Here is a 117,996-nt window from a genome sequence, read left to right on the forward strand (position 1 = left end):
CTTCAGAGACACCCTCATGGCTGGGGATCGCTCACTTTCAACTCTCTCCCTGAGTTACTAAAGTAAAATTCACGTGTAATAGTCACCCTCTGTCCATTCTGAAGGGTACAACCCAGTGTGATTTAGTAAACTTGTAAAACCTTTGGAAAACCTTCATCGCCATCTAGTCAAGAATGTCCTCTCCAAGCCAAATGGAAACCTCCTTCCCATCCAACTGTCATCCCCACTCTCCACACCAAGTCACTGCTAATCACTAATCTGCTTGCTGTCTCTACAGCTTGGCCTATTCTGGAGAATTCGTATAAATGAACTCATGCAATAAATGGCCCCTATGCCTCTCTTTGCATGATGGTTCCAAGGTTCATCCATCTTGTAGCATCTGTCAGGTCCTCTTACTTTTAGGGTTGGATAATCTTCCATTATATGAATGAATTATATGAATTCTAAGATCCATCAGCTCATGGTTATCTGCCATGTCTATGTGAAGTGTGTTGCCATGAAAATTCTTGGACAAGTTTGTATGAATAGCCATTTAAATACTTTTTTAAATTAATTTTTTAAGTTGTAGTTGGACACAATACCTTTATTTTACTTACTTATTTTTATGTGGTACTGAGGACCAAACTCAGGATCTCACATGTGCTAGGTGAGCCGTCTACCACTGAGCCACAACCCCAGCCACATTATAATACTTTTTAAAAACATATCTTTATTTTGTTTATTTATTTATTTTTTACCTGGTGCTTAGGATCAAACCCAGTGCCTCACATTGTGAGGCAAGTGCTCTGCCACTATGCCACATTCCCAGCCCCACATTTTAATACTCTTTATATATGCACATAGAAGTTGAGTTGCCAGTTCTAAGGTAATTATAGATTTGAATTGTTGAGGATCACATAGTTGAAGCATTTTACAATTCTCCAGGCATGTATGAGGGTTCTGATTTCTCCACATTTATGCCACACTAGTTAATTTATGGGTTTCTTTTTCTTTTTCTTTTTTTTAAATTCCAGCCATCTTAGTGGTGGGATGTAGTATTCCATTGTGGTTGTCATCTACATTTCCCTAGTGACAGGAACATCTTTTCACATTTTGTTGGCCATTTTATATGTTCTTTAGACAAATGTCTAGTTCAGTCATTTGTCCATTTTTAGTTACATTGTCTATTCTTTGTTAAGAGTCCACCCCTCCCCTCTCCCTGTGAATATAAACTCAATATTTTATTGTCTTCATAATAAAATACAATGTAAAACTAAGAACTATACCTTTTGATGTTAGGATGGCCTTAGGCCTGAGCCTAAGCAACTCCATTTTAAGAACTCCAGTTTGAAACCTGCAGTCTCACCAGGCACACTCACAGAGCCCTCCAGTATGGCCTCAAACAAGTTACTTCCCCTCACCCTGATAAACAGAGTGAAGCCCCTGGCAGGCTTCCTCCTCTGATAAGAGGGAAAGGCAAGAAGATCAGGGTGGAGACCACCAGACCAGATGTTTCTGAGCCCAGGGTAAATGATGTCACTGAGAAATCTGGTGGTAGCTGATAAGGATTGAGAGGGTGTCAAAAAATCTCCCAAATTTAGTATAAATGATAGAGCAAATGAACAGGGATTCAGCCAGCCAAACCAAGGATGCACTCGAGCTGGAGAGCCTGATGAGGATCTGACATCCCATCACTTGTCATCATTTCCTGAGCCTCTGTGTGATGCTCACCACTCTCAAACTCTACCACCTTGTCTGGACCTGGGTGAGAGCTGCAACTTCTTTGTATGACCCTCTCCTCAACTGGTCATCCACTCCATGCCAGGAAAGGCCTGCCTTGGTTCCCGACCTGATCACCGCGGTCTGAGTGAGTGTGCATCTGCTGGACATAAAGCCTAAGGCTTAAGACTTCTGAACTTAGCATGAAGAAGTAATATCTGTCATTAGCCTATCATGATTAAGTGTGTTTTGCAGTGCTTAGAATTAAACCAGAGATTCTGCGCCTAATAGAAGAAAAAGTAGGCCCTAATCTTCATCATGTGGGATTAGGCCCCAACTTCCTTAATAAGACTCCTATAGCACAATTATTAAAACCAAGAATCCAAAAAATGGGATGGATTCAAACTACAAAGTTTTTTCTCAGCAAAAGAAACAATCTGTGAAGTGAACAGAGAGGCTACATCCTGGGAGCAAATTTTTACCCCTCACACATCAGATAGAGCACGAATCTCTAGGGTATATAAACAACTCAAGAAGCTAAGCACCCAAAAAAACAAATAACCCAATCAACAAATGGCCCAAGAACCTGAACAGACCCTTCTCAGAAGAGGATATACAGTCAATCACCAAATATATGAAAAAATGCTCATCATCTCTAGCAATCAGAGAAATGCAAATCAAAACTACTTTAAGATATCATCTCACTCCAGTCAAAATGGCAGTCATTATGAAGACAAACAACAACTAGTGTTTCCAAGCATGTGGGGGAAAAAGGTACACTCATACATTGCTTGTGGGACTGCAAATTGGTGTAGCCAATTTGGAAAGCAACATGCAGATTCCTTAGAAAGCTGGGAATGGAACCACCATTTGACCCAGCTACCCCTCTCCATGGACAATACCCAAAGGACATTAAAACAGCATACTACAGGGACCACAGCCACATCAATGTTTACAGCAGCTCAATTCATAATAGCTAAACTGTGGAGCTAAACTAGATGTCTTTCAGTAGAAGAATAAATAGATAAGTGTGGCAGTTATAAATAATGGAATATTACTCAGCATTATAAAAGAACAAAATCATGGCATTTGAAGGTAAATGGATGGCATTGGAGAAGATAATGCTAAGTGAAGACAGCCAATAGAAAAAAACAAATGCAGTTTGTTTTCTCTGATATAAGGGTTGACTCATAGTGGGTAGGGAGGGAGACCATGAAAGGATTAGATTAATTCTATATATGGAAAAGGGTGGGAGGTAAAGGGAGGGGGAAGGGGATTAGTGAGGATGGTGGAATGTGATGGTAAACATTATAAAAACTACATGTATTAAGACTTGAATTGAGTTTCAACATACTTTATATACAAACAGAGATATGGAAAATTGTGGTATATATGTGTATTAAGAATTGTAATGAAAAAAGAGTACATGAAAAATGGCATAAATAGATGTGAAAATACTTTGTATACAGAGATACAAAAAATTGTGCTCTATATGTGTAATAGGGATTGTAATTTCACTGTTGTCGTGTATTAAAAATAATAAAATCAATAAAAAACAGGAAAAAATAAAACCACACACACAAAAAAATCAGTATGTATAAACTCGATTTAATAAACTATACAACAAGGGAACACTTAAATGACAATGTTTCAGGGAATTGGACACATACATAAACACAATGGTACACATTGGGACTCACCTAAGCCACATTCCATGCTTCTACAAAAGAGTCTAGTAGCATTCTTTGACTATACAGCACTTTCTAATGCATCATTCATAACACCATACAGCCCACAATATGACCCCTAAACAGAAACCCAGACACATAACAAAATGGTGGTCATGTCTTTACAAGAACTAATAAAAGTAAAAAGACTTATGAATACATCCTATAGTACAGATGACAATAAATGCATATCCAGATTATCTGTATTCTTTATGTGTGACCAAATAGCTGCAATACACATGGACAACACATTAGATTTTGAAATTCCATTAGACATAAAAAAAGACAACCAACTATGCATAATATCATACCCCGACAAAGGATCAGACCATAAACTTAAAACATAAGTGGAGCTGTATGGAGAGAAGATTATGTATCACCAGCCTTACTGATGGAATCTCTACAATGGGGTGAATGTAAAAATAAATATACCTACTTCTACCACAGGTATAAGATAAAAGCAGCAGATAAAAGGCCTTTATCATGGTGGAAAACAGCAGGCATGAAATTTGATAAGGTAGCACAATATACAGTAGATCATACTAATATTTCATACTATTTCTATATGCTACTACCACAATGGAATAAGCCATGGGAATTAATTCAGTATTATTTTGTGACTCACACACCTCTATTTAACAGATCTGTAATTACCAAAAGATCATAGCAGGAACAGGAACATGTATTTGTATTACCAATGTCCTTTGAAAGATGTTCCATTAAGGAATACCTCCAACCATGTATTATTGATAGAGGAGGTATTAATGCCACACATAAACTGTTTATGGCACTTTACTCATCAGGAGTGAAATAATATAGAGAAAGTCCAAGATTAACCACAATCACCAGAGCACCTTATGTAATACCAAGTATACAAATTCCTCTACAAATAATTGTAAATACCATAATTCAGAGGATCACATTAACTATTGACACAGCATTCTATATGCCAAGGAGTAATATAGGAGATGCCCTCAGAAAACAACGTGGCACATTCCAACAATGCAGAGACAGCACAGTAGAAGAACAAGGGATATTTTAGAATGGATAGCTATAGCTGGACTAGCATTAGGAGAAATTGTTAATGCAAAACATATAGAGGACTTGGATGTTAGAATTACAGCCCTGGAACACATTAGAGACAAAGAAATTCATGGACTAAACATGATTTCCAAATTTTTATATACAATCACACAAATCATTCAACATGCTGAATTATCCCCAGACCTGGCTCCTTGCCTGGGACCCTGACCATGTTACTGGTCTCACGTGGCTTCGTGGGGTGTCCCTTGGTGTCAGGTCTGACCTGGGGGCCCCTTGCTTGGGCCCCCTAGCATTTTCCGTCTTGCCCTTTGCACCAGCCTCATTATCCTCATCATAGCACTGCCCCTTCCTCTCCTTCCACTAGCCCTTTCCCCTGGAGCACTAGTCTCCTGCTCCTTGGATCCTAATCCTCTTTTAGCCCCATCATTCCCTTGACAGGGCTCCTTGCTTGGGTCCTAGCTCTTGCCTCTCTCTGAACCCACTACGACCCTGCACCATGCCCTCCCGTTACCACCCTCCTGGCCCGTGGCCCTTGCCAGTCCCCCTTAGCCTGGTCCTTGGCCCTTGATTCTCATCTGGGCCAGGATACCTTATGGGAAACAGAGCCCTGCTCCTCACCTGGGCCCCTTACTCTCCATGAGCCTTTGGTCCTACATCCAGAACCCTGACACCTGGCAATGGTGATGGTACTTGAGCCTGCATCCCCCCTGGGGGATCCACTGCCTTCCCTCCTCAGTCTTGTCCACTGTCTTGAGCCCCCTACCCGAGTCCTGGCTCTTGGCTCTCCATTCCCTGGCCTGGCTCCTCGCTTGAGCATCTTGTGGCCCTTCTTGCTCTGTGCTTGGACTGTGGATCCCTCACTTGACCACTTCCCTGCTCCCCATGGCTTCCCTGCATTGCAGAACCCTAGTGCTGTCCTCCTGCCCAGGCCTGCCCTTCCCTTCTCTCTGCTGGCATGGGCCCTCATCTAGGTCCCTACCTGCGCTCCTTGTGGGTTTCTGGCCCCCACCTCATCAACACCGATCCCTGGGCCCTTCACACTGTGCCTTTCTTTGGCCCTCCTGTCATCCCTGTCCCTGCCGGGCCCCTTTACCTGATCCCTTTTCCGGAATTACCAGGGCCAGAGGACTGGAACAGGCCTTTTGGCCCTCTGGGCTCCCTTTGGGAAAAGGTAGCCCTGCCCCTACCTGAGCCTTTGGCCTTTTTCAGCTTGGGTCCTGCTCCAGAACACTGACACCCAGCAGTGGACCTGGACCTTGAGCCCTCCAATCCCTTTGCCACCTCTCTCCCCTCCCTCTCATTCTGAGCTCTGTCTCTTTTCATGCAACACTAGCCAGGGCCAAGGCACTTGGCTCTCCATTCCTGGGCCTGATTCCTTGCTGGAGCCCCCGGATGTCCTTCTCAAAGACCCTGTCCCTGTCCCTTGATTTCAGCCTCCAATTTCAAGCCCCCTCCTGTGCCTCCCCTTAGTTACCCTTGTACTGTGGTATCATGGCACTGCCCACACCCTCTATTCCCTCTGCTTCTCCCTAGCCTGAGCTCCTTGAATGGGTCCTGGCTCCCCCCGACCACCCCCCAATTCTGGAAGCAAGGGATTCCTTCACAGTGCCCTATTTCAGCCCTCCTGTGGTCTGGTCTCCCTCTGAGGATCTACTCGCCGGGGACAGAAGGGCTCTGAGCCCTGAAGACTCCCTATGGGAAACACAGTCCTGCCCCCCTCCTGGTTCCCCTTTCTGCTTTAACCTTGATACCTGGCACTGTTCATGGCCTAGGGCTGACCTTGACTTGCGCAATCACCTCCCTTCCATCCCCTGCCCTCTAGCCTTGCATGCTGCCCCTACCCCAACCCAGCCCTCCCTAACCTTGACCTTTCATGCTCCAGTCCCTGTGCTTGGCCACTCAACCTGAGCCCATGACCCACTTCCTGGTGTTGCATGGCTTCATGAGTTGTCTCTTGGTATCGGGTATGACCTGAGGGCCTTTTCCTTGGGCCCCCTAGAGCTCTCCCCTGCCTGCGCTTTGCGCCGCCCTCTGTCTCCTCACCATAGCACCACCCCTTCCTCTCCTTCCCCTCTTGATTCCCCCTGAAGCACAGGCCTCCTGCTCCTTGGGTCCCCAATCCTCTGTAGGCCAGGTGGGTTGGTCCCTTGCCTAGGCTCCTTGCTTGGGTTCTGGCTCTTGCCCCACTCCACACCCACCATGACTCATGCCATGCCCTCTTGTCACTAACCTCCTGGCCCTGTCCCATGCCAGGCCCCCTTGGGCTGGCTCCTGACCCTTGATTCTCTTCTGGACCAGGGCGTGTTATGGGAAACAGAGCCCTTGCTCTCCTTGAGTCCTTGGTTCTGCACCCAGAACTCTGACACCTGGCACTCGAGCCTATTTTCCCCCTGCGGGATTCCCTGCCTTCCCTCCACAGCCTTGTCTACTGCCATGAGCCCCCTGCCCCAGCCCTTGCCCTTGGCTCTCCATTCCCTGTCCTGGCTCCTTGCTAGAGTCTCTGGTGGACTATCTTGCTCTGTGCATTCCTGGTCTTGCACTGTGGGCCCCTCGCTTGGGATGCTTCCTTGCTCCCCTTGGCTTCCCTGCCCTGCAGAACCCTAGTTCCTCTCTCCTGCCTGGACACCATTCCCTGCTCTGCCCTGGCCTGGGCCCTCCTCTAGGTCACTAGCCTGGGCTCCTTGCAGGGGTCCTGGCCCCCAAGGACCAGGACCCCTAACCAATACTGATCTTTGGGCCCTTCATGCTGTACCTTTCTTTGGCCCTCATGTCATCCCTGTCCCTGCCTTTTCCTGATCCCTTTCCCAGGATTCTCACCAGGGCCAGGGACCTGGACCTGGCCTTTTGGCCCTGTGGGATCCCTTTGGGAAAATGTAGCCCTGCCCTTGCCTGGGCCCTTGGGTCTTTCTCAGCCTGGGCCCTGCTCCTCAGTTCTGACACCCTGCAGTGTACCTGGGCCTTCATCCTTCCTCCCTGTGCACCTCCTTCTCCTCTCTCTCACCTCCCTCCCCACTCTAGCCCTGCTGAGGTCCTGGCACTTGGCCCTCAGTTCCTGGAAGTATCCCCTTGCTTGAGCCCCTGGCCACCCTTATTGAGGACCCTGTTTTTGCCCCTGTGCATTGGCTTCTGGGCCCTTTCTCGTGCCCTTTCCTGTGCCTCCCCTCTGTTCCCTTATGTTTTGGTATCTTGGCACTGCCCAGGCCCTCCGCTCCCCCTGCTTCTACCTACCCTGGGCTCCTCCAGTGGGTCCTGGCTTCCCATCTACCCCTCCCCCCACCTCCACTCAACAGGTATCCCCTCACAGTGCTCTCTTTTGGCACCCCTTTGTTCCATGTCCCTCTCTGAAGATCTACTCACTTGGGGCAGAGGAATGGAATTGGCTGGCCTCTGCACCCTGAATGCTCCCTATGGGAAACTCAGCCTTGCCCCTTCCCTGTGTCCCCTTAATCACCCGAACCTCTACTCCTGGTAGTGGAGGTGAGAATTGCTCCAATCTATCCCTGAGTGATCCCATTTGTTCCCTCCCCTGCCCCCTCACAGTGCCCTCTTTTGGCCCTCCTTTGGTCCAGGTCCCTCTCTGAAGATCCATTCACCTGGGGGCAGAAGAGTGGAATTGGCTGGCCTCTGTGCCCTGAATGCTTCCTATGGGAAACACAGCTTTGCCCCTCGCCTGGGTCGTCTTTGCTACTGAACCTTGATGCCTGACAGTGGAGGTGGGACTTGCGCTGCCCTAGTCCTGAGCATTCCCCACCCTTCCCTCCCCTGCCCTCTTGCCTTGCATGTTGCCCCTACCCCAACCCAGCCCTCCCTAACCCTGAGCCTTTAAGCTCCAGTAGCCGGGCCTGGCACTTGCCTGAGCCTCTGAATATGTTCTTCTTGTCACATGTCATAGCATGGCATCACTTAGTGTCTGGTCCGACCAGGGCTCCCATTGCTTGGGCCCCCTAGTGAGCTCCCCTCGGTGCCCCTTGTGCCTCCCTCTGTCTCCTGGTACTCTCATAACCCTTTTCTCTCATTCCTCTTGCCCTTGCCCCTGGCACTGGCAGTTCTACTGCTCCTTGGGTACCTCATCCTTGGTCGGTCGGGTTGTTGTAGGGACAAACAGGGCAAGGCACCAAAGACAGCAGGAAACAGTTTTATTTGGCTGCAGCCAGATTCAGAAGGCACAGCTTTCACTGTAATCAATCAATCCCCTGAATCCTGAGTTTAGGTGCTTTCAGAGTTTTATACCCAGCATGTAAGGGGAGGGGCTCAGAAGCTCACAGTCTGCAAAAGTTCACATAAAAGTAGCTTTTTCATTTACCGTTTTGGCCAAGTTACCCTTCAAGGACAACACCTAGGAAGGGGAGAGCTTCTTCTCCCCTTCTTTCCTCCCCCTGCCAGCTGTTACTTTGGAGCCCAATTGTAAGTTATCTTAAAAATATAGACATTTATGTGAAGCCCAGCTCAAGGCCAGAGGCCTTGTTTGCACACTTCTTCAAAGTACTATACTGGATATGTTTGTGAAAAAGTAGTAAGGGGGAGGCCAGCACCTGGAGTGCTGGTATCATTTCAGTGCAACATGAATATAGAACGTTTATCTACATTGAACTCTTTTGTAGACTCTTTTGCTTACAGTCCTAAAATCAGCCCAGTAAAGTTTTCTGGAGAAGGCCAGTTAAGACCTTGGTGGAGAAAGGGGGTGCCACTTGAATTCCCCCCTTTAATAATGCTCCCCACAATTTAATCCTTTAAATTACAGAGCATCACTACCATCATCTTGGCTTAAATCCTTATATAATGTCAGAACTTTAGTTATTGTCCTCCTTTCAACAGTGGCTTCTATGGTGGATCATATAGTTTTAATGCACAGTGGAGCCATACATGGAAGCAATAAACAGGTTAATAGCAGAATACCCACTATACCAATTAAGCTTTTAAATCCACCAAGAGTTGAAAACCAACCCCCTAAAAGTGTGTTTGGGTCCCAAACTTTAATGCCTCTTCAAGTCTGACCTGGTACGTGTGCCAGTTTTCTTACGTTGTTGGCTATATTCTTGACTGCTTGTCCATTGTCATCTATTTGGATGCAACAATATGAGCTGTTGAACTTTCCACATAACCTTCCTTCTTCAGCTAGTAGGTAACCTAATGCCAAGCGGTTTTGATAGATATCCACTTACATCTGGGTCTGTTGTGTGGCTATGCAGCCAAGACCTTTGACAGTCTGATTAGTTATGATTTCTAGTACAGCTTGTAAGTGGACAATTCTGTTCAGCATGTAAATAGGAGTCCTATAACTCCAACTGCCATCTTGTGCCCAGGTAGCCGGACCATAAGTGGCAATAATTCTCTGGGGTGTCCATTCATCTTCACCCCATGATTGGTGGCCTCCTAGATCAATCTATTGCTCAATGGATCTCCTTTTTCTTGGCCCTAGATCCTCATATAAGGGGATTCCTAAGTCCTTTCCAGTAGCATTAGGCAGTAAGAAAAACTCTGGTTTAATAGTAACAATAGTACAAGTTCCTCTCCAATTTGTTGGGAGTTGGGTACAAGCCTTTTTTCCACAAATCCAAAATAGCCCATCAGGTGCTTTCCAGGTAGTGGGAGCTGAATTGCTCCAGAATTTATGGATTTCAGGAATTCCCCGAAAGGAACTGATTTGGTTAGTGTCTGGGCACGTACAGTGTTCTTTTCTTATGGGGCTTTTTGCATATTAGACCTCTAATCCCCAGCCAGCCTGGGTTATCTGCCCAAAACCAAGTATGTTTCTCTGGCCACCAGGTGGAGTTTCAAAACAATATTTTATTACATGGGTTTCACCAACACTTTGTGTGTGATGGAGTCCAAATCTGCCAATACATTCTTCACCAAATATTTCCAAAGTGAGAACCCAGCCTTGGGGCCTTTAATTTTTTAGTTTCACTTATGTTTTATTCCACAGTTGTAGGGAGTAAGCATCTAGACTTATTCCTGTTCATGGCCATTCCTCACTCATAAGGGTTCCCCCACAGACCCAGCAATTTTTAACCCCAAATTCTATCAGAATTTTTTCTGATAGATCCAGAAAGAAATCCTTTCCTAAGGGAGTTAGGTTGAGATTTGGGCTAAACTCCTCATAACAGTTTAGCTTTAGGGTTAAGACTTAGTGTAGGTCTCAAGGCAGCTGGTTTTTAATCATTTTTTATAAAAACTTTTCCATGTCAGTGGCTTGGAATCTAGTGGCCAAAAATACCAAATTCCACCAGTAAAGGAGAAATTTCCTGGGCAAGTTATTTTTCCCTTAAATTGTGATTCAATCCAGAGGCAAACCATCATCCACCTATAGCATTCCTCTGGTGGGACAGGTCCTAAGTATATCTTTTTTAACCACCTTTTGGTTATAGTAGATTGGCTTGACACATGGTTCACATGATCTCCACTTTTGGGGTAGGAGTAGGGCAGAACTCCTTAAGATTATCCAAAGAAACCATATTAAATGATAGACTAACATTTTGGTTAGCATAGGTTGGACAACGTAAATTAACAAAGCCAAACTAATAACACCAAACAAATCCTAGAAACTTATATAAGCAAGATAAAGAATATAAGTGAAATTTTGTTACTCAGAGTCCAGAGTAGGAGTTATTGTTTATTATCAAACCTGTAGCAAAAACCAAACAGAGAACTATGCATATATCTAGAAACTAGGGGTGGCAAAGCATTACACTATAGGAAATATCTTAGAGGTTGAAAGAGTCCATTAGTCCTGGTGAGAAGTTTATCTTTCACTATGCATTGATTGGCCAGTCCCTCCTGTGTGGCTGAAACGGGGCTGTAGACTCCTCAAGCTTTGGCCGTGCGTAGACCAGTCAGCTTCTGGAGTGACTGGAGCAGGGCTGTTGTCCTTCTGATCCTCAAGCTTCTCTGATGCTCCTTTTCTTTGGATGGTCAGCTTTAAGGGTGTTGTGGCATCTGGAGAGCATTCCCAGTCTGCAGCTGCAGGCTTGAGTCTTGTGTAATGAATCCAGGGGCCTATCTCTGCAACCTTTACTACAGTTGGGGTGGATAAAATAATAGTGAAAGGGCCCTTCCAAGAGGGTTTTAAGGGTTGAATATTCCATTCTTTGATCCAGACTGAATCTCCTGGCTTGAAGGAGTGTGCATCTGTGGTTAAACGTACTGGAAACCTTTCTCTAACCCATTGGTTGAGAACCTGTAAAGTTTTTCCTGAGTCCTTAAGCTGTCATCTCAAGGTGAATTTTCCTATCTCTCTTAAGTCTCCCTATAGCCCCCTAATAAAAGGGGGAGGCTTTCCAAACATTATCTACTAAGGAGATAATCCAGTCCTCCTAGTAGGAGTGGATATAGTCCTCAAAGGTATAATAGGAAGAAGTTCATCCCAATGTAAGTATGTCTTCTGACACAGCTTACCCAATTGAGTCTTTAAAGTCCTATTCATCCTTTCAGCTTTACCAGAACTCTAAGGCCTATAGGTGGTATGTAACTTCCATCTGATTTTTAAAATTTTGGCCAGTAATTGTATGACCTCAGCCACAAAAGCTGGCCCATTTTCTGAGCCAAATCTGGGAATAATTTCCTGGAGGAGCATCCTGGCTACCTCCCTAGCCTTTTCAGTGAGGGTTGGAAAAGCTTCCACCCAGCCAGAGTATGAGCACACAAACATCAGAAGATATTTATAGCCCCATGAGCATGGTAGTTCTGTGAAGTCTACTTCCAAATCCTCAAAAGGTGCTCCTCCTATAGTTTGAATTTCTGGTAAAAGTCTTGGCCCCTGGTGGGGATTGTTACATGCACACACCTCACATTGTTCACAAATCACCTGGGTAATGCTTTTGAGCTGGGGGATAGAGAAATGTTGGCTCAGAATTGCCTCAAGTGCTGTACGTCCAATATGTGTTCCCCTATTGAACTGTCTGATAAAAGCTGGGGCTAGAATCTCAGGAATGGCTATGTGGCCATCAGAAGATCTCCACCATCCACCTGGGTGATAGCTTCCTTCCTCAGTCTTAAACCAATTACTTTCATGCGGGGAATATTTTGGCTCCCCTTGTGTTAGTGGGTCTGGCAGGAGAGCAGCATTTAAATCCAGGACTAGATTACCTTTCCATTTGTAGGCAGCTAATCTGGCCTCTCTGTCAGCTCTCTGGTTGTCCTGAGCAACCACAGTATTTCCTTTTTGATGACCCCAGCAATGCATAACTGAAACCCTTTTGGGAGTCCACACTGCATCTAAAAATCTAAAAATTTCCTGCCCATATTTTATGATTTTTTTTCCTCCTGAGTTAATTAGCCCCTTTTCTTTATATAAGGCCACATGAACGTGAAGGATAGTGAATGCATATTTTGAGTCTGGGTAAATATTTTCATAGACTCCGGCTGCCAACAGAAGTGTTTGAGTCAGTGCAATAAGCTCTGCCTTTTGTGCGAAGTTCCCTGAGGCAGAGGTTCCACCTCAACAGTAAAGTCCAAAGTGACCACTGCATATCCAGCAAAATGAATCCCATCTTTTATAAAACTACTTCCATCTGTGAAATACTCTGCATCAGCATCCTTGAGAGGCTGGTCTGTTAGGTCTGGTCTGCTGGAGAACACTTCATCCATGACTTCAACACATTTGTGATCAGGTGTTCCAGGTCCAATGGGCAGCAAAGTTGCTAGGTTTAGAGTTCTGACAATCTCAATGCGGATATGTGGGTTTTCACATATCATGCCCTGATATTTGACCATTCTTTCATTAGTCAACCAATAGTGTCCTTTATATTCTAACAATATCAAAATTGAATGAGGAACTCTGACAACCAGTTCTTGTCCCATGACCAGTTTATCAGCTTCCAACACCAGAAGAGCTGTGGCTGCAAGTGCCCGTAAACAAGGTGGCCAGCCCTGGGCTACAGAGTCCAGCTGTTTGGACAAAGAGGCCACTGGATGATACCATGTCCCCAGCATCTGAGTCAAAACTTCCACAGCCACTCCAGACCGATCATGGACATACAGAAAGAAACTCTTTGTGAGGTCAGGGAGCCCTAATCCAGGTGCACTGGTGAGTGCTTGTTTAATGTCCTCAAAGGCCTTTTGTTGTTTTGGCCCCCACATCAGAGGATCTCATTCTCCCCACTTTGTGGCTTCATAGAGGGGTTTTGCCATGACTGAAAAGTTAGGAATCCTTACATGGCAGAATCCAGCAGCTCCCCCAAATACGCTAATTTGATGGTGGGTTGAAGGGACTGGAATTGAGCAGATCACCTGTTTTCTTTCAGAGCCCAGTTGCCATTGCCCTTGAGTCAGATAGAAACCAAGGTATTTGACCTTTTCCTGACAGATCTGGGCTTTTTTCTTTGAAAATTTGTAACCAGCCTTGTAAAGGAGAGTGAGAAGCAATTGTGTCCCTTTCATACAGTCCTCTTTGGTTGCTCCAGCCAGCAACAGATCATCTACATATTGGAGCAGTGTGCACCCACACTGTCTTGCAGGAAAGGCTTTTAAGTCAGAGGTCAGTGCTGTCTCAAAGATAGTGGGTGAGTTTTTAAAACCTTGTGGTAATCTAGTCCAGGTCAATTGGCCTTTGTTTCCATTGGAATCTCCTCACTGAAAGGCAAAGAGTGGCTGACTTTGTGGTGCCACTTGAATGCAATAGAAGGCATCTTTAAGATCCCAGCATGTGAAATAGGCTGCTTCAGCTGGGAGCAGACTTAAGAGAGTATATGGATTAAGGACCACAGGATGTAAGGTGACTGTGGCTTGATTTACTACATATAAATCTTGTACTGGTCTGTAATCATTAGTTCCTGGTTTTTGAATAGGCAGAAGAGGTGTATTTCATGGCATGGCCTGAGAATGCCATGTTGCAAAAGTCTGTCCAAATGTTTTTGAATCCTGAGTTGTGCCTTATGAGGAATATGATATTGCCTCAGGCATATTGGCATGGCTCCCGGTTTTAATTCCACTATTACTGGGGCAAATTTTGGGCTAGTCCAGGTGGTTTGTCCTCTGCCCATACTCCTGGCACTTGGAAAGGAAGCTCTGGCTCCTGTTTTGGTGCCTCTACTAGGCTGAAGAGATTCCATTCCTATTCTTGGGGAATGGTGAGGGTTAAAATTTTTGCCTCAGGGTTTCCCAATGATAAAGCTGGTGACCTCTTACATCAAAAGTTATTTGGGCCCAGAGTTTTCCTGGCAGGTCTTGACCTGGGCAATCTGGCATATACAGAAACCCATGAGTCCCTTCAAGACCTGCTAAATTGCATCGCCGGGGCAGCAGGAAAGGATGAAGAGCTTTGTTGCCTGTGGCCTCAATAACTGTAGTCTTTTTCTTTGAAAGTGAGCCCACCGGTCTGGTCACCACTGAGTGGTGAGCCTCAGTGTCCACCATAAAGTCCATGAGTTGGCCCCCTTCAAACATTCAGACCATAGGCTCCTGGGGCCCCAAAGGGATGGAACTCAGTCGGTCCTAGTCCTCACCATAACTTTCCATGGCTGACAGTCCCAAGAAATCCTTTTCAGGGGTATCAGGTGGGTATTAGTAGTGTTGAGCTTCATGGAGGACCCTTTTGTAGGACTGGTATCGCCCTCTAATGACTTCACCTCTCTTGTCCTGGTAAGAGTAGCAGCAGCCCAGTTGTCTTTCTTCAGCTGGGGACATTTAATCTTCCAATGACCCTCTAGATGGCAGTAGCTACACTGGTTTGGTCTCAGCTTAATCCCAGGATGAGATTTCTTTGGCTTTGCATTTGACCCCGATTTTGAATACTGTTTTGGCTTTGTTCTGGCAGGACCCCCCCTTTGAGTGAATTCAAAATAAAGGCAGCTGCAAGTAAATCCATTTTATTTTTCATCTTTCTGTTTGCTTCTCATTGGGCCTCTTGGTATCAATTGATAAACACTGTAATGTCAACTCAATCAGCTCATTGGCACACTTTCTCCAGTTTTTGTAATTTTTGCAAATGTCACCCTGAGCTTGTCCCACAAAGGCTGTGTTGATCATCTACTGATTGGTGCCTCAGGATCAAAGGGAGTAAAGAATCAGAAGGCCACACACAGTCATTCATAGAATTGACTGGGGCTTTCATCAGCTTTCTGGATCACTTCTGGTATTCATATTTAGGGCTTTCTTTCTCCCTTCCTTTAGGCTTCCTATAAAAGCTTCTTGATATCTCTTTATCTTTTGGAGCTTCTCCTCATTTTGGGGGTCCCACCCAGGGTCAGTGTCCAGGAACTGGGCCTGGGCTAGGCTTGGATATTGCCTTGTTCATCTGGAGCATGTTCCTCTAACCATTTTAAAGCTGCTTGGGTTACCCATCTATGCTCCTCTGTATTAAACAGAGTCAGAAAAAGATGGTGACAGTCCACCCAGGTAGGCTGGTGAGTTTGTATAATGGATTGTATCAAATCAATCAGGGCCTGAGGCTTTTCTGTATAGGAGGGAGTATGATTTTTCCAATTTAAAAAGTCAGTGGAGGAGAAAGGCTGATACACACAAATGCATTGCCCCCCCTCGAATATTTCCTTCCTGGTCAACATAGGCTGGTCCTCTAGCCTCTCGTAAAGGCATCTGGAGTGCTCTCCTGAGTAATGGCTCTAGTCTTAGGATGGGTTCCCATTCTGGTCTCAGGAGGTGGAAAAGGAGACTTAGATTCAGGGGAAGTTTCCGTCTCTGAGGACGAATTGGAGGAAGGAGTAGCAGGTGCTGGAGAATTATCATCTGTTACCTCTGAAGATGAGAGGGCTTTGGGAGCAGGCTGTTGTTCCAGTGGTCTTGGTAAGGTTGGGTAGAGTGGTACATACAGTGGTGGAGTCTCTTCTGGCTCACTGGGCAAAACTTGAGTTTTCTTCTGGCTCATGGGGCAAAACTAGCTTCTCTTCTGGCTTTTCTTTTGGTCAGTTTCTCTCCATCTAGTTCCCTTTTGCTGAGTCTTAGAGGCTGCTATGGTTCCTGCTAACATCAGCTTGGACTGTCCATCTAGACAGACTCTCAATAAAGGAGCTGTTTCTATACTATTTCTTGCCAGCAATAAATATAAGGGAACTGGTCTGAGTGCCCAGGAGTACCAACAAATATTAAAAGGACCTCAGCAATGATACACTCATTTAAAGATGCCACAGTCTGGATGGGCCAAATAACCAGGAGGTGACAAGCAACTTGAAAGTTGAAGCGGGAAGTGATTTATTGCAGGGAAACTCAGCGGGAACTGAGTGGGAACTCAAGGTAGCAGGCACCCAAAGTAGCAGGAGCCGCCTTATTGAAGAACAGCAGAGGAAGTGGGAGGGGTTCCAACATGGCGGCCGGCGAGCAGGCAGCACCTTCAATACCTCCCCAGTAACGGGATCAGAGAGACCCATAAATACACTTGCATGCGACCTGCTGAGGAACTTCTAGCAAAATTCCGCTGAAAGGAGACCTGCCGAGAACTAGTAAGTCTGTTTGAGGGGTCAGTTTGTCTCAGGCGAGTGAATCTCGGCAACTCGGATCAGGGACACAATCCCTCCGGCTGCCACCGAACTGCAGCGAACATACGAACGGCCGCGGCCTGACTGGGCCCCGCCGGCCTGAGTCTGTGAACTGCCTCTGACGGTTTGGCGCTGCAAACAACACCCCCCGCCACCGCACCCCCCGCCAGTTCAGAGCTGCAAACGACGACACCTCCACCCCCACCCCCGCTCCTGTGAACAACTCCCACCCACCGGGCTCTGCGAAAGGCCCTGACCACACGGCAAATGGACAAACGCGCACCGCCCGCCCAACACTTCAAACAGCCCTGCCCGCATGGGGGAATCAGGAGTGGCGTAGGACCCACCGTGCGGAACTCCCGGCTACGGCTCCCACCAGTGATAACAACTGAGGTCTCTTGCACCAGTTTCCAGGGGCGTGACTACCAGAGGGCAAGCAAATTCGCTGGGGGTCCTCAGCCCCAAACCCTACAAACTTAGGATCCAAGGGAATGGCAAACAGGGAGAGTGTGCCCAGGTGTCCATGAAAATAGGGCTCACAGGAGCAGCAGACCTGGTGTGTAGCCAGTATTGTGGTGAGCGTTACTGGTGAGCAGACCCGCCCAGTCTGGGAGGAAAAGCTGCTGCACAGTGACAGGCTCCTGCCTACTGAGAGGAGAAGCTTAGCCTGGTGGGCACAGCTCCACCTAATGGAAGAATAGTGAATTGGACTCTAAGACTGCATTTATTAAATTTTTCTTTTTGTTGTTGTTGTTGTTGTTATTGATGTTGTTCTTGTTGTTGTCTTTAAAAAAGTTTTTTTAAAATTCATTTTATTTTATTTTATTTTTTAATTTTAATCCTCATCTCTATTATTACTACTGTTATTTTTTTAAATTCTTTTTAATTTTCTATTTTTTCTTTCTCTTTCTTCTCTTCCTCTGTCTTTCCAATTCTTTTCAATTCTCTTATTCCCCCTTCCTTGAATTCTACCTGCTTACTTTCATTCTCTTTGGTGATTTCTTCCCTTCCCTGCTAATACCTTTCCTCCCAAGCATCAACTAAATTTATAGGAGTAGACAGTAACTCAACAGTCAAACAGAACAAGAAGCAAAATGAGCAGTATGAAAAAGCAAGGAAGAAAAGGAGTACAAACAATGCAGGACAGCCTAAATATTCAGGACAACACAGAGTCATCAGAAAAATGGTCATATAAAGAACTCAGGGAACACCTTAGACAGATGGAATGGAACCTTAAAGAGGGCACGAGACAGCAAATTCAAGCAGTGAAAGAACACATTGAGAATGAATTACAGAAACAGATAAAAGAAGAAGTTAAGCATCTTTATCAGAAGATAGAGATTATAAAAAAGAATCAAACAATAATCTTAGAAATGAAGGAAATTATAAACCAAATTAAAATCTCAAATGAGAGTATCACTAATAGAGTGGAGCAAGTAGATGCCAGAACTTCCGATAATGAAGACAAAATATATCAACTTGAAAATAATCTAGCCAACTCAGATAGGCTGGTTAAAAATCATGAGAGAAACATACAAGAGATATGCGATAATATAAAAAAAAACAAATTTAAGAGTCATTGGGATAGAGGAAGGGATAGAGATTGAAACCAGGGGAATGAGTAATTTACTAAATGAAATAATTACAGAAAACTTTCCAGAAATAAAAAAGGAAACAGATATACAAATTGTAGATGCATGCAGGACACCGAGCATACAAAATCACAGTAGACCAATGCCAAGACACATTGTTATGAAGATATCCAATATACAGAACAAAAAGAAAATATTAAAAGCTATAAGAGAAAGGAGAAATATTACATTCAGGGGTAAACCAATAAGGTTAACAATGGATTTTTCAACACAGACACTGAAATCGAGAAGATCCTGGAACAACGTATTTCAAACACTGAACGACAATGGATGCCAACCAAGAATTCTGTATCCAGCAAAATTAAGCTTCAGGGATGACAAAAAAATAAAAATCTTTCATGATAAACAAAAACTAAAAGAATTTGCAGCCAGAAAACCAGCATTGCAAAGCATCTTGAGCAAAACACTTCACGAGGAGGAAATGAAAAACAATAACCAAAGCCAACAGTGGGAAGTACCTCAGTAAAGACTGATGGAGGGGGAAAGCTAATTATGGAGAAACAAACTAACTCAAAAAAAAGAGATAAATAATCAAACACGGCTGGAAGTACAAACCATACATCAATAGTAACTCTAAACATTAATGGTTTAAACACCCCAATAAAGTGACATAAGCTGGTAACATGGATTAAAAAAAACAAATCCAACAATATGCTGCCTCCAGGAGACACATCTGACTGGAAAAGACATACACAGGCTGAAGGTGAAAGGTTGGGAAAAAATATACCACACACATGGTCCTTGCAAGCAAGCAGGGGTGGCCATCCTCATATCGAATAAAATCGACTTCAAGACTAAATTAATCCAAAGGGATAAGGAAGGACATTTTACACTGTTAAAAGGAACCATTAAACAACAAGATATAACAATGATCAATATTTATGCACCAAATAATGGTGCTGCGAAGTTCATAAAACAAATTCTCCTCAAGTTCAAGAATCAAATAGACCACAACACAATAATTATGGGTGACTTCAACACACCTCTCTCACCATTGGACAGATCCTCCAAACAAAAGTTGAATAAAGAAACTATAGAACTCAATACCACAATCAATAACCTAGACTTAACTGACATATATAGAGTATATCAACCATCATCAAGTAGATATACTTTTTTCTCAGCAGCACATGGATCCTTCTCAAAAATAGACCATATAATATGCCATAGGGCAACCCTCAGTAAATATAAAGGGGTGGAGATAATACCATGCATTTTATCTGATCATAATGGAATGAAACTGGAAATCAATGATAAAAGAAGGAAGGGAAAATCCAATATCACACGGAAAATGAACAATGTTACTGAATGATCAAGGGGTTACAGAAGACATAAAGGAGGAAATCAAAAAATTCTTAGAGATAAATGAAAATACAGACACAACCTATTGGAATCTATGGGACACAATGAAAGCAGTTTTAAGAGGGAAATTCATCGCCTGGAGGTCATTCCTCAAAAAAAGGAAAAACCAACAAATAAATGAGCTCACACTTCATCTCAAAGCCCTAGAAAAGGAAGAGCAAAACAACAGCAAATGCAGCAGAAAGCAAGAAATAATTAAAATCAGAGCGGAAATCAACGAAATTGAAACAAAAGAAACTATTGAAAAAATTAACAAAACTAAAAGTTGGTTCTTTGAAAAAATAAACAAGATTGACAGACCTTTAGCCATGCTAATGAAGAGAAGAAGAGAGAGAACTCAAATTACTAACATAAGGGATGAAAAAGGCAATATCACAACAGATGCCACAGAAATACAGAAGACAATTAGAAATTATTTTGAAAACCTATATTCCAATAAAATAGAAGATAGTGAAGACATCGATAAATTTCTTAAGACATATGATTTGTCCAGACTTAGTCAGGAGGACACACACACTTTGAACAGACCAATATCAATGGATGAAATTGAAGAAGCAATCAAAAGACTACCAACCAAGAAAAGCCCAGGACTGGATGGGTATACAGCAGAGTTTTACAAAACCTTTAAAGAAGAATTAATACCAATACTTTTCAAGTTATTCCAGGAAATAGAAAAAGAGGGAGCTCTTCCAAATTCATTCTATGAGGCCAACATCACATTGATTCCGAAACTAGACAAAGACACCTCAAAGACAGAAAACTACAGACAAATATCTCTGATGAACCTAGATGCAAAAATCCTCAATAAAATTCTGGCGAATCGGATACAAAGGCACATCAAAAAAATTGTGCACCATGATCAAGTAGGATTCATCCCTGGGATGCAAGGATGGTTCAATATACGGAAATCAATAAATGTTATTCACCATATCAATAGACTTAAAGATAAGAACCATATGATCATCTCGATAGACACAGAAAAAGCATTCAACAAAGTACAGCATCCCATTATGTTCAAAACATTAGAAAAACTAGGGATAACAGGAACTTACCTTGACATTGTAAATGCTATCTATGCTAAGCCCCAGGCTAGCATCATTCTGAATGGAGAAAAATTGAAGGCATTCCCTCTAGAATCTGGAACAAGACAGGGATGCCCTCTATCACCACTTCTATTCAATATAGTCTCGAAACACTGGCCAGAGCAATTAGACAAACGAAAGAAATTAAAGGCATAAAAATAGGAAAAGAAGAGCTTAAATTATCACTATTTTCAGATGACATGATTCTATACCTAGAAGACCCAAAAGGGTCTACAAAAAAATTACTAGAACTAGTAAATGAATTCAGCAAAGTGGCAGGATATAAAATCAACACACACAAATCAAAGGCATTTCTGTATATCAATGACAAAACTTCTGAAATGGAAATAAGGAAAAACACTCCATTCACAATATTCTCAAAAAAAAAAATAAAATACTTGGGAATCAACCTAACAAAAGAGGTGAAAGATTTATACAATGAAAACTACAGAACTCTAAAAAGAGAAGTAGAAGAAGATCTTAGAAGTTGGAAAAATATACCCTGTTCATGGATAGGCAGAACTAACATCATCAAAATGGCGATATTACCAAAAGTTCTCTATAGGTTTAATGCAATGCCAATCAAAATCCCAATGGCATTGCTTGTAGAAATAGATAAAGCAATCATGAAATTCATATGGAAAAATAAAAGACCTAGAATAGCAAAAGCAATTCTAAGCAGGAAGTGTGAATCAGATGGTGTAGCAATACCAGATTTCAAACTATATTACAGAGCAATAGTAACAAAAACAGCATGGTACTGGTACCAAAACAGGTGGGTGGACCAATGGTACAGAATAGAGGATACAGAGACTAATACACAAAGTTACAACTTTCTTATATTTGATAAAGGGGCTAAAAGCATGCAATGGAGGAAGGATAGCATCTTCAACAAATGGTGTTGGGAAAACTGGAAATCCATATGCAACAAAATGAAACTGAATCCCCTCCTCTCACTATGCACAAAATATAACTCAAAATGGATCTTGATATCAAATCAGAGACTCTGCGTATGATAGAAGAAAAAGTTGGCTCCGATCTACATATTGTGGGGTTGGGCTCCAAATTCCTTAACAGGACACCCATAGCACAAGAGTTAATAGCAAGAATCAACAAATATCTATAATATCTATAATTAAAACATACCAGGTTTTTGGCAAAGCAGACAATTGAGGAATCCCCGATTGAGCAGGTTCCATGATAACCATCTCGTTATTAATAGTTCTATATCCTGTAATAGTATCCATTTGCCAGATTTCTTTTTGATGACAAAAATAGGAGTATTATGGGGAGATACAGAAGGTTGTATATGTCCTTCTGCTAATTGTTGTTTGGCCAGGTCATGGGCTGCTTGTATCTTTTCTTTAGTCAGGGGCCACTGAGGAACCCATACTGGTCTTTCTGATTTCCAAGTAAATTTTATTGTTTCAGTGGCCCTTTCTGAAAATCCAACCCATGTCTGTCCGTTCCTTGATCTATTTGTATTAGTGCTGCTATACTTTGTTCTTATTTTTCTAATCTTTTTTCTTTCCTAAAACCTTGTCTAGCCCTAATAGTGGGTGCATTTTGATTGATGTTATTTGTCAATATTACTCCTAATTGATCTAGGACATCTCGTCCCCATAAATTTGCAGGGAGATGATCCAATACATATGGTTGTATAGTTCTTTCACATCTTTCAGGATCCTTCCAATCTAATACCATTGCACTTCTATGGGGATTAGTTGCCACTCCTAGGCCTCGAAGCATTTGAGTGGCTTGTTGTAATGGCCAATGTTTTGGCCATTCTTGACGAGAGATGATTTTAAGGTCTTCACCTGTATGCATTAGCCCATTACATTCATGTCCTTGAATATTTAGTTGTAGCATGGGGCGAGAATCTCAATTTAAAGAAAGCATAGCCCAATCTACACCTGTGGAGCCTAATCCTTTGGAACCTCTTTCTACAGTATGACTGGAAAATTTATCATGTAGGCTGGCTATTATTAGTAACTGTGCTATTCTAATTCCTGGTGAAATTACTGATATACCCTTTGGAGAACTGGCTATAATTTTTATTTCACCTTCATAATTGGGATCAATTACCCCAAGACTTATCATAAGTCCTTTTAGAGTAGAAGAACTTTACAGAATAGAGGACACAGAAACCAACCCACAAAACTACAACTTTCTTATATTTGATAAAGGGGCTAAAAGCATGCAATGGAGGAAGGATAGCATCTTCAACAAATGGTGCTGGGAAAACTGGAAATCCATATGCAACAAAATGAAACTGAATCCCTTTCTCTTGCCATGCACAAAAGTTAACTCAAAATGGATCAAGGAGCTTGATATCAAATCAGAGACACTGCGTCTGATAGAAGAAAAAGTTGGCTACGATCTACATACTGTGAAGTTGGGCTCCAAATTCCTCAATAGGACACCCATAGCACAAGAGTTAATATCTAGAATAAACAAATGGGACTTACTTAAACTAAAAAGTTTTTTCTCAGCAAAAGAAACAATAAGAGAGGTAAATAGGGAGCCTACATTATGGGAACAAATCTTTACTCCTCACACTTCAGATAGAGCCCTAATATCCAGGGTATATAAAGAACTCAAAAAAATAGACAATAAGATAACAAATAACCCAATCAACAAATGGGCCAAGGACCTGAACAGACACTTCTCAGAGGAGGACATACAATCAATCAACAAGTACATGAAAAAATGCTCACCATCTCTAGCAGTCAGAGAAATGCAAATCAAAACCACCCTAAGATACCATCTCACTCCAATAAGATTGGCAGCCATTATGAAGTCAAACAACAAGTGCTGGCGAGGATGTGGGGAAAAGGGTACACTTTTACATTGTTGGTGGGACTGCAAATTGGTGCAGCCAATTTGGAAAGCAGTATGGAGATTTCTTAGAAAGCTGGGAATGGAACCACCATTTGACCCAGCTATTCCCCTTCTCAGTCTATTCCCTAAAGACCTAAAAAGAGCATGCTACAGGGACACTGCTACATCAATGTTCATAACAGCACTATTCACAATAGCAAGACTGTGGAAGCAACCTAGACGTCCTTCAATAGACGAATGGATAAAAAAAATGTGACATTTATACACAATAGAGTATTACTCTGTATTAAAAAATGACAAAATCATAGAATTTGGAGGGAAATGGATGGCATTAGAGCAGATTATGCTAAGTGAAGCTAGCCAATCCCTAAAAAACAAATGCCAAATGTCTTCTTTGATATAAGGAGAGTAACTAAGAACAGAGTAGGGAAGAAGAGCATGAGAAGAAGACTAACATTAAACAGGGATGAGAGGTTGGAGGGAAAGGGAGAGAGAAGGGAAATTGCATGGAAATGGAAGGAGACCCTCAGGGTTATACAAAATTACATACAAGAGGAAGTGAGGGGAAAGAGAAAAATAATACAAGAGGGAGAAATTAATTACAGTAGAGGGGGTAGAGAGAGAAGAGGGGAGGGGGGAGGGGAAGGGGGAGAGTAGAGGATGGGAAATGCAGCAGAATACAACAGACTTGAGTATGTCAATATGTAAATCAATAAAAGTGTAACTGATGTGATTCTGCAATCTGTGTTTGGGGTAAAAATGGGAGTTCATAACCCACTTGAATCAAAGTGTGAAATATGATATATCAAGAACTATGTAATGTTTTGAACAACCAATAAAAAAAAGAAAGAAGAAATAAAATTTAAAAATTTTTAAAAAATAAAATAAAAATAGAGTAGAAGAACTGCATCCCAATAATAAGCCTATTGTTCCTTTGGGAAGAGGTCCTTTTACCCCTGTGGGAATGATTTGAACTCCCATCTCTGGAGTTAGTACTGTTCTGGCAGAGGCGCAGATGTCCAACCCTGTGCTCCCTCTGGTTTGTCTGATGAGGGATCTAATGAACAATGTGTCCTGGGCACTACTCTGATGGGATTGCTGGGTTCCTCCAGTGCTCCATATATTTGTGGTTTTGGGCCCCAGAGCATTGGGCCCCCCTGTCCACTTTTTGGCAATGAAGCCCAATGCCTTTCTCCATGATATCGTGGATAAACACCAGGTCCTTGTTCATTTTTTGATAATGGAGTACCCTCTATGGTGGTTTGAGAATGGCATTCATTAGTCCAATGTCTCCCTCTATGGCATTGTGGGCAAATACCCAGTATTCTACTCCTTTGATACCTAGTTTTGACTCTTGAACTTGAGAAGAGTTTGTTTGATGAACATATCTGCACCATTGTTTGAGGTATATATATTTATGATTGTTATGTCTTGTTGGTGTATGATTCCCTTGAGCAGTATGTAAGGTCCATCTTTATTCTTTCTGATTAACTTTGGCTTAAAGTCTATTTTATTTGATATGAGTATGGAATCCCCTGTTTGCTTCTGCAGTCCATGTGAGTGGTATGATTTTTTTTCAACCTTTCACCTTCGTTCTGTGTATGTCTTTTTCTATAGATGAGTGTCCTGTAGGCAGCATATTTTTGGATCTTTTTTTAAAAAATCCAATCTGCTAGCCTATGTTTTTTGATTGTTTAGTTCAAGCCATTAACATTTAGGGTTACTATTGAGACATGGTTTGTATTTCCAGCCAAATTTTTTTATTTTTGTTATTTAACTTGACTTGGTTTTCCTCTTTGATTAGTTTTTCCTTTAGTGTGCTACCTCCCTCTGCTGGTTTTCATTGTTGTTTTTCTTTTCCTCTTCATGAAATATTTTGCCAAGGATGTTTTGTAATGCCAGTTTTCTAGCTGTAAATTCTTTTATCTTTTGTTTATCATGGAAGGTTTTTATTTCATCTTCTAATCTGAAGCATAGTTTTACTGGATACAAGATTCTTGGTTGGAACCCATTATCTTTCAGAGTTTGAAATATGTTGTTCCAGGATCTTCTGGCTTTCAGGGTCTGTGTTGAAAAATCTGCTGTTATCCTAATTGGTTACTCCTATATGTAATCTGATTCCTTTGTGTTGTGGCTTTTAAAATTCTCTCCTTATTCTGTATGGGGGGCTTTTTTATTATAATGTGTCTTGATGTGGATCTGTCATGATTTTGCACATTTGGCATCCTGTAGGCTTCTTGGATTTGGATTTCCATTTCATTTTTCATGTCTGGAAAGTTTTCTGATATTCTTTCATTGAATAGATTGCTCATTTCTTTGGATTGGACCTCTATGCCTTTCTCTATCCCAATAACTCTTAAATTTGGTCTTTCTATGATATCCCATATTTTTTGGATTTTCTGCTCTGGTTTATTCTCATTTTCTGCTCTGGTTTATTCTCTCTATGCTGTATATGTTCTTTTCAAGATGATATACTTTGTCTTCATTGTCTGATGTCCTATCTTCTAAGCTATCTACTCTGCTGTTGATGCTCTCATTTGTGGTTTTAATTTGGTTTATTATTTTTTTTCATTTCAAGGATTTCTGTTTTCTATTTCAGGAAAAGGAGAGTTAAAACTCACCAAAGTAAAAGACATATACCAATAAGCACCCATACTATGGTAAATTTGACTTGCTACGAGGACATCAGATTTTAAGATAGACAATGACTCATTTCCAACAGCTGAGACATGTAGAGCTAATCTTTTGCTTCTTGGATTTGTTTATGTAGCTCATTGTCAAAGTGATCTTTCACAGTCTGTATTTGTTGTATAATGTCTTTGATATTCCAAAACATCTGAATCATGTAAATCCTGAAATCTTTCTCTGTCACTTTTTCTGCTAATTCTTCTAATGATGTATTGTCTTGAATTGTTTGTGGTACTTTCTTCCCTTGTCTTTTCATGTTGCTTACATTTCTTTCCTGCTCTGTGGGACTGGTGTGTTTTTGCTTTTACCCTACAGATTTGTAGTGCTCTTGTATAGTTCCAAGATACCTCCTTTGTGGGGAAGGACAATGTTGACATTTCCCAATATTAACAATACATCACTTGTTCAGTCGCAGATCCTTGCTGGTAGCCATGCTCACCAAAAGATGGCAAGAAAGGATTTCCAAGATGGAGTTGGTCTGTTTCCCGCAACAGGGTTTCTGGTGAAGTGTGTGGGGGAGCTGGGATGTCCTCATGTTGTGGCTAGAATAGCTTTCTTGGATTCATGCACAGAACAGCCAGAACTGGTGTCTCCTCTACTCTGCCATCTTGGACCCACCCTATACATGCTGATTCTAATGTATAGTTTTCCTTCTTATCCTTGCAAAGATATGATTTATGAGCATAATGTGTGAAATTATTGAAATGTGTGAAGGTGGTATCTTGTGCTATTTTTCTTAAGAAATTATATTTGGTATCTATAGCTTGAAGTATACCTCCAACATTGTTTGTTTTTATGCTCCTATACATAGTTAAATTCTTATGATTGTAGTTAAAGCAAGAGTATTCTAAGAATGCTTGTGAGGTTTCTCTTATGTAAGGCTGTCCATCAGGGGTGTGTGAGGGTAGAAACTGTGAAGTGTACCTCTCAATGAACATTGTTTTGAAGCAAAGGTAATCCCAATGTAGACATCCCTGTTTTGGAGATGGCCAAATTTGTTTCACCATTTTTTAAGTCTGAGGTATGGGATCTGTAATAATTATAAGATATTTATATGTTTGTGTACCTAATGCCATGTCTCAGCTGTTGGAAATGACCATGTCTCAGCTGTTGGAAATGAGTCATTATCTATCTTAAAATTTGATGTCCTTGTAGCAAGTCAAATTTACCATAGTATGGGTGCTTATTGGTATATGTATTTTATTTTGGTGAGTTTTAACTCTCCTTTTCCTGATGTTGTCCACACAGTATTTTCTGTGCCTTGTGCTATGATTTCTCCTGGTGTAGTGCTAGCATCTTTCCTATCTCTCCTGTTTCTTTTGTATGGTAATAATATGGGGTTATCCTGTGTATTGAAAGTGAGGGGAATATCTTGTCTAGCTATAGCTTCCTCATCTGGGGAAAGTCTGTTTCTCCTAGGTCTATTGTTTAAATTCATTGTAGCTTCTTGTAGGGCTTTCTGTAAGGGTTCATCTTTGTGTGAAAGCAGTTCATTTTTAAGTAACCCATTTCATCTTTTTATATTCCCTGCTGCTGTTGAATTGTATGCCAGATGATAATTCCATTGTATATCAAGAGTTGTTATTAGGTTTTTGACTAGTTTTCCTGTGAAATGGGTGCCCTGATCAGATTCTGTGATAGTGGGTATGCCATAAGCTGCTATCCAACATAGGATAAGTTCTATACTGATGTGTTGTGTTGGTTTGTTGGCTGCAAGTGTCATCCCAATACCTGTACATGTGTCCACCAATGTGGCAACATACTTTTCTGGAAATCCTTAAGAGGTCCTATGAAGTCAATTTGTATTCTATCATTAAAGATTTTATATTCTAAATCTTGTTGGGGAATTTTATGTAGATTAAATCTCAATTTTATTTTTGGGCATGTGGTGCACCTGTGTAAAACAGTTTTGATGGCATTCCATGTTACATCTAAGTTCTGCCTTTGGAACTAGTCGTATAATACATGTACTCCTATGTGACCTAATTGCTCATGTAACTTTATAATGTCATGTTCAGTAATGTTTATTATTGTATTATCAGGTTTGATGTTTTTCCATGTTCCTTTAAATTTAAATTTAAAAGGATCTTTGGTGGTTTTAGTTCCCAATTCCTTTGTAGCTTGATTGTGGCTATTTTTGATAATTTTTCTACTGTGTTGTTAAGTGTACTGGTGTCTGTGTCCCTGTTTTGTATGTGCATCTACATATGTAACTTTTATGTTAATTTTTGTACTGGCTTCATATAGTTCTTTCCATATATCTCTTGACCATAAAGGTTTTCCATTGATATGGAAGTCTGAAGAAGCCCATTTCCCTGACCATGGTGCTATGCCATTTGCAACACACCATGAATCTGTATAAATATATATTTCTTTGCATTTTGTTAACAAGGCCTCTCTAAAGACTAATGCAACTGCTATTAGTTCTGCATGTTGAGCTGATTTGTGTTCTCCTTGCTCTGTAAAGATCTTCCCTGTCTTAGAGTTATATACTGCTGCTTTCCTCTTAGTAACTCCTTTCACTTCTGTACTTGATCCACCTGTAAGCCATGCATTTTGTATATTTTTATTGTATTCAGGTCTCCATGTGCCTATATTTTTCAGTGTGGGTTGTGTTGGGATAGCAGGCACTGGTAAAAATGGTAGCTTTGCTACTTCTTCTGTGATTTTTATATGTGCCTACTTTTTGAAGCTCCTCTTGTAGAAATTGTTGTAGGTACCATTGCCACATCAGGACTTTCTTTCCCATCCAATATTTTGTGTCTCTTTGGGGGTGAGTTTACACCAGTCCTTAAGAGAAATTGGAGTTCTTAATATAATGTGATCATTGGTCATGGTTTTAGCTTGTTTTAGTGCCTCAAAGGCAACCCATGCCAATTTTTCAAATGATGAATATCTATTGGATGCATATGGGAATCTTTTACAAAAGAATCCTATTGGTTGGGACTTAGTTTTGTTATTATAAAATTCCCATATACCATAGTTCTGTGTGAAAATGATATCCACAATCAGTTCCTTGGAGGTTATGCAATTTTCTAAATTCCATTATATATTGTTTTAATATAAATAAAGCTTTTTGGTGATGTGATTACCAGATAAAGTTCTGTGATTTCCTTGTTATTGCATATACTGGTTGTAAAATAAGATTTAAATATGGTATATGGTTGCACCAATGTGCTAATATTCCTATCAATTATTGTGCTTCTTTCTTATTGGTAGGAAGTTGTAGTCCCAATATTCTATCCATAATTATATCTGGGACTTGCCTTCCTTCTACTGTGGTCATAAGTCCTAAAAATTTTACTGTTTGATCTGGTCCCCGTACTTTCTCTCTGTTGATTGTCCATCGTTTTGCTGTCAGGAATTTAATTACTTTCTCTGACATTTTGTGCAGATGTTGTTTATCATATCCTGCTATTAGTATATCATCTACGTATGCATATATTGAGACATCTTTAATTTTAAGATCTTAAGGGATTCTGACAGTGCAATATGTGTTATTAGTGGGCTATTATTATAGCCTTGTCTTATTCTTTTGAAGCGATACTGCATGGAATTCCACATAATTGTGGTAACCTCTCTGGATTCTTCTGCTATGGGGATAGCAAAGAACAAATCTATAGTTACAAAAAATTTAAAATTGATGGAGTGTATTTGTTGTAATATTGTGGTAATATCTGGCATCTGTGGTGTCAGTGCATTGACTGCTCTATAATCTACTGTAAATCTCCATTTACCATTAGATTTTAAGATAGGCCAAACTGGGCTATTATAGTCAAATGAGATAGTTCTTTCTATGATGTCTTCCCTCAATAATTCTTCAATTTTATTAGTTATTTCGGTGTCCTCCTGTTATTGGGTATTGCTTTGTGAAGTTATGTTTAATTTTAGGTAGGACTATGGGGTCCATTAGTAAAGAAACTAAGTGTTTCTGAGACTTGGTCATATTATTTTTAAACTTTTTATAAGTTATCCTTGATGGAAAATTTCAGATATCAGCTCCATTCTTAGGACCTTAAAAGGAGTTTCAGCTAAAAGTATCTTGGTTTCAATGATTTCTCTGTCCCATAAAGGGATAGTTACATTTTTTCCATTTTGCATTAATTTCTATGTTCCCTATTCATATGATCTTATGATCACCTTGCACAATATTATATTTTATTCCCAAAATAATTACTTGGTTTCCTGTATCTGTTAGGAATTTATGTATTTCTATTTTCCTGCTTTTTTTTCTGAGAGTATTAAAGGTTAATCTATATATATTCTATTATCCCTAATATTGAAAATGCTGTCTGACTTCTGGGTTTCCTTGTCTGTTGAATGTCATGTTCTTGTTGTAAATTGTTATGTTTGTGTGCCTGAAGTTTCTGTTGTGTTTGGGGAAGTTGTTATTTTGTGTTTTTTTTGTTGTTTGCTGTGGGTCGTCTGTTTGAATGAAATCTGCCTCCTGATTGGCATATCTGTCCTTGTCCTCTGAATGGTGTACTGCTCCTGGGCCTTCTGGGTGTGGAACTCCATCCTGATGGGGCCCTTCATCTGGGAGGCTCCATGTTTACCCAAGGCTGCCTTTGCTGTCTGTTGTTATAATTAGAGAATCTGATATGGTTTTGTGAGAACTGAGGTGGAAAACTAAACTGGTGTGGTGAGGGTTGAATTGGGAAAGAAAAAGATCTAGCACCATCCAGCTCTTTGTCTTCTTTAAAATAAGTAACCACATCTTGTAGTGTATGCATACCTTGTAATGCTAATGTTACAGTTAATCTGACTAATTATTAGTCTTTTCATCCAAGGTAACAGCTCTGCCTGTAATGGAGTGTTACATGTGTGTATATTGTATATTGTAAAGTATATTTCTAATTTTCTAGTTAATTTATTAGCCTGTTGATATGTAGTCCATTGTATCTGTGATTTAAAACTGCTTATATCTATCACAGGAAATGCCCTCTCCTAAGCTAGTGCTACCCATTACAGAACAGTGTGTTTCTGCAATCTTTTCTCACTAGTTTTTAGCCACTAAAGCCTCATATATAGATTCATTTTCTAGTATAGATCTTATTGTATGCATTTCATCTCCATGAACTCTGATGGCATGGGCTCCATGTTCCCACAGTCTTAATAAAAATTCTACATCTTGCTCCACTTTCTGGGCAAATTCATTCCTTGACTGCTGCAGCTCTATTCTACTAAAAGTTTTTGCTTTCACTTCCTCTTCATTATCACTATCTTCTGACCCCCTTTTCCTTGGCATTTTGGTCACCTTTTGTGTAGTTACCTATAAAACTTCACGATTATCTGGGTGACTTTTTTGCCTTTCTAGGGCCTTTCTTACAGGGTTTACCTTTAGTTCTATCTTCATCTATGTCATTAATAGTTTTAACTGGGATTTCTTTTGGAGTGGCTCTAGCAATGATTGGCTGAACTACCTCTGGGTGGGATAGGGGGATATCAATTCCTTTAGTTTTCTTGTTAAATCCTGGCAGTTTCCCTTGCACTATTCTCTCTAATTCTCTCCAGGGACTAGCAGAGCTAAGTTTCTGGTTACTTACTTTCTTTTTAAAGATGTTCTGTAATTTCTTTATTTTGTCAATATGCTATAGATCAATTTAATGTACTTTTTCCTACAATACCACACGAAAGATGTGTTTGTGTCTATCTGCTTTACTGCTTATGCAATTTGATTTTCTAGATATCTGTGGATGCACTTTTTCATCCAGTTCATGTGTTATCGTATGTATCTGTCTAGGAGGCAGATTGTGTAGATTGCTATATGATGGTGTATCTGTGTGGTGTTATTACCAATTTGGTATATGTCTTTGCAGAAAGTGTAATGTCCTATTAGGTTTACTGCTATAATTGTCAATGAAAATATTATAAGTTTCATTGTGTTTAGAAAAAGTTTCTGAATTCTATATGTGGTTGTCACACAGGCAGGACAAGACAATTCTCACAGACATTATGTATCTCTTTCCTTGACTGCCGACTATGCCAACTGTCGCAAGGGGGCAAAATTGCGACGTATGCAGTCAAGGGGAGAAATAAAGAATGTCTACACACTTCTGCCCCTTTTAATGCTTTTTTTCACTCAAATTACTCAATAAGTTTCACTCTATATGGTTTTAATCAAGAAAATGACAATCCTTAATGATAGGCACTGCAATAGACAAAATCACTTCACAACAAACAATTCTAGATTAATTCTAAGGACTGCAAGACACACTTAATCATGATAGGCTAATGACAGACATTTTCTCTTCATGCTAACTTCAAAAGTCTTACTCCTTAGGCCTTATGTCCAGCAGATGCACACTCACTCAGACCGCAGTGTTCAGGTCCAGAACCAAGGCAGGCCTTTCCTGGAATGGAGTGGACGACCAGTTGAGAAGAGGGTCATATGAAGAAGTTACGGCTCTCACCCAGGTCCAGACAAGGCGGTAGAGTTTGAGAGTGGTGAGCATCACGCAGAGGCTCAGGAAATGATGACAAGTGATGGGATGTCAGGTCCTCATAAGGCTCTCCAGCTGCATCCTTGGTTTGGCTGGCTGAATCCCTGTTCATTTGCTCTATCATTTATACTAAATTTGGGAGATTTTTTGACACCCTCTCAATCCTTATCAGCTACCACTGAATTTATTAGTGTCATCATTTATTCCTGGGGTCAGAAACATCTGGTCTGGTGGTCTCCACCCTGATCTTCTTTCCTTTACCTCTTATCAGGGGAGGACAGCCTGCCCCATACCTTTACTCTGTTTATCAGGGTGAGGGGAAGTAACTTGTTTGTGGCCATACTGGAGGGCTCTGTGGGTGTGCCTGGTGAGACTGCAGTTTAAAACTCCATTTTAAAAACTGGAGTTTTTAAAATAGATTTGCTTAGGCTCAGGCCTAAGGCCATCCTAACATCAAATGATACAGTTCTTAGTTTTATCTTGTATTTTATTATGAAGACAATAAAATATTGAGTTTATATTCAGAGAGAGGGGAGGGGTGGACTCTTAACAAAGAATAGACAACGTAACTAAAAATGGACAAATGACTGAACTAGACATTTGTCCAAAGAACATATAAAATGGCCAACAAAATGTGAAAAGATGTTCCTGTCTCTAGGGAAATGCAGATGACAACCACAATGGAATACTACATCCCACCACTAAGATGGCTGGAATTTAAAAAAAAAAGAAACCCATAAATTAACTAGAGTTGGCATAACTATGGAGAAATCAGAACCCTCATATATGCCAGGAGAATTGTAAAATGCTTCAACTATGTGATCCTCAACAATTCAAATCTATAATTACCTTACACCTCACAACTCAACTTCTATGTGCATATATAAAGAGTATTAAAATGTGGGGCTGGGAATGTGGCATAGTGGCAGAGCACTTGCCTCACACATGTGAGGCACTGGGTTTGATCCTAAGCACCACGTAAAAAATAAATAAATAAACAAAATAAAGATATGTTTTTAAAATGTGGCTGGGGTTGTGGCTCAGTGGTAGAGGGCTTACCTAGCACATGTGAGGTCCTGGATTTGGTCCTCAGCACCACATAAAAATAAGTAAGTAAAGTAAAGGTATTGTGTCCAACTACAACTTAAAAAAATTACTTAAAAAAAGTATTAAAATGGCTATTTATACAAACTTGTCCAAGAATTTTCATGGCAACACACTTCACATAGACAGGGCAGATAACCATGAGCTGATGGATCTTAGAATTCATATAGTCCATTCATATAATGGAAGTAAGAGGACCCTAAAAGTAAGAGGACCTGACAGATGCTACAACATGGATGAACCTTGGAACCATTATGCAAAGAGAGGCACAGGGGCCATATATTGCATGAGTTCATTTATATGAAATCTTCAGAATAGACCAACCTATAGAGAGAGCAAGCAGATTAGTGATTAGCAGTGACTTGGTGTGGGGAGTGGGGTTGACAGTTGGATGGGAAGGAGGTTTCCATTTGGGATGGTGAGGACATTCTTTTTTTTTTTTTCAGAGAGAATGAGAGGAGAGAGAAAGAATTTTTAATATTTTTTAGGTTTTTAAATATTTATTTATTTATTTATTTTTAGTTTTCAGCGGGCACAACATCTTTGTTTTTTTTTTTTTTTTTTTTTTATGTGGTGCTGAGGATCGAACCTGGGCCGCACGCATGCCAGGCGAGCGCGCTACCACTTGAGCCACATCCCCAGCCCCAGTGAGGACATTCTTGACTAGATGGCGATGAAGGTTTTCCAAAGTTACAAGTTTACTAAATCACACTCGGTTGTACTCTTCAAAATGGACAGAGGGTGACTATTACACGTGAATTTTACTTTAGTAACTCAGGGAGAGAGTTGAAGGTGAGCCATTCCCAGCCATGAGGGGGTCTATGAAGATCCCACCTCAGTCCCAAAGAGTAGAAGAGCTGAGGAAAGCCCTGATCATGGGACCTTCCCTGAACTCTCCCCTTCCTCCCTGGCTCTGCTCTGCCCTGAGAAGTCGCGCGCATCCGTGCTCCACGCCCACAATTTTGAATGGGGAGCAAAAGGAACTGCTATTGGTCCAGCCCGTGGGGCTGAGCGCTGATTGGCTGAGGCTGGCAACCGACCTGCACGCGCGCAGAGAGCCGTTGAGGACTCGCTGTGTGGCAGTTCCCCAGCCCTGGGCTCAGTCAGCGTTGTCAGTGCCTGGTGAGCACCGCAGGAGCGCCCTGGAGCCAGGTGCTGCTGTCCAGCCCCAGTGAGTGCCAGAGGTCTTGCAGGAGGCTGGGGAGGGGACCCTCCCTCTTAGTGCCTGGTCACTCAGGCTTGCCCAATTCACCTCTTGTCCCCGTCGGGTCTGGCTCCTCCTCTGTCCTCAGGGTCAGGTTCCTCAGTCCAGGGTTTCCTGAATTCTCCTGAAACATCCTCACTGATTCCAGGCCTCTGGGTTCTGTTTTGAGTTGATGGTTTTGCATTTAAAGCCCTCTCCGTCCCCACAGCCCCTGATCATTTCCAAAGAAATCATTCACAAATGGATCTACTTCGTTGAAGCAGAATTGGGGATCTAGGGCCCTCAGCACCTTCTGTGACATCCTTCCTTTTCCTCATATCCCGAGAAGCCTCTCCAGAGACTCTTAGAAACACAAGGGGCAAAGCGTAGCGTGGCCCTGCGGTGTCCCATCTATCTTCGTGACCTTGCAGATCTGAACATGTCATCTCTGTGAGAACATTGTCCTCACACCTTGTGCGTGTGTTAACAATATCAAGCTTGGTTCTCATGATCACAGTGGCTGGACCCCACTGGATGTGTGCCGGGTAGTGCAGGGTCAGTCCATACACAGAGCAATCTTTCCAGTGGGAATAGCCACTGCACCCTTGGCTGCAGAGGAGAGCTCCTCTGGGGGCCTTTCCTGGCTCTGGCTCCTCTCTCTTGACAGCCTGGTGCACCAAGTCGGGGCTGTTCTCATCTCCCTCTGTGGACCTGCTATAGCCCTTGATTCCTGGCCCTGGCCCTGACAACAACTTTATCTCTGAAATGAACCTATTTTTTATGTGGCCAAGGCTGCTTCTCACTTATTAGGTCCAGCTCAGTTCTTACTACATTGAATAACTGCATTCCTCAATATCCCTGGCAAAATTAACCATCCTGCATTGAAATCTCAGTCTGATTTCAAACATCCTGTGCAGGCCCTGCAGACAAAACCAAAACCAAACCAAAGAACATGACTGTGTTTAACACCACTTAGGTGAAGTCCTCATAGCAGTCAGGGAAAACAGCAAGGGAACACTGGGATGGCTTTTGGTAACGAGTGTTACAAAGATTTGGAACTTGAGGGACATTTTAAGGACAGAGGAGCTCTCTTCTAGAGTGAACACTGTCAGGAAGCAGGGAATTCTATTGGTGTTGGTCTTCTTACATCTTATGCAGAAAAGGGAAGAATGGAGGGAGGTGAATATTAATTGAGGGCAAAGCAGCAGTCACTTAATTTCATCAGATAGGGGAAGATTGGTCACTTCTGTGAATTAATCTATGTTCACCTTTCATCTGTGTTCAGACATAGTTTGAGATCAGACTTCATTTTTGGTCCTGATTACTCATTTCACGTTGAATTTGGTGCATGTTGATGCTCCATGAAATTGCTTGTGCTTCACTAGGATTTTAAGGCCAGGCTGCGAGTGTCAAACCTGGTCCTGGCTACAGCAGGCCCCACTGACAGACAGGCCAACTCCTGGAGGTCCAGGCTGCTTTCTTCTTCCTCACAACACCTCAGGGCCAGGTCCTAAAAGAGGCCTCCTAGGAAAGGATTTCAAATAGATTGAGGAAAAAAAAATTATCAAGACAGAAGAAAATGGGACAAGTATTAAAAAGGAGTTCAGAACAACAGTTCGCGACCATTGCTTCTGCTGGGGGATGCTGTTCCTGTCCTGGCGCAGTCTCCTTTTTTCTCTGGCTGGGGTTGTCTGTTCACTTGCCCATGTGGGAGCTTCTCTTCTGGGTGCCATGTGCATTACTGTAGCTGGAGCCCCAAACATCTCATGGAATATGTGTGTGTCTGTCCCTCCAGCAACCTGTGTTTACTACCTGCTGAGTACCAAGTACTTTGTCAGAGTCTGAAAGCTGCCTCTGCCTGGGCCTCCACACAGGTGTCTGCAATTCACACAAATTATTGGCCCTTTACTGCCCTTTGAGGGAATCTCAGAGCCTGTGCAGGCACCTTGTGACCTCACCTAGAGCAAAGAGGATTCATTTTATTAGGAGCTTAGAGACAAGGGTGACAGAATTTGGTGAGGGCCTTCGTGGGTTGAAAAGATTTGTAAAATTAGGCTTCTGTGGAAAAGTTCCAGGGAAACATAACTGTTCTGACTGTGGGATGCCAGGGAAGTCACATTGCTCCTTTGTGCTGTCTTTAATTTTCTTTTTCATAAAAGGATTTTTAGGCTGCTCTCTATATTCCTGAGTAGAAATGCATTATTTTGGATGCTCTCTGTCACTAAGTGTGCACACACTTTTTTGTACCTGTCTGCATAATTTATAAAGCATGGTGACCTGGGCTTCCTCTCTGCTCCAGAGGTTAACAGTATGGTTGTCCCCTCAGGCCCGGATGCATCCATGGCTAAATTCTGAGGACAGGAGGACAGAGTTTCCCTGAAGAATGTCAAGGATCGAGGTAAGCCTGTATGCTGCTTCTTTCTGTCATTTTTGATTAATTTGAATTTTTATATAACCATAGACTATGCACTCCTTTTGTGTCACCTGTAGCAACTATTTTCAGGTTTTTCAATGCTTTTCCTGCATCTGCACTTCAACCTCAAATGGCAGTGCATAGGTAGTTTACAGTTGGTTCATACATTCCTCTCCTAATGGATGTCTGCAGTGTTTCCTGTGTTTGTGTGCATATTTGAAAGAAGTTGCTATGGCATTATGAAAAAGACATTGTAAGCACTTCACTTTTATTTCCCTTCATTTAATACCGGGTCATATGGGTAGATAGATACATGTTTAACTTTTTTCTTTCTTTTTGGTACTGGGCATTGAAGCCAGGGCCTCCGGCATGCTAGGTGAGTGCTGGAGAACTGAACCACATCTCCTGTCCTTTTTCATTTTATTCTGAAGCAAGGTCTTCCTACATTGGCCAGGCTGGCCTGAAATTTGTGTTCCTCCTGCCTCATCTGCCTATGTAGCTGGGATTACAGGTGCACACCACATTCCTGGCTTTGAATTCTGCTTTTAAGAACATTTTCAAACTGTTTCCCAAAGTGGTATATCAATTTGTATTTCCACCAATGGTGTGTGAGTTATTCAGTTTCCCTATGAGATTTCTCAATTCATGCTATTGTATTTTCAGCATTTTATTTTATTTTTTTTCAGAATCATAGTGAATATAAGTTGTTTGCTTTGCATACAACTAGTTTAGCTGGGAGATCATTTAAAGAGTGAAATAAAACACAGAAATCCCATATAATCATACTTCCCTAATTATTTTTGTCTTGTCCTTGAGAATTTCATGCATATATGCAAGAGACATCATAAGTAAATAATCGTTGGCTGGTAGGTATTTCAGTTGTTTCTGTATCTTAGTATACATCTTGTTTTTATGCATTTGTAAAAATGAATGGATGCACTGTTCCTTGTACTCAATTTCCCCCAATGATGACATCTTGCAAAACCACAATTTGATATCACAACCAAGAAGATTACTTCAATATAGTGAGGATATGCAATGTTTCCATCACTAGGAGTCCACTAGTTGTTTCTTGTAGCCAAACAAACTTTTCTCCTCCTATCTGTGCTTTTTCCTGCTGGTTTATTATTATGTTCCTCCATTACTAGAATTTCATGAATTTTACAAAAATCAAATCGATCATAGTATTTGCTATTTTGTGATTAGCATCATTCACTCAGGATAATCTTCTGGTGATGCATACAAATTGTTGCAGATATCAGTTTTCATGACAGTAGTTGCCAATGTATAGATGTGGCACTGTTTTTGTTTTTGTTGTTGTTGTTGTTTTGTCTTATTATCTCCAAAATGTCATTTGAGATGAATTCAGTTCTTGGTGTTACAATGAGGCAGCTACATGAAAATTTTAAAAATTTGGGCATGCGATCACTAAAGTCTTCATTTCTCTGAATAAATTCTCAGATGTGCAATTGACACATCTAATATTATTTGCATTGTTAGTTAGCTTTCCATTTCAGTGCCTAAGTACCTGAAATGATCAGCATTAAAGGAGGGATGGTTTATTTTAGTTCATGGTTTCAGTTCATGCTTGATGGTTCTGTGGCTTTGGGGCCTCTCCATACATCCTAGTATTGGTTGCTGCTCACAAAAGGACATAAGAGGCCGAGGTTCCAATATATCCCTCAAAGACATGTCACTAATGACACTTTTTTCCAATAGGCCCCACTTCTTAACACTCCCACCAGCTACTGTCAGCACCACATGCTGGGGACCAACCCTTCAACACATGGGCCTTTGGAGGACATTCAAGATCCAAAGTATAGCCTGCATGTTTTATTTTGAAGAAACTGACAAACTGCTTCCCAGTGGCTCTAATAATTACATTATCACTAGCAATGTGTGAATGATCCTATCTCTTTGTCTTCAGCAGCAGAAATTGGAGACTATTTTCATTTGAGCTACATTTACAGGTGTGTAAGAAGTAGGTGTGTGTGTGTGTGTGTTGAGATGGGGTCTTGCTATGTTGTCCAGTCTTCTCTCTTACTCTTAGGCCCCAATGATCCTTCAGCTTCAGCATTCTGAGTATCTGGGACTACAGGCCACCCCTGTGTCCTTTGATTCTCGTGATTTTAAGGTATATTTTCCTAATGGCAAAATATGTTTTCCATCTTCTTCTTTGCTTGTTGAACTCTGGATTTTCTTCATGGCAGTAATGCAATTACAGAATAATGGCGTAGGAAAATTACAAACTAAACACAATGTTAGATGAAAGAAGGAAATAAGAAAGATTAAGAATGAAAATAATGACCTTGTGCCATAGCACATGCCTGTAACCTCTGCAGCTGGGGAGGATCATGAGTTCGAATCTATCCTCAGCAACTTAGCAAGGTCCTATGGAAATCAGTAAGACCCTGATTCTAAATAAAAATATTATAGAAGGTCTGGGGATGTGTCTCAGTGGTTAAGCACTCCTGGGTTCAATCACCCTACCAAAAACAAGGAAAAAGTGAACTAGAGAATAGAAAAGCAGTGGTATAATCCATCAAATCCAAAAGCTGGCTTTTCAAAAAGATCAGCCAAATTAACCAACCTTCACCTTGAAACAACAACAAAAGGTAAGACCTTTGGGGTCATCTGCCTTACAGAAAGAAAAGGCATCCCAAGAGAATACGCTGAACAATATAAGATAGTGAATAATATAGATGAAAAACCCAGATTTTCTGCCAGTGAATCAGCAGGAGGCCACCAGGGAGCACAATGTCACCCTGCACAGTGAAGGTAAGGATCCTGCCCTGAGCTCCTATGGCCACCAGAGGGCGCTGTATCCTACTTTCTGCCCCAGGTGGTGCACAGGCCTGTGGAGTCTGGGCCTGGATTCCTCAGAACCCAGCCCTGCAAGCTTGTCTTCCACTTGGGTGGAGGGAGCTTCATCTATGCTGAGGAGAAGGTGTGTTGGAGGCCCTGATGCCCGAGGAAGGCGCTTTTGTTCGCCGCTGCTCGTGGACCTCGTCTAAGTAGGCCATTCCCAAAGGTTTGTTCTTTCCTTCCTCACACTGTATTTCAGCAGGACTTGGACAAAATGACCCATTTATTGCAGGTGGAGGCTCGTCGTAGCAGAGGAGGAAGGTGAGGTTTTGTGCAGACACAGGTGGTTTTGTGGGAAAAATTGTCAGGACACACACAGAGAAAGGGACAGAATGCACTGAGCCCTGTAGCTGTACTGATGAGGTGAGGGGGGGTGGGGAAGGCCAGGGGGAAGCATGATGAATAGTGGCCCATGTATTTTTGTAATTAATTGTTTTTAACCCTCAGGTAAAAGTAGTTGAAAAACACGTGGCGAAGTGAAAGGGGTCAATTAAAACTCATGACATTTTGGTTTCACTATTGCCTATTAAAACTAGAATTCATTACAAATGTAATTCCTTGGCTTTTATGAAAGCAAATCATACGTTTAAAAAGATACTTATTAGTTCTTCTCATTTTCCACTGAGAGACTTGTCATATTTGATCATTGCTCATGACCAGTGATGACCTTAAATAATTTTATATTAATTTGCACTGGCTAAATCATCTTTCACAGGACCCTGTGTTGACTGGTGATGTTTTAAAATAATACATCAATGTGACTTCCAAGTGTGGGTAGTACTGCTCTGAGCAAAATTTGTCAATCACTTTTAGAGGATCCCCCAAAAATGGTGATGTTTTGTGGTGCAAAAAGCCATTTATATGAAATATCTACAGAATTTAATACAAGATCCAGTGGTGGAGTTTTTTGCATGAGATGTTTGTTGAATTAAATTTTCCCTTTTTATTATTCAATATCTGAATATATTTAATTTTCTATATCTCCAAAGCAATGGGGAAAATTAAGATCAATGTAACATTCTTTAAAAATTTGTTATGTAAAAAAAATCGCAGGCTGAGGTTGTTGCTCAGTGGTTGAGTGCTAGAGTAGCACATGTAAGGCACTGGGTTAGCCCTCAGCACCACAGTACAAATAAATAATGTTATTATGTCTAAAAACAACTAGAAAAGTGTACTTTAAAAGTCATGTTTATCTCCCCCAAATAATTGAAATTTTCATCCTTGAATCTGACATTATTATTAATTTTTATTTACATTTTTCTTTGTTCATTTTCTCATTTGGAAAGTATATTCATGTCTTATAACAGTTTTTTTTCAAACATTCTTGAAGTTACTTTCTTTTCTTGTGATTAAAGTCCTTCTATTATGGAATGCAGGTTTGTTTCTTTGTCAGTTGTTTTGTTGTATTGGAAAGTCTATTTCACTTTCTCTACTTTTTTCCCCAAATATCAGCCCATATTTATGAGTTGTAGAAAATTCCTAATGTATTTCCTCAAGGAAGGATTTGATTTTGGTTTAGGGAATTTCTTCAATTGAATGATATATCTGATGTATATTCCATGCAATACAAAGTTTAATATATATTTCATGTGTATGAGCATATGATCAATGTTGTTAATTTGGGGGGGAAATGTTTTGATTATTACAACTGTGTCTCCTAGTGCCACATGGATGGGGAAATCCCAGTCTCTCCTAATCCCTGAGCACTCTCCATACTGTACATCTCTGCCACAATCAAGTGAGTCCCTTGTACCTTTACACACCTGAACAAGCCAGTAGAATTTCATAGAGCAGAAGTCAGAATGAAGCAATAAACTCTGTCTTTCTGCTGTCCTCTGATGAACACAGGTGTGAACAGACTCAATCAAATTAGGCCTAGGATGAAAGCTAGAACTATCTTCTGCAGTCATGGAGAGTGAACTGAAGGAGACATTCCAGTGTAGTATGAGGCTTACCAGGAAGAGGGAAAGATGTGTATGAATTCCCTTCTCCACAGAGTTGGGAATGGGGCAAAAGGCAGATAGTTTCAGGGTACCCAGCAGAGGAAGTGGTTTATGTGGAAAAGCAGTAATGAAATGAAATATCTCTCCACAGCTGAGAGGTACCAGAGAAACCTATGAAAAAGAAATGTCCTCAAAGTCATGTTCCAATTTTGTTTTGGTTCCAAGAGAAAGACTTCAAATACTACCTAAAGTATGGAGAGCTCATCAGTAATTTGAGGAACACAGTAGACTGCCTTTTCCCAGAGGATCTGTTCCAAGGTCTCCAGTGGGTGCCTGAAACTACAGATAGTACTGACCCCTATCTACAAGCAGTGCAATTCTCCCCAGCTTATCTCATGGCCAGATGGTTTCAAGGTACTGATGGGTGGGTAGCCTAAGGAGCATGAATCCATTGGACAAAGTATGATTCAGTTCATGGACAGCATAGAGAGTAATATTGCCTGATTTCATCATTCATTCATAATCATGAGAAATTTAAAACTTATACATTGCTTATATCTGATTTTAAATTATATAAGTAACTTATGGGTGAGTGAAAACATAGAAAGTGAAATTTATTTTTCATTAGTTCTTCTCAGAACTAATGTCAGTAGATTATATTTTCATATATTATTCACTCATGGGAAAGTGAAATATTTGATGAGAGGGAACTGGTGCATTTAGACTTTTTTCATTGCTAGGACCAAAAACATAACATGAAAAATTAGAAGAAAATTTTTCCTCTTGTTGTGGGTGGGTGTCACAGTTTCAGAGGTCTCAGTCCATAGATGGCTAGCTCCATTTCTCTGGGTGTTAAGGTGAGGCAGAACATCATGTTGGAAGAGTGTGGTTGAGAAAAGTGGCTCATGACATGATCAGGAAGCATGGAGAATATGCTCAGCTAACAAAATATATACCAAAGGATTCCCCTCCCAGATGACCCACCTCTTCAGGCACAGCCTACCTGCCTATAGTCACCACTCTGTTAATCACTGTGAGGGTATTGATGATGCACTGATTAGTTTAAGTTTGTCATAACCCAATCATTTCACCTGAAAACTTTCTTGTATTATCTTACACATGAGCTTGTGCGGGACACCTAAAATCTAAACCATAAGATACTGAAACATTTAAATTCCCCATGAGATGAAAATTAACTTTACCTCATGGAAAATAAGTTGGGAATATGAAATAACAAAATTCAATTAAACACATTTTGTTTTCAAGGTGTAGACATCCTGTGAGTTATGATAAGAAGACTTTGAGCTCTATCAGCTACGTGGTGAACAAGAGCATGCAGTGTGAACTGCTGGGTTTGCTACTGCTAAGGGTCTAGTGACATTTACTCCTCAGTATCTCACTTTCACTGAACAATTTCTGTGACCTCTGCAAGTTCTGATAATTCAGAACCTTTTTGCCTCGCATACTACTTGAGGGATTCTGCCACAGCACATTTTTCCATCAGAGATGTAGGAAGGATCAATTATGATGAGATTTGTAATGAATTTAACTTACCCAGTTGTAAACTGCATGAATTTCACCATACCAATAGATTTTTTTTTCAGGTATAAGGATCATGAATACTTCCAAACAGGAAAAGGATACATGAACATGTGTCTGTCAGTAAGCCATCAGAGTTCCCAAGTCCAGTAGATCAGTAAGAAAGTAACTGTGCATGACATTGAATTAGAGGAGTCCAATGCCAGTTTCCTCCCATTCTTTTTCAGAGCTGCAGCAATGAGACACCTTCAGTCCTCAGATATTCAAGACCTGTAGCTTCTTGATAGTGCACCAAAGATGCCAGTCTGGGAGGGGAGTGAAGCCATCCAGCTCCTGGGGTAAGTTAGCAGTGGAAATCTCATGAGTTGTTAGAAGTCTCACAGAACACAAGTGGCAGGGAAGGCCAGAACAGGGGCTTTCAGAAAAAAGGTAACTTGAAATACTTAGGGGCAGTTGAGAAGGGCCCGGCATTCCCCTTGGCCTCCTCCTTGCCTCAGCAGGGAATGAGCTTCCTGAGCTCAGGTTCATCATGAGGGCTTGGCCAGGTCTTGGATCTGTAATGGCAGAGAGCTGATGGAGGGTTATTCCAACTTGAGTATTCTGAGAGAAAGAATCACAAACCCTCTTCCTTTTCCACATTGTGTTTGGCTTGTTCACATACTCAGATCTCTTGCATGAGGCAGAGTGTCCCCAAGTGCCTCATGGGACCTCCATGAGGCTGGCTTTGAATTCATGATCCTCCTGCCTCAGCCTTCAAGGCTTATGGGATTATAAGAGTGTGCCAGAACACCTGGCTATTATTTAGTCTTAAAGAAGAAAATCCTCTCATTTGTAACAGCATGTATTCCTGAGGACATCATGCTACTGAGATCAGAAGACACAGAAAGAGAGATACTGCTTAAGCTCACTTCTGTGTGGAACCTAAAATAGTTAAACTCATAGAAGCACAGAGTCCATGGTGGGCATGAGGGCTATTGATAGGAGAAAAGGGGTAGGTGATGTTGGTTAAAGGTTGTAAAGATTATACACGATGGAGAATTTCTAAAGAGCTAATGAATATCATGGTGAATACAGTTAATAATATGGGCTCTTTAAAATTTGCTAAGGGGGTAGCTCTTAGGTATTCTCAACACACACACACACACACACACACACACACACACACTCAGAAGAAAATGGTGACTGAGTTGATAGATCTAAGTTCATTAGTTTGTGGTGATCATTTCACAGTGTATCCAAACATCATGTTTTGTACATCAATGTGTACAAATTAAATTTCACAGTTATACCTCAACAACAGTGTTAGCAAAAACAGTAGCCAAGAGTCTGCAGGGTGTGGGCACCAGTACTGAAGGAAGGAACAAGGTTAGCCATTCTCAGGGGATGGACCCAAAGAGCCTTTCAGCAGGAGGACAGTGCCTTCTCACTGCTGAGAAGCAACCTGGCTCTTTAGGAGTCTTGGGGATTGTTTCCAGGTAATATCACCACTGTCTAGATCAAAAAGCACTGGTGGACTTGCAGCAGGAATTACCTCACTGATGCCCACAAGCTCCTATCATTAGAATGAAAGGTTGCTATAGCTACTTATTTTCCTTATTAATTGGTCTGTTTTGAAGTTCTGAGTTGGTAAATTATAATTTCCTCTACTGTTCCTAGTAGGTCTCTATTTAGTCCTTCCATAGATAAGTAGCTTTTGACAAATCCAACAACTGAGGTTGGCCTGCTGGATGCATAATGAAATGCAAAGGAACAAGAGTTAAATATAAAATGCTTTGGTTATTGATACTTGTCATGTCTTCAGTGGAATAAAGGGATGGACCAAGTTTATATGGTGACCCAAGCAAACTCTAGCCTTTAACTGAGAACCCCTTTTGGGAAAGATGATTACTTCACAGTTTCAGCATAGTTTTTTCCCCAGCCTTCTTCACAGACAGAAGAAGGCTAGGAAAATTCCCAAGAAAATAAGCAAGGACAGAGTAGAGTCAAGAGAGTCAAGGAGAGAATCATATCAACAGGCTTTAAACAGTTCTTAATAAATGGGATGAAGAAATCAGATATTGATGGAGTAAATAGTAAAGCTTAGTACAAGACTCCTAGAAGGTGTGTGGCCTAAGATCTCCCAGATTGTCCCAAGAAAGAATCTACTTTGTCCAACCTAGTTGGTTTGAATCCAGAAAACTTGACCCTGAGTTTCCTGGGGAAATAGTCCCACCATCTGATCAGTACAAGGCCTGATGGAAAGGAGAAGGTCTCTTATGTACACAAAAGAGTGAAAAAATGGTCCAAAGATTGAGAATAGATATTTCTGGGACTCTTTCACACAGGATCCACATGCACCAAACCCACTGGGGAATACTTAATTAGGGAATACTTAGCTTTCGAGGATAGAAATCTGGTAGATTTAAAGGAAAATTGTGGATGAAAACAAATGTTTTAAATTCTTTATGAGAATATTGTGATTCATTGAACTGAGTGTTTTATGGAGATAGATAGTGTTTGAGGAATTTTTTTAACTAGTGTTGTACAACAGAAGCTGGTAAGTATAGTCTTTTAAAAAAATTCTTCTCATTTCTTATATATGACAACAGAATGCATTACAATTCAAGTTACACATATAGAGCACAATTTGTCATATGTCTGGTTGTGTACAAAGTATATTCACACCATTCATGTCCTTATACATGGACTTAGATTAATGATGTCCGTCTCATTCCACTGTCTTTTGTACCCCTGTGCCTTCTCCCTTTCCCTCCTATTCCTTTGCCCTATCTAGAGTTCATCTAATCCTCCCATGTTCCCCCTCCCAACCGCAACATGAATCAGCCTCCCTATGTCAGAGAGAATAGTCAGCATTTGTTTTTTGGGGGGATTTGCTAAATTCATTTAGCATTATAATCTCCAACTCCATTCATTTGCCTGCAAATGCCATGATTTTGTTCTCTTTTACTGCTGAGTAATATTTCATTGTGTATATATACCACAGTTTCTTTGTCCATTCATCTACTGAAGGGCATCTTGGTTGGTTCCACAGTTTAGCTATTGTGAGTTGTGCTGCTATAAACAATGATGTGGCTGTGTCCATGTAGTATGCTGTTTTTAAAAAAAGTCCTTTGGGTATAGATCAAGGACTGGGACAGCTGGGTCAAATGGTGGTTCCATTCCTAGTTTTCCAAGGAATCTCTATATTGCTTTCCAGATTGGCTGCACCAAATTGCCATCCCACCAGCAATGTATGAGTGGGCATTTTCCCTCACATTCTCACCAACACTTAACTGTTGTTTGTATTCTTAATAGCTGCCATTCTGACTGGAGTGAGATGAAATCTTAGAGTAGTTTTGATTTGCATTTCTCTAATTGTGTGAGATGTTGAACATGTTTTCATGTGTTTGTTGATTGTCTATATTCTCTTAAGAAGTGTCTGTTCAGTTCCTTGGGCCATTTACTGATTGGGTTATTGGTTTTGTGGTGTTTAGCTTTCTGAGTTATTTAAGTATTCTAGAGATTAGTGCTCTATCTGATATATGAGTGGTAAATATTTGCTCCCAAGAAGTAGGCTTTTTATTTACCTCACTGATTGTTTCTTTTGCTGAGAAGAAGCTTTTTAGTTTGAATCTATCCCATTTTTGATTCTTGATTTTAATTCTTGTGCTATAGGAGTCTTATTAAGAATACGACATGATAGAGATTTGAGCCTACTTTTTCTTCTGTTAGATGCAGAGTTCCTAGTTTAATTCCTAGGTCCTTGATCCACTTTGAGTTGAGTTTTGAGAATGGTGAGAGATAGGGGTTTATTTTCATTTTGTTGCATATGGATTTCCAGTTTTCCCAGCACCATTTATTGAAGAGGCTATCTTTTCTCCAGTTCATGTTTTTGGCAGCTTTGTCTAATATAAGATAATTGTAATTTTGTGGGTTAGTCTCTGTGTCTTCTATTCTATACCATTGGTCTACCAGCCTGTTATGGTACCAGTACCATGCTGTTTTTGTTACTATAGCTCTGTAATATAGTTAAGACCTTGTGTACTGATGCCACCTGCTTTAGTCTTCTTGCTAAGGATTGCTTTATTAGCTTTTCTGCATCTCTTCTTTTTCCAGATGAATATCATGAGTACTTTTACTATTTCTATGAGGAATGCCATTGGAATTTTGATTGGAATTAAGCATTGTTTGTATAGTGCTTTTGGTAGTACGGTCATTTTGACAATATTAATTCTGGCTATTCAGGAACAAGGAAGATATTTCTGTATTCTAGGGTCTTATTTAATTTTTTCTTTAGCATTCTGTAGTTTTCATTGTAGAGGTTGATTTCCAAGTATTTTAAATTTTTTGAGGCTATTGTAAATGGTGTAGTTTTCCTCATTTCCCTTTCAGAGGATTTGTCACAAACGTACAGGAATCCCTTTAAGTTATGGATGTTTATTTTGTATCCTGCTCTTGTGCCTAATTCATTTATGAGTTCTAGAAGTTTTCTGGTGGAATTTTTGGATCTTCTAGGGATATAATCATATTGTTGAGAAATAGTGCTAATTTGAGTTCTGTATCCCTTAATTTCTTTTGTATGTCTAATTGTTCTGGCCAGTGTTTCAAGAACTATGTTAAATAGAAATGGTGGAAGAGGGCATCCTTTTCTTGTTTTAGTTTTTAGAGCAAATGCTTTCAATTTTTCTGCATTTATAATGATGTTGGCCTGGAGCTTAGCACAGGTAGCTTTCATGATCTTAAGATATGTTCCTGTTATCTCTAGTAAAGTGCAATATTAATTAGACATTCTAAATTTGAACAAGATGATTGCTTGAGCCCACACAGGGAATGGGATTTGAAGATCATAGGATAGAAGCTGGAGTACTAGAATGGACAGATACTTAATAACATTGTGCTGGGTAAAGTGTAACCCAGTGCTTGCACAAAAACCTGTGAGCACCTCCCAATGATAACTGATAGAAGTTTGACCAGAGAGCATTCATTCAAAGGGCAATTACTCCCTTGCCATTAGTTTCAAATGCCCCTGTAACTGAATAACAGAAAATATCCCTGAAACACAAAATATGCATGATGCCTTAGGTGATGTTGGAGGCATGGTTTAATGGGGAGGGCTGATAATAAATGAAAAGGCTTGTGCAGAAACCTACTCTCAGGAGATACAGTGTTAGTTGACATATTCCTGAGCAGTTTGGTCTTTTCCCTAGGACTGACTTTAGAGCAACCTGTGGAATTGTGGGATTCTATCCCCACTTGGACTCTTCCCTTTGAACAGCTAGTGATTGACAAAGAGCTTGTTGGTTTCTGGGTGACTGCAGCACCCATGCAGTGAAATTAAGAAAAGGTAAAAGCAGATCAACTTTGTAGGTTGAATAACATGATGTTTGCTCTGCATTTGGTTTTCATGCTGACTGATGGGAGTCAGGCTCAGTTGCCTGCCCTAATCTTGAGGCAGAGGGGCAAAGGAAAGCTGGTCTATTTAGGGAGTGCCTCTATAGGGCACAACCCATAGAAATCACTAGGGAATGTGAAAGGTGCATTGAAGTTGGAGTTGCCATTGTTTACCAGAAGACCCTCCATCCAGGATTGGGACATAATTTGAATTGACAAGTAGATTTCCCAGTGTGCTTGCTTGAGTTGGTCACCTGGGTGCATGGTAGGGGGCTGTAGCAACACACAGATGGGCTATCTCCAGGCTTGTTGAATTTGCACCCTGTGAGGTGCAAGGTGTAAGAACTGTCCTGTCTGTGAGGGAGGCAGGGGAGGATTGTGCCTCTGGCTATGGGGCATATTCCCAGAAGAGAAGGCCTTGCCTACAACTAGCAATTCTGTATCCCTGGGACACTATGGTGTGTCCCAGGAGGAAGAGAAACAGACTCTGGACTGGCTCATGTGATCTTGAAAGCTGATGAGTCCCAAGATCTGTCTTCAGCAAGCTGGTGTCTCAGGAGAGCCAATGGTGGAATTCCAGCCTGATCCTAAAGGCCTGAACACTAGAAAGCCAATAGTGTAGTTGAGGTGAAAAGGTGGTAGGTTGATACCCAGGTAGTGATATTCCAGTTCACATCTGAAGGCAGATGAAATCCACATCATGGCTCAAAGGCAGTTGGGCAGGAGCAGAGCAGTTCACCCTTACTCAGTGTTTTGTCTATCCAAGCCTTCAACTGATGGGATGAGGGCACTCCTGATGGGCAGGACAATCTGCTTTACTTAGTCTACTGAGTCACATGTTTCTCTCATGGAAAACAACTTCACAATCACACCCCTACTCAGGTTTTCTTAATATGTGAGACCCCTATGGCCCACTGATGTGTTGACCCTTGAAGTAAACTGATAACAATCACTTATGTTTCACTTTGTAATAAAAAACTGTCTGATACATGAGCTGTTAAATGTTTCTCATCTTCTTGACAATAATACTTCAATGCCTTTACAAAACCATAAGAGATTACCCCTTAAATTCATAAATTATGATTAGGAACAAACATATACAGAATTTATATGAGTCATAAAGTCTAATTTTTCACTAGTTAATTCATAAGCTACTTGGATTAAATGTGATATAAAAAATCTACAAATTCATCCAAGCTGTATGTAAAATGTGAACAGATACATGGTATATGTTCCCTGATATATGACATTCTGTCCAAGGCAAAAGTATAGGGACAAGGAAAGCATCAGTGATTGCCAGGGATTAGGAGAGGGAGAGATGAATCTGTGAGGCACAGGATTTGGGGGGCAGTTAAACTGTTTTGTAGGATACAGTAATAATGGGTATATATCATCATACATTTGTCCAAACCCATTGAATGCAGGATTCATTGGGTGATAAAAATAAGTGAATGTATGTTTGTTTGTTGTAAGAAATATATCACTTTGGTGGGGGATGTGGACAACTGGGAGCCGGTGGTAGCTAAGAGATGTACAGGAAATCTCTACCCAATTTTGATGTGCACCTAAAACTTCTCCAACAAATGAAGCCTATTAAAAACAGCAACAGTATTACCCTATGTGCATGTATAATTATACAACTGGTATAACTCTGTCATGTACAACCAAAAGAATGAGAAATTTTACTCCATCTATGTATGATGTGTCAAAAAGGCCTTCTACCATCGTGTATAAATAGTTGTAATATGTTGTTATTTTTAAATTTATTCTATCCCCCAAAATAGAAGAGAACTATGTAAATTAAAATTATAATAGATAGAAATGAGAGAATGCTTAGTAGTTACAGGACATGAATATATAGATTACTGCATATTATTAAATAATGAGAATCAAAATATGTTTGAAGCCAAATACTAAATAACCATTAACAAGTACCCATTTTCATTTCTAACTACTGTAGCCCAGCATTTCCAAGGCACATTTATAACAATATCTGTCAATGCAATTAACAAGTAAATGAATATGGAGTTTCTGGAATGTTAATCCTGCACAACAAAAGGCAAACACATCAGTTTTTTTAAAACTATTATTTTTAAAAAATCAAAGCTAATATGCAAATACATATAATATTCTTTATATTCATGCAAATTAAAACCTCTCTACGAAAAAAAATACTCTGAAGTCTAAAGTACAATGAAACTTTTATTTCACATCAAAGTTTTTTTCCTACTTTTCCGCAGATGTTCTTAGTGTATTCAACAGCAAGACAGTGAAATTTGGGCCCTACTTTAGGGTCCAAAAGATTGTGGCCTGTGGAATTAAACATTGTAATGACCACATAGACACAACAAGTTTTGTGGCAGACAAAATCTCACACTTGCATCTGAAAGAGAAAAGGAACTTTCTATTTTCTATGGAAGCACTTCTTGCTCCATTGCATTTTTAATCTTTACATCAGGAGTTGTAAAAATGCCAACAAATGATGTGAAAGAAGAAATTTAATACATGTATATTGTGTCATTTATTTCAAAGCATACCTTGAGAGCATATTTATTTTTTTAATTGGTTCTTCAAAACATTACAAAGCTCATGACATATCATCTTTCATACATTTGATTCAAGTGAGTTATGAACTCCCATTTTTACCCCAAATACAAATTGCAGAATCACATCAGTTACACATTCACAATTTTTATATAATGCCATATTAGTGACTGTTGTATTCTGCTGCCTTTCCTATCGCCTACTATCCCCCCTCCCCTCCGCTCCCATCTTCCCTCTCTACCTCATCTGCTGTTGTTCAATTCTCTCCCTTGTTCCCCCCTTTCCCCTCACAACCTCTTATATGTAATTTTGTGTAACATTGAGGGTCTCCCTTCATTTCCATGCAATTTCCCTTCTCTCTCCCTTTCTCTCCCCCCACTCATCTCTGTTTAATGTTAATCTTTTCCTCATGCTCTTCCTCCCTGTTCTGTTCTTAGTTGCTCTCTTTATATCAAAGAAGACATTTGGCATTTGTTTTTTAAGGATTGGCTAGCATAATCTGTTCTTATGCCATCCATTTCCCTGCAAATTATATGATTTTGTCATTTTTTAGTGCCGAGTAATACTCCATTGTGTATAGATGCCACATTTTTTTTTTATCCATTCATCTATTGAAGGGCATCTAGATTGGTTCCACAGTCTAGCTATTGTGAATTGTGCCGCTATGATCATTGATGTGGCAGTATCCCTATAGCACGCTCTTTTAAGATCCTCAGGGAATAGTCGGAGAAGGGAGATAGCTGGGTCAAATGGTGGATCCATTCCCAGCTTTCCCAGGAATCTCCATACTGCTTTCCAAATTGGCCTCACCAATTTGCAGTCCCACCAGCAGTGTACAAGTGTACCCTTTTCCCCACATCCTCGCCAACACTTATTGTTGTTTGACTTCATAATGGCTGCCAATCTTTGTGAGGGGTAAAAATTTGTTCCCAGGATGTAGGCTCTCTATTTACCTCTCTTATTGTTTCTCTTGCTGAGAAAAAACTTTTTAGTTTAAGTAAGTCCCATTTGTTTATTCTTGTTATTAACTCTTGGGCTATGGGCGTCCTATTAAGGAATTTGGAGCCCAACTTCACAGTATGTAGATCGTAGCCAACTTTTTCTTGTATCAGACGCAGTGTCTCTGATTTGATATCTAGGTCCTTGATCCATTTTGAGTTAACTTTTGTGCATGGCGAGAGAAAGGGATTCAGTTTCATTTTGTTGCATATGGATTTCCAATTTTCCCAGCACCATTTGTTGAAGATGCTATCCTTCCTCCATTGCATACTTTTAGCCCCTTTATCAAATATAAGAAAGTTGTACTTTTGTGGATTGGTTTCTGTGTCCTCTATTCTGTACCATTGGTCCACCTGCCTGTTTTGGTACCAGTACCACGCTGTTTTTGTTACTATTGCTTTGTAGTACAGTTTGAACTCTGGTATCGCTATACCTCCAGATTCACACTTCCTACTTAGAATTGCTTTTGCTATTCTGGGTCTTTTGTTTTTCCATATGAATTTCATGATTGCTTTATCTATTTCTATAAGAAATGCCGTTGGGATTTTGATTTGCATCACATTAAACCTGTGGAGAACTTTGGGTAATATCACCATTTTGATGATGTTAGTTCTGCCTATCTATGAACAGGGTACATTTTTCCATCTTCTAAGATCTTCTTCTATCTCTCTCTTTAGGGTTCTGTAGTTTTCATTGTATAAATCTTTCACCTCTTTTGTTAGGTTGATTCCCAAGTATCTTATTTTCTTTGAGGATATTGTGAATGGAGTGGTTTTCCTAATTTCCATTTCAGAAGTTTTGTTGCCGATATACAGGAATGCCTTTGATTTATGCATGTTGATTTTATATCCTGCCACTTTGCTGAATTCATTTATTAACTCTAGCAGTTTCTTTGTAGACCCTTTTGGGTCTGTTAAATATATTATCATGTCATCCACAAATAGTCATAATTTAAGTTCTTCTTTTCCTATTTTTATGCCTTTAATTTCTTTTGTCTGTCTAATTGCTCTGGCTAGTATTTTGAGAACTAAATTGAATAGAAGTGGTGATAGAGGGCATCCCTGTCTTGTTCCAGATTTTAGAGGGAATGCCTTCAGTTTTTCTCCATTTAAGATGATGCTAGCCTGAGGTTTAGCATATATAGCTTTTACCATGTTGAGGTAAGTTCCTGTTATCCCTAGTTTTTCTAGTGTTTTGAACATAAAGGGATGCTATACTTTGTTGAATGCTTTTTCTGCATCTATCATACGGTTCTTGTCTTTAAGTCTATTGATGTGGTGGATTACATTTATTGATTTCCATATATTGAACCAGCCTTGCATCCCAGGGATGAATCCTACTTGATCATGATGCACAATTTTTTTGATATGCTTTTGTATTCGATTCGCCAGGATTTTATTGAGAATTTTTGCATCCAAGTTCATTAGAGATATTGGTCTGTCGTTTTCTTTCTTTGAAATTTCTTTGTCTGGTTTTGGGATCAGGGTGATGTTGGCCTCATAGAATGAATTTGGAAGAACTCCTTCTTTTTCTATTTCTTAAAATAGCTTGAAAAGTATTGGTATTAATTCTTCTTTGAAGGTTTTGTAGAACTCTGCTGTATACCCATCCGGTCCAGGGCTTTTTTTGGTTGGTAATCTTTTGATGTCTTCTTCTGTTTCTTCTTTTGTTATTGGTCTGTTTAAATTGTGTGTGTCTTCCTGACTCAATCTGGGCAGATCATATGACCGAAGAAATTTATCGATATCTTCATTATCTTCTATTTTATTGGAATATAGGGTTTCAAAATACTTTCTAATTATCTTCTGTATTTCTGTAGTGCCTGTTGTGATATTGCCTTTTTCATCCCGTATGTTAGTAATTTGAGTTCTCTCTCTTCTTCTCTTCGTTAGCATGGCTAAGGGCCTGTCGATCTTATTTATTTTTTCCAAGAACCAACTTTTAGTTTTTTCAATTTTTTCAATGTTTTTTTGTTTCAATTTCGTTGATTTGTGCTCTAATTTTAATTATTTCTTGTCTTCTACTACATTTGCTGTTGTTTTGCTCTTCCTTTTCTAGGTTTTTGAGGTGTAGTGTGAGTTCATTTATTTGTTTTTTTCTTTTTTTGAGGAAAGAACTCCAAGAAATGAATTTCCCTCTTAAAACTGCTTTCATTGTGTCCCATAGATTCCAGTATGTTGTATCTGTATTGTCATTTGTCTCTAAGAATTTTTTTATTTCCTCCTTTATGTCTTCTGTAACCCATTGATCATTCAGTAACATATTGTTCATTTTCCATGTGATGTAGGATTTTTCCTTCCTTCTTTTATCATTGAATTCCAGTTTCATTCCATTATGATCAGATATGGTGCATGGTATTATCTCCACACCTTTATATTTACTGAGAGTCACCTAAGGCATAATATATGGTCTCTCTTTGAGTAGGATCCATGTGCTGCTGAGAAGAACATGTATCCACTTGATGATGGTTGATATATTCTATATATGTCGGTTAAGTCTAGGTTATTGATTGCGTTATTGAGTTTTATATTTTCTTTATTCAGCTTTTGTCTAGAGGATCTGTCCAATGGCGAGAGCGGTATGTTGAAGTCCCCCATAATTATTGTGTTGTGGTCTATTTGACTCTTGAAGTTGAGGAGAGTTTGTTTTATGAACGTTGCAGCACCATTTTTTGGTGCACACAAATTGATAATTGTTATGTCTTGATGGTGGATGGTTCCTTTTAACAGTATATATTGTCCTTCTTTATCCCTTTTGATTAACTTAGGTTTGAAGTTGATTTTATTCGATATGAGTATGACCACTCCTGCTTGCTTCCGAGGGCCATGTGAGTGGTATGATTTTTCCCAACCTTTCGCCTTCAGCCTGTGTTTGTCTTTTCCTATCATATGGGTCTCCTGAAGGCAGCATATTGTTGGATTTGTTTTTTTAATCCAGGTTACTAGCTTATGTCTCTTGATTGGTGAATTTAAGCCATTAACATTTAAGGTTACAATTGAAATATGGTTTGTACTTCCAGTCATGTTTATTTATTTATTTATTTTAGTTTGGCTAGTTTTTCCTCTTTGGTTATTTTTCTCCCCCCTTTACTGAGTTACCTCCCACTGTTAGTTTTGGGCACTATTTTTCAATTCCTCTTCTTGTAGTATTTTGCTCAAAATGCTTTGCAGTGCTGGTTTTCTGGCTGCGAATTCTTTTAGCTTTTGTTTATCGTGAAAGATTTTAATTTCATTGTCAAATCTGAAGCTTAAGTTTGCTGGATACAGTATTCTTGGTTGGAATCCATTATTTTTCAGCGTTTGAAATACATTGTTCCAGGATCTTCTCTCTTTCAAAGTCTGTGATGAAAAATCAGTCCTTAACCTAATTGGTTTACTCCTGAATGTAATCTGCCTCCTTTCTCTCATAGCTTTTAATATTCTCTCCTTGTTCTATATGTTAGCTATCTTCATAATTATATGTCTTGGAGTTGGTCTATTATGGTTTTGGATGTTTGGGATCCTGTAGGCTTCCAGGATTAGGCAATCCATTCCATCTTTCATCTCTGGGAAGTTTTCTAGGATTATTTCATTTAATAAGTTGTCCATTCCTTTGGTTTGAACCTCTGTGCCTTCTTCTATCCCAATGACTCTCAAATTTGGTTTTTTATGAGGTCCCATATCTCTTGGATAGATTGCTCATGAGATTTAAGCATCTTTTCTGTGTTGACTATATTCTTTTCAAGTTGATAAACTTTGTCTTCATTATCTGATGTTCTGATTTCTACTTGATCTAGTCTATTTGTAATATTCTCTTTAGAGTTTTTAATCTGGTTTATGGTTTCTTGCATTTCTAGGATTACTGTTTGTTTTTGTAAAAAAATCTCTATCTCCTGGTAAAGCTCGTTCTTTGCAGTTTGAATTTGTTTGTTTAGTTCGTTTTCAAAATATACTTTCAATGCCTGGACTTGCTGTCTCATGTCTTCTCTAATATTCCATTCCATCTGAGTTAGGTATGCCTTGATTTCTTTCCCTGTCCATGTTTCTGATGCTTCTAGGTCCTCCTGTAGATTTAAGTTGTCCTGCATTGTTTGTAGTCCTTTTTTCCCTTGTTTTTTTCATGTTGTTCAGGTTACTTTCCAGCTCTGTTTGACTGCTTTGTATCTGGTTTCTCCTATACATTCGTTTTGGCTTTGTATATCTCTGTTGTCTCTCCTTTGTGGTGGGAGATTATGTCTAGAAATGTTGGGCTTTATTGTACTTTAAAGCTGATTCATTCAATTCATAAAAGGCTTCCAGGCTCTGTATGCATATAGTGATTTATTGTTTGTTCTTAGGAGTATATGTTTAGGTTAGGTGCTATGATGGTACGAGGGTTAGTATGTCTTGGCTACTTTAGAAGATTGCTCTACTGAAGGTGGATACTAACAGGCAATTGGATCAGGGTGTTGGTAGTAGCTAGGTATTTAGGAGCCCTATAGACAGCCTCGAGACATTCACCTATTTGCATTTAGGCAATTACACGTAATGGAAGACGTAATGCTTGGGATGAAAGTTGGGGGGTATGGGAATGAAGGTGCTCTTAAAAAGAAAGAAGGAGAGAGAGATAGATTAGAGGAGAATGAAAAGAACAATAAAACTTGAAATGGGAAAGAAATAGAGAAGGAAAAGGGGAGAAAGGAACAGAGAGAGAAGAAGAAAAAAAATATTGAAGTCTTAGAGATCCATTTTCTTCTCTTCCAGTAGGCAGAGTTGTGCCCTCCGAGCGGAGCTTCTGCTCTCTACCTGCCCATAGCAATCCCTGTAAGGCATCTCCTGGGAGTCTCTCAGACTTGTCAGTCCAGAGCCGTTTCACTTCTCTGGCCCTTACCCGCCTTCCTCCTGTCAGCCAGCCAGCCAGGTCCTGTTCACCAGAAGCGGTTCCCCGAGATCTAGTTACACTTGCAACCCCACCACGTGTCCCATTTAAGCCCCAGTGCTGTGGTAAACTGGCGGCTAAGACCTTTGCAGTCACTGCTGGTGATATGGGGGGTTGGGGGTCGGGGATCCCCTCTGCTTCCCTACAGACACGACCCCTGAGAGGTCCATGAAGTTTCCTGGCTGCTCTTATCTAAATGGGGAGGGAGTCACACACCTGCTAAAGTGGATTCTGCTGGGAAGGAATTCCATTGGCCGAACTACGGTGACGTCACCTCTCTGCTATGGTGGGCCCCAGGCTCCTTGCCGGAGTGTCCGAAGGGAGGGGTGGGACTTGTCTGTCCCCGGTTGGCTTCAGCTCTCAGCTCGCTATTTCATGAAGTCTTGGCTAAAGACTTCTTCCTGCCAAGCTGCATCTCGGAGGCTAGTGGGACCCAGTCACGTTTGCTGCTGGCAGACAGGCCGGTGGATGGGCCGGCAGCCGCACCGCAGTGCGTGGACTGTGGCTGGCGGATCTGGACCTCTGCGTCTCCTGGCAGGGATTCGCTCCTCTGGGGCAATCTGTCACTTCAAAAAAATCCTAGTAGCTCCCGGCTTGTCTCTCTTCGGTGGAATTTTGCTAGGAGATTCTCCATTGGTAGAATCTAAGCGTTATCTATGCGTCTTTATGACCCCATCACTGGGGGGGGGTTGAAAATGCTGCCTCTCTGCCTGCCGCCATGTTGGATCTTCTTGAGAGCATATATAAAGGAATTTGGTAATTTATTCCATTTCAATGTGTGGCTATATACCATAATCTATAGCATATAAATATTTACAAAGATCTTGGTTCACATTCTGAAGTTTCCATTCTATGATTTGCTATTCCAATTTTAATGATGATATATAAGGAACAAATTAATCTGTTAATGTTCTACAAAATTTCACTGAAGAATTTTGTTAGAGCCTAGCATTTTTAAAATATCACAACTCTGAATGCATACTGAGCATGCATATAAATCTAGTGAACCAAAATTGGTTTTCAAAAAGATCAACAAAAGTGAAAGTTCTTTATCTGTGTGTATAATAAAAAGGAAGACTCAAATTCTTAATTATGAAAGTGAGAACATTACTATTCACTTTACATTCATAAAAAATTTATCTGTGCACAGTGGGGATGGTTGCAGTCAAAGCTACTCAGGAATCTAAGGCAGACAGAGCACTTGAACCCAGGAGTTCAAGGTCATCATGTTCAACATGGACCTTGACTCAAAAAATATTTTAGAGAAAACTATGAAAAAGTATATTCAAATAAATTGAATAACTGGTAGTAAATATGAAATTCTAAGAAACACATCACCTTCTAAAGACTAAATCTTGAGAAATCATTAAAAAGAGAATATACACAAACTCACAAGGAGATTAAACTAATAATCCAAAACAACTTTCCAATGAAAAGTTCTAGACCAGAATATCAAGTGAACCAGATGGTTGGTTCTGAACTACATGGAAGGTTCTGAACCAGATGACTTCATTAAAGAAGTGTATCAGGGTTGGGGTTGTGGCTCAGAAGTAGAGCACTCACCTAACATGCGTGAGGCACTAGATTTGATCCTCAGCACCACATAAAGTAAAGTTGATTGTGTCTACATATAACTAAAAAATAAATATTTAAAAAACAAAAATCTATCAAATGTTTAAGTGCTGGGATTGTGGCTCAGTGGCAGAGTGTTTATCTAGTATGTGTGAGGCCCTGGGTTGTATCAGCACCACATAAAAATAAATTAAAAAGGTATTGTGTACCATCAACAGCTAAAAAATATTTTTTTAAATGTTTATATAAGCATTACCAGCTTTCTTTTCCAAAATTCAAAGAAAACACACCTTATGCATCTGAGAGGCCAGCAATAACCTGGTACTGAAGCCAGGCATAGACTTGACAGGAGAAGGAAATTCTAGATCATTATCCCTTATGAATCCTGGTGCAGAAATGTTCACAATGATAGCAAGTGCAATTCAGCAGCTTATTAAAGTGACTTTATAATGTGGCCAAGTACAATTTATTCTAGGAACACAGGAATAGCTCAACATGTGACCATCAATCAATAAACCACATTAGCAGACTGAAGTAGAGGGGGAATATCACCATCTCTGCTAAAGTATAAGGAGTGTTTGAAAAGATTCTTAAGAAGAAAAAAATTACAGTTAACAAAGTTGAACTAGAAGGAAACTACCTCAACAAAGATATTACATGAAAAGCCACAGCTAACATCATACTTAGTAGTAAAAGCTTGTTAGGTAAACTGGCAAAATGTTCAAGATGCCTGCTTTCCCTTCCATTCAATATAATGAAAGTTCTGACCAGAAGCATAAGGAAAGAAAATGAAATTGAGGCATCCAAATGGGGAAGGAAGAAATAAAAGTATGTCCCATTACAGAAGACATAACATATATATGAAGATGTCACACAAAAGTGTTGGGACTAATAATTTCTGTAAAATTGCAGAATATAAGGGTAACACCCCAAAGGAAATTGAGAACATCATTCCAAGGCATCACACTTGCTGATTTCAACTATGAAAAGCTAGGATATCAAGACAGCATGGCACTGGGACAAAACCAGGCACATAGTCCAGCAGAGCCGAGCTGAGAGCCCAGACTTCAACCCACACATGGGGTCAAGTAATACTTGACAAGGGGGCCAGAAGTGCATGAGAGGGCAAGGAAAGTCTGGGCACCCACACACAGAAGGATGAAATTGGACCCTTATTTTATGTTACATACACAGAAAGGAACTTGAAATGGAAGACAGACTTAAATACAAGTCCTGAAACTCTCAGAAGAAAACCAAGGGGAAATCTCTTGATATGGGTACTAGCAATGATTTTTTGGACATGAGACCAACAGGATGGGCAACAGAAGAAAACTAAACAAGCAGGGCTACAAAAAGCAAAGGAATCCATCCATAAAATGAAAGGGCAATGTCCAAAGTGGGGGAAATATTTACAAAGCATATCTGACAGGGGTTAAGATGACTCTAATAGTGGGGAAAAGGCCTGCCTTGGCGTTTTCCCAAAGGAAGTGTACAGGTTACAATAGGTATGAAAAGGTGCTCAGCATCACTAATGGCTGGGAATGCAGATTCAAAACCAAAATGAGGTGTCACTGAGCACCTGTTAGGCTGGCTCTTGGCAAGAAATCTAGAGAACAAGTGTTAACATGGCTATGGATCAAAGAGGGGACCCTTGTACACAAATGGTTCAGAATTTCAGCTTTACAAGTAGAAAGTTTCTAGAGGTGGGCAGAGGTGGTTACTGCACAATAATGTATTTAATATTATTGAAAACAAACAAATTATAAAGATGGTTAAATTTTATAACACATGCTTTTCCCAGTTTAAAAAAAATAAAAATTAAAAATTCATGTTGAATAAAGGACTTGGAACACAGACTTGACCTCAAAGCTCTACAGTTGATTCTGAGCATTTGGTTTTTACATCAGCACATTATTCATATTCATAACAGCTTGGTACTTGGCAACAGTGCTACCTGATCATTGCTATTATTTTGATTATGCTGAAAGATCCACATGTCTTCTGTACTTTGTGGTTGATTTTTTTGGTTTCAGCAACATTGGGGTCATCTCTTTCCTTCTCAAAGAAGTTAGTCTCTTGAGAGCCTCTTCCTGCTACCTCCATGTGCAGCCAGCTTGATGGGAGCCTTGAGAAGCCAGGAGACATGGAAATCAGGGGCTGCCTGCAGCCCAGATGTTTATAATGAGGGGAGTATATGTATATAAAATTATGTCATCTGCAAACAGGGATATTTAGACTTCCTTCATTCCTCTTTGGATGCCTTGTATTTTCTTGTCACCTCTTATTTCTATGGCCAGTACTTTCAAAAGCATATTGAATACACATGTTCTTTTGTTCCTAACCTTACAGAAAATGATTTCAGCTCTTCTCTAGTTAGTGTGATGTTGCTTTGTTCGTGGTCTCTGAACATCCTTTCTTCATGGTCCACTTTATTTTCAAGATCATTTACTTTGTCTTTGAGGCCTCAAACCTGTCTTCAAAGTGGTTTAGTCTGCTGGTGGTGTTTTCCATTGAATTTTCAATGTGGCTTATTGAGTCTTTCACTTCCAGGATTTCCATTCAGCTTTTTTTTTTTCAGAATCTCTATCTCTTTATTCAAGGGATACTTTACTTCCCATATTTTCTCTTTACTTTCACTCCATATATCTTCTTTTAGCTCATACAACAATTTAACTATGAACTCTCTAAATTATCCTCCACTGCAGTGTTGATGGGATCAATCGTTAAAGCATTATCAGTTGATGGGATTGGTTGTTAAAGCTTTTGGGATGGTTCCCTTGCCTTTTCATATTGTTTATATGTCTATCCATCTGTTTTGATAGCTGTCATTTTTTTTAAAAAAAAGCGACTACTTTGTGAGCCCTCGGTTGGATAAATATCCAGATATTGGTACTTTAAGTCAATATGAGACTTTTGTTGATCCCAATATCAGCACCACTTTGAGAAATGCCACGAAACCCTGTTTACTACCAAGCCTCCTGCTACTCAACCTTATGAGAAACACAATGTTGACATTGTTGTCCCCAGTTCCTGAAATCCAGGTCTAAGCTGTAGTGAAGTCTGGAATAGGTTAAAGTTGGTTTTTCAATTGACTAAAATTGCTTATAATTTTAAATGAGGGCTAAAATTGGGGAAGAGGAAAGATTGGGGAAAGAGATGAGAGGGAGGAAAGAAGGAAAAGGAAGGAAGAAGGAAGGAAAAGGAAGGATGAAGGATGAATGAATGTGTTTGAGGTAGTAGCAGATAATCAAAGAAGATAAATATAAAGGGTAAGAGGAGCAGCTATAAACTGAGCCTCTCAAATAAGGATATGAAGATTGATTCCAGTTAAACCAGTAGATAAAACAGTCAAATGTGTTGAATCTTGGCTATTAGCATAACCACTATTATTCAATTGAAAAAGTTCAATGTAGACATTAAGAGTTATTTATAGTAAATCATGCCAAGGTGAAGAAAATTCTTTTTGGATCTTGGTTTGGGTTTCATTGGAGTTCAGACCCAAATGAAAGATGTGCATCCTCCTTTGGCTGTGGGTCCCTCCATCTTTGCAGGGGCACAGGAGCCACCTCCCTGTTTTCTGTGAACTTCCCACAGGCCAATTCTGGTTTATCAGCTCGGGGGTCTGAAGTTGATGCTTGGAGAGTTCAGTGTTGTGTTCTAGTTGTTTCTATTGTGTGCAGGAATTCAGGAGGCAGGCTGGAGTGTCCCACTGATTGCCGTGGGTCACCGTCTACTGCTCCCTAACACAGGATCCTTTTCATGAATGTGGATTTTCTGAAGGTTCCCCCTGGCCAGTGCTGCCCTCTGGGTTACTGAGGTAAAGGGACTCAGGTGGTTCACTTGGGTTCTAGTTTCCACTACTCCAGGTTATGAATGGAGGGTATTGATTCCCTCTGTTGACTCTGACTGATACAAAGTCCAGCCAGAGTCTAAACAATGCCTTTTCCTTCACCACTTGTCAACACTGGTCAGGCTGGGAGCAGACATTCCCTGTTGCCTTGGATCATGCAATTTTCCACCTTAACTAACCTCCCTCGGGCTATGTTTGCAGGTGCCTACTGCTTAAGTTTCCTGGGATATTCAGGGAACTTGTTCTAGCAGCCTTCTACCATAGCTGCCACCATCTGGCAATCAGATATGTCACTGGATATTGAGACAGCTTCCCTCTGGTATGGACTGTAAAGATGATGGTGCCTGAACTTCTCACAGTGCTTCCCCTCCTTGTCAGTGGTTGGTGCTGCTGTGGTCCTCATGGATCCATTTTCCTCTGCTCAGAGCCAAAGCTGTCTGGGTCAGTGGATGCTGCTCAGGGTTTTTATGTTTGTTTGTTTGTTTTTTCCTCTATTACTGTTTTTTTTCTCTCTCTGCCTCTGCCTGGGTTGCAGAGTGGTGGTCTAGGCACACTTCCCAGTGCAGTCCACTCAGCCCCACACCCCCTTTTTCGGGGAGAGGGAGAGAGGGAGTTTCATTGATTTGGGATCTACTAGTGGTTCCTCTAGAACTTCTTTCTGGCTCTATTCCTATGAGGTCCCACTCCAGGGGACTTCCCCCTGGTTTCATTTGCAGCTGTCTGGACATAGGAAGATATCCTGTCATGAGATGGCTGTGAACCCCTGGTTCAGCTTTCCTTTCACAATTTGGTTTTAACCTTTGATCTGTTATAAGGTCCTGCTGTTCCTATCACACTTAAATTTTTATCTGCCTTTCCAAATGTTTTTAGTGGGTGAGTTTAAGTAAATGTCTACTCCCTCTCTGTCTGTCTTTCTATTGCCCCTCACCCCTTCCTCTATCCTGGCCTGGGTTCCAGATCAGGGAAACGTGTGCTGATTTTCTTCTGTGGTATCCAGTATTTCCAGACCTAAGACTTGGTAATACTGAGTCTTTGAACCTTTGTCACTCATCTCTCAATTCTGATTTTCCTTCATTGTCTCCTTTCTGTGTGGTCAGGAGATCAGGAATTGCTGTCTTGCTCCCTTCTACCATCTTCCCAGTCTCTCATTGATTTTCTTTTAATTGATGTATTATAGTTACATATAAAATTGGACTGCATTGTGATATATTCACACATGCACATAGTATAATTTGATCAACTTTATTCCCCAAATTCTTTCCCTTTGCCTCTTGTCCTCCCTCACCCTTTATTTCCTATTTCTACTCCTATCTGTTCTTATTTTTTGGAAGATCCCCCAATTTTATTCCCTGTTGTCTCCCTAACTTACATTTATGAGAGAAGGCATTTGATCCTTGCTTTCTGAATCTGACTTATATAACTTGGCATGATGTTCTCCAGTTCCATTGATTTACCAGCAAATGAAATAATTTCATTTTTCTTTATGGCTGAGTAGAACACCATTGTGTGTGTATATATATCACATGTTCTTAATCCATTCATCCTATTGGTCAGCACCTAGGCTGGTTTCATAACTTGGCTATTGTGCTATAGAATACTGATTTTGGATCTTTACATAATTACCAAGAAGTGGGAGAGCTGGATCATATGTGGTTCCATTTAGAGTCATCTCTACATTGCTTTCCAAATTGGTAGTACTAGTTGGCAGTGCCATCAACAAAGTATTAACATACTTTTTCTCCCACATCCTCAACAATTATCCTTATTTATATTCTTGATAATTGCCATTCTGGCTGGGGTAGTATGAAATCTCAGTGTTGGGGGCCACCCTGTGCAGGAGCAAAGGACATCCCCTCAGCCTTGAATAATGAAGGTATTTAACTGGCATCGCAAGCCACACACTGTGCAAAGCAAAGTGGGCCTCACCTTTGCTCTGCAAGGAAGTGCTTCAGCTCTGGGCTTGAGCATTACCCAAAGGCATTGGGCAACCCCGCTTCTAAATTTCTATCCTCTACCTTATTTGATTGGAATATTTCATTGAATGTCTTTTCCTAATAAATAGAGGGGTTCCTGGTGCTCTCTTGCCTTCGAGTGTGGAAGAGGACCCTAGAGGCCCTGAGAAACTCATATCGTGTGTTGCATGAACTGTTTGCCATTTTCTTAGCTTAATGTTGCAGCCAGCTCTTTTGAACGTGGATTTGCCTCTGTGCCTTTAATCCATTTCTAGTTCACTTTTATGTACTGTACAGGTCCAGCTTCATTCCTTTGCATGTAAATATCCTCTTTCCCAGCACCATACATAGATGAGAATCTACATTCCCTATTGTCAGTTCTTGGTGCCTTTTGGTGATTGACTATGTGTGCATGGGTTTGTATCTGAGTTTTCTCTTGTGTTTCACATACATGTGGTATTCTCTACTCTCTTCTTTGTGTCAGTTTTCATGTCAGTATCTGAGTGGATTATGAGTCTTACAATATATTTGAAAACAATCACTATAATACCTCTTCTTTGTTCTGACCTCTTCTTTGTTCTTCTTTTCTCAGGAGGAGATGGCTATTTATTACCTATTGTGGTGTCATATGAATCAAAGGATTTTCTTTCAATATCTAGTAAAATTCCCATTGATAGATTGACAGGAACGACACTGAATCTCTTGCTTTTGAGTAGCCTGAACATCTTAACTATCTTTATTCTTCTAATCCATAAGCACACTATATCTTTCTGTCCATGTATGTCTTCAGTTTTTCTCATCAGTGTTTTATAATTTGTATGATACATGTAAATTTGCTTTCTTTAAATATATTTGGCTCAATTTGTTCCTAAGTATTCTGTTCCATTTGCTGCAATTGTAAATGGAATATTATTATTTGGGGAGTTTTTGTGGTAGATGATTATTAAGGATATAGAAATGCATTCGATTTTCTCAGGTGGGTTTTGTCTCCTGAAACTTTACTGAGCTTAATTAGTTCTAACAATTTTCATTGGAAAAGAGTGTGGCATTCTCTATGAAGAGGACTTGTCCTCTGCCAACAGAGGTGGCCCGTCCTTGTTTTTTTCTGGTTTGGATTCCTGTGGTTTCTTTTTCCTCTCAGATTCCTCTGTCTGGGGTCTTCAGCACTACATGGAACAGACATTGCTGCAGGGTGGGCAGCCTCACCTTGGTCATGATCTTAAGGAAAAGCTTTCCATTTTTCAGCCACTGCATACAACATTTGAGATGGCAGATCCTGTGTGACCTTTATTGTCTTGTGGTGCATTCCTTTTTACCTAATTTTTGGAGGACGTCCATCATAAAAAAAAAGTGTTGATTTTTTTCAGAATCATTTCTCTACTGCTGTTGAGATAATATGATTTTATCTTTCATTCTGTCAGTATAGTTGACCACATTGAATTATTTTTGTGCTTTGAAACATTTTTGCAACAGGGATAAATCTCATTTGGTCCTAGTGTATGATTTAATCATGTTCTGTTGAATATATTCTACCAGTATTAAGGATTTTTCTGTCTATGGACATGAGGTATATTGCCCTCTACCTATAGGTTTTGCTGTGGTTTCTGTACTAATACAGTCACTTTACTGTCTGGCCCTTTCAAAGCTCATCCAAGTTGTATTAAGAGTGCTCCTTCTCAGACAGGAAAGAGAAAGCTAAGCACAGCCCCACCATAATTCCTTTCTATGAACCTGAACTGGCCCTTCTGTGCTGTTCCAGGGATGGAGCCACACATTGAGCAATCTCTGTGGGAGGCCAGGCCATAATACTCAATCTGTCTCCTGGTACCATTAGTCCTGCAGCAAATCCTGTGGGAAAAAGCCAAAGCAGTTCTCACTTGCACTCATTACATCTATGTGCATATGCAGATTTATATCATTGATGTGTTCTTTATCAAATGAGGTCCTCTATAGAGACACCCTGAACACACCAATGTGTTTCTTCATGTAACAGCTTCCTTGACTTCTCTCCTTGTGGGCACAGACAGACCCTTGGAGGGTGGGGAGCAGATGTGGCCATCCACCCCCTCTACATGGAAGTTACTGAAGGCTCCAGTTCTGGCCATTCCCAACAGTGCTGGCAGGATAAGTACCTAGCTTTCGACATGCTGGATGAAGGAAGGGACACATGCTAAGAACTTGGAAGGGTGCTGCCAAATGATTCTGAGGAGTATCCGTGATCATATCTCCCGGGGGATCTGATCAATGTGTGGACCCCACACATTGAGCAATCGCTGTGGGAGGCCAGGCCTTAGCACTCAATCTGTCTCCTGATACCATTAGTCCTGCACCAAATCCTATGGGGAAAAGCCACAAGTTCTCACTTGCATTCACTGCAGATTTACATCACTGATGTGTCCTCTATCAAATGAGGTCCTCTATAGAGACACCCTGAACACACCAATGTGTTCATGTAACAGCTTCCTTGACTTCTGTCCTTGTGGGCACAGATAGACCCACCTCAGCAGCCACAGTGTTCCTTGGTACATGGGGAGCAGATGTGGCCATCCACTCCTCTACATGACTCCAGTTCTGGCCATTTCCAACAGTGCTGGCAGGATAAGTACCTAGCTTTCGACATGCTGGATGAAGGAAGGGACACATGCTAAGAACTTGGAAGGGTGCTGCCAAATGATTCTGAGGAGTATCTGTGGCCACATCTCCCAGGGGATCTGCCCAGGCCTCCGTCTCCTGTATTCTCACCAGGGCTGTTCAACAGGGGCCTTAAAACCTGCCCATCAGTGGGGACAAACGACCTCTCAGTGTTGACATTCAGAGGTTGAACATCTTTGACAGTTACTCAGTGCAGTGATTCTCTTTTGAATTGCAGGGATTTGTTCTTTGTCTCTGTGAGGTTCTGTGTGTCCCTGGGATATTAACCTTTGATTAGTCTAGGGTTTTAAGGAACACTTTGCTAGTTGTGAATTGTCTTTCTAAGTATCTATATTCTTTTTTTTTTTTTCTCCATCAGGAGTTGGTATGTGACTTCTGACCCTTAGGTCAGAAGAAAATACTTTCAACTTCAATGTTATGAAGGTATTTTCTAAGAAACTCTTTTTACATATGAATGTAGAACTGCTAGGTGGGTGGCACATGACTACCCAAGTGACTCAGGAGGCTGAGGAAGGAGGATTCAAAGTTGGAGGCCAGTTTTCCTATCTTACATCCTCAGCAACTTAGTGAGACTCCATCTCAAAAAGAAAAAAAAACTCGGAATGTGGCGTAGTGTTAAAGTGCCGATGGGTTCAATCTCTAGTACTTAAATAAAGAAAACAAAACAAACAAATAAAACAAAAATAAACAAATAATAGAAAACCTAAAAATCTTAGATCTATATGGGAATTACCATTCATAGAAAATTCAAGTGTAAACAGTCCCTTCTACTTTTATGTGGTCAAACAGAATTTGGCCTGCAGTGATGTGAAAAACTCAGAGGAGGCAAATCCCAGGGAGAGAATAATGACAATTCCCTGGAGACTAGCAGGAGGGAGAAGGGGAGGGAGTAGGAATGGGTACTAGATACAGGACAATGGGATGCAATTAAAGCTCAAAAGCTGGATTGTTTTAAAACAATATAGTCTTAAATTTTAAAATATTTGAACAAAAATACAAAAAAATAGAAAAAAAATGAAAGGTGGAAAGGGAAAGGGCAGCTCTGGGGTGGGAACAGGTGCAGGGGGCGCTCAGTGGGTGGGGCTGGTTGTGAAGCCACTAGGAGCCGCAGGCCTGAAGCTGCTGTTGAAGGTGGTTCTGATTCTGGTGCTCTCTCAGGTGGTGGAGGTGGTTATGGAAGTTGAGCTGGGGTTTCTTATCTCTTCCTTTATCTTTATGTGACCGTACAGCCTACTGTATGTATGTTTCTAAGTGCTTTATTATTCTTCTTGGCTTGTTGTTGGTATTACCATAAAGGTTTTCTCTGTGTACTCTTCTGTTCTGTTCAGCACTGGTGTTGAGATTTATCTGCCTGATGACATGGAGCTGGATGTTGTTGTTTCTTCCTGCGGGATGTATTCCCTGTTACAAAGCAAACTTATCTTTTCTCCAGCCATTGAACTTAAGAGGTATGTGTGTGTGTGTCTGTGTTTACAAATAAAACTCCTTTAAGTTTTAAAAGGTTTAGGTTTAGGCCAGGCTCAGCAATGGAGCAAGCCCCTGTCTCAGTGAAAAAGGAAAAGACCATGGATGTAGCTCAGTGGTAAAGTGCCCCTGGGTTCCAGCCCAGTAACAAAGAAATAAGAATAAAAACATAAAAAAAATTTTAGACATGTATGGCATTTGCCCTTCTGAGGAAACATAATTAGTCTCTCAAAACTTTATGCAGCCCAGAAGAAATCAGACTGCACTGGTTTCAAAAATACAGACTCAGCAGATTGCATATTAGAAGCTAAGGGGTCGCTGGGGACTAGCGGGAGGGTGGGGAGGCAGTGGTCATGGTTATTGAATTCCAGAAAATGTTCTGGAACTCCATAGTGGTGACTAGTGCACAGTTTAGAGAAGGCACTTGATGCCAAATAACTGAGTCTTTTAACAATGAAAACAAATCTTTAATTTTAAATAATAAAATAATAAACACATACAATAAAAACAAATAGACAAATGGCCTGGGAGAAGACCAGAGGCTCTGAGTTCCTCTCTGGATGCAGTGCTGACTCAAGGGCCAGCAGGAGACATTGGTCTTGATTTTCCCAGGCAAGTGCATCCAGCTCCAGTTCTGTATCAGATGGTGAAGGTGGTGGACCTCGAACGGGAGCTTCCACAAGCACCAGAGCGGCTAGAGGAGTAAAGGTCCCCAGACTATCCATGTTAGGTCCAGGGACAGAATATTCCCTACTGCCTTTCATACAATTCCACACACAAACCCAACACCGGGCAGTGTTCCCAGAATGTACACAGACAATGACAGCTCTGCCTCTGGTTGTTCCTGCCCCGCCCCAGTTCCTGTGCAGTATGCTCTGCTTGTCCCTCCCTGTCCCATTCTGTCATACTCATAACCCCACCTCAGTCCTCCTCACCTTCAGCCTGTTCCTCCATGGGCTCCAGGTTTTCTGTCAAGGCTGGGACCTGGTGTCCTTGGTCCTCCACCTCAGGGCCTGTGACAGTGACCTGGCTGTGGACATTACCAAGTGGGTAGTGAGACAAATGCAAGTGAGAGAGGGAGGAGACCACCCAAGAGGGATGGGGGCAGCAGTATGAGAGGCCTGGCCTTTCCTACCATGAGGTCAGTGATCTTGGCACCCCACAGTTCAGAAAAGAGGGCTGAAGCTCAGAGAGGCCCAGGGCCAGTTGGAGGACTCACAGCTGTATGTGACCCTGTCACCCTGGGCAGGGCTTACCTTCCCAACATTTGGTACACCTCTTGTTGTATGGAGGAACTCGAGATGGTTGAGGCCGAAGAGGATGATTCAAAGAAGAAGATGGGCTCCAGGGTGTCCTCCAGGTCCCCTGGGGAGTATGCCTGGAACACATATCCAATGCTGGTATCCTCCCCTCTGTAGCCACCTTCTTGGTTGGGACATTGAGGAAACAGAGTCAGTGCAAAGTGACCCACCAGAAGTGTCTGGGGATGGAGTCCAGTGCAATAGCCAAAGCTCATAGGGGCTTGTCCCACAGAGGGACAGGAGAGCCCCAGCAGAGCAATGACTGGCAGCGTTCACAGTGGAATTGCCGAGGGGATAGTCAGAAACACAGCAGCTTCAGGCCAGTGTGTTAGCTGAGCAGAGGTGGCAGCTCTGTGCACTAGGAGCTTATCCCCTGAGTCCCACCATCACATCACCTTCTGGAGATGGGAAAAACAGGCTCATCCCACACAGGAGGGTCCCTGTGTGAGGACACCCAGGACACCATTCTCTGTGGTGCTGTTGAAATGGCCCCAGGAGGGAATGAGGTCCATATTGCACAGCCCTGAATGACTGTGGAACTGAGTCCCCTGGAAAGTAATCAGGCCCCAGGTCCCTGGCTCATGCTTTCACAGTCTGGGATGTGTTCCTTCAGTCATCAAGTACCAGAGAAATGGATGAACTAGCACAAGCCTTGTGATGTTTCAGCTAAACTCATCCCTAGTAATCCTGATGCTGTGTAAGACTTGGAGAGTGTGTGGAAGGACCATCAGGCCATTGCTACCTGGAAAACTAAGCTAATAGTCATTTGGATGGCAGATACAAATCATCAGAGAATTAAAGTCACACCCATGTTGCTGTTCTGATGTTTTCACAAATATGGGAACAGTGACCTTGGATGAGTCCAAGAATGAGGCAGGCAGAGAGGGTGAGGAGGACGGGTGAGGATTTGTTGTTCAGATTCCTCATGGTGGGGACTCTGCCCCTCCACCTGACAATCCTACCAGGAAGGTGGTCCTGGTGGTGTCTTTGCTCTTATTCACTTTTATTCTGCTCTGTCCGCTGCCAGTAGAGTCCCCTCTGTTCCGCCCTTACCCTGAGGCTCAGCTCCTGCCTACTGGTGCTTGGCTCTGGATATTCCTCCCTGCACATGGAGTTGGAGCAGAAGCTGCAGCTCCAAAGCTTGTTGAGGGTAAACTGTGGAAAGAATGGAAGACAGTGCCTGGTAGCTGGCCGGGAGCCCCAGCCCCTGCTCGCCTCCATTCAGGGTGTTTGTGTCTCTTGTGACCTTCTGCTCCCCCGACCTCATACAGATCCTGTATCTCAGGCTTCTACCCTGTAGGACTGGAAATGACATTGGGTGCCCAGGATGTACCCTGGACATTTTCATTCCCCACATTTAGTCTTTTCCTGGGTGTGACCATGATGTGACATGAGGCTCACAAAGTCACACCTCCTGCTTCCACCTCAGGTCCCTATTCTCCCCTACTGAGGAGCAAGGTGGGGGGCTCTGCAGGGCTACTCACAGCGATAGTCTCTCCCAGATGTACTTCCCCAGGGCTATCAGGTGTTGACCTAAAGCTCCTCCTCGCACTTGCAGGACTGCCATTTGGAGTACTACCACCAGCAAGGCACTGGCAGCAGGATCTAAAACAGCATCGCAGTTGTTTCCAAAGGTTTTGTCTTCTGGGTGTCCAGAGGATGGGCTCTGGGGAAGGGGCCATGCAGCCATAGGGGGAGCTCTGGCGGCGGGGCCTCCTAAAGGGTCGGCCTCCACAGGGGAAGCAGGAAAACATGTTTTGGCTTTCAAAGTATTTCACCAAATGAGCTAGGAGGTGCCGGTTGCTAGAATGTGGGTGCCTGGTTACTGGGTTCCAAGTTCTGTTTGGCTCTATGACCAAGGAAGGGAGGCCATGTCTTGGGGGTTCCTGGCCTAACCCATCCTCCACATAAGCCCATGTGTGTCCCTCTGTTGGCTCTCCTCCAGCCCCATGACTTTTTATGTGTGTACACAGCCAACCCCAACACTGGCCCCACATCCCTTGACAGGCCTGGGTGCAGCCAGGGTCCCAGCTCTGGGGAGACACAGCTAGGTTTCAACCAGCTCCTCCTCCTGTCCTCTCATGGGACTGTGGACAAGTCATCGTGTCTGTAAGGCTTAACCAGTGTTCCCCTGCACAGGGGCGTCATCCTAGAATCTACTTCCTAGCAAAGTCACCAGACATGTGTGAGATGACACAAACCAGGTTGTCACATGTCCATAATGCACAAAAGTAGAGCTAAAATATTGAAACAGGTAAACTGTCACATAGAGTAGAGCTAAGAACAGGCATTGTCTCCCGCCTCATGACTTTGAAAATGCCATTTTCCTTCCTGGCCTTCTTTCTCTGCTGAGGGCCATTACCAAGTAGGAATGATGCATCGAAATTTCCTTGCCCAGCGTACCCCATGCTGCTTAGAGGACATTCGATGGGACATTGCATGCATGCTTTAATGTCTCGGCTTGGCACAGAATCACGAGCCACCATACAGCTTTGTAGGTTCAAACAGCAATTCTTTATTCCCGCTCTCACACCGCCTCCACACAGGTCCAGGGGCAAATCCGTTCTGCCGTCTCCCACACAATTCACCTACTCCACGAGGCTATCTCCAAATACCATTTTAATCTCACAAGAACTCAACGGGAACAAGCAGCAGGAACACCCTAATCCCAGGAATAATGTTCAACCTCCAACTTCCCTAAAACCCATTGTCTTAAACTGGCAATGCCTTAAACTCAAGGAGCCGGTTACTTCTTCAAACCTGATCAGCTCTAAACCCGGATCCGCCTTGGTCCTTGAGCAAGGTCATCTTATTAAAGCATGCATGCAATGTCCCATCGAATGTCCTCTAAGCAGCATGGGGTACGCTTGGCAAGGAAATTTCGATGCGTCATTCCTACTTTGTAATGGCCCTCAGCATTTCTCCATCTGCATCTTGAGGGGGTTGAAATGCAATTAGTGGGGATATCCTCACCTCCCAGAGCCACCCACCTTGTTACCTTGTTCTCTTTGGGATGACTGAGAGTAAGCACATCCCTGGGCACCTTAGGGACCCCCAACAATGAAATTCTGGCCTTTTCCCCCTTTCCATTCTCTGCGTCCCAGTCAGGGTACATGGAGACGGGCTGCCCTTATTCCATGGAAGTGCTGTCTCTGTCCTCTTTTTCACAAGCTTTTGGGGGGGCATAGCTATCAACATGGAACAACAACTGTACAAGCACATGGTTTCCATCTCGGAGACTAAGAGTAGGGAGGCTCCAGGTGGAAGCTCAAACCCTCTCACACTGGCTGCCTCCAGCATCCTGAATGCAGAGACTCAAGCTAGAAATAGACAACTCCACCAACTGGAAGAAAAGAAGACAGTTCTGAGAGTCAGTTTTTCTTTATTTCTTTTCTCTGTCTTCTCATCCATTCTTCACTACCCTTCCCCCCCCTCTGTTCCTCACAACCTCAACATATGAGAAACCAAGAACTTTGCATGAAATAGGACCTTAAGAACTGAATCAACAGAATGATATAATATAGAGAAATTGCGTATGCCCCACCTCACCCCCTTTTTTTCTTATTTACTTTCTCCCTCTCTTTTTTTTCTTTCCTTGTTATTCTTTTCTTTTTTTCTTCCTCCCTCTATCCCACTTTCAACTTCCTAACTTTTACAATTTATACATAGGGTAATTTTCTAAATACAGATAGGAGTTTGAATTTATACATTGTTCTGTAAATTACCCCTGTCTATTCATTAGAGTTCTCCTCCAAAGTTGCTAAGTTAGATTAACCCCATACTCTGACTCTTTTCCCCCTTAACCTAATGTTCTACACCTGACCCTCAGTTCTCTATATGCCACCAGAAATGGTATGCCTGTTATGAAACTAATGACTATATTCTAAATAATAATTGAAGCCAACATCTGTAGACATAGAGTCTAACTCTAAATGTATTAATAATGAAAACTTGCTCATAGATGATGTATTATTGATATTGGGAACTGTTAACGTTGTCTTTCTCCACAAAAGAGAGAGTTTGGAACTATACAAGAGCAATATAAATATATAGTGGAAAAATATTAACACAACAGTCACACAGAGCTGGAAAGAAACATGAACAGTATGAAAAGACAAGGAGAGAAAGGGTTACAAACAATGCAGGACAATTCAACATTAGAAGAGGTAACATCTGCAGTTGAAGGAATGTCAGGTAAAGATTTCAAGATATACATGGTCAGATGATCTGGAGTCTCAAGGAAGACATTAGACAGCAAATGCAGACTATGAAAGATCACTTTGACAATGTATTACATAAACAAATCCAAGAAGCAAAAGATCAACTCTACAGGGTGATAGAGGTTATACAACAAACAAACAAACAGACACACCAGAAATCCTGGAAATGAAGGAAATAATAAACCAAATTAAAAAGTCAAATGAGAGTATCACCAGCAGAGTAGAACACTTAGAAGATAGGACATCAGACAATGAAGACAAAGTATATCATCTCGAAAAGAGTGTAGACAGCACAGCGAGACTGATAAGAAACCACGGGTAGAACATCCAAGAAATATGGGAGAGCTTAAAGAGACCAAATTGGCATAAGGAAGGTATAGAGGTACAAACCAAAGGAATGAGCAATCTGTTCAATGAAATACTATTAGAAAACTTCCCAGACATGAAGAATGAAACAGAAATCCAAATCCTAAAAGCCTACAGGATGCTGAATGCACAAAATCACAACAGATCCACCAAAACACATTATAATGAAGATGCCCAACGTACAGAACAAGGAGAGAATTTTAAAAGCCACAAGAGAAAGGAAGAAGATTACATTTAGAGGTAAACCAATCAGGTTAATGGCTGATCTTTCAACACAGCCTCTGAAAGCTAGAAGATCCTGGAACAACATATTTCAAACACTGAAAGATAATGGATTTCAACCAAGAATCTTGTATCAGGAAAATTAATGTTTAGGATTGAAGATGAAATAAAAACCTTCCATGATAAACAAAAGTTAAAAGAATTTGCAGCCAGAAAACCAGTGCTTCAAAATATCCTTAGCAAAACATTACATGAAGAAGAAATGAAAAATAACAATGAAAACCAACAGTGGGAGGTAGTACAGTAAAGGAAAAACTAATCAAAGAGGAAAAAATCAAGATAAATAACAAAAATAAACAAATATGGCTTGAAATACAAACCATATCTCAATAGTAACCCAAAATGTTAATGGCTTATACTCACCAATCAAAAGACATAGGCTAGTAGACTGAATTAAAAAAAAAGATCCAACAATATGCTGCCTACAGGAGACTCATCTGATAGGAAAAGACATACACAAACTGAGGGTGAAAGTTTGGGAAAAATCATACCACTCACATGGACTTCAGAAGCAAACAGGGGTGTCCATACTCTAACTGTGACTTGAAGTTTACTTTATTTGATCCATACTCTTATCAAATAAAGTAAACTTCAAGCCACAGTTAATCAAAAGGGATAAAGAAGGACATTACATACTGCTCAAGGGAACCATACACCAACAAGACATAACAATCATTAATATATATGACCCAAACAATGGTGCAATTATGTTCACCAACAAACCCTTCTCAAGTTCAAGAGTCAAATCAAACACAATAATCATGGGTGATTTTATCACACCACTCTCATCACTGGACAGATCTTCCAAACAAAAGTTGAATAAAGAAACTATAGAACTCAATAACACAATTAATAACTTAGATTTGATTTCATATATAGAATATATCAACCAACATCAAGCAGATACCCTGTCTTAGCAGCACATGGATCATTCTAAAAATAGACCATATATTATGCCACAGGGCAACTCTTAGCAAATACAGAGGAGTAGAGATACTATCATGCATTTTATCTGATCATAATGGAATGAAATTGGAAATCAACAATAAAATAAGGAAGAAAAATTCCTACATCACATGGAGACAGAACAATAGGCCACTGAATGAACAATGGGTTACAGAAGACATTAAGGAGGAAATTTAAAAATTCTAAGAGGTAAATGAGAACACAGACACAACATATCAAAATCTCTGGGACACTATGAAAGCAGTATTAAGAGGGAAATTCATTGCATGGAGTTCATTCCTTAAAAGAAGAAAAAGCCAACAAATAAGTGACCTCACATTAATCTCAAAGCCCTAGAAAAAGAAGAACAAATCAGCAGCAAAAGCAGTAGAAGGCAAGAAATGATTAAAATCAGAGCTGAAATCAATGAAATCAAAACAAAACAAACAATTGAAACAATTGACAAAACTAAAAGTTGGTTCTTTGAAAAAATAAATAAGATTGACCTACCCTTAGCCATGCTAATGAAGAGAAGAAGAGAGAGAACCCAAGTTACTAGCATATGGGATGAAAAAGGCAATATCACAACAGATACTAAAGAAATACAGAAGATAATTAGAAATTATTTTGAAACCTTATACTCCAATAAAATAGAAGATAGTGAAGGCATTGATATATTCCTTAAGTCATATGATCTTCCCAGATTGAGTCAGGAAGATATACACAACTTAAACAGACAAGTATCAAGTGAGGAAATAGAAAAATCCATCAAAAGACTACCAACCAAGAAAAGCCCAGGACCGGATGGATATACAGCCGAGTTTTACAAGACCTTTAAAATTAATTCCAATACTCTAGAATCTATTTCAGGAAATAGAAAAAGAGGGAGAACTTCCAAATTCATTCTAGGAGGCCAATATCACCCTGATTCCAAAACCAGACAAAGACACCTCAAAGAAAGAAAACTTCAGACCAATATCTCTAATGTCTATAAATGCGAAAATCCTCAATAAAATTCTGGCAAATTGGATACAAAAACATATCAAAATGATCGTGCACCATGATCAAGTGGGATTCATCCCCGGGACGCAAGTTTGGTTCAACATACAGAAATCAATAAATGTAATTCATCACATCAATAGACTTAAAGGTAAGAATAATATGATCATCTCAATAGACACAGAAAAAGCATTTGACAAAATACAGCATCCCTTTATATTCAAAACACTATAAAAACTAGGGATAACAGGAACTTACCTCACATTGTAAAAGCTATCTACACTAATCCTTAGACCAGCATCATTCTAAATGGAGAAAAACTGAAGGCATTCACTCTAAAATCTGGAATAAGACAGGGATGTCCTCTCTCACCACTTCTATTCAACTTAGTTCGTGAAACTGGCCAGAGCAATTAGACAGATGAAAGAGATTAAAGGAATAACTATAGGAAAAGAAGAACTGAAACTAGCACTATTTGCTGATGATATGATTCTGTACCTAGAAGACCCAAAAAACTCTATACCAAGAAACTTATAGAACTAGTAAATGAATTCGGCAAAGTGGCAGGATATGAAATCAACACCCATAAATCAAAGGCATCTCTTTATATCAGTGACAAATCCTCTGAAAAGGAAATGAGGAAAACTACCTCATTCACAATATCCTGAAAAAATAAAATAAAATACTTTGGAATCAACCTAACAAGAGGTAAATGATCTTTACAATGAAAACTATAGAAACCTAAAGAGAGAAATAGAAGAAGACCTTAGAAAATGGAAAGATCTACCTTGCTCATGGATAAGCAGAATTAATATTATTAAAATGACCATACAACAAAAGCACTATGCAATTCTGATCAAAATCCCAATGGCAATCCTCATTTAATAGAAAAAACAATAATGAAATTCATCTGGAAAAATAAGAGACCCAGAATAGCTAAAGCAATTCTAAGCAGGAAGAGTGAAACAGGTGATATCACTATACCAGCCTTAAACTATTCTACAGAGCAATAGTAACAAAAACAGCAAGGTACTGGCACCAAAACAGGTTGGTAGACCAATGGTACAGAATAGAGAACACAGAGACTAACCCACAAAATGACAACTACCTTATATTAGACAAAGGTGCTAAAAGCATGCACTGGAGAAAGGATAGCATCTTCAACAAGTGGTGCTGGGAAAACTGGAAATCCATATGCAACAAGATGAAATTGAATCCCTAGCTCTTACCATGCACAAAAAGTTAACTCAAAATGGATCAAGGAGCTAGGAATTAAACCAGAGACTCTGCATCTAATAGAAGAAAAAGTAGGCCCTAATCTCCATCATGTGGGATTAGGCCCCAACTTCCTTAATAAGACATCTATAGCATAAGAATTAAAACCAATAATCAACAAATGGAATGGATTCAAACTAAGAAGTTTTTTTTCTCAGCAAAAGAAATAATGTGTGAGGTGAATAGGGAGCCTACATCCTGGGAACAAATTTCTACCCCTCACACATCAGATAGAGCACTAATCTCTAGGGTATATAAAGAGCTCAACAAGATAAGCACCAAAAAAAAACCCCACAAATAACCCAGTCAATAAATGGGCCAAGGACCTGAGCAGACACTTCTCAGAAGAGGATACACAATCAGTCAACAAATATATGAAAAATGCTCATCATCTCTAGCAATTAGAGTGGTTTTGATTTGCATTTCTCTAAGATTTCATCTCACAGAGCCTGCCAACCTCAGACATCCTTCAGAAATTTCCCACCTGCCACCCATGTGGTTAGCACATGCTGGCTTCAGAGGCCCCTGTAAGGGTGGTGAGGGGTGTGGGTGCTCTCAGCTCACTGTCTAAAAGTGAGTGGGCTGCTTAGGAGGGCTCAGTGTGGCCTGCTCACGGCCTGTGGCTCCCACTGACCTGGGAGTTGTACTGCTCTTGGTCCACTGTGCCACATCCCTATGTGCACAGAATGGCTCTCCCTGTGGCTGGCAGAATGGGATTCCCACAGATGCATCGCCTGGGGGAAATTCATGAGTGGTAGCCAAGCTTTCTGGCCCCCAACTATATCCTCTGTGACCCCACTCTCCAGATCATGGAGCTGAAGAGTCATGGGAAATGAGTTTGAGCCCCAGGGACTGAGAGAGAGCTATAAGGAAGATGTGGGCAGACACCAGGATGGTCTTTGGCAACTCTCTGGTGGGCTTTTTTCCCTTCTGATATTAAAAGGAACACCCACAATACAATTTCATAAAGGTTAACAGGCATCATGGGAAAAGTGCTGCATCTGGAATCCCACCACCCACGGCAGTCAGCTGACAGGTGGAGGAAGGCTTTGGCCATAACCAGGGTTTGCTTCCTTCCCTGAAGCCTCTATTTCTTCTCAGGAATTCTACAGGGACAATGCCAAGAATTCATGTGACTATGGAAGGACCATTAATGTCCAGCACTTCCAGAGGGTGATGAACCTGGTTGAAGAGCAGAAGGTGACCTATGGGGGTACTGTGGACATGGTCTCCTGATACATAGGTGTGGGCTTTGCCCTCTGAGCTTTGCCAGGCTGCCTGGTCCTTCAAGTTCCCATCAAGTCTGCAGCAAGCAGCACAGATGTTTGAGAAGCAGGCAAAGCCCTCTGAGGAGTATAAATGGCTCTCACCAGTGGGCTTGGGGGGCTCTGTGGCTCTCAGCAGGCAGGAGCTGAGCACCCCTCCTAAGAATCTCCTTTGATGGTGGTGAATGATCTTTTTGGTGTGCTATTGGATTAGGTTTGGGAGCATTCTGTTGAATATTTATGCAGCTGTGTTCATCAGGTATATTAGGTCTGTTGTAGTTTTTGGCTGTGGCATCAGAATAGTTCTGTGTTCAGAAGATGAATTTGGAAAGATTTCCTCGTCTTCAGTATTTTAGAAGAATTTGAAAAGGCTTTGTGCTCTTTGTTTCCTTTTTAGTTTTTTTCACACATGGGGATTAAACCTTGGCCTTAGCCATGCAAGGCCAGCACATTACCACTGAGCTACTGCCCCTGCCCTGAATACTTCTTTAAAGGGTTGTTAGAATTCAGCACAGAAACCAAGTCTTGACTTCCTCTTTACTAGGAGACTCTTCATTATTTATTCAGCATCTTTATTCACCATTGCACTAAGGTTTTCCATTTCTTCATAATTTCCTCATGGTAGATTGGATATGTCGAGGTATGTATCCTGCTAGATTATCGAATTTACTGGCATATGTTCATGGTCTCTTCATAGGAGTTTCTTATGATTTTATTTATTTTGTGTCAGTTGCAGTGTCTCCTATTTCACTTGAATCTTCTTTCTTTGTTTTCCCCCTTCATCTAGCTAAGTGTTTGCTGATTTTATTTCTAAACACCTGGTCTGAGATTCATTGTTTTTTTTTATTGTTTCTGTAGTTTTAATTTTACTTATTTCTGCTCAGATATTTATTATTATTGTTTAAAATCAACTCTTGGTTTAGTTTGTTCTTCTTTCTTTAGTTCCTAGAGGTGTTGCTTTAATTTGGATTTTGTTGTCATCTTTGATCTGTTCTGATGTGGGTGTTCACTGCTATAAACGTCTCTCATTGACCTTATTTTGCTGCACACTACAGGTTTTTATGCAGGGTGAGGGCACTAGGTGGGAGGCTAAGTGCTGGGCCTGCCCTTCCTTGGTGGGTTTCTCAATTATTGGGGCTTTTGGAGGGACCAGCAGGTTGGGTGAGCCCAAGGCCACAGAAAGGAATTATGTTGAGCTTTCTGAAAAGTTTCTGTTTTCTGTCTGAGAAATAACATTCTAAACCCACCTTGGCTGTGCTTTGAACAGCCCAGGCTTTAATATTTTGAATTAATTGAAGGTGAAATCTAGATATTCTCTAACATATGCACCAGCAGAAACTCCAGAATGCCTTCCTCCATCACCAGAGCAGCTGGCCCCAGATGGTCTCAGGTGTTCATGTTTCCTCTTGGTCAATTCTAAGTATTAGAGTTATTAACTTAAAGGCCCTAACATCCATTTTAGGAGGTAGGACTTTAAAAATATTAGAATTTATGGAAGTAATGTTTAATGACAAGAAATAATTTGCAAAACACTTACATTGTCAAGTACAATAACAAATGCCTGCCTGTCTCTCTCCTTTTCTGTTTTCTTTTTGAGACAAACTATCAGGAAGTTCCCCAGGTCTTGCTCAATTGTCCAGGTTGACTTTGAACTTGTGATCCTTATGTCTCAGCCTCCTGAGTCCTGGTCTTACAGGTGTGTACCAGCATACCTAAATACATAGCTATGTCTCAGTGGTACTATTTTCTTTTTTTAATTTTAATTTTTTATTTGTTTTAATTAGTTACACATAACAGTACAATGATGTTGACATATCATACATTTGAATCAGGTGGGGTATAATTTCTCATTTTTCTGAATGTAGAGGTTGCAGAATCACATTGGTCATGCAGTCATGTATATACATGCAGCAATAATAATGAGTGGTACTATTTTCATTGAACAATTTGTTTTAAAGTAAAATATCCTGAAATAATTATATTTTTTCAGAAAATTGAGCATGCCTGGTGAATGTTTTCCTTTTTCTGAGGTGTAGTCAAAATCCTGATCTTGTATAAGAAGAGAAATAAGTTATATAGTTACATATTAAATAATAGAAATGAACATAGATTACCCGATCATTCTGAAAACTGTGATAATCTCATTTTGCTATACTGAAACAAGAAGGTAAATCTATTTGTCTTTATAATTTCTTTTACTTTGGAAAAGATGGTATATGTTTAAAATGTACAACTAAATATTCTGTTATCCATGTACATTGTGAAAAGATTACACCATCAATCTATTTTACATACATATCACCTCCATTACCAAACACTTTTTGTGTTATAAAAATTACAAATGGACACTTTAACAATGTTAGCTGCACCATACATTATTTTTTTATATGTATATAACAGCAGAATGCATTACAATTCTTATTATATATATGGAGCACAACTTTTCATATCTCTGGTTGTATACATAGTATATTCACACCAATTTGTGTCTTCATACATGTACTTTGGATAATGATGATCATCACATTCCACCATCATTAATTACCCCATGCACCCTTTCTTCCCTTCCCACCCTTCTTACTCTATCTAGAGTTCCTCTATTCTTCCCATGCTCCCTCTCCCTATCCTACTATGAATCAGCCTCCTTATATCAGAGAAAACATTCGGCATTTGGTTTTTTGGGATTGGATAACTTCACTTAGCATTATCTTCTCTAACTCTGACCATTTACCTGAAAATGCCATGATTTTATTCTCTTTTGTTGCTGAGTAATATTCCATTGTGTCTATATGCCACATATTTTTCATCCATTCATCTACTGAAGGGCATCCAGGTTGGTTTCACAGTGTAGTTATTGTGAATTGTGCTGCTAAAAACATTGATGTGGCTGTGTCCCTGTAGTATGCTGTTTTGAAGTCTTTTGGGTATAGTCTGAGGAGAGGAATAGCTGGGTCAAATGGTGGCTCCATTTCCAGATTTCCACGGAATCTCCATGCTGCTTTCCATATCGGCTGCACCAATTTGCAGTCCCACCAGCAGTGGCACCGTACACCATTCTTAAGTATATTTACTTATGTATGTTTGATCTGTTATTGAATTGTATGAGCTCCTTATATAGTTTTGGTGTTAGCCCCCATCAGATACATGCTTTGCAGATGTGACTCCCACTGTATCTGTGGCCTTCCATCTTGGTGCTTGTTGGTTTTCCTTGCTGTGCAGAAGCTTTTCAGTGTGATGTCCTGTCATTTGGTTATTCTTGCTCTCCTGAATGTGCCTTCAGAGTCATATTTATAAAGCCATTGCTCAGAGCTTTCTCCTAGTTTTTCTCTTAGAATTTAAGAAAAAAATTTTTTGCAGTTGTGTATGGACAGAATGCCTTTATTTTATGTGGTGCTGAGGCTCGAGCCCTGAGCCTCAGACATGCTAGGGAAGCTACACCCCTGCCTTCTTAGAGGTTTTATAATTATAGCTTATAGGCTTCTTTATTTATTCATTTATTTTTGAATTGATGCTTTATAATTACATATAAAGTTGGAATGAATTGTGACATATTCATAAATTTACGTCAACTTTCTTCCCTAGTTCTTTCCCTTTGCCTCCTGTCCTCCCTCACCCTCGATTTTCTGATTCTACTCTATCACAGTCTAGTCTATTTTTGTGAGATTTCCCCGTTTTCCTTTTTTCTCTCTATATTCCACTTATGAGAGAAACCATTTGATCCTTGAATTTCTGAGAATGGCTTATTTCACTTGACATGATGTTCTCCAGTTCTATCCCTTTACCAGCGAATGACAAAATTTTATTTTTCCTCATGGCTGAGTAGAACTCTATTGTGTTTATACACCACATTTTCTTTATCCTTTTATCTATTGGAAGGCACCTAGGCTGGTTCCATAACTTGCCTGTTGTGTATTGTGCTACTATATGCTTTGTTATGCATATATCACTTTAGTATGTTGATTTTACATCTTTGGTATAAATACCAAGGAGTGGGATGGCTGACTGCAGATCCATTTCTTGTCTTTTTAGGAATCACCATACTGCTTTAGTTTTCAGTCCCTTCAACAATTTTTGAACCCATGTTTCCTCCCATATCTTCATGAACAATTATCATTTGTGTGAAAATTAGTATGACAATTGTCATTCTGAGTGGGGTGAGATGAAATCTCAGTGTGGGTTTGTTTTTGTTTTGTTTTTTTGCACCAGAGATTAAAGCCAGGGGTTCTTAACCACTTAGACACATATTCAGCGTATTTTTAAAGTTGCTTTTTATGGAGACAGTGTTTTTCCAAGTATCTGAGGTTGTTGTTGAACTTGCAGTCCTCCTGTCAGCCTCCCAAGCCACTGGGATTATAGGTGTGTGCCTATGTGCCTGGTTTCTATTTAGTTTGATTTTCATCTCCCTGATGGCTAAGGATGTTGAACATATTTTTATATGTTAGTTGACCGTTTGGTTTTCTTCTTTGAATTTCTTCATCTTTCTCATTTATAGGGCTCGTTAAGGTTTTTTGATTATTAATATGTAATATTTATATACTATTTTCTGATTATTAATACCTTGTTGTTGGAAGGTTATCTGACATACATTTTTTCTGATTCTGTAGGCTGTCTTTACACTCTTAATTGTTTTCTCTCCTGTACAGAATCTTTTTAGTTTGATGCTTTCACACTTATTAATTCTCACTTTTATTTCATGAATTTTAAGGATCTTTTCAAGAAAGTCAGTACCCCTGCAAGTGTGTTGGGATGTTTCCCATATTCCTGTAGCAATTTGGTGTTTCTGGCATAATTCCTAGGACTTTCATCCACTTTGAGTTAATTTTGTTTGTGCAGAGTGAAATACAGGGATCTAGTTTCATCCTTCTACACGTTACTGTTGAGTGTTCCCTGCACCATTTGTTAAAGAGGCTCTTATTTCTCCAATGTGTGCTTTTGACACCTTTGTCAGAAATAAGATTTATGTGGATTTGTCTCTGTCTTTAATCCATTTTTAATTCGTGTGTGTGTGTGTGTGTGTGTGTGTGTGTGTTTGTGTGTGTTGCTGGGAACTGAACCCAGGGCCTCGTCGTGCATGAGAGGGAAGCACTCTACCAACTTAGCTATGGCCCCAGCCCTAGTTCACTTGTATGTAATGTGTAAGATGCACAGTATCTTCATTACTTTGCATGTAAATATCCTGTTTACCCAACACTGTACATGGATGAGACAGTCCATTCCCTATTGTAAGGTCTTGGTGCCTTTTCAGTAATGCCTGGGTTTGTATCTGAGCTCTCTCCTGTGTTAATATGGTATCCTCTGTTCTCTTCTTTGTGTTACAAACTTTCATGTCAGTATCTGAGTGGATTTTATCAGAATCCTACAATATACTCTCGGTCACTTACTGTGATGCCTCTCCTTTGTCCTTTTTTGTCAGGAGGATATGACTATTCATGACATTTTGTGGACTTATTGAATTGTAAGATTCATTGATAGGTTGACAGGAATGCCACTGAATCTCTTGTTGTGGTAACCTGGACATTTTAACAATATTTATTCTTCCGTCCATAAGCACACTGTATCTTTCCATCTGTGTATGTGTTCATTTTCTTCCATCAGTGTTTACTAATTTTTACTATACAGATCAATTTGCTTTCTTTGAATAACTTGGCTCAATCTTTCTGTAAGTATTTTGTTCCTTTGGGTGCTATTGTAAATGGAATATTATTATTTTTTCTGGTAGACGATTATTAAGGACAAGGAAATGCATCTGATTTTCTCAGGTGGGTTTTGTCTCCTGAACCTTGACTGAGCTTGTTCATTAGTTCTAACAGATTTCATTGGAAAAGAGTGTGGCATTCTCTATGAAGAGGACATGTCCTCTGCCAACAGAGGCGGCCCTTCCTTGTTCCTTCCTGGTTTGGATTCCTGTGGTTTCTTTTTCCTCACAGATTTCTCTGTCTGGAGTCTTCAGCACTACATGGAACAGACATTGCTGCAGGGTGGGCAGCATCACCTTGGTCATGATCTTAAGGAAAAGCGTTTTATTTTTCAGCCACTGCATACAACGTTTGATGTGGCAGATTCTGTGTGACCTTTATTGTCTTGTGGTGCATTCCTTTTTACCTAATTTTTGGAGAACGTCCATCATGAAAAAGTGTTGATTTTTTTCAGAATAGTTTTTCTATTCCTATTGAGATAGTATGGTTTTTATCTTTCATTCTGTTTGAATTGGTTTATCAGATTGAATTATTTATGTGTTTTACAGCATTCTTGCCTTCTGGGATGACTCTCACTTGGTCCTAGTGAATGATTTAGAATGTTCTAATGAATTTGCTGGACCAGTATTTTGTTAAGGATGTTTGTGGCTACAGACATGAGATATATTGGTCTGTACCTGTAGTTTTTGATGTGGTTTTTGTAATATTACAGAAACTTTACAGTCTGGCCTATTCAAAGCTCATCCAAGTTGTGTTTAGAATGCTCCTTCTCAGACAGGAAAGAGAAAGCTAAGCACAGCCCCACCATAATTCCTTTCTGTGAACCTGAATGTGCCCTTCCTTCCTGCTCCAGGGGTGGACCCCACACATTGAGCAATCGCTGTGGGAGGCCAGGCCTTAGCACTCAGTCTGTCTCCTGGTACCATTAGTCCTGCACCAAATCCTATAGGAAAAGCCACAAGTTCTCCCTTGCATTCATTACAGATTTACATCATTGATGTGTCCTCTATCAAATGAGGTCCTCTATAGAGACACCCTGAACACACCAATGTGTTCATGTAACAGCTTCCTTGACTTCTGTCCTTGTGGGCACAGATAGACCCACCTCAGCAGCCAGAATGTTCCTTGGTACATGGGGAGCAGATGTGACCATCCAATCCTCTACATGACTCCAGTTCTGGCCATTTCCAACAGTGCTGGCAGGATAAGTACCTAGCTTTCGACATGCTGGATGAAGGAAGGGACACATGCTAAGAACTTGGAAGGGTGCTGCCAAATGATTCTGAGGAGTATCTGTGGCCACATCTCCCAGGGGATCTGCCCAGGCCTCCATCTCCTGTATTCTCACCAGGGCTGTTCAGCACCAGCCTTAAAACCTGCCCATCAGTGGGGACAAACGACCTCTCAGTAATATACGTGTTGACATTCAGAGTTTGAACATCTTTGACAGTTACTCAGTGCAGTGATTCTCTTTTGAATTGCAGGGATTTGTTCTTTGTCTCTGTGAGGTTCTGTGTGTCCCTGGGATATTAACCTTTGATTAGTCTAGGGTTTTAAGGAACACTTTGCTAGTTGTGATTTGTCTTTCTAAGTATCTATATTCTTTTTTTTTTTTCTCCATCAGGAGTTGGTATGTGACTTCTGACCCTTAGGTCAGAAGAAAATACTTTCAACTTCAATGTTATGAAAGTATTTTCTAAGAAACTCTTTTTACATATGAATGTAGAACTGCTAGGTGGGTGGCACATGGCTACCCAAGTGACTCAGGAGGCTGAGGAAGGAGGATTCAAAGTTGGAGGCCAGTTTTCCTATCTTACATCCTCAACAACTTAGTGAGACTCCATCTCAAAAAGAAAAAAAAAACTCGGAATGTGGCGTAGTGTTAAAGTGCCGATGGGTTCAATCTCTAGTACTTAAATAAAGAAAACAAAACAAACAAATAAAACAAAAATAAACAAATAATAGAAAACCTAAAAATCTTAGATCTATATGAGAATTACCATTCATAGAAAATTCAAGTGTAAACAGTCCCTTCTACTTTTATGTGGTCAAACAGAAGTTGGACTGCAGTGATGTGAAAAACTCAGAGGCGGCAAATCCCAGGGAGAGAATAATGACAATTCCCTGGAGACTAGCAGGAGGGAGAAGGGGAGGGAGTAGGAATGGGTACTAGATACAGGACAATGGGATGCAATTAAAGCTAAAAAGCTGGATTCTTTTAAAACAATATAGTCTTCAATTTTAAAATATTTGAACAAAAATACAAAAAACATAGAAAAAAATGAAAGGTGGAAAGGGAAAGGGCAGCTCTGGGGTGGGAACAGGTGCAGGGGGCGCTCAGTGGGTGGGGCTGGTTGTGGGGCCACTAGGAGCCGCAGGCCTGAAGCTGCTTTTGAAGGTGGTTCTGATCCTGGTGCTCTCTCAGGTGGTGGAGGTGGTTATGGAAGTTGAGCTGGGGTTTCTTATCTCTTCCTTTATCTTTATGTGACCGTACAGCCTACTGTATGTATGTTTCTAAGTGCTTTATTATTCTTCTTGGCTTGTTGTTGGTATTACCATAAAGGTTTTCTCTGTGTACTCTTCTGTTCTGTTCAGCACTGGTGTTGAGATTTATCTGCCTGATGACATGGAGCTGGATGTTGTTGTTTCTTCCTGCGGGATGTATTCCCTGTTACAAAGCAAACTTATCTTTTCTCCAGCCATTGAACTTAAGAGAGATGTGTGTGTGTGTGTGTGTGTGTGTGTGTGTGTGTGTGTGTATGTGTGTTTCCAAATAAAACTGCTTTAAGTTTTAAAAGGTTTAGGTTTAGGCCAGGCTCAGCAATGGAGCAAGCCCCTGTCTCAATGAAAAAGGAAAAGACCATGGATGTAGCTCAGTGGTAAAGTGCCCCTGAGTTCCAGCCCAGTAACAAAGAAATAAGAATAAAAACATAAAAAAAATTTTAGACCTGTATGGCACTTGCCCTTCTGAGGAAACATAATTAGTCTCTCAAAACTTTATGCAGCCCAGAAGAAATCAGACTGCACTGGTTTCAAAAATACAGACTAAGCAGATTGCATATTAGAAGCTAAGGGGTTGCTGGGGACTAGCGGGAGGGTGGGGAGGCAGTGGTCATGGTTACTGAATTCCGGAAAATGTTCTGGAACTCCATAGTGGTGACTAGTGCACAGTTTAGAGAAGGCACTTGATGCCAAATAACTGAGTCTTTTAACAATGAAAACAAATCTTTAATTTTAAATAATAAAATAATAAACACATACAATAAAAACAAATAGACAAATGGCCTGGGAGAAGACCAGAGGCTCTGAGTTCCTCTCTGGATGCAGTGCTGACTCAAGGGCCAGCAGGAGACATTGGTCTTGATTGTCCAAGGCAAGTGCGTCCAGCTCCAGTTCTCTATCAGATGGTGAAGGTGGTGGACCTCGAACGGGAGCTTCCACAAGCACCAGAGCGGCTAGAGGAGTAAAGGTCCACTGACTATCCATGTTAGGTCCAGGGGGAGAATATTCCCTACTGCCTTTCATACAATTCCACACACAAACCCAACACCGGGCAGTGTTCCCAGAATGTACACAGACAATGACAGCTCTGCCTCTGGTTGTTCCTGCCCCGCCCCAGTTCCTGTGCAGTATGCTCTGCTTGTCCCTCCCTGTCCCATTCTGTCATACTCATAACCCCACCTCAGTCCTCCTCACCTTCGGCCTGTTCCTCCATGGGCTCCAGGTTTTCTGTCAAGGCTGGGACCTGGTGTCCTTGGTCCTCCACCTCAGGGCCTGTGACAGTGACCTGGCTGTGGACATTACCAAGTGGGTAGTGAGGCAAATGCAAGTGAGGGAGTGAGGAGACCACCCAAGAGGGATGGGGGCAGCAGTATGAGAGGCCTGCCCTTTCCTACCATGAGGTCAGTGATCTTGGCACCCCACAGTTCAGAGGAGAGGGTTGAAGCTCAGAGAGGCCCAGGGCCAGTTGGAGGACTCACAGCTGTATGTGACCCTGTCACCCTGGGCAGGGCTTACCTTCCCAACATTTGGTACACCTCTTGTTGTATGGAGGAACTCGAGATGGTTGAGGCCGAAGAGGATGATTCAAAGAAGAAGATGGGCTCCAGGGTGTCTTCCAGGTCCCCCAGGGAGTATGCCTGGAACACATATCCAATGCTGGTATCCTCCCCTCTGTAGCCACTTTCTTGGTTGGGACATTGAGGAAACAGAGTCAGTGCCAAAGTGACCCACCAGAAGTGTCTGGGGATGGAGTCCAGTGCAATAGCCAAAGCTCATAGGGGCTTGTCCCACAGAAGGACAGGAGAGCCCCAGCAGAGCAATGACTGGCAGAGTTCACAGTGGAATTGCTGAGGGGATAATTAGAAACACAGCAGCTTCAGGCCAGTGTGTTAGCTGAGCAGAGGTGGCAGCTCTGTGCACTAGGAGCTTATCCCCTGAGTCCCACCAGCACATCACCTTCTGGAGATGGGAAAACAGGCTCATCCCACACAGGAGGGTCCCTGTGTGAGGGCACCCAGGACATCATTCTCTGTGGTGCTGTTGAAATGGCCCCAGGAGGGAATGAGGTCCATATTGCACAGCCCTGAATGACTGTGGAACTGAGTCCCCTGGAAAGTAATCAGGCCCCAGGTCCCTAGCTCATGCTTTCACAGTCTGGGATGTGTTCCTTCAGTCATCAAGTACCAGAGAAATGGATGAACTAGCACAAGCCTTGTGATGTTTCAGCTAAACTCATCCCTAGTAATCCTGATGCTGTGTAAGACTTGGAGAGTGTGTGGAAGGACCGTCAGGCCATTGTCACCTGGACACCTGGGTGTTGGAGTTACAGTCAGTTGGATGGCAGATACAAATCATCAGAGAATTAAAATCACACCCATGTTGCTGTTCTGATGTTTTCACAAATATGGGAACAGTGACCTTGGATGAGTCCAAGAATGAGGCAGGCAGAGAGGGTGAGGAGGACGGGTGAGGATTTGTTGTTCAGATTCCTCATGGTGGGGACTCTGACTCTCCACCTGACAATCCTACCAGGAAGGTGGTCCTGGTGGTGTCTTTGCTCTTATTCACTTTTATTCTGCTCTGTTCGCTGCCAGTAGACTCCCCTCTGTTCCGTCCTTACCCTGAGGCCCAGCTCCTGCCTACTGGTGCTTGGCTCTGGATATTCCTCCCTGCACATGGAGTTGGAGCTGAAGCTGCAGCTCCAATGCTTGTTGAGGGTAAACTGTGGAAAGAATGGAAGACAGTGCCTGGTAGCTGGCCGGGAGCCCCAGCCCCTGCTCGCCTCCATTCAGGGTGTTTGTGTCTCTTGTGACCTTCTGCTCCCCCGACCTCATACAGATCCTGTATCTCAGGCTTCTACCCTGTAGGACTGGAAATGACACTGGGTGCCCAGGATGTACCGTGGACACTTTCATTGCCCACCTTTATCCCTGTCCTGGGGGTGACCATGATAGGACAGGAGGCTTACAATCTCCTACCACGTATTCCTGCCTCAGGCACCTGTTCTCCCCTTCTGAGGAGCAAGGTGGTGGGGCTCTGCAGGGATACTCACGGTGATGTTCTCTCCTGGATGTACCTCCCCAGGGCTATGAGGTATGGATCTAAAGCTCCTCCTCCCACTTGGGGGAGTGCCCATTGGAAGAGTACCACCAGCGAGGCACTGGCAGCAGGTTCGAAAACGACATCGCAGTCTTATCCAAAAGTTCCTTCTTTGGGGTGTGTAGTGATTTGGGTCTGGGGAAGGGGCCATGCAGCCATAGGGGGAGCTCTGGCGGCGGGGCCTCCTAAAGGGTCGGCCTCCACAGGGGAAGCAGGAAAACATGTTTTGGCTTTCAAAGTATTTCACCAAATGAGCTGAGAGGAGGCGGTTGCTAGAATGTGGGTGCCTGGTTACTGGGTTCCAAGTTCTGTTTGGCTCTATGACCAAGGAAAGGAGGCCATGTCTTGGGGGTTCCTGGCCTAACCCATCCTCCACATAAGCCCATGTGTGTCCCTCTGTTGGCTCTCCTCCAGCCCCATGACTTTTTATGTGTGTACACAGCCAACCCCAACACTGGCCCCACATCCCTTGACAGGCCTGGGTGCATCCAGGGTCCCAGATCTGAGGAGACACAGCTAGGTTTCAACCCAGCTCCTCCTCCTGTCCTCTCATGGGACTGTGGACAAGTCATCGTGTCTCTAAGGCTTAACCAGTGTTCCCCTGCACAGGGGTGTCATCCTAGAATCTACTTCCTAGCAAAGTCACCAGACATGTGTGAGATGACACAAACCATGTTGTCCCATGTCTATAATGCACAAAAGTAGAGCTAAAATATGGAAACAGGTAAACTGTCACATAGAGTAGAGCTAAGAACAGGCATTGTCTCCCGCCTCATGACTTTGAAAATGCCATTTTCCTTCCTGGCCTTCTTTCTCCATCTGCATCTTGAGGGGGTTGAAATGCAATTAGTGGGGATATCCTCACCTCCCAGAGCCACCCACCTTGTTACCTTGTTCTCTTTGGGATGACTGAGAGTAAGCACATCCCTGGGCACCTTAGGGACCCCCAACAATGAAATTCTGGCCTTTTCCCCCTTTCCATTCTCTGCGTCCCAGTCAGGGTACATGGAGACGGGCTGCCCTTATTCCATGGAAGTGCTGTCTCTCTCCTCTTTCTTCTTTTGTTTTTGGTCTCAGGGAGTGATCCCAGGGGCGCTTAACCCCCAAGCCACATCCCCAACCTGGTTTCCTGTGTTTTATTTTGAGGCAGGTTGTCACAGTGTTGCTGAGGTTAACTTTGAACTTCTGATCCTCCTTCCTCAACCTCCCGAGCTGCTGGTATCACAGACGTGCACCACCATGCCTGGCCTCTCCTTTTCCATGTCACCTCCTGGGGCCTCCATTTTCTCTAACCTACTCTCTGATCTCCACGTGTATGCCTCTCTGTTTTTGTACCTATTGGGAGGCTGAAAAAATTACTGTCACATGGCAAAGGCAGGCAGGTGTCCCCAGGATCATAAAAGTTCTTAATCCAAAGGAAACACTATGGGAGATGACTGAGGCCTGAGCTAGGAAGTGAGGACTCTGCCTTTTCCTCTGGAGTCTGTCCTTGCCCTATTGTCTGGGCCAGTCCCTATGTGACACTGGGCCTCAGTTTCCCACTTGTCCAGTGAAGGGTTAGAGAGGAAGTGACACATAGGCCTTCTGCTGCATAGTTTCCCAGGCTGGGCAGGGTTGCAAAGGGTGGTGCTGCAGAGTCCCAGGTTACTGTTTTCCCAGGGTAGGTGCAGGTGTGCCCTGCTTGGTGCAGCCTGGCCTTGCATTCCCAGCATGTGTACACTACCATTGGCACAGGCATGGAAACAGTGCCACGCACCACATACTGGGTCTGCCATCCTTCTTCAAATGTGAGATCCTTTTGTCTCATCTCCCCAGAATCAGAAAGTGTAATTAGCCTCTCTTCACTGCATGGGTGTGGGGGGAGGAGTGGATCCCCAAAGCGAATGTGAGGTGCCGTGACTAATAGAAGTGGGCTTGGATGGGGAGTCTGGTGAAGGCACCAGATCCACACAAATGTCCGTGACACTCTTGGTCGTCCTGCCTCCTGATCAGACAGGATTAGGTATGTCCTAGAGGAGGGAAGGGTCTGGCCTGAGTTCACACAGTGAGGTAAGTAGATGCTGTGGCCTCAGTTGGAGTCGATTTGCTCCCCCACTGCAGAATACCCAGCATCATGTTAGTTGGCCATTTGATTTTTTTCTTGTCAGAAGTCTCCCTTTAGATTTTTTTTTTGCCCATTTATTTAGCTCATTAAGGTTTTCCAATTGTTAGTGTATAATATTTATATAATATTTCTGATTATTCATACCCTGTTGGAAGGGATCTGACATACATTTTCTCTGATTCTGTCTGCTCTCTTTTACACTCTTAATTGTTTTCTCTCCTGTACAGAATCTTTTTACTTTGATGCTTTCACACTTATTCTCACTTTTATTTCATGAGTTTTAAGGATATTATCAAGGAAGTCAGTACTTCCAATGTGTTGGAATCTTTTCCACATTCCTGTAGCAATTTGGTGTTTCTGGTCTAATTCCTAGGACAAGTGAAAGATAGGGATTTATTTTCATCCTTCTACACATTGCTATTGAATTTTCCCTGCCCCATTTATAAAGAGACTCTTGTTTTTCCAATGTGTGCTTTTGGCACCTTTGTCATAAATCAGATTTATATGGATCTGTTTCTGTGTCTTTAATCCATTTTTAGTTTGTGTGTGTATGCGCATGTACACGAACTCGCGTGCATCTGGTGCTGGGAATTGAACCCAGGGCCTCATGCATGTGAGGCAAGCACTCTACCAACTGAGCTATGTCCCAACCCTAGTTCAGTCTTATGTACTGTGTAAGATACAGGTCCAGCTTCATTCCTTTGCAAGTAAATATTCTGTTTTACCAGCACTGTACATGTAGGGTCTTGGTGCCTTTTCAGTAATGCCTGGGTTTGTATCTGAGCTCTCTCCTGTGTTCCATATTCATATGGTATCCTCTGTTGTCTTCTTTGTATCATCTTTCATGTCAGTATCTGAGTGGATTTATTAGAGTCCTGCAATATATTTGTAATCACTTAGTATGATGCTTCTTGTTTGTCCTTTTTTGTCCAGATGAGATGACTATTCATGACCTTTTGTCTTATTGAATTAAAGGATTTTCTTTCTATACCAAATGAGATAGTCATTGCTAGATCGACAGAAATGTCACTGAATCTCTTGCTGTGGGTAACCTGGACATTTTAACAATATTTATTCTTCCGTCCATAAGCACACTGTATCTATCCATCCGTGTATGTGTTCATTTTCTTTCATCAGTGTTTACTAATTTTCACTCTGCAGATCAGTTTGCTTTCTTTGAATAATTTGGCTCATTTTGTTACTAGTATTTTGTTCCTTTGGGTGCTATTATAAATAGAATATTTTTTTTCTGGTAGATGATTATTAAGGACATGGAAATGCATCTGATTTTCTCAGGTGGGTTTTGTCTCCTGAACCTTGACTGAGCTTGTTAATTAGTTCTAACAGTTTTCATTGGAAAAGAGTGTAGCATTCTCTATGAAGAGGACTGGTCCTCTGCCAACAGAGGTGGCCCTTTCATGTTTCTTCCTGGTTTGGATTCCTGTGGTTTCTTTTTCCTCACAGATTCCTCTGTCTGGGGGTCTTCAGCACCACATTGAACAGACATGGCTTCAGGGTGGGCAGTCTCACCTTGGTCATGATCTTAAGGAAAAGCTTTCCATTTTTCAGTCACTGCATACAACGTTTGAGGTGGCAGAGCCTGTGTGACCTTTATTGTCTTGTGGTACATTCCTTTTTACCTAATTTTTGGAGGTCATGCATCATGAAATACTGTTGATTTTTTTTCAGAATCATTTTTCTACTCTTATTGAGATAATATGAGTTTATCTTTCATTCTGTTCATATGGTTTATCATATTGATTTGTTTATGTATTTTGCAGCATTCTTGGACTCTGGTGTGGGGAGCCACTGTGAATAATTTGTGCCTTCCATTCTGAAGCAGGAGGCTTTGACAGGTCACTGCACTTCATAGTGACCTGGACATTGTCCTGATCCAGGAAGTTGAGGGCCTGTCTTCAGATGTAAGCATGTCACCCAGGGAGTTTAGCTACACTCACCTATTGCTTTGTAATACTACCCCATTTCCCTGTTTGGGATAGAATGTTCCATGAAATCACCCTTTGTGTGTCCCCTTCTCTTGCTCTGCCTTTGGGTGTGGTCTTCCTAGATGTCATTCAACCTGCTGACAGTAGATATCAAGAAGCTAGACTCAACCACCTGAAACCTGACCCCTTGCCTCATTTGAATGGCTTTTCCTTAATAAAAGGGTTCATTCAGCACATGGGCATTCTCTCTCTCTCTCTCTCTCTCTCTCTCTCTCTCTCTCTCTCTCTCTCTCTCTCTTTGCAGACCCTTAAGGTCAGAAGACTCATCACAGGACCCCAAAGAAAAAGGTATCTCTGTCTCTTGTGTGATGATTTCGTGAAGCCCAGTTCCCCTGGAGTGTCCCTGAGTGTTTTAGTCAATAGGAATGTGACAATTGGCACCCAAACAGGGTCTCCAGGGTGATTTTTAGAAATTTAATGGGTTTAGAATTTCTCTCCAGAAGTTAAGTATGCTTAGGATTGCTAGTATTGTAGGCTGAATCAGAAAGTAAGTGAATTAGAAGAAAAATCTGTGACGTTAAACTTTTTAATATTTGGGAATATATTGTCTTTAGAAAGAAAAAAATCATAATTCTAGAAGCCCTAAATAAATATACAGAATTATTAAGATGATTAATGGGATATTTTGTTGAGTCCTCTCCCATGGGAAAAGCGCTTTTGTGGGCTTTTTCAGATTGTTTTTGTGAATCTTTATATTTTGAAATATTAGGTAAAGATTTTTTGGGTTTACGTACTAGAAGTCTGTGCTTGGAGAGTGAGAAAAAGGGGAAAAATTGTGATGAGACTTAATACATAGATTGTTTACCTGTAGAGAAGTAACTTTTATATTTCTATTGTTTTTGTGAATACTCAGAAAGTTTGTACTGAACCTCTTTATTACATTCTTGTCCTATGGGTCACAATGACTGTAACTCAGCCTCTGTGGACAAAAGACCTTAACCACTGTTCCCTATGGAGTCTGCAACTAGCCCCACCACAAGCAGTGTTTTAACCCTTAAACAATCTGACCTGGATGCCAAACGCAAACTGCCCTAAGATCTGATAGTAACACTGGTGTCTGCCTCTAAAACTCACTTTTAAAGTCCCAGGTGCTTCAAGGAAAAGGAGAACACAAATTGCAAGCTCAGGTCCCAAAGACAAGGCAAGCTGCTAACTGCTGTAGGATCCTGCCCAGGTGGTGGGAATGCAGACAAATCAAATAAAATGCAAATGGCTAGGGAAGCTCCAGGCCTTTGCCCCAAAAGGGATAAGGGATAATGGGCAGTGGGCTCCATGCTGTTTCCATCACCATGGTAACCAGAGGAGCCTGGCTGGAGGAGTTGGCTTCCTTGTCCTGCCTCCCTCATTTTCATGGGCTTCCCAATGGTCCTTCCACTGTCACTCAGACAGGACTTCTGGTCCCTCCTTCCAGCCACTAACCTATACTTCCTGTTTCAGACCTGCTTCCAGGAGCTACCCAGAGCCTGCATTTTTAAGAATGCCCATCTGTAAATGCTAACAAAAGATATCTTTTTCAGGCAAAATCTAATTCCTATACATTGCAGCCCTAAATTTAAGTTATTTTTAAGTTAAATAACCTGACTTTTCTCTATGGTTGTGTTACTAAATAATGTTCTATTGATAAGAGATATCAAACATATGCTTTTTATATTTTGCTTTTAATTTTGGAGATTATGAGGATGATTTGCTTGCCACAGGAACAAAAGCCAGCAATGTTCCTGTGATAGACAAAAAAATAATCCTTATTCTTTTCATTTCTAACAATGTAATTACAAAAACAAATTTATACACAAGGATCTTATTTCAGCTACATCACATGACATCACATATAAGAGTGCACTCCTAGTTAAAAATTAAATTGAAATAGATTCAAATATCTTAAGAACCATGTGGTTACATAAAGTTAATACAATTATAAGTTATGCCTTTATTCTTAATATATATTTTTCAGGTGTTTAGATAACCTATAGTTATTAATCCATAAAATAATTAGCATGTCTAAATGTTTAGTTAATTTACATTTATCTAATTGTTTTCTTCAACAGAAAACCCATACTTTGTACCTTTTATACATGCATTTCTCTGATGCTCTATCTTTTAGTTACAGATATTTGAGATAAATATATTTTACTATAAATTTGCTTTCAAGAAAAAAATGCAACCTTCAAGTTATCTCTAATTCTCAAGGTTGTTGTACAAACATTTATAAGATGATAACAGATAGGACTCTGTCTACAGAAATATCCAAAGGCTTTAACTATATTTTCATTGAGACATTTTTTATCAAGGTACAATAATTGGTTAGATTCTAAGGTTTTCAGAAATTATTTCAAAATATAACCAGGAAAAATTCTAAAAGGAAACAATGATGCTTCACCAGAGAGGAAGCACACATTGGAGGTCCTAAGAAAAACAAAGGAATCATCTTTGGGTAAGAAAAGGTCATTATATTGTGGATTTTAATGATAAAAGTATTTTCCTAAAAAGGAAAATCTTTATATCATTATCAAGACAGATGATATAGAAAGTTAAAACAATTAAAAAAGAGATTTATGTGTACTGGACTTACTACAAAACTTTTAACTGATTAATTCAAGGATATTCCAGGCTATTTTTCTGATTTTACTGTGCTGATATGAGCTAAGATTTTTTCCATATTTTTGATATGATAAAGACCTATTAAAATGTTAAGTTTAACTTACTTAAGGAAGGTCTAATGATTCTTACTACTTAAGCCAAGGATTAATTTTGGTGAATAAATTCATATCCTTGATTAAACACTAAATATATTAACTGCTGACTTAGATCTCAATTTTGACAATTCCCCTTGGATGCTAAATTTGATTAATCAATCAAATTAATCAAAGACACTGTTGATTCTTACATATTACTTTTGTTTGTTGGATAATTATGAGATTTGAGAGATCATTCTATTAGGACTGAGGTTCTCCAAATTGAAGTTGTGTGTTAGTTTTGAACAATAGAGGTTGCAAACCTTGTTGGAAATTCATTGTTATTATATAAGTTCTCTGACTGGACCTATTATCCATAAAAATATGGTAGGAGTTATATATTATTCCCTACATTGGGAAGTAACCTTAAGCATATTTTTTAAAAGAAATTAAGAGACACCTATTTAAAGGACAATATTCGGAAATATAGAGATATTTTGAGACCTTCTCTCAAAAAGAGATTGAGGGTTCTTTCTAAATTGTTAGGATGAATCAAGTAATCTATTTGAAAATTTACAATAATCCAAAAAAATTGAAAAATTTTGAATATTGAAAAATTACAATAATCAATAAAAGGTCAATCTTTTCTTAACATTTAAATACTTGTACTATTATCTATAACTTAAACTGATGATACAATGGCTTACACCAAGCCTTTACCCAATTTTGTTAAATTAAAAAAGGGAGGGAGGGGACAGGACCCGAGAGGCACACACTGGATCTTACAAAATATTTTAAAATTTTTTTCTTAATTGTAATATTGAGAGTCTCATTGTTGTTAAACTTGATTCAGTAAATTAAATCAGATTTCAAAGTAGAGTTTAAACCAGTCATCATGAAAATTACTGACAAACCTGACACAGGAAGGTAAATTTCCAACTGCAGAGTTTCTAGCCATACAGCTTCACGAGTTTGTCAGGTAAGTAAAAATTATGAAAAGACTTGTGTGGACCCATTTCTCAGGTCCACCTTTAATGTATCTTGCAGTGTGGACTGCAAAGTCCACCCGTGAAACTTGATTAATTCTACTGACTATAATGGTCAATTATACCTATATGTTGATGCTATGGTAAACAGGCTGTCTGGGAGTATCTTTTGAGAAGAAGACAGTGTATAAGAAACCTAAACCAGCCAATTGTGCTTATCCTTAGAAATTAGACTACCTATCTGGACAATTGTCATGAAGATTATTAAAACAGAATTTTCCTATACAGGCAAGTTATTTACATAAAATATCCACCAATGTATTATTGTCTTAATCATTCTACAATAGAAGTTGACACCTTTTCTAAGTGGATAGATTATGCAAATGTCTTGTCAATACAACACAAGATGTCTAGAAATAATGGATGTATTAGGTTAGTCTCCTAAAATGGACAAGAACAATTACATGAGGATGCTGTAATTCTTAGAAACTCTAACCCTCAGAAAGATGACACCCAAAAGGATGTTTTGATGTTTGACTTCTACCTTCAGAATATTTACATTACTGATAACCTAATAGACTCCTTAAATGTGAGAATTAAGAGAAAAGATGATGAATATCCTGTAGCTTGTAAGAATACAACTTATCTTATTGAATCACTAGTTATTGCCAGCTAATATTTCAGAGCTATAATATGCTGAAGTTAATGTACAGACTTTGAAACAGGTGCATGTCAATTAGCCAGACCTAGGCAAGCTGCTGGTCTCATCATCCTTGAAGTGACTACTTTAAATATTATTCCTAGCTTCCACAGTTACAGCCTTTATGGCTATATCTTAAAACACTGTGGGTAGCCATTCTCGCACGTGATTGGGCACCTCCTGGATTGGGTGTGAGGCATTCTGGCCAAACTGTGTCAGAGCTTCCCCCACCCTCTCCAGGTGTGAGAGCCTGTCCATGTGGAGATGTGACTGACCACTGACCCTGAGGCCAATCACTGACCTTGACCTTGGAATGCTCCCCCCCTTGACCTTCATTGGATGGAATTTTCCCCTGAATTTCTTGTTCCCCAATAAAAGGCCACTCCCTGGCATGCTCTCTCTCTCTCTCCTGTGAGCCCTGAGTAAGCCTTGCTGCCCCACTGGGTGGTGCGAGGTGTGAGCCAGAGAGGTGAGAGCGTCTTGGACCTAGTCATAGAAAAAGGTAATTGAGGTGGCGCCCCAGGGAAGCCATTAATTAGCAAGCAGGGAGAGGCTCGGCTGCGATCAGGTGGAATCCCACCAGCCAAGCCTGCACTGACCCCCGGGCTGAGTACGGGAGTTTAGAAGGGGAAGGAAGCGGTACAGTCCCATCCCCCACAGCGGACACTCCACCAAGGGAATCAGCAGTCAGCATCTTGAACAGCTGATATATCCACCGCCATTCTCCGACAGATCTCAACAACAAAACAGGTGTGTGGCACTCAGCCCATCCCCCATACATCGGGAACTCGCATAAATTCTCTCCTAGGCTTGCCGGGGGAGGGAGAATCAGAGTGAGCCTGCATAAAGACTAGGGGGGAACTAGAGGCACCTGACCTGCAACCCCCCCTACCCATCTGCAGCCAAAAGGAAACCTGTCTAGCTAGAGCTGGGGGAGGGGCAAGCAGGAAAAATCCAAAGGACAGAGTGCCTGGGATCCCAATCGCCAACTGTGGGACCCCGGAGATCCAGGCCCACTGATTCGTGCGGCCTGCCCTGCGGCTACAGAAGGCTAGCAGGAGAAACCAGGAGGCTAGAGGCAAGGCCCTCGAGACTGGGCAGCTGGAAATTGCAGGCCCGCCGGCGACAGTTCACCCACTGCCCGCATAGCTGGGCGGTAGGAGAACACCCGGCCGCAGGTGACCGATCACCCGCCCTCGGCCTGTGATACTGGGCGGCTAGAGACCGCCTGCCTGCCGCGACTGGGAGCTGAAATCAAACAGAGACAGTCCAGTCACACCACCTCATCAGGATACCCAGGCAAGGAACTGGGGCCGGTCATAGCAAAGTAGTGTCGTCACTGGAGCTCGGACGTCGGATCTTCCTTCACAGTGGAATCCACGTCAGCAGGCATAGTTTAACAACACTAAGGAGAGGCATCAGAGTAATACAGAACCAAAACAAATCTATAGAAGAGAGTAGAAACACGACAATCAAATAGAGCTGGAAAGCAACGGGGACAACATGAGAAAACAAGGGAAAAAAGGAGTACAAACAATGCAAGACAACTTAATTCTACAAGAGGACATAGAAACATCAGAAGCAGGGATAGGGAAAGAACTCAAGGCATACCTAACTCAAATGGAAAGGAATATTAGAGAAGACATGAGACAGCAAGTCCAAGCAATAAAAATATATTTTGAAAATGAATTAAACAAACAAATTCAAATGGCAAAGAACGAGCTCTACCAGGAGATAGAGATCTTAAAAAAGAATCAAACTATAATCCTAGAATTGCAGGAGACTATAAACCAAATTAAAAACTCAAAGGAGAATATTACAAATAGACTTGATCAAGTAGAAGTCAGAACATCAGATAATGAAGACAAGGTTTATCAACTTGAAAAGAGTATAGTCAACACAGAAAAGATGCTTAAATCCCATGAGCAATCTATTCAAGAGATATGGGATGTCATTAAAAAACCAAATTTGAGAGTCATCGGGATAGAAGAAGGCACAGAGATTCAAACCAAAGGAATGGACAGCATATTAAATGAAATAATTGTAGAAAACTTCCCAGAGATGAAAGATGGAATGGATTGCCAAATCCTGGAAGCCTACAGGACCCCAAACATTCAAAACTATAATAGACCAACTCCAAGACACATAATTATGAAGATAGCCAACATACAGGACAAGGAGAGAATATTAAAAGCTACCAGAGAAAAGAGACAGATTACATTCAGGGGTAAACCAATTAGGTTAACGACTGATTTCTCAGCACAGACTTTGAAAGCGAGAAGATCCTGGAACAATGTATTTCAAACGCTGAAAAATAATGGATTTCAACCAAGAATACTGTATCCAGCAAAATTGAGCTTCAGATTTGACAACGAAATTAAAACCTTTCACGATAAACAAAAGCTAAAAGAATTTGCAGCAAGAAAACCAGCACTGCAAAGCATTCTGAGCAATATACTACAAGAAGAGGAATTGAAAAATAGTGCCCAAAACTAACAACAAGAGGTATCTCAGTAAAGGAGGAGGAAAATAACCAAAAAAGTAAAACTAGCCAAACTAAAATAAATAAATAAAGAAGCATGACTGGAAGTACAAATCATATCTCAATTGTAACTTTAAATGTTAATGGCCTAAACTCACCAATCAAGAGACATAGGCTAGCAACCTGGATCAAAAAAACAAATCCAACAATATGCTGCCTTCAGGAGACTCATATGATAGGAAAAGACATACACAGGCTGAAGGTAAAAGGTTGGGAAAAATCATACCACTCACATGGCCCTCGGAAGCAAGCAGGAGTGGCCATACTCATATCAAATAAAATCAACTTCAAACCTAAGTTAATTAAGAAGGATAAAGAAGGACACTATATACTGTTAAAAGGGACCATCCACCAACAAGACATAACAATTATCAATTTGTATGCACCAAACAATGGAGCTGCAATCTACATAAAACAAATGCTCCTCAAGTTCAAGAGTCAAATAGACCACAACACAATAATTACGGGTGACTTCAACACACCGCTCTCGCCATTAGACAGATCCTCTAGACAAAAGCTGAATAAAGAAACTATAGAACTCAACAGCACAATCAATAACCTAGACCTAACTGACATATATAGAATATACCAACCATCATCAAGTGGATACACGTTCTTCTCAGCAGCACATGGATCCTTCTCAAAAATAGACCATATATTATGCCATAAGGCAAATCTTAGTAAATATAAAAGTGTGGAGATAATACCATGCACCATATCTGACCATAATGGAATGAAATTGGAAATCAATGATAAAAAAAGGAAGGAAAAATCCTACACCACATGGAAAATGAACAATATGTTATTGAATGATCAATGGGTTACAGAAGACATAAAGGAAGAGATAAAAAAAATTCTTAGAGTCAAATGATAATACAGACACACCATACCGGAATCTATGGGACACAATGAAAGCAGTTTTAAGAGGGAAATTCATATCCTGGAGTTCTTTCATCAAAAAAAGAAAAAACCAACAAATAAATGAACTCACACTACACCTCAAAAACCTAGAAAAGGAAGAACAAAACAACAGCAATTGTAGTAGAAGACAAGAAATAATTAAAATTAGAGCAGAAATAAACGAAATTGAAACAAAAAAAACCATTGAAAAAATTGATAAAACTAAAAGTTGGTTCTTTGAAAAAATAAATAAGATAGACAAGCCCTTAGCTATGCTAACAAAAAGAAGAAGAGAGAGAACTCAAATTACTAATATACGGGATGAAAAAGGCAATATCACAACAGACACTACAGAAATACAGAAGATAATTAGAAAGTATTTTGAAACCCTATATTCTAATAAAATAGAAGATAGCGAGGATATCGATAAATTTCTTAAGGCATATGATTTGCCCAGATTGAGACAGGAAGACACACACAATTTAAACAGACCAATAACAAAGGAAGAAATAGAAGAAGCCATCCAAAGTCTACCAACCAAGAAAAGCCCTGGACCTGATGGGTATACAGCGGAGTTCTACAAAACCTTCAAAGAAGAACTAATACCAATACTTTTCAAACTATTTCAAGAAATAGAAAAAGAAGGAGCTCTTCCAAATTCATTCTATGAGGCCAACATCACCCTGATCCCAAAACCAGACAAAGACACTTCAAAGAAAGAAAACTACAGACCAATATCTCTAATGAACTTGGATGCAAAAATTCTCAATAAAATTCTGGCGAATCGAATACAAAAACATATCAGAAAACTTGTGCACCATGATCAAGTAGGATTCATCCCTGGGATGCAAGGCTGGTTCAATATACGGAAATCAATACATGCTATTCACCACATCAATAGGCTTAAAGACAAGAACCATATGATCATCTCGATAGATGCAGAAAAAGCATTTGACAAAATACAACATCCCTTTATGTTCAAAACATTAGAAAAACTAGGGATATCAGGAACTTACCTCAACATTGTAAAAGCTATATATGCTAAACCTCAGGCTAGCATCATCCTAAATGGAGAAAAACTGAAGGCATTCCCTCTAAAATCTGGAACAAGACAGGGATGTCCTCTATCACCACTTCTATTCAATTTAGTTCTCGAAGTACTAGCCAGAGCAATTAGACAGACAAAAGAAATTAAAGGCATAAAAATAGGAAAAGAAGAAATTAAATTATCGCTATTTGCAGATGACATGATAATTTACTTAACAGACCCAAAAGGATCTACAAAGAAGCTGCTAGAGTTAATAAATGAATTCAGCAAAGTGGCAGGATATAAAATCAACACGCACAAATCAAAGGCATTCCTGTATATCAGCAACAAAACCTCTGAAATGGAAATAAGGAAAACCACTCCATTCACAATATCCTCAAAGAAAATAAGATACTTGGGAATCAACCTAACAAAAGAGGTGAAAGATTTATACAATGAAAACTACAGAACCTTAAAGAGAGAGATAGAAGAAGATCTCAGAAGATGGAAAAATGTACCCTGTTCATGGATAGGCAGAACTAACATCATCAAAATGGCGATATTACCCAAAGTTCTCTACAGGTTTAATGCGATGCCAATCAGAATCCCAAAGACATTTCTTGTAGAAATAGATAAAGCAATCATGAAATTCATATGGAAAAACAAAAGACGCAGAATAGCAAAAGCAATTCTAAGCAGGAAGTGTGAATCTGGAGGTATAGCGATACCAGAGCTCAAACTGTACTACAAAGCAATAGTAACAAAAACAGCATGGTACTGGTACCAAAACAGGCAGGTGGACCAATGGTACAGAATAGAGGACACAGAGACTAATCCACAAAGTTACAACTATCTTATATTTGATAAAGGGGCTAAAAACATGCAATGGAGGAAGGATAGCATCTTCAACAAATGGTGCTGGGAAAATTGGAAATCCATATGCAACAAAATGAAATTGAATCCCTTTCTCTCGCCAGCCACAAAAGTTAACTCAAAATGGATCAAGGAGCTAGATATAAAAACAGAGACACTGCGTCTGATAGAAGGAAAAGTTGGCTACGATCTACATATTGTGGGGTCGGGCTCCAAATTCCTTAATAGAACGCCCGTAGCCCAAGAGTTAATGACAAGAATAAACAAATGGGACCTACTTAAACTAAAAAGTTTTTTCTCAGCAAGAGAAACAGTAAAAGAGGTAAATAGAGAGCCTACATCCTGGGAACAAATTTTTACCCCTCACACCTCAGACAGAGCCCTAATATCCAGAATGTACAAAGAACTCAAAAAATTAAACAATAAGATAACAAATAATCCAATCAACAAATGGGCCAAGGACCTGAACAGACACTTCTCAGAGGAGGACATACAATCAATCCACAAGCACATGAGAAAATGCTCAACATCTCTAGCAATCAGAGAAATGCAAATCAAAACCACCCTAAGATACCATTTCACTCCTGTAAGATTGGCAGCCATTATGAAGTCAAACAACAATAAGTGTTGGCGAGGATGTGGGGAAAAGGGCACACTTGTTCACTGCTGGTGGGACTGCAAAATGGTGAGGCCAATTTGGAAAGCAGTATGGAGATTCCTGGGAAAGCTGGGAATGGATCCACCATTTGACCCAGCTATTGCCCTTCTTGGACTATTCCCTGAGGACCTTAAAAGAGCACACTATACGGATACGGCCACATCAATGATTATAGCAGCACAATTCACAATAGCTAGACTGTGGAACCAACCTAGATGCCCTTCAATAGATGAGTGGATAAAAAAATTGTGGCAGCTATACACAATGGAGTATTATGCAGCACTAAGAAACGACAAAATCATAGAATTTGCAGGGAAATGGATGGCATTAGAGCAGATTATGCTAAGTGAAGCTAGCCAAGCCCTAAAAAACAAATGTCAAATGTCTTCTTTGATATAAAGAGAGCCACTAAGAATAGAACAGGAAGGAAGAGCATGAGGAAAAGACTAACAGTAAACTAAGACGAATGGGGGGAGAGAAAGGAAGAGAGAAGGGAAAACATATGGAAATGGTAGGAGACCTTCAGTGATACACAAAATAATAAGAGGTTATGAGGGGCAAGGGGGTGGGGGGAAAAAAGGGGAGAGAATTGAACAACAGCAGAGGAGGTAGAGAGGGATGCTGGGAGGGGAGGGGAGGGGAGGGGGGATAGTAGGGGATAGGAAAGGTAGCAGAATACAACAGTCACTAATATGCCATTATGTAAAAATGTGAGTATGTAACAGAAGTGAGTCTGTATTATGTATTTGGGGAGTTCAAAACCCAATTGAGTCGAATGTATGAAAGATGATATGTCTTGAGCTCTGTAATGTTTTGAACAACCAATAAAAAAAAAAGGTAATTGAGTCTGTGTGTTTTATTTTGATCTCACTAGTTAACTTCTATGCCACGAACCTCTTTAATGAAACCAGTGTGCTGGTTGCCTGGTGGAACTTACAACAGATACTTTCTTAATATTTGACTTCAGTTACTTCAGAGATCCTTCATAGTCAGATAAGTGCTGATGGAAGGATGGGGCTAAGTTAAAATGCTCTAAAAGACAATGTAATAAATATTGTGAATGAGCCCTCTGCTCTATGGTTTGTGGAAAGGCTTAAATGCCATGCCAAATAAAAATGTCTGTGTTACTATGGCCAAATGCAATACCTCCCAATAAAATTGGGAAAAGATTAAGAATCTTCTGATGAGAGTTTGGCAAAGTAATAATAATAACCTAGATCTTCCAAGTTGATTGTGTTATTGAAATGATATGTTTTCTACAAATTTCTTTGTGTTTCAATAGTAGATCATAATGACCTTGGACAAAGAATCCAGTGACTAATAGATATAATTCCCAATTGTCTTTAAATATTAAGAAAGACGGAATATGTGGGGAGCCACTCTGAATGATTCATGCCTTCCATCCTGAAGCAAGAGACTTTGACAGGTCACTGCATTTCATATTGTCCCAGTCCAGGAAGTTGAGGGCCTGTTTTCAGACTTAGGCAGTCACCAATGGAGCTGAGCTATACTCACCTATTGCTTTCTAATACTACCCTTTTTCCCTGTTTGGGATAGAATGTTCCATGAAATCACCCTTTGAGTGTCCCCTTCTCTTGCTCTGCCCTTGGGTGTGGCCTTCCTAGATGTCAGTCAACCTGCTGACAGCAGACATCAGGAAGCTAGACTCACCCCCCTGAAACCTGACACTTTGCCTTATTTGAATGGCTTCTCCTTAATAAAAAGGTTAATTCAGCACATGCTCTCTCGCTCTCTTTTCCTGCAGACCCTTAAGGTCAGAAGAGCCGACACAGGACCCCAAAGAAAAAGGTATCTTTCTCTCTTGTGTGATGATTTGGTGCAGCCCAGTTCCCCTGGAGTGACCCTGAATGTTTTAGTCATGAGGAACGTGACATTCTGGGATGAATCTCACTTGGTCCTAGAATATAATTTAGTGAATGTTCTGTTGAATTTGCTCGACCAGTATTTTGTTAAGGATTTTTGTGGCTGCAGACATGAGGTATATTGGTCTGTATCTGTAGTTTTTGTTGTGATTTTTGTAATATTATAGAAACTTTACAGTCTGACCTATTTGAAGGTCATCCAAGTTGTGTTTAGAATGCTGCTTCTCAGACAGGAATGAGAAAGCTGAGCAGAAGTCCCACCCTAATTCTTTTCTGTGAACCTGAACCTGCTCTTCCTTGCTGCTCCAGGGATGGACCCATAAATTGACCAATCACTGTAGGAGGCTAGGCCTTAGCACTCAGCCAGTCACCTGGTACCATTAGTCCTGGACCAAATCCTGTGGGGAAAAAGCCACAGTAGTTCTCACTTGCATTCATTGCAGATTTACATCATTGATGTGTCCTCTATCAAATGAGATCCTCTATAGCGACACCCTGAACACACCAATGTGTTCATGTAACAGCTTCCTTGACTTCTCTCCTTGTGGCACAGATAGACCCACCTCAGCAGCCGCAGGGTTCCTTAGTGGGTAGGGAGCACATGTGGCCATCTACCCCCTCTACATGGAAGTTACTGAGGGCTCCAGTTCTGGCCATTTCCAACAATGCTGGCAGGATAAGTACCTAGTTTTGGACATGCGGATGAAGGAAGGGACACGTGCTAAGGACTTAGAAGGGTGCTGCCAAATGATTCTGAGGAGTATCCGTGGCCACATCTCTCAGGGGATCTGCCCAGGCCTCTATCTCCTGTCTTCTCACCAGGGCTGTTCAGCAGTATTTTCAGTGAGACTCCATAGTGTTAAAGTGCCCCTGGGTTTAATCCCTAGTACTTAAATAATACAAAACAAACAAAACAAATAAAACAAAAATAAACAAATAATTCAAATCCTAAAAAAGTTAGGTCTACATAGGATTTACTGTTCAAAGAAAATTCAAGTGTAAACAGTCCCTTCCACTACTATATGGTCAAACAAAAGCTGGACTGCAGTGATGTGAAAAACTCAGAGGAGGCAAACACCCAGGAGAGAATAATGACTGTTCCCTGGAGTCTAGCAGGAGGGAGAAGGGGAGGGAGTGGGTACGGGTACCAGATAAAGGACAAGGGATGCAGTTAAGCCAATAAGCTGATGTTTTTTTAAAAAAAAGTCTTAAATTTTAAAATCGCGTCATTTCATCAAAAATACAAAAAGAAAAACATGAAAGAGGACAGGAAAAAGGCAGCTCTGGGGCAGAAACAGGTGCAAGGGGGAGCACAGTAGGTGGTGCAGAGGTGGGGCCACTAGGAGGTACAGGCATGAAGCTGCTGTTGAAGGTGGTTCTGACCTGGTGCTCTCTCAGGTGGTGGAGGTGGTAATGGAAGTTGAGCTGAGGTTTCTTATCTCTTCCTTTATCCTAACTTATGTGTCTGTACAGACTACTGTATGTATGTTTCTAAGTGCTTCATTATTCTTCTTGGCTTATTGTTGATATTACCATAAAATATGTGTACTCTTCTGTTTGGCACTAGTGTTGAGACTTAACTGCCTGATGACATGGAGCTAGACATTGTTGTTTCTCCTGTGGGATGTGTTCCCTATACTAAGCAAATTTATCTTTCTCTAGCCATTGAAGTTAAGAGTTTATATATATATATTATTTTTTTTCTGTTTCTAAATAACACTGTTTGAGCAAAAAGGTTTAAGTTTAGGCCAGGCTCAGCAATGGAGCAAGACCCTATTTCAAAATAAAAAAGGAAAAGACCATGGATGTAGCTCAGTGGTAAAGTGCCCCTGGATTCAAGCCGAGTACCAAAAAATAAAAACAAAAACATAAAAAACATTGACCTGTAAAGAGGTCGGGTGAGCGTCAGAGGAAGAGACCACCAAGAAACTGTCTCATGCAACAGCAAAGGGTTTATTAGGGGTCCAGCATGCTGGGGCTCAGAGCTCACTTGAATAGAGCAAAGAGAGAGAGCCCTGAGAACAGCTCAAGCAGAGCTTGTATACTTTTCTTGGAGAGGGCAGGGAGGGAAGTTCATTGACAGGTTAGAGTGAGTGGGCAGTTTGCCTGCAACCCAGTGAGGGAGTGCATTCTGCAGTTTGGCAGTTGGGGACAGCACATTCTGGGAACAAGATTAGCAAACAGTTCTCAAGATTTCAACAGTGTTCTGTTAAGCATACAGAAAAACAGAGTGACAAGTACCTATTTTATTAACCTTTCAGTCCTGTATGGCATTTGCCCTTCTAAGGAAACATAATTAGTCCCTTCCAACATTACACAGCCCAGAAGAAATTAGACTGCACTGGTGAGAAAAATGTAGACTTGGCATATCGCAGGACTAGAAAGTTAAGGGGTTGCTGGGGACTAGCGGGAGGGTGGGGAGGCATTGGTCATGGATACCAAATTCCGGATAATGTTCTGGAACTCAAAACTGGTGATTATTGCACAGTTTAGAGAAGGCACTTGATGGCAAATAACTGAGTCTTCTAACCATGTAAACAAATCTTTAATTTTAAACAATACTAAAATAATAAACACATGCAATAAAAACAAATAAACAATTGCCTGGGAGAACAGAGGCTCAGGGATCCTCTCAGGATACTGTGCTGACTGAAGGGCCAGCAGGGGGTGTTGGCCTTGATTGTCCACTGCAGGTTCATCCAGCTCCAGTTCTCTATCAGATGGTGGAGGTGGTGGACCTCGAACTAGAGCTTCCACAAGCACCAGAGCGGCTAGAGGAGTAAAGGTCCACAGACTATCCATGTTATTTCCAGGAACAGAATATTCCCTACTGCCTTTCATACAATTCCACACACAAACCCAACACCGGGCAGTATTCTCAGAATGCACACAGACAATGACAGCTCTGCCTCTCATTGTTCCTGCCCCGCCCCAGTTCCTGTGCAGTATGCTCTGCTTGTCCATCCCTGTCCCATTCTGACATACTCATAACCCCATCTCAGTCCTCCTCACCTTCGGTCTGTTCCTCTTGGGCTCCAGGTTTTCTGTCAAGGCTGAGACCTGGTGTTTTTGGTCCTCCTCCTCGGGGCCTGTGACAGTGACCTGGCTGTGGACATTTCCAAGTGGGTAGTGAGACAAATGCAAGTGAGGGAGTGAGGAGACCACCCAAGAGGGATGGGGGGCGAAAGTATGAGAGGCCTGGCCTTTCCTACCACGAGGTCAGTGATCTTGGCACCCCACAGTACAGCGGAGAGGGCTGAAGCTCAGAGAGGCCCAGGGCCAGTTCGAGGACTCACAGCTGTATGTGACCCTGTCACCCTGGGCAGGGCTTACCTTCCCAACATTTGGCCCATCTCTTCTTGGATGGAGGAACTTGAGATGCTTGAGGCCTAAGAGAAAGAATCATAGAAGAAGGCGGGCTCCAGAGTGTCCTCCAGGTCCCCCAGGGAATATACCTGGAACACATATCCAATGCTGGTATCATCCCCTCTGTAGCCACCTTCTTGGTTGGGACATTGAGGAAACATAATCACTGCCAAAGTGATCCACCAGAAGTGTCTGGGAATGGAGTCCAGTGCAATAGCCAAAGCTCATAGGGGCTTGTCCCACAGAGGAACAGGAGAGCCCAGCAGAGTAATGGCTGGCAGAGTTCACAGTGGAATTGCCGAGGGGATAGTCAGAAACACAGCAGCATCAGGCCAGTTTGTTAGCTGAGCAGAGGTGGCATGTCTGTGCATTGGGAACTTATCCTCTAAGTCCCACCAGCACATCACCTTCTGGAGATGGGAAAACAGGCTCATCCCACACAGGAGGGTCCCTGTGTGAGGACACCCAGGACATCATTCTCTGTGGTGCTGTTGAAATGGCTCCAGGACGGAATGAGGTCCAGGTCCCACAGCCCTGAAAGGCTGAATGGCTTTGGAACCTGGTTCCCCCTGGAAGGTGGTGAGGTCCTGGGGGCCCAGGTCCTGCTTTCACACTCTGTGTTCCTTGAGACACAAGTACCAGAGAAATGGACCAATTGTCATGAGCCTTGTAGTGTTCCGCTAAACTCATCCCTAGTAATCCTGATGCTGTGTAAGACTTGGAGAGTGTGTGGAAGGACCATCAGGCCATTGTCACCTGGATGCCTGGGTGTAGGAATTATAGTCAGTTGGATGACAGAGTACAAATCATCAGAGAATTAAAATGAAATAATGTCCACGTTACTGTTCTGATGTTTTCACAAATATGGGAACAGTGACCTTGGATGAGTCCACGAACGAGGCAGGCAGAGAGGGTGAGGAGGATGGGCAAGGATTTGTTGTTCAGATTCCTCACGGTGGGGACTCTGCCCCTCCACCTGACAATCCTACCAGGAAGGTGGTCCTGGTGGTGTCTGTGCTCTTATTCACTTTTATTCTGCTCTGTTCTCTGCAGGTAGAGTCCCCTCTGTTCCGCACTCACCCTGAGGCCCAGCTCCTGCCCAGTGGTGCTTGGCTCTGGATATTCCTCTCTGCACATGGATTTGGAGCTGAAGCTGCAGTTTCTTCGCTTGTTGAGGATAAACTGTGGAAAGAATGGAAGACAGTGCCTGGTAGCTGGCCAGGAGCCCCAGTCCCTGCTGGCTTCTGTTCAGGGTATTTCTGCCCCATGTGACCTTCTGCTCCCCCGACCTCATACAGACACTGTGTCTCAGGATTCTACACTGAGAGGACTGGAAATGACACTGGGTGCCCAGGATGTACCCTGGACACATTCATTCCCCATATTTAGCCCTGTCCTGGGGGTGACCATGATAGGACAGGAGGCTTACAGTCTCCCACCACCTATTCCTGCCTTAGGTCCCTGTTCTCCCCTACTGAGGAGCAAGGTGGTGGGGCTCTGCAGGGCTACTCACAGTGATGTTCTCTCCTGGATATGCCTCACCAGAGCTATGTTGTGTAGACCTTAAGCTACTCCTCCCACTTGTAGGAGTGCCACTTGGAGGAGTACCAAGAGCAGGAGACTGGCAGCAGCATCTGAAGCAACATCACAGTCGTTTCCAAAATTTTGTTCTTTGGGGTGTCCAATGGATTGGATCTGGGGAAGGACCGTGCAGCTATGGGGGGAGCTCTGGTGATGGGGCCTCGTAAAGAGTTGGCCTCCACAGGGGAAGCAAGAAAACATGCTTTTTCATCCAAAGGATTTCAGCAAATGAGCTGGGAGGAGGCTGTTGCTAGAATGTAGGTTCCTGGTTACTCGGTTCCATGACCAAGGAAGGGAGAGGCCATGTCTTGGGGTTCCTGGCCTAACCCATCCTCCAAATAAACCCATGTTTGTCCCTCTGTTGGCTCTCCTCCAGCCCCATGACATTTTCATGTGTGTACACAGCCAACCCACATCCCTTGAGAGGCCTGGGTGCAGCCAGGGTCCCAGCTCTGAGGATACACAGTTAGATTTCAACCCAGCTCCTCCTCCTGTCCTCTCATATGACCTTGGACAAGTCACTGTGTCTCTGAGGCTTGCCCAGTGTCCTTCTGCTGCCGCAGTCTGGCTGGACACAATTCAGGAGCCACTTGATCCTGGCGTATACATACAAATTGCTGTAGATGCGGTTAGGGCATGGAAGACTTTACAAGGACATGGAAGTTTACAAGGTCAGTTATCTAAGGTAATACAAGGAGCTAATAAACCTTATGCTGAATTTGTAGATAGGCTTATTCAAACAGCTACTAGAGTTTTGGGGAATACAGAACAAGCAATGCCATTAATAAAACAACTGGCTCATGAGCAAGGAATTGTTGATGCAGAGAAGTCATTAGACCGTGGAAACATGAAGATTGAAACACATATATTAAATTATGTAGAGACATTAATGAACAAGGGCAAGTCGTGGCAGCTGCAGTACAACAGGTTTTAGATGCCAGAGACATTAATGAACAAGGGCAAATCGTGGCAGCTACAGTAAAACAGGCTTTAGATGCCAGGCCAAGAACAAGATACAATTGTGAACAAACAGGACATTTTAAAAGGAATTGCCCCATAGGAGGAGGGTTTAACAAAACTAGGTATCAAAGGAGTAGAATACTGAGAATTTGCCAATGATGCCATAGAGGGAGACATTGGGCTAATGAATGCTGTTCTCAAACCACCATAGAGGGTACTCCATTATCAAAAAATGAACAAGAACCTGGTGTTTATCCACAATATCGTGAAGAAAGGCATCAGGCTCCATTGCCAAAAAATGGAGATGGGGGCCCAATGCTCCGGGGTCCCAAACCACAAATATACGGAGCACTGGAGGAACCCAGCAATCCCATCAAGGTAGTGCCCAGGACACATTGTCCACTAGATCCCTCATCAGACAAACCAGAGGGAGCACAGGGTTGGACATCTGCGCCTCCACCAGAAGAGTAATAACTCCAGAGATGGGAGTTCAAATCATTCCCACAGGGGTAAAAGGACCTCTTCCCAAAGGAACAGTAGGCTTATTATTAGGACGCTGCTCTTCTACTCTAAAAGGACTTATGATAAGTCTTGGGGTAATTGATCCCAATCATGAAGGTGAAATAAAAATTATAGCCAGTTCTCCAAAGGGTATATCAGTAATTTCACCAGGAATTAGAATAGCACAGTTACTAATAATAGCCAGCCTACATGATAAATTTTCCATTCATACTGTAGAAAAAGGTTCCAAGAGATTAGGCTCCACAGGTGTAGATTGGGCTATGCTTTCTTTCGCCCCATGCTAAAACTAAATATTCAAGGACATGAATTCAATGGACTAATGGATACAGGTGCAGACCTTAGCATCATCTCTCGTCAAGAATGGCCAAAACATTGGCCATTACAACAAGCCACTCAAACACTTCGAGGCCTAGGAGTGGCGACTAATCCCCATAGAAGTGCAATAGTATTAGATTTGAAGGATCCTGAAAGATGTGAAGGAACTATACAACCATATGTATTGGATCATCTCCCTGCAAATTTATGGGGATGAGATGTCCTAGATCAATTAGGACTAACATTGACAAATAACATCAATCAAAATGCACCCACTATTAGGGCTAGACAAGGTTTTAGGAAAGAAAAAAGATTAGAAAAACAAGGTATAGCAGCACCAATACAAATAGATCAAGGAACAGACATGGGTTGGTTTTTCAGAAAGGGCCACTGAGACAAAAATTACTTGGAAATCAGAAAGACCAATATGGGTTCCTCTGTGGCCCCTGACTAAAGAAGATACAAGCAGCCCATGACCTGGTCAAACAACAATTAGCAGAAGGACATATACAACCTTCTGTATCTCCCCATAATACTCCCATTTTTGTCATCAAAAAGATCTGGTAAATGGAGATTATTGCAAGATTTAAGAGCCATTAATAATGAGATGGTTATTATGGGGACTTGCTCAATTGGGGATTCCTCAATTATTGTCTGCTTTGCCAAACACCTGGTATGTTTTAGTTAGATATTAAAGATTGTTTTTTTTTTCAATTCCAATTCATCCTGAGGATAGTCCACGTTTTGCATTTACTATCCCTTCACTGAATCCTGAAGGTCCCCATCAGAGATATGAATGGAAAGTACTCCCTCAAGGGATGGCTAACAGCCCAATTATGTGTCAAATTTATGTTAACAAAGCAATCCAAACACTTAGAAATCAAAATCCTGAACTACAAATATTTCACGATATGGATGACGGATTATTAGCACACAAAGATAAAAGCACATTGCTAGAATGTTATGCCACATTTACAAATTTATTAAAAAATTATAATCTAGATGTAGCAATAGATAAAGTCCAATTAAATTTTCCAATTATTTAGGATTTCTATTATCCTCAACCATGGTCCATCCACCAAAAATTCAAATACGAGTAGATCAACTCAAATCACTTAATGACTTTCAAAAGTTATTAGGAGACATAAATTGGATAAGGCCTTATCTAGGCATACCAACAGGAGAGTTGGGACCTTTATTTGATATCCTAAAGGCCTATCAGATCCAAATTCACCCCACATGTTAACACCTGAAGCAAGAAAGGCATTAAAAATCATTGAAACATATATGGAAAATATGCATTTGGATAGAATTGATAAGTTTGCCTTTATTTATTGCACTACCAACACAAAATATCCCTACAGGAGTATTTTGGCAAGAAGGTCCATTATTATGGATACATCTAATTCTCCTAACATTATTCTTACTAGATATCCTGAGGCTGTAGAACAATTAATACTCAAAGGAATAAAAGCAGCAAAGGGAGTGTTACTCCATATACTATGGATCAAATTGATGAGTTAGCTAATGAGTTAAATACTTGGGCAATAATCATGTGTAAATCTAATGTTTCATTTGATAACCACGTACCATCTAATCCTTTATTGTCTTTTTTTGTCTTCTCATCCTGTAGTTTTTCCAAAAATGACAAAAAAAAAACTATCATGAATGCTCCAAATATATTCACTGATGGGTCAAATAATGTATGGCAGCAGTAGTTACCCCTGATCAAGATGGGTCAAATAATGGTATAGCAGCAGTAGTTACCCCTGATCAAACTTTTACATTTTTAGAACACAATCAGCTCAAAAGGTAGAGCTTAATGCAGTATTACAAGCTTATGTGATGTTTAAAGATTCTGTATTTATTTATTTTCCGATAGTCAGTATATAGTTAATGCTATAGTATCCCTTGAAGATGCTGGTAGGATTTCCCCTTCTTCTACTGTTTTCTTTTTGTTTTCCACTATACAAAGTCTAATCTGGGATAGAAAAGATCCATTCTTTATAGGACATATCAGGGCACATACAGGATTGCCTGGAGCCCTTAGTTTGGGCAATGATTTAGCAGATAAAACTACACATGACATACATATTTTCTCTACACTAGAAGAAGCTATAAATTTTCATAAAAGGTTCCATGTCAATGCTAATACTTTACAAAAGCATTTTAAATTATCTAAGGAACAAGCTAGACAAAAAATAAAACAATGTCAAAATTGTGTGATCTTTTTACCACAAGTTAATCTTGGAGTCAATCCTAGAGGACTGATACCTAACCATATTCGGCAGATGGATGTCACACACTTGCCAGAATTTGGAAAATTAAAATATTTGCATGTTACAGTTGATACTTCTTCTGGATTTTTGATGAGCTCCCTTCATGCTGCAGAAAAAATGAAAGATATTGTAGCTCATTGCTTACAAAATTTTGCCACTGTGGGTGTTTTAAAAAGTTAAAAACTGATAATGTCCCTGGCTATACTTCTACTTCTTTTAAACAATTTTGCTCATCATTTGGCATTACTCATATAACAGGAATCCCATACAATCCACAGGGACAAGGCATAGTTGAAAGAGCTCATCAAACTATTAAAATGTACTTATTAAAGCAAAAAGAGGGAATTGGGAAGGGGTATATATCCCCCAAAGATAAACTTAAAATAACACTTTTTACTCTAAACTTTTTAAATTTGGATTCATCAGGGCTTAGTGCTGCAGAAAGGCACATGTGTCCAAAAAATGTACATAAGCCCAAGGTACTTTGGAAGCATATTCTAACAGGTCAATGAAAAGGTCCTGACCCAGTGATTGTCTGGAGTCGGGGGTCTGTTTGTGTATTTCCACAGGAAGAACAGCAGCTGATTTGGATTCCAGAGAGACTAACTAAAGCTATTTCTACAGTCCAAAAAGAAGATGATTTGGCTCAAATCCATAACAGCTGATATCCAGAACTCCAGTTTGTCTATTACATCTGGGACAGTGGTTCTCCCACACCAGGAGGCTAATGAATAATGAACACCATTAAAGCCTATTTCAAATAAAAGAAACCTTGGGGCTTGCTTATGGGAATACCTTCAGACCCATATGCAAGTTACATTTGGAGTTTTGAATTTTGCTCTTTTTTGAAGTTTGATCTTCATTTACTTGAGACTACTCATTTGAGTTTATCAGTGTTACACTTCAATATGCAAAAATGTCTGTCTGGTTAGAGCTGTGGATGGTGGGAGGGTAGGGGTTACATGAGGTAATTTCTTTTTAGGCAGTTGAGCATAATTGACATAACATGTATTGCACATATTTAAAGTATAAAAATATACAAATTTTTGTATATATAAACACCTTGGAAACCATCACCTGACTGATGATAATGAACTCATACATGCTTAATAATGAACTCACGTTTATATCCCCTTAAGTTTCCTTGTGGACACTTGTCATCACTTTCTGTCCTCCCATCCCTTGCAACCACTCATCTGGTTTATGTTCTGGCCCTGTAGTCGTTCAGTGTGTGCTTCTTGTAGGGCTTATTCATTCAGTGTAATGAGTTTCAGTTTCGTATGTGGTGTCCTTTGTATGTACCACAGATTGATTCTCTATTCATCTGCTGGTGGTCATTTGTGTGTCTTAGTTTTTGACTT

The 117,996-nt window shown here is 41.0% G+C and overlaps 1 long non-coding RNA gene and 1 other non-coding gene across 2 annotated transcripts; one reads left to right on the forward strand and one right to left on the reverse strand.

Moving 5' to 3' along the window:
• Positions 1-37,578: 37,578 nt before the first annotated feature.
• On the forward strand, positions 37,579-113,815 carry LOC144375819 (uncharacterized). Its single transcript, XR_013435684.1, has 3 exons — positions 37,579-37,650; positions 44,240-44,350; positions 112,032-113,815. It is a non-coding gene; the product is annotated as an uncharacterized LOC144375819 (long non-coding RNA).
• Positions 93,939-94,011, reverse strand: Trnav-cac (transfer RNA valine (anticodon CAC)). The gene has a single exon. It is a non-coding gene; the product is annotated as a tRNA-Val (tRNA).
• Positions 113,816-117,996: the final 4,181 nt, after the last annotated feature.

Source organism: Ictidomys tridecemlineatus, chromosome 3, assembly GCF_052094955.1.
Source record: "Ictidomys tridecemlineatus isolate mIctTri1 chromosome 3, mIctTri1.hap1, whole genome shotgun sequence".
In the NCBI taxonomy this organism is placed as follows: Eukaryota; Metazoa; Chordata; class Mammalia; order Rodentia; family Sciuridae; genus Ictidomys; species Ictidomys tridecemlineatus.